This window comes from Gorilla gorilla, chromosome 6 (genome assembly GCF_029281585.2).
Source record: "Gorilla gorilla gorilla isolate KB3781 chromosome 6, NHGRI_mGorGor1-v2.1_pri, whole genome shotgun sequence".
Taxonomy (NCBI): Eukaryota; Metazoa; Chordata; class Mammalia; order Primates; family Hominidae; genus Gorilla; species Gorilla gorilla.
The window spans coordinates 167,458,550-167,592,500 of record NC_073230.2 but is presented as its reverse complement, the minus strand read 5'-3'; the positions used below and the strand labels follow the sequence as shown (position 1 = coordinate 167,592,500).

At 44.4% G+C, this 133,951-nt stretch overlaps 2 protein-coding genes, 1 long non-coding RNA gene and 2 pseudogenes across 6 annotated transcripts in view; 4 read left to right on the top strand and 1 right to left on the bottom strand.

Moving 5' to 3' along the window:
- The first annotated feature begins 13,343 nt into the window (after positions 1 to 13,343).
- On the top strand, positions 13,344 to 82,645 carry NCAPG2 (non-SMC condensin II complex subunit G2). Of its 2 annotated transcripts, XM_063708884.1 has the most exons (29): positions 13,408 to 13,496; positions 14,271 to 14,323; positions 16,035 to 16,151; positions 24,485 to 24,673; positions 25,028 to 25,142; positions 27,295 to 27,449; positions 28,062 to 28,196; positions 30,571 to 30,665; positions 31,772 to 31,841; positions 34,628 to 34,714; positions 37,183 to 37,278; positions 37,914 to 38,039; positions 42,373 to 42,552; positions 46,366 to 46,518; positions 52,458 to 52,680; positions 52,912 to 53,024; positions 54,844 to 55,017; positions 58,806 to 58,876; positions 59,847 to 60,000; positions 60,117 to 60,290; positions 61,095 to 61,211; positions 61,292 to 61,432; positions 61,856 to 61,955; positions 64,063 to 64,250; positions 65,570 to 65,710; positions 69,530 to 69,633; positions 70,475 to 70,575; positions 71,700 to 71,799; positions 82,239 to 82,645. In XM_063708884.1, the coding sequence occupies exons 3-29, from the start codon at positions 16,074 to 16,076 to the stop codon at positions 82,288 to 82,290; spliced, it is 3,432 nt and encodes a 1,143-aa protein (XP_063564954.1). In that variant the 5' UTR covers positions 13,408 to 13,496; positions 14,271 to 14,323; positions 16,035 to 16,073; the 3' UTR covers positions 82,291 to 82,645. The 2 variants fall into 2 exon arrangements, with proteins under 2 accessions (XP_004046607.1, XP_063564954.1); XM_004046559.5 differs by lacking the exon at positions 14,271 to 14,323 and having other exon boundaries at positions 13,344 to 13,496.
- Positions 82,646 to 89,173: 6,528 nt separating this feature from the next.
- On the top strand, positions 89,174 to 92,910 carry LOC129523642 (THAP domain-containing protein 5-like; annotated as a pseudogene).
- Positions 92,911 to 116,507: 23,597 nt separating this feature from the next.
- Positions 116,508 to 119,845, top strand: LOC129523933 (basic proline-rich protein-like; annotated as a pseudogene).
- Positions 119,846 to 124,272: 4,427 nt separating this feature from the next.
- On the bottom strand, positions 124,273 to 125,746 carry LOC129534683 (uncharacterized). Its single transcript, XR_010134556.1, has 2 exons — positions 124,926 to 125,746; positions 124,273 to 124,827 (listed from the first exon to the last, which is right to left on the bottom strand). It is a non-coding gene; the product is annotated as an uncharacterized lncRNA (long non-coding RNA).
- Positions 125,747 to 129,031: 3,285 nt separating this feature from the next.
- Positions 129,032 to 133,951, top strand: part of PTPRN2 (protein tyrosine phosphatase receptor type N2) — a 1,029,630-nt gene continuing 1,024,710 nt past the window's right edge. For all 3 annotated transcript variants that reach the window (XM_055347412.2, XM_055347413.2, XM_055347411.2), the window contains exon 1: positions 129,032 to 129,326. In XM_055347412.2, the coding sequence (XP_055203387.1) occupies positions 129,206 to 129,326 (121 nt within the window). In that variant the 5' untranslated portion in view covers positions 129,032 to 129,205. The remainder of the gene's footprint in view (positions 129,327 to 133,951) is intronic.

The following is a 133,951-nucleotide window of genomic DNA, read 5'->3' as shown; positions in this document are numbered from 1 at the left end:
AGAAGGAAGAAGAAGGAGGAGAAGGAGGAGGAGGAGAAGGAGAAGGAGGAGGAGGAGAAGAAGGAAGAAGAAGGAGGAGAAGGAGAAGGAGGAGGAGGAGGAGGAGAAGGAAGAAGGAGGAGGAGAAGGAGAAGGAGAAGGAGAAGGAGGAGGAGGAGAAGAAGGAAGAAGAAGGAGGAGAAGGAGAAGGAGGAGGAGGAGGAGGAGAAGGAAGAAGAAGGAGGAGAAGGAGAAGGAGGAGGAGAAGGAGGAGGATGAAGAGGAGAAGGAGGAGGAGAAGGAGGAGAAGGAGGAGGAGAAGAAGAAGGAAGAAGAGGAGAAGGAGGAGGAGGAAGAGGAGAAGGAGGAGGAGAAGGAGGAGAAGGAGGAGGAGAAGAAGAAGGAAGAAGAAGAGAAGGAGGAGGAGAAGGAGGAGGAGAAGGAGGAGAAGGAGGAGGAGGAGGAGGAGGAGGAGGAGGAGGAGGAGGAGGAGGAGGAAACTGTTCTCTACAGTGGCCGCACCATTTTGCATTTCCACCAGCAGCTAAGGAGAGTTCCTGTTGCTCGTTTCCTTGCCAGCATTTGGTGTTGTCAATGTTCCAGACTGGCCATTCTAGTTGCTGTGCAGTGGTATAACATCGTTGTTTTTATTTGTGTTTTCCTGAACATATAATGTGGAGCATCTTTTCATATGTTTGTTTGCCATCTGTATATCTTCTTTGGTGTGGGGCCTGTTAAGATCTTTAGCTCATTTTTTATTTGGATTGTTTGTGTTCTTATTGTTAAGTTTTCAGAGTTTTTTTGTATATTTTGGATAACAGTCCTATATCAGATGTGTCTGTTACAAATATCTTCTCCTACTCTGTGCCTTGTCTTCTCTTTCTCTAGATATTGTCCTTCACAGAGCAGAAGTTTTAAATTTTAATGAAGTCCAACTTATAAACAATTTCTTTTATGGATTATGCCTGTGTTGGGTCATCGCCATACACAAGGTCATCTAGGTTTTCTCCTGTGTTATCTTCTAGGATTTTTATCGTTTTGCATTTTACATTTAGGTCTATGATCCATTTTGAGTTAATTTTTTGAGGGGTATAAGATCTGTGTCTAGATTCACTTTTTGCATGTGGACGTCTAGTTGTTCCAGCACCATTTGTTGTAAAGACTATCGTTCATGCATTGTACTGTATTGCCTGTGCTCCTTTGTCAAAGTTCAGTCGGTTGTATTTATTTGGGTCTATTTCTGGGCTTTGTTCTGTTGCATTAATTTATCTTTTCATTTACCAGTACTACACTGCTACTACTATAGCTTTATAGTAATACTTGAAGATGGTAGCATCAATCCTGTCTCTCCATTTAGTTAGTTCTTCTTTGATTTCAGTCATCAGAGTTTTGTCATTTATTTCCTATGGATTTTTTTTTTTTTTTGAGACAAGGTCTTGCTCTGTTACTCAGGCTGAAGTAATACATTGCACAAACATAGTTTCATGCAGTCTTAACTTCCTGGGCTCAAGGGATCCTCCCAACTAAGCCTCTCGAGTAGCTGGGACTACAGGTATACACTGCCATGCCTAATGTTTAAAAAAAAAAATTATTTTTTGAGATAGAGTCTTGCTCTGTCACCCGGGCTGGAGTGCAGTGGCACAATCTCAGCTCACTGCAACCTCTGCCTCACAGGTTCAAGTGATTCTCCTGCCTCAGCCTCCTGAGTAGCTGGGACTACAGGTATGCGCCACCATCTCTGGATAAGAGGAAGTTTCTTTTTCTTTTTCTTTTTTTTTTTTTTTTGAGACGGAGTCTCCCTCTGTCACCCAGGCTGGAGTGCAATGGCGCGATCTCAGCTCACTGCAAGCTCCTCCACCTGGGTTCAAGCAATGCTCCTGCCTCACCCTCCTGAGTAGCTAGGATTACAGGCACGCACCACCATGCCCAGCTAATTTTTTTGTATTTTTCATAGAGACAGGGTTTTACCATGTTGGCCTGGCTGGTTCCAAACTCTTGACCTCAAATGATCCACCCACCTCGGCCTCCCAAAGTCCTGGGACTACAGGCATGAGCCACGTCACTCGGCCTATAATTTTTTTTAAATCGAGCTAATTGTGTTACTCATCTTTTCCTTAGCGTTACTTATCTTTTGTAGCTTCATAGTTCAGTTTCTGATTGCAATATGTTAAAAGGTGCTGTGATGATTGAGAATTCATCTATTTCTCCTTGTAAGTTTTTCATTTTTTATTTCATATTTTTAAGGTTTGGTTGTAAAGGGCATACGGATTCATGATTAATATATCTTCCTGATGGATTTTTTCATTTATTACCTATTATCCCTTCATTATTTTCTATAAATATTTTTGCCTAGGATTCTATATTGTCTAATATTAATATTGCCATACCAGCTTTCCATTAATTAGTACTTAAATGGTATTTTTCACACCTTTATTTTAAACCTTTCAGTGTAGCTTTGTTTTAATTATATATTTTATTTTATTTATTTATTTATTTTTTTTGTGTGTGTTTTTAGTAGAGACGGGGTTTCACCCTGTTAGCCAGGATGGTCTCGATCTCCTGACCTCGTGATCCGCCCGCCTTGGCCTCCCAAAGTGCCGGGATTACAGGCATGAGCCACTGTACCTGGCCTGTTTTAATTATATCTTGAATAAGATACACATAGCTTGAATTTGTTATGTTATCTGATTTAATCTCTTTTTAAAATTAAGAATTTAATCTTTCTACATTAGTTATGATTAGTGGCATATTTACACTTATTTCTATGATCTTACTTGATGTTTTATTTTTACCTTTTCTTTTGCTTCCTTGCTCTTCTTTCCTACCTTCGGATTGATAGAGTTTTATATATTTTTTCCTTTGCTGTTTGGAAGCTGTAGGTTATATTATTTGATTGGTTAAACTCTTTCGGTATCTGTCTTTCTAAACACAAAGGACCGTAGATACTACAACTCAGTGTGTGTTCTTCCAGAGTTTTAGTTCCAATATTTTTCCTTTTTATTGAGATGGAGTCTCGCTCTGTCACCCAGGCTGGAGTGCAGTGGCGCGATCTCAGCTCACTGCAAACTCCGCCTCCCGGGTTTATGCCATCCTCCTGTCTCAGCCTCCTGAGTAGCTGGGATTACAGGCATCTGTCACCACATCTGGCTAATTTTTTGTATTTTTAGTAGAGACGGGGTTTCACCATGTTAGCCAGGATGGTCTCGATCTCCTGACCTCGTGATCCACCCACCTTGGCCTCCCAAAGTGCTGGGATTACAGGCGTGAGCCACCGCGCCCAGCCAGTTCCAATCTTTTTCAATGCAAAAAAGTCATTATCACTTTATAGTGATTGTTAATAATATCTAAGGGTGCAGATTGGCAATTTCTGTGCTTGTTTTTATTTCCTGGATTGCATACCTTTCCTTGAGTCGACTTTTCTTCTTTAATAATTCTTTATGGAGAGTCCCTGGGTACTGATTCCCTTGGTCTTTTAAGGATTGAAAATGTCTTTATTTGCCCTTTTCCTTGAATAATTAGTTGGCTGGTTTTAAAATTCTGAGTTGGCAGTTACTTTTCTCCAGCACTTGCCTTCTGGTATTTACTGTTGATGATTATTGTTTGTAACAATCTTCACATCCAATAATTATTAAATCATTCACATCTCTTTAAGCAATCTGTCTTTTCTGTCTGAAAGGTTTTAGGCTTTTAAAAATAGCTTAATGTTCTACAATTCCATTGTAACTTACATAGGTATGGATTTATCTTAATTAATTCTTTTCATTGCTTAGTGTGTACTATCAATCTTTTTTTTTTTCTTTTTTTTTGAGATGGAGTCTCACTCTGTCGCCAGGCTGGAGTGCAGTGGCACGATCTCACTGCAACCTCTGTCTCCCAGGTTCAAACGATTCCCCTGCCTCAGCCTCCCAAGTAGCTGGGACTACAGGCGTGCACCACCATGCCTACTTTTTTTTTGTATTTTAGTAGAGACGGGGTTTCACCATGTTGACCAGGATGGTCTTGATCTCCTGACCTTGTGATCTGCCCGCCTTGGCCTCCCAAAGTGCTGGGATTACAGGCATGAGCCACCGCACCCAGCCATTTTTTTTTTTTTTTTTTAATTGAGACAGAGTTTTGCTCTTGTTGCCCAGGCTGGAGTGCAATGGTGCGATCTCAGCTCACTGCAACCCCTGCCTCCCAGGTTCAAGCGATTCTCCTGCCTCAGCCTCCCAAGTAGTTGGGATTACAGGCACATGCCACCGCACTCGGCTCATTTTTTGTATTTTTAGTAGAGATGGGGTTTCACCATCTTGGCCAGGCTGGTCTTGAACTCCTGGCCTCAAGTGATCCACTGGCCTTGGCCTCCCAAAGTGCTGGGATTACAGGTGTGAGCCACTACGCCTGGCCCCCTTCAGGCATTTTAAAGATTGACATTCTAGTCCGTTGGCCTGGGTAGTCTTGGGCATGCAGTGGCTGTGAAGACCCCTGCCTGCTGTGAGGTGGAGGCAGCAGCCAGAACTCACTCCTCAGTGCGGCATACGAGGAGGGACTTTCCTGGCTGGGAGTCATGCCTGTCACCCGTGGCCGCCTGGCTGGTTCCCTCCCGCCAGCACCTACCTGGGCCAATGTGTCCTTCCATTGCCCCCAGGGATTTCTCAGAGACACGTCACACTCGTTCTTAAAATACTTCGGAGAGGGCCAGGCGCAGTGGCTCACGCCTGTAATCCCAGCACTTTGGGAGGCCGAGGCGGGTGGATCACGAGGTCAGGAGATTGAGTCCATCCTGGCTAACATGGTGAAACCCCGTTTCTGCTAAAAATACAACAACAAAAAAAATTAGCTGGGCGTGGCGGCGGGTGCCTGTAGTCCCAGCTACTCGGGAGGCTGAGGTAGGAGAATGGCGAGAACCCGGGAGGCGAAGCTTGCAGTGAGCGGAGATCGCGGCACTGCACTCCAGCCTGGGCAACAGAGCAACACTCCGTCTCAAAAAAAAAAAAAAAAAAAAAAAACTTCAGAGAGATTCCACCACCCATTGAATAAACCCCAACTTCCTGGTGTGAACCCCGGTGACAGTTTCTGTTTCCAGCTTGTTTCACCCCTTGCCAGTCTATGCTGGCAATGCCCGTGTTTGCCTGGCACTCACATGCTGCCCTCTGCCTGGCAGGCCCCTCTCCCTTCCAGCTTCAAGCCCCCGGCAGCATTCAAACCTACACTCTGGCTACACAATGGAATCAGTCTGTCCAGCCCACCGCCAGAGATTCTGACTCAATTGGTCTGAGGTAGGGCTAGGCTTTTTGGTTTTAAGAACTCGGTGATTTTAAGTTGTGTTTAGGGTTGACAGTGACTGTTCTCGAGTCTGTTTAGATACCACGACCCTTAGGAAGCCTTTATAACATCTCTCTGCCCTGTGGCACCACCCAGGACTCCGGCTCACATTGTCCCTGAGGCCAGACCCATGGATATGGGCTTGACTATGCCCGGTGCCACCAGCACTGCGTCTCCTTCCTCTCAGCTCACCAGATCCGAATCCCCACCTTGGCTCCTCTCTATTCATACTCTTGCTGGTAAATTTTTATTTATTTATTTTTAGTAAATTAATTTCTTTTTGAGATGGAGTTTTGCTCTGTTGCCCAGGCTGGAGTGTGATGGTGTGATCTCGGCTCACTGCAACCTCTGCCTGCCAGGTTCAAGTGATTCTCCCGCCTCAGCCTCCCAAGTAGCTGGGATTACAGGTGCCCACCACCACACCCAGCTAATTTTTGTATTTTAGTAGAGACAGTGTTTTGCCATGTTGGCCAGGCTGGTCTCGAACTCCTGACCTCAGGTGATCCACCCACAGGCCTGAGCCACCATGACCGGTCATACATTTTTTTTTGAGAGGGAGTCTCGCACTGTTGCCCAGGCTGGACTGCAGTGGTGCGATCTCGGCTCACTGCAAGCTCCGCCTCCTGGGTTCAGGCCATTCTCCTGCCTCAGCCTCCTGAGTAGCTGGGACCACAGCCTCCCGCCACCACACCTGGCTAATTTTTTTGTATTTTTGGTAGAGACGGGGTTTCACCATGTTAGCCAGGATGGTCTCGATCTCCTGACCTCGTGATCCGCCCGCCTCAGCCTCCCAAAGTGCTGGGTTTGCAGGCGTGAGCCACCGCGCCCGGTCGTGAATTTTTAATAACAGCTTTATTGAGATACAGTTTTATACCATCAAATTTACCCTTTTAAACATACAACTGCGTGGTCTTAGTAAACCCACAAGGTCGTGCAACCATCACCACTGTCTAATTTTAGATAATTTTCGTCACCCCAAAACCACAGCCATTAGTAGTCACTCCCCATGCCCTCTCCTCAGTCTCTGGCAACACCTAATCTGCTTCCTGCCTCTGTGGATTTTACAGTCATGTGGACATTCCATATAAATGCAGTCGTACAATCCGTGACCTCCGTGTCTGGCTTCTCTCACTGAGCATGATGTTTCAAGGGCCATCTGCACTGTAGGGGTGTCAGAGCCTCATTCCTTCTACAGCTGTGTCATATTCTATTGTGGGAAAAGACCACACTGTGTTTCTCCATTTGTCTGTTGATGGACACTTGCCTTGTGTCCACTTTCTCAGTCATGCTATGAGCTTTAAGAGGCCAGTGATTGTCCCGCGTTAACGCCTGGCTTGGTCAGGTGCTGAGGAGCCACTCATCGCGCAGTCTGATTCTCAGCTGTTTCAGGTTCAGCCTGGGGCAGGAACCTCAGCTTTATTGATTTTATACTTGAGTCATTCACGTTTCCTCTTCTTACATGTTTTCTGAGATCATTTTCTTCTAACCTGTGCATTAGGATCACTTGGGGAGGTTAAAAAATATGAATGCAGGCCGGATGCGGTGATTCACGCCTGTAATCCGAGCACTTTGGGAGGCCAAGGCGGGAGGATCACGAGGTCAGGAGATCAAGACCATCCTGGCTAACACAGTGAAAACCCGTCTCTACTAAAAATACAAAAAAATTAGCCGGGTGTGATGGCGGGCGCCTGTGGTCCCAGCTACTCAGGAGGCTGAGGTGGGAGAATGGCATGAACCTGGGAGGTGGAGCTTGCAGTGAGCCGAGATTGCGCCATTGCACTCCAGCCTGGGCGACAGTGTGAGACTCTGTCTGAAAAAAAAAAAAAAAAAAAAAAAAAAAAAGAATGCCCAGGGAATCCCCGGTTGAATTGATCGATTTGATTGAGTTGGCCAGGAAGCCTAGCCTTTAGTATTTTTAAAGCAGCTCAAGTAGTTTTCATGGGCAGCCATGGTTGAAAACGTTTGCCCTCGATGGTTTATCTTGTTCTCCTTTGAGTAACCACTAAGGAGATACCCCTGAGCTCACGCCCCGTGCCTGAGCCCCGCATCCCTGGACCCATGCTGCGACGTCCCCGAAGACCCCGGGGGGGGAGAGGGGGGGCGCTGCTCACTTTCCTCTTCACTTTTGCCCCTGCAGTCTTCCCTAGGTCACAGCTGCAGGTTGTGTATGTAAATTCCTTTATTGAAAGGCCGGGGATCATGTTAAAGAGGAATTACAACCTAAGAGGGGGAAGAAAACCACTTGCACTGAACTGGAGTTCCCCAGAAGTCCAGAGGGCCCTGGTCCACAGGGCCCTGCAGAGCCCGGCTTGCCCCACCATTCCCCTCCCCTCACTGTCGGGGACACCAGGTGAGTGGTATCTGTCTCAGCACCCCCAGTTGTCACCCTCCACCCATTCCCAAGCTCTCCCTAAGTGTGGCTGTGCCTCCTGGGTTAGCAGGAGGTGCTGCAGGGCTGCTGGCCCAGCACCCAGGCAGGGGCAATGTGGGTTCCCAGCTGCCGAGCACTTTCGAGTCTTCTGTAGTTACTGTACTTTTGGGATCAAACATCCATATCCACATCTCCCAGGTTCAAACGTTTAGAGACAATGCAATACAAAAACCACGAAAAGGAAAACAATGTTTCTGCAACAGCTTCTGATATGGTTGGCTGTGTCCACACCCAAAATCTCATCTTGAATTGTCATCCCCGTAATGCCCATAATCTGCATGTGTCAAGGGACAGATTAGGTGGAGGTAAATGAATCATGGCGGTTGTTTCTTCCGTGCTGTTCTCGTGATAGTGAGTGAGTTCTCACGAGATCTGAGACTAGGTGGAGGTAAATGAATCATGGGGGTGGTTTCTTCCATGCTGTTCTCGTGATAGTGAGTGAGTTCTCACGAGATCTGAGACTAGGTGGAGGTAAATGAATCATGGGGGTGGTTTCTTCCGTGCTGTTCTCGTGATAGTGAGTGAGTTCTCACGAGATCTGAGACTAGGTGGAGGTAAATGAATCATGGGGGTGGTTTCTTCCGTGCTGTTCTCGTGATAGTGAGTGAGTTCTCACAAGATCTGATGGTTTTTTAAGGGGCTCTTTCCCTTTTGCTCCTTGCACTTCTCTCTCCTACCACCTTGTGAAGAAGAATGTGTTTGCTTCTCCTTCCTCCATGATTGTAAGTTTCCCGAGGCTTCCCCAGGCATGCAGAACTGGGAGTCAATTAAACTTCTTTCCTTTATAAATCACCCAGCCTCGGGTATTTCTTTTTTCTCTTTCTTTTTTTTTTTTTCTGAGATGGAGTCTTGCTCTGTCGCCCAGGCTGGAGTGCAGTGGTGCGATCTCGGCTCACTGCAACCTCCGCCCTGCCTCCTGGGTTCAAGCGATTCTCCTGCCTCAGCCTCCCGAGTAGCTGGGATTACAGGCGCGCACCACCATGCCTGGGTAATTTTTGTATTTTTAGTAGAGAGGGGGTTTCACCATGTTGGTCAGGCTGGTCTCAAACTCCAGACCTCAGGTGATCTGCCCACCTTGGCCTCTCAAAGTACTGGGATTACAGGTGTGAGTCACTGCACCTGGCTTCAGGTATTCCTTCATAGCAGTGTGAGAGCAGACTAATACAGCTTCCTATGCGCCGGAGAGACTCCTCCCCTTCTTGGAGCCAGTGGCTCACTCTGCTGGGCCAGGCCCTGTGTGACCCTGGAGACCCCTCCTCTGGGCCCCTGGCTGGTGTGACAGAGCCCTCACAGCTGCCCTGCACTGGGGGGTTTTGCCCAGAGTGGCTTTGAAATGGTTATTTTAACTAGGACTCCATGAAGTTCCTAGCTAATGACTTCTTGTTGGTTTAGCTTATTTTCCATGTTACAATTATTATAATTAAATTATAAATGTTGTATTTTCTTATACAGGCAGGGGAAGGGTTTCTGAGAAGCTGATAACAATGGTTTCCTTTGGAGCAGAGGGCTGTGTCCAGGGGGTCTCAGAAGACTCTTCTGTATACCTCTTCTTGCCATGTGAGTTTGAACCATGTGATTGTGTTACTTGTGCAATTCAAAGTAAACTAAACTTAAAAAAAAAAAAACAAAACCCTGCAAACCCTATGCTTGGCTCACTATGAAAGATATTATATTTTTGGCCGGGCATGGTGGCTCACGCCTGCAATCCCAGCACTTTGGGAGGGTGAGGCGGGCGGATCACGAGGTCAGGAAATCGAGACCATCCTGGCTAACACGGTGAAACCCCGTCTCTACTAAACAAAATACAAATAATAATAATAATATTAATAATAATAATAATAATTAGCCAGGCGTGGTGGCGGGCCCCTGTAGTCCCATATACTCGGGAGGCTGAGGCAGGAGAATGGCGTGAACCTGGGAGGCAGAGCTTGCAGTGAGCTGAGATAGCACCACTGTACTCCAGCCTGGGCAACAGAGCGAGACTATGTCTCATAAAAAAAAAAAGATATTATATTTTTATCAAAGATATTTTTGCCAAGTTTTATACCCTTTGAAACTTAGTTTTATATTGCCTTGCCATGTGGTCCACCTTTAATTTTATAAACCTTTTCTCATTAACCGCATTATAAGGTTTTAAGAACACAGATGATCTCATGCCTCATTCATTCATTTATTCAGAAAATATTTTCTTCAAGCATCTAAAATGTGCCAGGCCTTATGCCACGGATATAGGACTAAGGATGACACAGTGCTTGACATGGAGGAGCTGATGAGGCCTGTGGTAGGGGGCTAAGTGATTGCATTACAGTGAGGGTTATGGGGTTCAGGAAATAAACCCCTATAGAAGGTAAAGCTTGAGCTGAGTTCTGGAGGAGTGTCGTCTATTTGCGGGGAAGGGCACATTCCCGGTGAATGGTGATGGTAGCGGGAGGCAGACAGGTTCCTGGGTGGGAAGGGGCAGGTCCCTGGTGAAACCCCACTTTCAAGCCAGGGACAGCCTGAAGTTCCTGGGCCAGGATGCCAGTTCCTGGTGAAGTCCGAGATCCAGAAAGAGAACTTACTTGATGCCTTTCAGCCAATCAAGTGGTGCTTTTTCCAGGCCTGCCCATGGGCCAATCAGCACACACTTCCTCCTGTCTATGGACCAATCAACATGTACTTCCTCCATTCTGAGCCCATACCTGCCTGTGGATAGGAGCTACCCACTTCGAGTCTCCTCTCCGCTGAGAGCTATTTGGTCAGCTGTTCTCTGCCTTGCTCACCCTCCAGATGTCTGCCAAACCTCATTCTTCCTGGACATGGGACAAGAACTTGGAACCTGCTGAATGGTGAGAGCAAAAGGAGCTGTAATACTTTCCTGGCCAGCTTGCCAAGTTGCAGGTGGGAGCCAAAGTGGCTGTAACGGGTTCCTGGCCAGCTCGCTGAGCTGCGGGTGGTGACACGCTCCCAGACTGAGGGAGTGAAGAGTGGTGACCCTTGTAGAGGCCCAGGCCTTGGGATTCCCCAAGCCAGAGCTATAATGCTATAGCCCTCCCACCCTCTGCTGGCGCCCAGTGGCCACCCCATGCAGTGAGAAGCAGCGGTGGGGCCGGGACAGCCAAGGAGCCGTGGACCGGTGTGGGACAGCAGGACCAAAAGACCTGTAACACAAATGAGGTGAATCATGCCGCCCCGGAAACACGACCCCCTGCTCGCCATGCTGTGGGTGATGAGAAGGACAGAAGAGCTGTGGCCCTTCTGGGAGCCCAGACCTCGGGGCTCCCTGAGCCACGGCTGTGACACACTATAACCCCCCTTTGGGGCTCTGTGGCTCCTGGCATCTATGAGCTTTCGGGTGCCACCATGTTCCCCTTGTCCAGATGCTGATGCCTGCAGTGGAAGCCACTTGTGGTACCTCTGGTCCAGCCACAGCCTCGCATGGAGCCGGCAGCTGTGCAGGCACCTAGAGCTGCCTGCTCCACCACAGCAGCTGCATGGCTGGGTGTGCGCAGTGGTTGGACCCCATGCTCGCTTGCTCACATACCCCTTGCCGCTCTGCACATGGCTCACCCTTGGCAGGCGTGGGATCTGGGTTGGTAGTGCAAGCCGAGCGCAACCTGCTGGGCTGAGTGGGCTCGAGCAAAACTCTAGCAGAGGCGCCGCTGGCCACGGAGGTTTCTAGCTGGTGAAGCGATACCCAAAGGATCCTATGACATTAGTGGCTGCATGGGCAGGTGCATTGGGGGCGCACTGGGTGCTCCTGCTGCCCTGCTTCCACGTGCCTCTGAGCACTGCACTACATAGACATTTAAGCCTCATAATAACCCCTAGAGGAGGCTGAGCTCTGCATTATACAGACATTTAGGCCTCATAAAAACCCCCTAGAAGAGGCTCAGTACTTAAGTAGGTCCCATTTGATAGATGAGGAAACTGAGGCTCAGTCGTCCATGGCTTGTCGAAGGTCACCAGCTAGTGAGCACAGAACCAGTTTAGCCCAGGTCGTACAGCTTCAGAGCTCACATGCGTAACTTGTTACATTATTCCTACTCAGGAAGTGGAACCCCCAGGAACAGATGGCTGATTGGAGGAGGGACCAGCATAAGGAAAGGGGCAGGATTCAGGGGTGGGAGGGGAAGTCGATATCTGTTTTGGATGCATGTCAGCACCAGCGTGGGAGTAGGCAGTGAGCTGTTGAAAATTCTGGAGTTCAGAAATAACCGTGTCTTGCAAATCCAGATGCAGAGGTCACTGCTTGAAGGTGGCAGTTTGCACCTTGGATATGAAGGAAATTGCTAAGAAGAAAGCAGTGAGAAGAAGATGGGGGCACCAAAATTCAAGAAATGGCAGGGAAGGATCTGTCTGTGTATGGAGGGAGGAGGAGGTCAGAGGTGGCTGGAGCTCCAGGATGAAATAGGCGATGTTAGATATCGGCCACCTGTTGACAAGGGTCCCAGACTCAGCATCCTCCGAGTGGGTCTTCTCCCTCCCCTCTGCAGCCTGCCTTGCTTCACTGTTGCAAGCTTCCTAGTAAACCAGTCTTCTCCCTGCTATAATTTTATATTGCTTGTTGAAACGATATTCCAACAAGTAACATAAATATTTTTTATATACTAGGCTAAATAAAACATATTTAAAAATTAATGTCACCTATTTATCTTCATTTTTCTAATGTGGTCACTAGAAATTTACAAGTGCACTTGTGGCTCCCATGATGTTCCTATTGGGTGGTGCTGTGCTCCCACAGTGCAACGACTTCAATCTCGCCAAGACCTCTGGCTTGAGTTAAGCCGGGAAAACAGATACCACTCTAGACATTTCAAGCATGAAAGAACATAGCTCCAGGGAAGGCCAAGTCCTCACGAAGGGATGCAGAGCTCGGTGGTAAAGAGCACCGTTTTCTAAGAATTTGCTTTCAACAAAAATTGGGAACGCCCAATCAAGTTATTCGCTGACACAAATTAAAAGAGATTGATACATCAGTATGTGATTTTGGCATTTAAGTCCAAAGAATTGAATGACATTGCTACTCCTTCACACGGGTGCCTCCGAGGGTCCCCGCTAAGGCCTCTCCCTCTCCACCCTATGTGCAGCTGACCTGCCGGGGGCCTCACCTGCTGGAGGAGCAACTGCAGGGGAAGCACCTGTTAGGGGCCTCACCGGGCCGGGGGGCTCCTGAGGGGGAAGCACCTGCCCAGGGTGCACCTACCGTGTGCAGGCTGCGGACCACCCGGACAGGTGCCCCCTCGGCAGGGAGGGCGGTCACGGGGGCCGGCCAGGTCGGGGTGGGGTTCTCCCGGGGATCCAGACACGGCCCTGTGGCCTCTCCCCGCCCCAAGCCTTTCCTTTCTCTCCCCGTCTCTCTCTTCCTCTCCTTCCTCCTTCCCACAACACCGCCTGCTCGCAGCGCCCCGCCCTCTCCTGGACCGCGCACTCCCTCCGCGGAGGCCCCAGGACGCGCACGAGCGCGCAGTGGACGTCGGCGCGCGGACCGTGCATGGGTTCCCCAGCTGTGGCGCCCCGCGTGCGCGTTCCGTAGCGCCCGGCAGGGCACTGGGCTTAGCTGCTCGAGGCCGCGCCCTAAGAGGCGGGGCATAGACAGGAAGAAGACTGGCGGGCATGTGGGCGGGGCATGATCTGGAGGCGGGGCGGGGCGGACGTGTGGGCGGGGCCCGAGGCTCGCGGCGCCCCAGCTCTCGCGAGAGCGGCGCCCGATGACGACCGGGAGGGCGGGGCCCGTCTGGGGCGCCGGCGGGTGCGTTTGAATCTGGTCCGAGCGCGGGAAACGGCGGGTCCCCGAGCCCAGGTAAGAGCTGCGGTGCGGGGCCGGGATTGGGTTCACAGCAGGGGCTGGGAAGTAGCAGGGATCGGGCGGGAAGCCCCTCCTCGGCTGGTCGGGGTCCCAGCCTCCACTCCCCTAAGGAGGCGGCCGACCTGCGCGCGGGCAGTGCTGCCTCTGACGGAACTGGACGGAACTGGCGACCCCGGGCCATCCCCCCTACCCAGCTCAGCGACGCCTGTCCTTCTTGTCCGTGTCGGAGGAAAATCCCAGCCCCGGGCGCGGGCACTGCCCTCAGAGAGCGACCCCTCAGCCCTGAGCATGGGCACCGTCCTCAGAGAGTGTCCCCTCAGTCCTGGGCATGGGCACTACCCTCAGAGAGCGACCCCCTCAGTCCTGAGCATGGGCACTGCCCTCAGAGAGCGTCCCCTCAGTCCTGGGCATGGGCACTGCCCTCAGAGAGCGACCCCCTCTGTCCTGGGCATGTGAACTGCCCTCAGAGAGAGTCCCCTCAGTCCTGGGTGTCGGTACTGCCCTCAGAGAGTGTCCCCTCAGTCCTGGGTGTCGGTACTGCCCTCAGAGAGAGTTCCCCTGAGCCCTGGGTGTAGGCACTGCCCTCAGAGAGTATCTCCCCAGCTGTGGACGTGGGCATTGTCCTCAGAGACATCAGTCTCCTGAACTCTTGTTGCTGGTTTGGTGCCTCTTGTGTCCATGAGGAAGGAATTTGGGGACGGAGTGGGAAGTCACAGGTGGTGAGAAGGTAACAGGGATTTCTTCTTTTTAATGCTCATCTTGATTTAGTACCAGACCTCCTGTGCGAAGAGTAACCTGCTCTTCGGACTGATAACTGGATGGTGAGATGACTCCTTACCTTGAAAGTAGCATTCTGGCTGCAGGGCTGAGGTCTTATGCACATATGGTACAAGAAACATGGAATATTGCCACTTTGGGAGATAGATTGAAAAATTAACCATTAAAAAACTACAGTCACTAATATAAGAGGGAAAATGGGAAATATAGGAATAAGTTTGGTAGTCTAGAGGAAGTGTATTACTGTAGGTTGGACTAAAATGCCAAAGAGGTACACTTGGAAATAGAGCAAACAAGAAAAGTGACCAGAACTATGAAAAAGTGGAGAGTGTTCACAGACTTGCCGGGCGAAGACGTATGATTCCATGTGTTTGCTGCACCTTATTGGATTATTTTTCTAAAATCATGAATTTGTCCTAGCCACTATTCATTATGCTTGTTACTGGCCCCTCTCCTTTCCCTCCCCATTTTCTTTGTCCGTGAAAAGTGTGCCAGTCATGCTTAATTTAAAGAGGGAGACACGTTGTCGTTAGGCAATTTCATCATTGCATGAACATCGCAGAGTGGACTTGCCTACACCTAGAGGTGTAGCCTACACACATAGGCTGTATGGTGTAGCCTACTGCTCCCAGAATGTTACTGTACTGAATACTGTAGGCAACTGTAATACAATGGTAAGTATTTGCATCGCTAAACATATCTAAGCATAGAAAAGGCACAGTAAAAATATGGCATTATAATCTTATGGGACCACGGTCATACATGTGGTCTGTTGTTGATTGAAATGTTATGTGATCCATGACCGTAGTTCATAGTTCAGCCATTTGAGTTGAGGAATGAGATGACCAGACTTCACTGTTAACTTATTTCGGGAGTCATTAAGCTGAGGTTATTTTTGCTTTGTTCAATTTGGACATTAAAATGTAGTATTATATGTTTAAGATGACTCTCTGTCCCCATAATTATTGGCAGTAATTTTCCATATTGCTCTATTTATAATGGTGCAGGTGGTTTTCATTTATTTTTAAAGTGAGGGGGCTCCTACTGCAAATGTGTTCCATCATTTGCTATTACCTCATCCTTAGGTTGATGTTTTTTCAGTAGGGCACCAGTAGCACCAGGTATTGTGAATGCGAAATAGAATTTCCTGGAAAAACACAGGCAGGATGGAGGGTATACAAAGTCCCCTGAGCTCTCATTATCCCGAAGGGGTGGGAGGAGGGTGCTGTGGTTGAGCCTGCCTAATGCGTAGTCTAACAAGATCCCAGGTGACCCCCGGGGCCACTGTTTTCCATCTCACTTTGAATAACAAGATAACATTAACAGTGGGATTTTTTTGATGGAGGAATGGCCTTTAGAAAGGGAGCATCTTCAGAATCTGCAGCTGGGATCAGATTGTTCTTTTGTTCAATCAACTCAGATCTGCCGAGCCAGCATCTTGCTAAGGTACTAAAAAGGGAGAGATGGTGGTGAGCTTCCTAAGGCTATTTGGATTTCTCCCTCCTTAGTTGGTAATTTTATTAACAATTGTTGATAAAATATCATTAATGTTATGTTATTTACATCCCCAGTAAAAGAAATAAGTAAATTGTTTTTCAGATATTATAGCGTGTTTTATGTCAGAATGTTTTTAGAAACTGTCTGCCATACGTGGTTCAGGAATTTTCTTGCAGTTCTTGGATGTTAATATCAAATTAAATCTTATAGAAAAAGATATATTTGCAAGTGTTTCAGTATGATTGTGTTTTCCACTAGGGTTACAAAATAAATGCCATTTGAACAGTGCCATCTGTCATGGAAAAACGTGAGACATTTGTACAAGCCGTGTCTAAGGAGCTGGTTGGAGAGTTTTTGCAATTTGTTCAACTTGATGTAAGTTTCATGTTTTAGTTTTGTTGTGATTTTTGACTGTGAATATGAAATATGTTCTAAAGTCATTATGTCCCCAAAAGAAACATAGTTATCTCAGTGGATCCTTAGCGACCAATGTTTATTTGAAAGAAGAAAACAAAACCCTTTATACTCAAATCTACCTGCTGGTGGGCTACGCTAAGATGTAAAAGATAAACAGAAGTTAACCAGTCAAAGAGGGATGTTGGGGGAAAGGACCCATCTAACAAAGAAGGTCACTCTGAAGACTAGAGAAGGTTTGTTGTGTTTGAACTTGAAGTTCAGCAGGAAGGCAGAAGATGAGGCTGGGGGCTAGGCTACACGAGTCTTTACCATTTTAAGGAATTCAGACTTTATCTTGAGAATGGTGGGTGCTTGAAGCAGGGAGCGAGCTGTAGGCAAGGGAGGAAGAGAACAAAAGAGAAGGAGAGAGAACTAGTGGACAAAATAGAGGTAAGGAGAAAAATATGGTTTGCCTTTTGGAAATATTCCTCTGACTGCAAGTGAGAAATATGTCAAAGGGACATATTTAAGGCTAACCTCTTAGGTCGTGCTCTTCATAATGATGGTTGAATTAGGAACTGGAAATGGGAAGCTGCTTGGTAGTGAAGTGATGGCACTATTGGACTTATTGGATATGGATATGGTGGGGAAGGGCCCAGGCGTCTGACTGTGTAGTACCATTCAGCAAGCTCATGAACATGGGAAGAGGGCAGATTCAAGGGAGAATGTGGCTCCATTTTGGAGGTACCAGATGACTGGTGGTGGGATGTGCACCAGCGGATGGCCAGTAGTCAGACATGCACGTCTGGATATCAGGGGAAAGGGCTGGGCTGGAGACAGGTTGGGCATGGAAGCCTAAGTCGTGGGAATGCCAGCAGTTATCTCTGTAGAGTTTCAGATAAAAGGGCCTAGGACACATCTCTGAGGAAGCCAGCATTGGAGGCACTGACTCTGAAATACGAAAATATCTTTGGGGCAGGAGACCCTTGGCACACTTGTCTCACTTGTTCTTATTATGTGGTGAAAATCAAATTAGTGACAACAAAGAATTAGAGAGGAATCTAATAATGAATTTGTTACTGGCAACATTTAAGAAATCATTTTTCTTTATAAGACAAATGAGCTTATGACATGTTTTGGTATTATAAAATGATATCCTGTAAACTTAAAAATAATCACAAACTCATAGGCATCTCATCACCATAGAAGTGTTTATAAGAGCAAATTAGTTAGATAATATATAAATGTCTGCTTTAGCAGTAGCAGTGTATATGGATTGTATTGGAAATGCAGTACATACATATTTTAAAGTCTGAAAGATTGTTGTTGCAAAGTGCATACCATAATGTTAACAAAATCACAGCAAACTAAATTGAAAATCAGAGGTAAAAATAGCAACTCAAAATCACACTGGTGGCCACAATGACAGGTGCCCTTCTGGGGTGCGTTGTTTCCAGCCACCCGTTGTGTGCCAACCAGCCTTTGCAGTGTTGCTGGGCAGCCAGCAGACATCTCAGGAGAATACTGAATTAGTCCTTATACTAATGAGGCATTAACTCTAGTTTATCAATAAGCTTTATTAACACTTAACAGTTCAGCTTAGTACCTAGTCACCGTGTGGCTGTTACACGTAAAAATGAAAATTTCTAGGATTGTGCATCACGTGGGTTCATCAAGTTGAATGACATAAATGCCATTTTGTATAATAATGATGGTTTCCCATAGTTCAATTTGATAAGAACTTAAATCAGTTTGAGGCCTATCAGGTAGATCTTTCCAAGTACAGTTAGTTCTGCTGTAATCCCACACATGCATTACCAACAGTCACTGCACTCTGCAGAATTGGTTAAAATAAATAAATAAATAAATAAAAAACCCAGAGAGATTATGGGGAAAATGGAGTTAGAGGGGACAACACTAAAAAATTTTGCCAGTGACATGTTAAAAACAGGAACCTAATAAAACAGTAGCATAATTTTATATGTTAAATCACTAAGAAATGCATAAATGCTGTAGTAAGCATGGCACTTTACCTTGAAAAATATTTACATTCTATAGTTGGAAGTGGGTGCCTGTGCTCCCAAGGTACACCTGCCCCTCTGTGTGTAAGAGGAAGAAAATGAGGTAGAGCAGAGGAGAAAAAGGCAAGCAAGGCAGAGGGGAATATGGAGCATTAGAGAGCACAGTGGGCCTGGGAAGGGTGCAGTGAAGTGGGGTTGGGGCCTTTGGGTCATAGCAGGTGAGGGGCACAATGTGTGGCCCAGGTATGAATGGACTGAGCTGGTAGGTGTCTGAGATGTGTTTCATGGGATCCTGGTGGCTCCAGTCAGTGGGTGCAGTTTTCTGCATTCACCTGGTATTTCTTGCCTATGAAATCCCACATAAGCAAATGGGAATTTGCCTTTGGTCAAATTGTTCCTTGATGTATTGACAATGTTGGAACAAATTTTTATTTTCAAGCAAGTGTTCCAGAGTGGAGCTGATTATACTGTATGCCCTTGTCCTTCTTGGAGAATCAATGATGGGGAGGAGGACACAGCACTGAGGAGAATTCCATCATTTAACAAACATGTCCTAAGTGCCTTCTGTGTGCCAGACACTGCACTGAGAGTTGGGGTTATAGTACACACAAAGCAAAGTTTCTGCACAAATGGGGGTTTATGTTCTAGTGGTAGAGGAAGAAAAACAAGACACATATAGAAATAATAAAGCAGGTGGAGGCTGGGCACAGTGACTCACCTCTGTAACTCCAGAGCTTTGGGAGGCTGAGGCAGGAGGATCGTTTGAGGCCAGGATAACACCGGCCTGGGCAACATAGTAAGACCCCGTCTCTACAGTAATGTTAAAAAATTGGCCTAGTGTCGTGGCTTGTGCCTGTGGTCCCAACTACTTGGGAGGCTGAGGCAGTAGAATTACTTGAGCCCAGGAGTTTGAGGCTACAGTGAGCTATGATGGTGCAACTGCACTCCAGCCTGGGTGACAAAGTGAGACCCTGTCTCAAAAAAAAAAAAATACTACTACTACTGATAAAGCAAGTGGAAGTGGAAGTTGGGGACGATGGAGTGGCTAAAGAAAACCTCAGAGATGATATTTGAACAGAGTTGGTACAGTCACATGACTCTTGATGAGGATAGGTTCTGAGAAATGCATCATTAGGTCATTTCATTGTTGTGTGAACATCCTAAAGTGTGCCTACGTACACCCAGATGGAGCAGCTCAGTACACACCTGGGCTAGATGGTACAGTCTACCGTCCTAGGCTACAAACCTGTATGGCATGTTACTGTACTGAATACTGTAGGCACAGTGTTGTAACACAATGGTGTGTATCTAAACATTGAAAAGGTACAGTAAAGATACAGTATAAAACATAAAAAATGCTACATCTGAATAGGGCACTTAGTGTAGCTGGAGCTTGCACAACTGGAAGTTGTTCTGGGTGAATAACTGACTAGTGAGTAAATGTGAAGGCCTAATACGTCATTGTACACTACTGTAAACTATAAACACATTACACTTGGGCTACAGTAAATTTATAAAAACATTTTTCTTCAATAATAAATTAACCTTAGCTTACTGTAACTGTTTTACTTGATAAACTTTAAAAAAATTTTAAACTTTTAAAATCCTTTATAATAACACTTAGCTTAAAACACAAACTTATTTTCCTTTACAAAAAATTTTCATTTTATTTTATTTTAACTTTTATATTCAGGGGTACATGTGCAGGTTTGTTACATAGGTCAACTTCTCTCATGGGGGTTTATTTTACAGATTATTTCATCACTGAGGTATTAAGCCTAGTAATTAGTTATTTTTAGTTATTTAGTTATATTAGTTATTTTTCTTGATCCTCTCCCTCCTCCCACCCTCTACCGTCCAATAGGCCAGTGTGTGTTGTTCCCCCTGTGTCCATGTGTTCTCATAATTTAGCTCCTACTTATAAGTGAGAACATGCTGTATTTGGTTTTCTGTTCCTGTGTTAGTTTGCTATGGATAATGGCCTCAAGCTCCATCTATGTCCCCGCAAAGGACTTGATCTCATTCTTTTTTATGGCTGTATAGTATTCCGTGGTGTATATGTACCACATTTTCTTTATCCAGTCTATCATTGATGGGCATTTAGGTTTATTCCATGTCTTTGCTAAAAATACTTTCTTTATACCCCTATTTGATAGCTTTTTTCTATTTTTACTTTTTTTTTTTCTTTTCAGTTGGAGCCTTGCTCTGTTGCCCAGGCTGGAGTGCAGTGGCGTCGTCTCGGCTCACTGCAACCTCCGCCTCCCGGGTTCAAGTGATTCTCCTGCCTCAGCCTCCTGAGTAGTTGAGATTACAGGCACACGCCACCACACCAGCTAATTTTTGTATTTTTAGTAGAGACAGGGTTTTGCCATGTTGGCCAGGCTGGTCTCAAACTCCTGATCTCAGGTGATCCACCTGCCTTGGCCTCGCAAAGTGCTGGGATTACAGGTGTGAGCCACCATGCCCAGCCATCTATTTTTACTTTTTAAACTTTTTTGTTAAAAACTAACACACAAATACACCATGAGCCTGGGCCTGTACCAAGTCAGGATCATCAGTATCACTGTCTTCCACCTTAACATCTTGTCCCAGTGGAGGGTCTTCAGGGGCAATAACAGACATGCAGCTGTCATCTCATCTCCTATGATAACATTGCCTTCTGGAATTTCTCTTGAAGCACCTGCCTAAGGCTAGTTTACAGTTAACTTAAAAAAATGTAGAAGGAATATACTCTAAAACAATGATAAAAAGTAGGTTTCTTTACACCAACATTACCACAAATGTGATTAATCTGTTACACTATGATGTTTTGACAGCCATGACATCACTAGGTGATAGGAATTTTTCAGCTCCATTATAATCTTATGGGACCACTCTCATATATGTGGTTTGTCATTGACTGAAATATCACTATGCATTGCATGACTATATTTGATCAGAGATCCAAATGGGCCATGCAGAGATTTGGGAAAAGAAGATTCTAGACAAAAGGAATGGGAAAGGCCGAGCCCCTGAGGCAGGGCATATTTGGGAAGCTAAGGGTGTGGACTTAGGAGGAGGAGGGTGGCAGGGTTAGGGTGGAGAAGTAATTTCTTTCCTGTTGAAATAACTGCTAAGTTAAAAGAAAAGTTGCAAGAGGAATTCAAAGGAATCCTGAATACCCTATGTCCAGGTTTACCAGTTGTTACCACTGGCCACATTTTCTTTATCATCCTTTGTATTTACATTTTTTTGAATCACTTGAGTCAGTTGTAGGCATTGTGCCTCTTTATCTCTAAACATTTCAGTTCGTATTTTTCTAAAAGATATTCTGTTATATAATCACATTAAAATCCTCAAAATCAGGAAATTTAACATTGTGGATAATCCTGTTAAATAACCCTCTGCAGCCTATGTCCTCTCCTCTTGAATCTGGATTGGGCTTGTGCCTGCTTTGACGGACGGAATATTGAGGAAGTGGCCTTCAGAAAGTTTGGCAGCTTCTACTTCCTCTCGGAGCCTGTGGTTGTCATGTAAGAAGTGCAGGATCACCCTCTGCTGGAGAGAGAGACCACACACAAAGGCTGGAGGATGAGACTGCAGAGGGAGACCTCATTAGTGGGCACCAAAGTGCCAGACATCCAACACCCAGCTGCCACCTTAAGCACAGGCGTGTGTCCCCAAGCGTGAGCATCTGATTCATGAGATACAGTAAAATTGTTGCTTTATGCTACCAAGTTTTTTGCTACGCAACAAGACTTCCCCTGCTTCATACACATCGTGCCAGTCACAAGAGAATACCTCCCTCTGGGCATATAGACTACAAAAAGGCACCTTGCTGGGGCACAGGTGGCCAGGGCACTCACACAGGGAGGAGAGGCCCTGCAGGATGTCCACCCTACCGGCCCCTCATCCTGGTGCGCTCTGTACAGCACAGGGCTGCACAGCTTCTGCATCCGGGGGCTGGAGGTGGTTGTGGAGGGATGCCCACAGGCAGCTTGCTAGTCTGCACATGTTCTTTCTAACTGCTGGGCTTTTGTGTTGCCCTGCCTTTGCCCAGTGTCCTATGGCCCTAGAGGCCTGGGCTGTCACTGCTAACGTCGTGGCAATGCCAGGCAATGACCACCCCAAGGCCATGCTGGGGAGAGGTAGAACATTTTGATATTTGAACAGCTTTTGTCCCCCATCCTTTCCTTGCCCTTCCAGCCAGCTCTTCAGTGCCCTAGGCAACAGCCACTCATTTCTCACATCCCCAGCTCCAAACAGCCTTCAGTGAAGCTGGGTGTGTGTCTCATTTTGTTGCTATAGTTTGTTACTGGAACCTCTCTCACTCTCATTTCTTCAGGGTTGATTTTTCAGGAAGGAGTTAGCAGCCCATCCTAGTTTGTCACATAGGTGGATGGGCAGCTATTTCTTTTCCTTCGGGCTATATCCTTCAGCATACACCTCTAATAGATTTTAACAATCTGTAGGTTGTTATTCTTGCCCCTAGACTGTGAACTTACTCAGGGCAGGGTGGGACCTGATTCGTTTCTGTGCCCTAACCATCAGTCAACTAGTATTTCCTGATGTAAGCATCATGAATCAGCCCAGTCATTTCTCTGGTCACCTTCAGCCACCAGAGTTTGCCCTGAATAGAACCTCTTGATCTTTGAACACAGTAGCTGTGGTCCATCACCCAGACGAGTGACCCCAGCACCAAAACTGTCCATTAATATACTGGAAAATTACCATTAATGGACTTAAACGGGCCATTAACTTATTTTTTCTGCATAATTGAGGCGTAAAGAATTATTCAATTGTTCATGATTGAATGTCGGGTCTATAGGTAGATCAAGATACTGTCTAAGGTCAAACATTTGAGAGCTGGTCTGTGTTTGCATGTGATTGACAGGCAAAGGCCTAAGGAAAATGGAGAGGAGAAATGAAGGGGAGGAGGGTCAAGGAAACGAGGAAAGAGAGGAGATAGAAGTGAACAAGCGGAGGTGGAAAAAGCTAGATGAAAAATGAAGGAGCGCTAAGAAGAGGAGAAAACAAACGCCAGGGCAGGAGAGGAGCTAGGAGAGCAGGAAGAGAGGATGGGGGGATGGAGGGCTTATGAGGTGTCTTTACTCTACTTTCTCCATCTTACTGTGTTTTTTATGACCCTGACAGTTTTGAAGAGTGCAAGTGGCTCTTTTGTGGTATAGCCTTCAATTTGCATCTGTTGAGGATCTGATTAAATTTTAGTGTGCATTTTGGCAGGAACTGCTTAGCAGTGTTAGGTCCTCGGCACTGTCAAGACAGGAAGCACATGGCGTGGTCTGTCCGTCCCTGTGTGGGTAGGTGTCCGCCAGGTCTCTTCTGGGAGCCTGCCTCTGTGGGAAAGTGGTGACACTGTAATGTCCTGCTGCTCACCAGGCTTCCACCCACTTGTTTCAGCATCTTCTGATAATTCCTGCCAGAGTCCATAATTATTGTGATGGCTATAAAACAGTGATTTTCTAACCCTGTATTGCATCTATATTTATTCACTGACATTCTAGAGCATGCAGGTGCTATTAATTAATGATTTGATATTTATTATCAGTATGCTGTCATTGATTTTTTCTTTTTAGAGACAGGCTTTTGCTATGTTGCCCAGGCTGGAGTGTAATGGTACAATCACAGCTCACTGCAGCCCTCTCTCCCAGAGTGGTTGGCTTGGCCTCGTTTATGCTTATTTCATTCAACTGGTTATAATTAATCACTGTCACTGTTTTGGTGCTCACGTTGTCCCAAATTTGGCTACAGGGAGTCCCTTTAATTGGATTCTATGCCCTTTTGATGAGGGCCGCTATTTGCTTCATCAAAGAGTAGGTGGGGTCATCTCAGATAAGAGGAAATGGGTTTAGAGGGTTGTTGGAGGAGATCTGAAATCATCTTGTTGGCTGGTGGGAGAGAATGATATTGAGGAAGGAGTAGAAGGTGGTGTTGAGGGCCCACGTGGGGCTGGAATCTGTGGCCACAGTATTATTATTGCCATTGTTATTGAACTTTAGCCTACTTTTGTAACCTAATTCTAGGTATGGAGATGGTGGACATTTGGGTCCCTTTTAGGGAGGGTTTTGCTAAGTGGGTGAAATTTTAAAAACTCTGAAGATTAGGATGCTAGGAAAGAATAGGTGGAGAATCCCTGTGCTTCTTCCCTTTTAGGAATGGATTTTGAATACTACAACCAAACTCTTGAACTTGTAATGAAGTTAACACTTAACTTTTCTTTTGATGACATTATGAAAAGGATATGATTAATTTTTTGTATTTGAAATGTGACACTTGCTATTTATGTTACAGAAAGAGGCCTCTGATCCTTTCAGCCTAAATGAATTACTAGATGAATTATCAAGGAAACAGAAAGAAGAATTATGGCAAAGGCTGAAGAATTTATTGACAGATGTGTTGTTAGAAAGCCCAGTGGATGGGTGGCAGGTAGTGGAAGCCCAGGGTGAAGACAATATGGAAACAGAACATGGCTCAAAAATGGTAGTATTTCTTTTTCAAAAATAAGAAACATTTTTCTCTTTTTTTTGTCAAAAAATAACTGTTCATTGTGTATCATTGAATTTTACATTAAGACAGATTTTGAAGTTAGAAGTCAAGAATTTTAGAAGTTTAGTCTGTTGTAGTTTTATTCACTTTTCAACCCTACTGTTATTAATCTAATACTAAATATTGCTGTTCTTTTAGGATGATTTACTTTTATTCAACTTTAATTCTTTTTAGAGTAAGCTAGAATTGTGGCTTGATTTTTAGAAAATTTGTAACTGAAATTTCTGCTAAAAACTGATTTTAAGTTGATGATTTTAATTCACTCATGCTTTGATTTTTCATTTATAGAGAAAAAGCATAGAAATAATTTATGCAATTACATCTGTGATTCTTGCTTCTGTGTCTGTAATAAATGAAAGTGAGAACTACGAAGCCCTACTGGAATGTGTTATTATATTAAATGGTGAGTTGATTTTGTTATAAATGGCATATTTAGAAGTGGGTGTTGAAATACTTGTTTTTGTTTCTGTTTTTATTTATTTATTCATTTATTTTATTTTTTTTTTGAGACGGAGTTTCGCTCTTGTTGCCTAGGCAGGAGTGCAATGGCGCGATCTCAGCTCACCACAACCTCTGCCTCCCGGGTTCAAGCGATTCTCTTGCCTCAGCCTCCCTAGTAGCTGGGATTACAGGCATTCATCACCACGCCCACCTAATTTTGTATTTTTAGTAGAGACAGGGTTTCTCCATGTTGGTCAGGCTAGTCTCAAACTCCTGACCTCAGGTGATCCACCCACCTTGGCCTCCCAAAGTGCTGAGATTACAGGCGTGAGCCACCGCGGCTGGCCTGAAATGATACTTTGTAAAAGGAAACTAGTTGTTTTCATGAGCATTGTTGAATTCAGTAGCAGAAGTGGTATAAAGGTATAGCTTTGCAGTCAAGTTCTTTTTCTTCAGCTAGAATAGGAACATACTTACATAAGAGTTGTCCTGAATACTTAGTTTATTTATTTTATATTTATCGTTTTTTTTAGAGACAGAATCTCGCTCTGTTGCCTATGCTGGAGTGCAGTGACATGATCCCAGCTCACTGTAGCCTTGACCTCCTGGCCTCTAGCTATCCTCTCACCTCAGCCTCCTTAGTAGCTGGGACCATGGCCCATGCTTTTTGTTTTGTTTTGTTTTGTTTTTTGGTAGAGACAGGATCTAACTGTGTTGCCCAGGCTGGTCTCAAACTCCTGTGCTCAAGTGATCCTCCCACCTTGCCCTGGCAAAGTGCTGGGATTACAGGCATGAGCCATTGTGTCTGGCCTAATTAGTTTAATTTAAGCTCCATTTAGATGTTATAGATGGTGAGATGGGCAGTACTCAGCAACTAACTGCTGTTTACAGGTTTTTCAGGGAAGTCTTGACTTACTGGACCAATGATCAAGAACTTGTTGAGAAGAAAATACCTGATTATGTGATTACCATTGCTAGATAGTGTCAATTTAACTAAGAATTTGTGACACTGAATTTTTTCTTTAAGTATGTTGTGAACGTGATCTGAGGAGTGATTATTGACTCCTAGGGGAGTTTTACTGTATTGAAATTTAAATGATGGTACTTTTCAAGTTTTAACAAAACTGTAAAACTAGTTATTAATTTAGTCTAAGTTAATGAAAATATTTGATTGTGAAATATATAAAATTTTAGTTACAAAAGATGTAAAAATATCTTAATGATTTTTAAGAAAACTTTTCACATACCCTCATCCTTCACTGTGCGAGTGTAATTAGTTTGATGTGACAAAGTATCTCATCAAGCTTCTTATTCTTAGCATCACTTGGATTTATGTATGTTTTATAGTACATTGTTTTATTCTGAATTCTTGAGTTGAAATACAGTGTCTTATTAAAAAGTCACCCCTAATCATAATGAAAATAGCTTCCAAATGCTTTGTGAATTTTACTATCAGTTTATTTGTACGGTCTGCAAATAACTAGTGAAATGATTAGTGCTAACACTGTAGTTGCTATCATCTTCCCAGTTAATTCAGGAATGTTATATTAGTGTAATGACATTCAGATACCTACAGATTATAATTATGAGCATTAGTATCATTAATCTAATTATTGAGCTTTTCTGTTAATAAAAGCACTGCAGTTTTTGTATTCGTTATGGTAATTGCTTTGACTGTTTTTCACCTCTGAGCCAAAATTTGAGGCTGGCACATTGAGGGATAGTAGTGGATTATTGATTGGTCAGTAGACCTGTCTTGGCTCTGGTGTTAACAGAGATACCATTGGTGTTGTTACACTGAGGTTTGGTTAGCCTCAGCATCTGCCTTTCTAAAATTGGTGATACGATTTCTCTGAGACTTCCAGTTCCAAAAATCTCTTTTCTATTATGTCTGTTGAGGGTCTTTTTATAACAATTGTCAAACAGTTTTTAAATTAACATTATTTGCATTTTATAATTAATGTATATAAATCTTTGGCAAGTTAAACATAAACTAATATTATTTGCTTAGCAAAGCTTTAAATAATATATAAAGTCATGACACTCTAAACTGTTGACTCTGAAGTAATAAGAATTTGCCTTACTAATTGGAAAATTACTGTGCTGTATTTTAGGTATTTTATATGCATTACCTGAGTCTGAACGAAAACTACAGAGTTCTATTCAGGATTTGTGTGTTACCTGGTGGGAGAAAGGCCTGCCTGCCAAGGAAGACACAGGAAAGACAGCCTTTGTCATGTTACTAAGGAGGAGTCTGGAGACTAAGACAGTATGCTCACTTTTTATTTTTTTAAAGACAGGGTCTCTCTCTATTGCCCAGATGGAGTGCAGTGGCATGATCATAGCTCACTGCAGCCTCAAACTCCTGGGCTCGAGCAATCCTCCTGCCTCAGCCTCTCAAGTAGCTGAGACTTCAGGAGTGCACCACCTAGCTAGGACTTTATTTTTAAACGTCTTCCTAACATTCTAAACCTGCGCTATTCAATGTAGTAGCCCCTTGCCACAGAAAGCTGTTTAAATTTAAAGTTAAAAATAATGAAAAATTCAGTTCCTCAGTTACATTAGTCACATTTTAGTAGCTCTACAGTGAAATGTGGCTAATGTCTACTGCACTAGACAGTTCAGATGTATAAAATCTTCATCATCGAGGAAGTTCTTGAACTTGCTGGATTTTTAATTATTTTCCTTATGTTTTAAAAAAATGTTCTGTAGAGCTATAGGTGGCATTTGCAAATTTTAAAATGTTTTTATTTGTCATTATTTTTTAATCTTTGATGAATCAACTAGAATTACCATTATTTATGATATAAAATATACTTGATTTGAAATATGACTTTACTGTTCATTAAAAAAGGTATAACATTTTTTATGTCATTCCTAGGGTGCAGACATATGTCGGCTTTGGCGTATCCATCAAGCTTTATATTGCTTTGATTATGATTTGGAGGAAAGTGGAGAAATTAAAGATATGTTACTTGAGTGCTTCATAAATATTAATTATATCAAGAAAGAAGAGGTAAATAGGTATTTGTTTTTTGATCTGTTTGTGAGCTGCTTCTTAATAGATGTTTCTCCTGTGTTCACATGGTTCCTGTCTGCATCATGCTCGGTGTTGCTTAGCTACCAGGAGCCATTTACTGCACATTATTTTTACTGCATGGCAGTACTAGAGAAGACATTTTACAAGTCCTTGCTTATTTCATCATTAACTTGGATGGTAACAGGTGGCAGTGTGAATCCTAGGGGAACCGTAATTACATTTTAAATTAAGAATGATTAAAAATAAGGTTGAGAAAGCACTTCTCTATGAATGAGATCTGGCCTTCTGCCCTAATTCCATTTTAATTGCCATGTACTCAAAACTGTCATCCCATAATATCCTCCATTTCTTTTTTCTACCCATCCTGTAAATCCAGAGAGGCTTCTGGCCTGTTGCTGCACTGCCCGTCCTGGGGTCAACTCCCATATGAGGCTACTGAGCACCTGAAATGGGACCCATCTGAACTGAGATTAGCCATAAGTATAAAATACACATGGATTTGAAGATTTAGTGGGAAAGAAATGAACATAAAATAGCTCATTAATAATTTTTGTTATGTACTTAATAGACAATATTTTTATTGTCTGTTATATTAAATATTGCTTTACATAAAATATATTATTAAAATTAATCTTCTTTACTTTTGTTAACATGGCTACTGGAGAATTAAGAATTACAGAGAGGCTCGCATAGTTCTTCTGTGTTAGGGGCCTTCTGCAGTTGTTTACTGAGCATCGACTACATGCTCAGGCAGAGTCAGTGGAGACTAGAACAAGCCTTTGCTTTTGGATGCTCATAGCTCAGCAGGCACATCTCTGAGGCAGAAGGAGGAAGTCATCCCTCCTCCCTGAAGGAGGTGGAGAAGGGCTTCAGAGGAGGAGGAGGACCAGCTCTGAGGTACAGAATAAGTTTCCTCCAGGTGTCACAGCTGCTCAGCGGCAGAGACAGAACTGGACCCCGGCGAGCCATCTGCAGTCCGCTAGACAAAGGGCCATGTGATTAGGACTGAGACCTTTGGCTCCCAGGGTCTTTGTTCACTTTATAGGTGGTGCCCTTGGTCAGGCCTTTCAGCCTCAGAGTTTTCTTCTGTAAAATAGGAGCAGCAGTTACTGTTTCACAGGATTGTTGTGAGGAACAGATGAGGTAATATGTATCAAACCGCAGCCCAGGCGCTGGTGGATAAGAACCCTTGGGGAGGGCTGCCCTTTGCCATCCTTGCTGTGTCAGCACCATCGTTATTACAAAGATGTTGGACACAGCCTGTGCCCCACACATGTCTCCAGGATTGTCCTGAAATGGGAGAGTGAAGAAATTAATGATGGATTCAAACAATAAACAATTTTATGTTGACTTATACATAAGGAGTTGATGAATCGTACTTGTTAACTTATATATGTGTGCAGATATATAACAGGCATAAACGTATGTATGTGTTACAACCCCTACCCTTTTTAAAAAATTGATGTCTCCTTTGAATTTAAGATATCTAAATGTAGTTTCCTCATCAATCATTAATTTGGTCAGGTCAGTTTCCAGTCATTCTGGGTAAACCATAAACATCTTGTACTGTACTAACAGATTACTTCCAGTGAATATTACTGTTTTTTTTTTTTTAACTTGCCTGTTGTGAGCATGGTTACCCTGCATTTGAATCAAAATGTATTGCATTTCTGTAGGATTCCAGTTCTGTGCAGTGGTGTGCTGATAAGAGATAAAGGTGCTATTCACTGAGAGAATTCTAGATAGATGTATTTTATGCACTCTATAGAGTATGAATATTGTATTCATTCTTTTTAGGTTCAGATATATAATCTAGTAGCATGCATATAAATTATCATCACATGATGTATTTATGACTTGAAGACTGTGTATTTGGAAATTCTAGCTTGACAAACACTTAGCCTTTTAACTATATGAGTCCTCAGTTTTCTCATCTATAAATGAGAAGGTGAAATGAACTGGGATATTCAACTCCATTCCCACCCACCTATGCTAGATTTAAAGCTTTCTTTCATTTGAGACTATGGAACCATCCATGACAGAGCCAGAATGAGACGTTTATGGACCCATGGTTACTGTCTGTGGTCTCCATCTCTGCACCTGTGGCCCTTGAGGACAGAGGCGCTCAGTGTAGTGGCTGCTCAGCCCTGGGGGAGGCGGCTTGTGTGGCTCCTGGTTGTGCAGGCCCCGCAGACAGCTCAACTCGTGCGTGTGCTCTCAGTGATAATTACATGTGCCTCCTTTTTAGCAATAGCAATGTTTAGCTTACTAGACGTTTCAAATAATTGTTTGTTATTTGGCACTTTTTATTTGGTTGCAATGTAAACATTCTATCCTTTTTTATTTCTAGGGAAGAAGATTTCTTAGTTGTCTCTTCAACTGGAATATCAACTTCATCAAAATGATCCACGGGACCATTAAAAACCAGTTACAGGGATTACAAAAGTAAGTGTTAAAAGTACTGAAGATTTTGTGCTGTCTTAATCTGGTTTTGAAAGATTCCATTTGGTCTGACTTCTTAAGTTATAGTAATGGATTAGAAGCTTTAGAAATATGTTATTTATTATGTACCATTGGATCACTGGGTAGCTTTTTCCTTTTATAGGAAATCATTCTTTTCCAGTATTGACCACTGAAATTAAGGTTTTAATTTGTGGTAGTTCTTTAAATAGTTAAAATAGTTTCCAGTTGAACCTTAGCCTCGCTCGTAATAAAGCCATGTCCATGGTACTTTGAATGCAATGTGTGCTTTTTGGTTGAATGTGGCCTGGCCAGGGTGGCTTCTCGGAAGAGCCTGTGGAATCTGCAGGAGCAGCAGGGAACGTTGCAGTCATGACTCTGCCACTCCCTGCGTGATGGAGATGTCAAGTGTGCGCTTGTCATTTGCCAGGCACAAGGCAGAGTACTTCATTTGCTCCAGCGCTGAGTACTTAGTCTGCATTTTAAAATTTAATCTTCACAACTCTCTTTTGAGATAGGCTTTGTTTTCTAAATTTCCCAGTGTCAGGCAACTGTATAAGTACCAAGTTGGGATCTGATTCTAGATCTCTGATTGCAAAGCTCCTGTTGTATACTAGATTGCTTTTTCATATTTCCTCATCTTCAGAATATTTGAGTTGAACTAATAGATTTCTAAGCTTATGATTCTTAAGTTGGTACTGGTATTTTAGGGCTTCTTGTACCTCAGGAATTGGTAGCGTGAAAAGTCCAACGTGACTCCAAGTCGACAATTTATTTATATTTAAATATTTTTGACTTTAGAATTTTGTTCTGGACTTATGCACTCACAGTTTCACAGAAAATAGTAAAGTTTTAGGTAAGCCTTGACTGAGAAGGATGAAATAGTTCGTCACTTCAGTTTCCTTTCCCAAAACCTTCTCCGTTTTCTACTTTTTGCTACAGGTAGATAACCTATTTCTATAGATGATTTGCTAAGCACTAGTTTAAACTGAGTTTCTTCTACACTGTGGTTGGAGAGTAGCTGAAATGATACATGTTGAAAGAATAATTCTTTAAATTTGCATTAAAACTATTTTGATCTTTTTATATAGGTCTTTGATGGTATACATTGCAGAAATTTATTTCAGAGCTTGGAAAAAGGCTTCAGGGAAAATACTGGAGGTATTTTCATTTTTTTAAATGTTAACACTTATTTTTATTATATTTTAGTTACTAAATAAGTAGTCAAAGAAGGGTTATTTAAGATCCATGTTTATGCACTCTGTCAAAATAAAGCCAAATAATGAAAATCTATTTGATGGGCAATCCAGTCACTTGCTAAGATGTGTGGTTTGTGGGAGGTAGGACTGTGCTCTTTCAGCTGGGAGGGAGCTCTGACCCTGATCTTTCCAGCCATGTGCTCACTGGGCATTTGGAACGTGGCCAGTCTGATTCAAGATGTGTTGTAAGTGTAAGAAACATACCAGATTTCAAAGACTTCATATGGATATGAGAATATAAAATATCTTAGTACTTTTTAAAAATGTTGAGTGAATGTTGAAATGATAGTGGTTTGGATGTATCAGGCGAAATGTGGTACTTGGCCCTTTGTGGGTTTCGCATCCATGGATTCAATCAACCAAGGATCGAAAATATTTGGGAAAAAAATGCATTGTACTTAACATGTACAGACTTTTTTTTTCTTGTCATCAGTCCCTAAACATATAGTGTCACAACTATTTCTATAACATTGACATTGTATTAAGTATTATAAGTAATCTAGAGATGATTTAAAGTGTGCAGGAGTGCGTAGGTTATATGCAGATACTACTCCACTTTATATGAGGAATTTGAGCATCCACAGATTCTGGTATCTGAGGGAGGTCCTAGAACTGATCCCCCATGGATACCAAGGGATGACTGTGTAATATTAAAGTAGTTTTACCTGTTTCTTTTGTCTGTTTTTAATGCAGCCACTAGAAAATTTAAAATTGCATCTGTGGCTTGCATTCAATTTCTATTGGATAGTGCCGTTCAGGGACTTCAAGTCACCTCTTTTAGTTACATTATTTTTGAGAATTTGAAGATATTTTCTTTGATTATGGGTAACTCTGGTGAATGCATAGTATTTATGTTATGAAGATAGGGCTATGTAATCCACAATCCCAACTCAACATCCAGATACCCTTTTGGACAAAAAAGTGTCTTTGTTTTCCCTTATATTTTTCTTATACCAGGTTCTCAATCATTTTATTTTTCTCTGAGAATAAAATTTTTACTCTAGGTCAGAAAGGAGCCTCTCACAACCCTGTGTTCTATCCTGACTTTTCATTCCTCTTTGGAGAGCAGGCCCTGCACTGATGGGCAGAGGGAGGAACCTGCAGGGTGGACAGAGGCTGCCCCATGTCTGGAATTTACTTCCATCCTCTCTGCTCCTCTGCACAACTTACACTTGATTTGTATTGCCAAGGTTTATTACTGACTTCTAGAAAATAAAAAATAGGCTGGGCGTGGTAGCTCACGCCTGTAATCCCAGCACTTTGGGAGGCCGAGGAGGGTGGATCACCTGAGGTCAGGAGTTTGAGACCAGCCTGACCAACGTGGCGAGACCCTGTCTCTACAGAAAAATAAACAAAATAAAAACTATTTGACTAGATGTATACAAAATTGGTATCAACAATGTGTATTTCTCAGTCTCACTCCATTCCTCTCTGTCCTCCCTCTCTTTAAGTTTTTCAGGCAAATTCCAGACCTGACATTTCATTTCTACATACTACTTTATTCATCACTCAAAAATGTGCTTATGGAATGCCATTGTAAGACCTAAAAATGTGACAGTAAATCCTTGGTATTTTTAAAAATAATCAAGCCACATTAAAATTTTTCCAGTGATCTCAAATGTCTCCTTAGAGTTTTTTTGAATTAGGACTCAACAAGTTGCCCACATGACATTTGCTTGTTATACCATTAAAATCGCTTATTCTAGAGCATTCCTCCCTCCTTTCCTTTTCTTAAAATCGATGCCATTGGCATGTGAGGAAACTGGAGCAGTTGTCCTGTAGAATGTCGGCATACTGATAGTTAGCTCTAAAGGTTTGGATTCAACTTTTATGGTACAAATAACTTCCCAGGTAGTGCTGTGTATCTCATCTTTCATTGCAAGTCAGACAATGTGTGGTTGTCCCACATTAAGTGATGTTAAGTGACTTCAGGTGAAGGAAATATTTTCAAATATAATGGGGAAGAGGAACTTGAGCATCTGCAGACTCTGGTTTGTATTAGTATTAACCCTAGGAGCGTTTCCTTAGGTCCTTCCTCAAAGCCACAGAAATCCTGCTCATGTGTGAGGGTGGGCACAGAGTACAGGTACAGACATAGGGTCCACTGGGGTTTTTTGCTACTCTTAGAGGCTAGGCCTTTTCCCAGTTGCTGCACTCTGAGTACCATTAGTGCATGGGGCTGATGAAGGGCTTCCCACACCTTCCTTGCTCAGCCCTTGTCAATAGTGGCCCTGAAATATCTTATTTACAGTTTCCACCGTAGAGGTAGTTCTGTTTTTGTTCTGTGGAGGCTGTTGGAACAAATCCAGTCTTCTGAAGGTTGCCCAGGTCAGTGATGAGTCAGAAGAGGGGGCTCCACACTCACCATGCACTCAGTCTCTGAAATTTGTCTGATTTGAACTAGCCTTGAGTGGTAGGTGGAATCTTACCTTGCCATTTGGCACAGATTTGATATTTCATCAAATAAAAGAGAAGCAAAGCATTCTCCTTGATAGAAGAAAACCAAAGGGATTCTAAGAAGCATGGACTTAAAATAAGAAAGCTTGGACAAAAGGGTCCAGGTTTTTTTCTCATGAAATGTAAGATGGACAGGTCAGACTCTTTTTGTACTCAAATGCTGCACTGCTTGTCAGGTCGTCAGTAGGACACACACACACCAAGTGCTTTGCATTGCATTTGTTATTTCAGGCGATTGAAAATGATTGCATCCAGGACTTCATGTTCCACGGGATACACCTTCCGAGGAGGTCTCCAGTGCATTCCAAAGTGCGGGAGGTAAGATTGTGAACAGATTGTTTTTGAAATAATGTTTCCTCTGTTTTGTTTTTCGATAATTGTTTTGGTTAAATTTTAAAATTAAGCTTTCACAGACATCAATTAGGGGGATTTCTCAGAACCTTGATATTTGATGTCTGGCAGTTTTATTCCTGCCACCAAAGTTTTAATGAGGAAAGCAAAGGTGTATTGTTGAGATGGTTAGTATTGTATTTGAATGACCTTAAATTCAATTCTCTGTCTTGAGATTTTCCAGAATTATTGGTTTCTAATGGCCACTATCATTTTTTTCAAAGATCCTAGAGGGTATTTGAAATTATTTTTATTATTTTACTTATTAAATTCCAATTTTGCTGTTCTGCAAACCAAATGAATAAATGTTTTGATTGTTTCTTTTGATAGTTTGTTCTGTAAAGGTAATCTCAGAATTTAGATATGAACTTTACCTTTATATTAATAATTGTAAATGGACTGACTAGATAAGATTCTATCATCAGTGCCATTACTACACTGATAGGTGTTTGATGGATCTTAAGGATCCTGGCAGGAGGAATGGGAAAATCTGGTCTGCTGTGTTTATTTAAATTAAGCAGCTGCTGTTGATCAGTGTTCTAACCCATGGGATGCCTTGTTTGCTTGCTGTTAGTTTTGGCAACCATATGTCAAGAAACCAAGTGAATAAAGACTACTCATTTCTTTGTTTTGTTGTATAGTGAAACTACTGCTATTTATAGAATGTAAATATACTAATTATATTAATTTTGAGTGGATAAGAAAATGTTTCTTTGCATTATTGATGATTCAATTTCAGTTACACAAGGATAAAGAACCCAGAGATTTATCTAGACTACTGAGTTTTCCAGAGGATTTAAAAATCGTGATTGCATATATTTAGGATAAATATATTCAATGAACTCCCTGTCCTACCCACCCCCCACCCCCATCCCAGTGTGGCTTTATTTAGTTGTAGTCAGTTTGGGTTATTTATTTCACATAGATGAGTTGGTGTTTCAAATTTTATTTAGTAGAATTGCATTAAACTATGTATTTATGTAAACTATATGTTTATGTAAACTATATGTGTAGTTTATATGTAAACTATGTATGTTTTCATATGTTATTTTCTGCTGTGGTAGTCTGAGTAATTAAGATATTATAAGTATAGATATCACTATTTGGTAAATTTATGGAAAAATGCACAAAAAGAATTTAAAGGGAGAATATTAGATTTCACTCAAGTGAAACGTGTTACTCAACTCCAAGTAATTGTTTTTGTCACAACTTATAACACATTATAGTTTCTTCCTCAAATTGTTTTTATTTGATAACTATTAAATTTATCTGATAAGTCGTTTTATTGATATTGAAAGAGGTTTCAGGCAGTGCTTCAGACATCATTTGAAATTAAAAATCTCAATATTGTTGATGAAAATGTTCTAGAATTAGATAATAACAATGGTAGCATAGCTCTAAATATACTGAAAGCCACTGAATTGTATACTTTAAAACAGTAGATTTTGTGGCATGTGAATTAATTCTTAAGCTGTTTAGAAAATTTTTCTATGAAGCAAGTATACTGTTGATATCAAAGTTTGATAGTATTATACACAAAAAGCAAACTATAGACTAATGTCACTTATCACCATCAATAAAAACCTCAAAATAATAATCAGAAAAAAATAATCCCCATACTGCTGCTCTTCTAGGGTAAGTTGATACAAGCTCACTTAAAGTGTAGGCTGTTCTTTTACAGCCTGTTTAATCTTTCAAAATTTTCATGTTTCACTAATAAAGTTTAGCCCCAAAAGGTGTGAATAGAGAAGTAAGGCAAAATTAATTGTTGTTAGGGACATGAGTCTACAAGGAATTTTGGGAAGATTCTGACTGGAAAAGAAGTGGGTAGGAAAAGAAGAATGAAAGCTACAAGAATGATCATTTTCTGATTTTTTCATAAGTTTTGGGAGGAACTTGATACCTAAATTAATCTCGTACAGTGAGGGGTCACTAAGTGTGACACCTCCTTGTTACAAAGTTATGAAACAGTTACCACATGTTGATAATAAAGAGGTTTAGTTAGTGTTTTGGAACAAGCGTGAGCTCTTAGAACCATTCAGGAATCTCCCCTTTTCCATTTTATCCTGAAGGTCAGAGGTTTAAACGAGTCTTTTTTTGAGGTTATGTGGCTGTTGGCAGAATAGCAGAAACTAGAACCCGAACCATTTTATAGCCCAAGGCCATTAATCTTTTTATTTCAGCCGTAGGTTCTTTCTTGTGATTGACTGCATTTACTAGTGTCCTATATCCATTGAAGTTACTCCTGCTGAAGAATTGTCATGACATGTGGATGCCAGCCAGAGCCTACTTGTGGTGGAGAGAACAATTCTCCCTGTTGCTCTTTCCAAATGCCATTTTATTTTATTTATTTATTTTTTTGTTAATGCCTTCCTTTTCGTTTTTTTGGTCCTTAGGTTCTGAGTTACTTTCACCATCAAAAGAAAGTTCGGCAGGGAGTGGAAGAGATGCTTTATAGATTATATAAGCCCATCCTTTGGAGAGGATTAAAGGTACACATTTCAAATAGTTTATCCGTGTTTGGAATGTACTACTTGTGCTTTTGAATTTAGCAAACTCTAAGTCAAAATTACAATAAAATAGTAAAGATAAGGCTGAAGACTGAATGCTTTGTGAAATTTTTGAACAAATGTTTTTTTCTTTTATTAAAAGCATTTCTTGGTTTCATTTAACTGGAAATCTGGATTGGTTTAGTGCTAACTACACAGTTATTTTTAAGTAACCATGTTTAGGGAAGGAGATTAGAGGCATGCCGTAAAGCAAACCAGCTGAGGCTGTGGGTGGTTTGCCGCGCTGGCCTGGGCTGTCCAGGGCTGTCCAGATCCTTGAGATCTAACAAACACACAATAACTTTCAGTGCAGACAACCTGGTATCTTTAGTGAGGATGTGGGGTGACCACTTCTTAGTGACATGAAGTGGGCTTTGAAGTGAGGAAGCTTTATCTTTTCATAGTATCTGTTGACATTGAACTGAGCAATGTTTGGTCAATTTAAACGTTATAATTGTCTGTAATTTGAAAATAAATCTGTATCAAGATAATTAAAGTGTTACTTTGGGAACACTGTACTTAAGCCTTCATATGTTAACTCTTTGGGATTCTGAGATACTCTTCTTTTATTATTATAGGCCAGAAACTCTGAAGTTCGATCAAATGCTGCATTGTTGTTTGTTGAAGCATTTCCTATTAGGGATCCAAACCTTCATGCTATTGAAATGGATAGTGAAATCCAGAAACAGTTTGAAGAGCTCTATGTACGTACTTCAGGTGGTCAAGCTTCTTACAGATATCAGCTTTGTCCAGGCTGTGGCATGTACTGCTTGTGTGTGTCCCCACCTCCCCTGTAACCGCCAGAGCTCTGCTCCCACATGGCATGGTTTCTAAACCTGGACTGTTCTTCAGAGAGATGCCACTTCTCCCTGGGGCCTTCTATAACAAGCGTGGACCTGTGGTGTCTTTTTCTACTTTTGGGACGTTTAATTATTTATTACTATGTGTGGTTTTAAACATTTTATGCATATGCCTGTTGTTTCCCCAATGGAGAGGTGGTGTCACATGGTGGGTAAAGCACATGCTCTGGTGTCAGCCCCCTGCTCTCTGGGGTCAGAGTCCACCACTCTCACTTAATAGGTATGTGGCTTTGGGCAAGTCACTTAACTTCTCTGTGTCTTTCTCTGTAAGTGCGATTGCGATATTGCCTATCCTAAAGGTGTTGGGTAGCGTAATGAGCAAACACTGGTTATATTTCAGGGCAAGCCTACAAATAATGCCTGTGGCAGGTGATTTTTCAGATGAGGTGCTAGGGTGTTAAGATGCGGCATTTATTTCCAAGGAGTATTGTGGATTCTTTTCATCTACTTAGTCTGTATTTCCTAACACAGCTTACTTAAGCAGTGCATACTATCTACTGTCCTAAGTAGTAAAGTTTTAGGAAACAGTGACAACAAAGTGCTGTTGTAATGCTGTCGCCTGTGGTGCTTCTGAAGTGCTCCCTTTTGTTTTTCTTTTTATTTTCTAACTTATGGAAAACCTGACATGCAGAAAGTTGAAGTAATAGTATAATAGGCCTGCACAGTGGCTTACGCCTGTAATCCCAGCACTGTGGGAGGGCAAGGTAGGAGGACTATTTGAGGCCAGGAATTTGAGACCAGTCTGGGCAACATAGTGAGACCTCGTCTCTACAAAAAGTTAAAAACAACAACAACAACAAACAAAAAAACAGCCCGGTGTGGTGGCACACGCCTGTGGTCCCAGCTACTTGGGAGGCTTCAGCCCAGGAGGTCAAGTCTACAGTGAGCCATGATCACACAACTGCACCCCAGCCTGGGTGACAGAGTGAGACCCTGTCTCAAAAAATAAAAAGAAAAAAAAGTGTAATAAATATCTGTATACTTCTTCATGCACACACACACATCCCTAAATGAAGTCATTAGTATTTTGCTGTGTACATTATGTATATTTATCTACAATTCCTTTTTTTTAAGATTCCTTATTTTTAAATTTTATTTTATTTTATTTTATTTTATTTTATTTTATTTTATTTTATTTTATTTTAGAGACAGAGTCGTGCTCTGTCTCCCAGGCTGGAGTCCAGTGGCGTGATCATCACTCACTGCAGCCTTAAATGGGAGGATCGCTTGAACCCAGGAGGTCAAGGCTACAGTGAACCACGATTATACTACTGCACTCCAGCCTGGGCGATAGAGCGAGACCCTGACTCTTATTTTAAAAAAAGAAAAAAATTTTGTGGACAACAAAATTTTAATCTCATGTAATTTTCACATGCCATAAAATGTTAATTTGTTCATTTTTTCCAACCATTAAGAAATATGAACCATTCTTAGCACTGTGGACTGTGTAGGAGCAGGTACCAGCTGGGTCTGGCCTGCGGCATTGTTCACCAAAGCTGGCTGAGAGCTCCTGTCCCTGGTGCTGCACCTCTTGAGGCTTTAACTCAACCTTTAGATGGAAATTAGGCTCTATCATGAGGAGACAAAGGAGGTGATCTGATAAATAAGTAAGAGCAGTGCTTATTTCCTGTATCCTCTGTGTACCTTAACTGTTCTCTCATGCTTTTAGCTTTATTGTTATTTCTTAAACCTGAGTAATATGGAGAACCTTTTTTTTTTTTTTAAATAAAAAAGGGTCTAGGTGCAGTGGTTCACGCCTGTAATCCCAACACTTTGAGAGGCCGAGGAAGAAGGATTGCTTGAGCAATCCTGGGCAACATGGCGAAACCGCATCTATACCAATTAAAAAAAAAAATCAGCTGGGCACTGTGGTGCATGCCTGTAGTCTCAGCTACTAGGGAGGCTGAGGTGGGAGGATCACTTGAAGCTGGAAGGTCAAGGCTGCAGTGAGCTGACATTGTGCCACTATACTCCAGCCTGGGTGACAGAGCAAGACCCTGTTTCAAAAAAGAAAAGGATTCTTTGAATGTTTTTAAATGAAGAGATGCGACAGAAACAGCATTGCAAGTCATGTGCTGTCATTTTGAGTGCTTCTCTGGTGATGGTGTAATTGCAAACAGGTCTGGACACTTGAGTCCAGAGAGGATGTGGTTGTAAGGTGATTGTCCAGAATATATTTTTATTATTTTTAAAGATTATTATTGAAAGTAATTAATAGAAAACAAAATGTATAAAAACTTCTGAATCCCAAGGACAGGCCTTCAGATTCCTAAAGTTCTTTTCTGTTTTTTTTTTCTTTTTTTTTGCTTTATTCTTATCATCTTTTTTTCTTCCTATTTGCTTTTTCTTAAATGACTGGTCATCTTTTCCATGCTTATGTTTGGATAAAGGATTGGGTTGGTAAGGTAGTTAGCAAGTGTTCTTCTCTAGTTATGTTGAGTTGTGTCTCAGGTTTGCCTAAATGGGCAGAGTGCAACAGCAGGAGGGCTTCCCTTAGTTTCTGTGGAGGAAGAGCAGGCAGGCAGGTGACCCCTTGGTACCCAAGTACAAAGGACCCTTTCCTTCTGGGTGGCATTGCTCTTCCTTCTTTTGCCTTTCTGGAGGCTTAGAGTTATTGCTGGCTCTTTTTTTGTTCTTTGTCTGTTGCCCAGTATCTCTTCCTGGCAGATGACACACGTGGTTTAGAAACCATTTGTAAGACTTTATCCTGGGGAGCACATCCTTGCCCCTGAACTCCTGCTGGCCTGTATGCCTCATCAGGGGTTGTTTGCAGCTCTTGCCACAAACTCTCTTCTCTGTAACCTGGGCTCTGGGTTCGGGGCTGATGTGAGCTCTCTGAGGTCACAGCCTCCTGTCTTTAGAGCACCCTCACCTAGGAATGTCTAGGTTACAACCTTTTATGCTCTTTTCTCCATGAATCTATTCCTTATTCCCTCTCTTACAGAAATTTCTCAGTCTTTTTGTTTCTATTATTGCTAATAGAAATTGATCATTTTGGTCAAATTTTGGGGAGGAGATGGGGTAAATGCTTAATTTTAACTTGAAGTCTTTTTTTCTAATTAAAGTAGTAAGAATTCTGTTGTGTTTTTCAACGTTTCTAATAGAAAATGTCATGCATAATAAAAAAGAGACTGGAGTAATAACCCCTGTGTGCCCACAACACAGTTTTACTCATTGCTGACTAATCCCAATCTGATTTCTTCTTCCCCTGTCTTGAAACATATTTGGGACATCATATCATTTCAGCTCTAAATGGGTCAGAAGGTATTGGTAAAAGATAATCTTTTTTTTTTTTTTAATCATGCCATGATCACAGCTAAAGATAAATTAACGATGATTGCTTAGTGTCTTTGGGTACCCATTCGTTGCTCTCATTTTCTCGTTTTGTTTGAATGTTTCTCTAACTAAGGCCCATGTGCTATGACTAACTGACATGTTGCTTAAGTCTCCTGGACCACGAGCTCTCTCGCCATAATCTTTTTGTGTTTTGTTTTCTTAAAACTTGCTGTTTTTGTTGTCATTGAAGAAGCCAAATTATTCTATGACGTTTCCAGCAGTCTGGATTTTATAGAACCCATTCCTGTGATGCCATTAGTGTGTCCCTCTGCCCTTTGTGTTTCCTATAAATTGGTAGTTAAATGAGAGAGTTGATCCGATTCATGTATTTGGGATTTTGTTTCGTGAGATTATTTCCCTGTTGATGTCGAATACTCCCATCGGGGTACTTATTGCCTCATTGTCTGTTTTTGAATTTTTAGTACCACTGACGATCATGGCCTGGATTAGTTCATTACAAGTAGAATTATTTTATTCTGGGCTCTAAAATGCATTACAGCATTTTAGAATTCAAAAGCGTGGTGTACGTGGGCCATGCCTAATCTGAACACCTGCCATGGTCGGCTGAGTGTGCAGGTCTCACTGAATGACAGAGCTGGTTTTGAGGCCCTGCTGTCAGGGGATGTGGCACATGCGGCACCCCATGTTTCTGGCTTGATCTTAAATACTCTGCTTTAGAAGCGATAGCAAGTAATCTCAGGTCTAGGAATCCATATGTGTCCAGTATTTCTATGCTCAAAGTTTCTCTAAGTTACAAATCCCTGAAGTGCTCATGTGTGAAGCAGATGAAATAAGTCAAGGTTTTCAAGGTTTTTAAGCCTTTCTCCCCTCCTACTTATAGAGCCTTTTAGAAGATCCTTACCCGATGGTCCGTTCCACAGGGATCCTTGGTGTTTGTAAAATAACTTCTAAGTACTGGGAAATGATGCCCCCGACCATTCTTATTGACCTCCTGAAGAAGGTGACTGGGGAACTGGCATTTGACACGAGCTCAGCTGATGTTCGTTGTTCTGTCTTTAAGGTAAGATTTTTTAAATTATGTAAGTAATGTTTATTTATTGTAGAATAATTAGAAAAACAGGAAAAGAAAAAGATTAAAATAATACCTGTAATCCTACTCCACAGAGATAACATTTTTGACCTGTCGTATATCCAAAGTAAGGTTTTTAAAAACCAAATTAAAAGTGTTTTCTACAAAAAATGATGACTTGAACTAATAGTAGTTTTTAGTGTAAGGGGGGAAGGGGTCCCAGTACTGTTGAATTTATTCTCTTTTGTCTCTTTGTGTAATGTCTTGGAGAAATATGCTTTGCATAGAATCTTGTACATATAATATATTTGGATTCACTTAAGTAATTTTTTAGTATCTCCCACCTATCACCAACACCAATCGTAGCTCAAACCTTGCAAGAAGAACTCACATTTTATTTTCTAAGCAACCTGAACTGTCTTCAGGTTTATAGAAATTGTAATATGTATGTTAGATGGTAGTGGGGTGGCCACTGATCTTTTTTCCCCCTGACTTTGGTGAGAAAATGTGAAACGGCCAGGTGTGGAATGAACCAGAGGGAGGGGGCTACCCAGGCTGCAAAAACAAATGCTCCTGGAGAGAGGGTTTGGAGAATCTGTAAAGCTCTCAGAGAGGCCAATTCAGAGAATTTCTTGAGGGACTGTGAGATGACCTAAGAAGAACTGATCTCACTTTCCTGCTACTGGAATCAACTGTTTAGAAGCTCTGACTCCCCTGAGCACAAAGCAGGTGACTTCCTCTTCCCTCATGTGCAAAACAGACATTTTCAGAGCAGCTCTTGGGCCTCACGGCCATGCCCTAGTGGGGGCTTCTGTGGATCTTCCTCCCCACTTCTCAGGAACCTGCTTGCTTATTATCTGTATTGGAAAAGTTTTCTGGGCTAGGTGCAGTGGCTCACACCTGTAATCCCAGCACTTTGGGAGGCCAAGACAGGTGGATTGCTTGAGTTCACGAGCTCGAGACCAGCCTGAGCGGAGTGGTGAAACCCTGTCTCTACAAAAAGTACAAAAAAAAGTAGCTGGGCATGGTGGTGTGTACCTGTAGTCCCAGCTACTTGAGAGGCTGAGGTGGGAGGATGGCTTGAGCGTGGGAAGCAGAGGTTGCAGTCAGCCAAGATTGTGCCACTGCACTCCAGCGTGGGTGATAGAGCCAGACCTTGTCTCAAAAAAAAAAAAAAAGAAAAAAATTTTTTTTCTGTGCATATTCAGCCTCTCCCTCTCAGCAGTGTCCTTCCTATAGGTTTGTAAGCATGTTCGTATCTCCATCCGAGGCAGAGGCTCCCCCATCTCTCCTCATTGCAGAGAAAGATATTCTGAGGAGCATGTCTGTGTTTGTTGAGTGATCAGACATTTGGGCTCATGCCTGTTGCTCTGCAGTAATTGTTAGGAGCAACCTTCTTACTCTCAAAAGAGTCTTAGTTTAGTGGTCACCTAAATAGTCTATCTCCATTTCCTGCCACTCGCCAGTCTACTATAAAGCGTCTTCTATGTCCACTACTCCAGTAAAGCATTTCTAGCCAAGGTGAATTTCACATGACCGCTTCTCTAGACTTTTTTGACCTTGAGCAGAATTCATTCCTACACCATTCCCTTGTCCTTCTGGATGTTGTGGTAAAACCTCAGTCCCTCTTCTTCCTCCTGGTCTTTGGTTGAATACTCTTACTCTTCAAGTGCTGGCTGAGGAGCCAGGGAGCCGTGCGCTTCTTGCACTGTGACGGGCTCCCCCTGGCGATCCGGTTTCCAGCCTTGCTCTGACTGTGGTTTGCATGTGGCTGGTCCCAGTTTACAGACAAGCGTCTTCTTGAGAGCTCTGCTCAGCTGACCAGCAGGTAGCTCTGAGATTCAGACTATCCACAGCATGCAGATTAGGAAGTGCTCCTGGGGTGCACACCTGTGGAAGGGAAGGGACATTAAGCCATGACACAGCCTGGGAAAGCCTCGTGGAGACCCACAGGCAGCTCTGGAGCCAGCAGAGCCCTTCAGACTGGGCCCATGCTGATTCACTATTGCACACTGGCTGCCCGGGAAGAAGGCATTTTCTTCAGGAGGCCATCCCCAAGCATGCTGATGGTGAGGGCAGCTCAGCAGCCCCAAGACAGCTGGGGTGGGTGCTTCATTTCTGATGGGGCCTTGGTTGTACGTCATAGCAACCACCCTGTCTCCACTGCTGAGCTGATGACCATCTTTTCCAAACCTGCTGCCATCCAAGAGTTTTATTTATTTTCCTCTCTCCCCCTCGCTCCTCTTTCTCCTTGAAGTGATGATGCCATCTGCTGAGTCACTCACTTGTGTGCTGTTCTTGCTTCTTCCTCCTTCACCCAAGTCCTGTCTTTCCCTTCCTGGTGTGTGAGGTTCACCTGCTCCTTCCTGTTGCTGTCACCCAAAGTGGCTGCAGCTCCCTGGCCAGTCTTCTCTTGGTCCTGACCTTCTGACCACAGTCTGGTGCTTTCATGCTTCTGAGGAAACCCTTGCAGGGCCACTCTGAGATGCCTCCCTTGCCCAGATGGGTCATCTGTGAGGAGGGATGAGTGGGCTCTGGAGTAGAGGAAGAGTCAGCAGAGAATCTACAGAAGAAAGACCAGAGAATTTGAAGGAGAATTAGGAGAACACAGTGTTATGGCAGGGGCTACAGGGGCTGTGGGATTGGGGGAACTGGCAAGGTAGGTGGTGGCCGGTGGCCGGTGTCCAGTGGGAGGGCAGGATCAAGAGGAGGCTGTGGACACAGGTGGAGCAGATGATTCAAATCAGTCTGCCCTTGAGTGCTTTGGAAGAAGAGCTGTATATACTTGAAATTTTTTGAAAAAATTATCGTCATTAAAATATATGTGGCCAGGCGCGATGGCTCACGCCTGTAGTCCCAGCACTTTGGGAGGCCGAGGCGGGCAGATCATGAGGTCAGGAGATCGAGACCATCCTGGCTAACAAGGTGAAACCCTGTCTCTACTAAAAATACAAAAATTAGCCAGGCGTGGTGGCGGGCGCCTGTAGTCCCAGCTACTTGGGGGGCTGAGGCAGGAGAATGGCATGAACCCGGGAGGCAGAGCTTGCAGTGAACCAAGATTGTGCCCCTGCACTCCAGCCTGGGCAACGGAATGAGACTCCGTCTCAAAAAAAAAAAAAAAAAAAAAAAAAAAAAATATATATATATATATACACACACACACACACACATATATATATATATATATATACATGTTTTTGGAATACTGTATATACTTTTAATAAAAACCTATGAAAATGTCCTTTCTCCTGAAACTAGATGGAGAAGGCAGTAGAGCTTAAGCAGTGCTGGAGCTTGGGGGCCCAGACTGAGCCTTGGCCTGTGGAGGAGTGCCACCTGCTATGTGGGCACTGTAGTCAGCCGAGAGTGCGTTCGAGTCACACACGCTGGCTCTGTTCCCTCCAATCTTCATGCAGTATCAAGTCAGGAAACGCAGAGTTCTTGGACTTGGTGCCTTTGGAGACCATGTGACCAGTAGTTATTCTGTGTTTCTTTCAACTCAAAAATTCTCTAAAATTTAGCTGAGAGAGAGCATTAAAGATTTCTTTTATAATTGCTTTAATCTTATTTGAACAAAACAATGGATGGACCAAATAGCAGTGGTTGGACCTATACTGGTTCATTAAAAGTATGCCTTTTATATGAAATAGTTCTAGAAAAAGTGGTATTTTCCATAGGTATATTTATTTCACTAGTAGTTCTAGTAAAGATGGAACTGAATGTTTTCTTTAATGAAGTTTTCCTACCTGAACCTTTCATTGGCATGTTCTGATTTTGAATTGTTTATCTTTCTCTCTGTTGCAGTGTCTGCCAATGATTTTGGACAACAAACTGAGCCACCCATTGTTAGAGCAGCTCCTTCCAGCTCTCAGATACAGTCTCCATGACAATTCGGAGAAAGTGAGGGTAGCTTTTGTGGACATGCTGTTGAAGATCAAAGCTGTGAGGGCTGCTAAGGTAGGATGAATAGGGCTTTTTTACTTATGACATGAAATAGGGACATGTGTTCATCAAACAGAAAGAAAGTAGTTTTAATTCCATATTTTAAACTGATAACTGATATGATTTGACCAGTTATCTCTGTCAAAAATGTTATTTTGTGTTTTTCATCAAAGGTTCTAGAAATATTATCAATGTGTTTTCTTTTTGAAAGACATTAATGTAAGCACCCCTGCCTTCCATTGTATTTTCGTCATGTATGAAGGTTTTCAGTGAGATATTTGGTGTAATATTTGGATACTTGGCACCTGGTGAGCACTTATGGAGAGTGTCTAGTATGAGCCACCCCCCCACCCCCACCCCCCTGCCCCACACAGAGTGAAGGAGGGAGACACCCGCTCTATGACAGATGTGCGTTTTGATGTTTTATAAACTACTGAAGTGATCTCTTTCAGCTCTAGTTCTCTTCAGCTTTTTGCTAAGAATATTGCAATGTTCTTGACTTCATTATTATTTGGTACCATTGTGAACTTTCTCCACACAGTAGCTTCTTAGAAATTTACTTTGAGTGCTGTTCTGCTATGGCACAGCATCCAGAAACAGACTGATAATGCCAGAGTGTAGGGTCAGCCAGACAGATTTGTGTATTCATAAGAGAAGCGGTGCCGTGTGGCCATGAAAAGAACAAGGAGGAACTTTTTGTCGGGCTTCCTTGGAAAGGCCTCTAAGATATGGAAGTATAAAAGCATAGTGTAGATGTGGTCCTGGTGTGCTACCAGCTGAATAAAATGGAGACATATATATAAGTAAATATTGCTCAGATATGGGTAAAATATCCTTTGAAGAGAACGAGAATTTAGTGTCAGTTGCTTAGGGTGATGAGGTGAGGGGGAGGGGGAGACAGGGTCCCACTCTGATGCCCAGGCTAGAGTGCTGGGGTGTGATCTTGGTTCACTGCAACCTCAAGCCATCATCCCTCCTGAGCCTCCCAAGTGGCTAGGACCACAGGAGTGTGCCACCATGTCTGGCTGATTTTTGTAGTTTTTGTAGGGATGAGGTTTCCCCATGTTGCCCAGGCTGGTCTCAAACTCCTGGGCTCAAGCGATCTGCCCACCTTGGCCTCCCAAAGTGCTGGGATTACAGGTGTGAGCCACCATGCCCAGCCAATGATGGGGATCTTGTCACTGAATGTAGTACATATTACTTTGTGTGTTTTGAGTTTTGATCTGTGAATTTTTTTATATTAGAAGAAAACAAAGGATATTTTGAGTGACCAATGTAGTATTAACACCCAATGTCATATCCAATTGAGTTACTTTGCAAATGCTTTTGTTGAAAATCATTGACCATGTGTGTGGTCCTTTTCTGGACTCTGTCCTGTTGTGTTGATCCGTTTGTTCTGTGTGGATCTTACAGTAAGTCTTGCAGTGTACATTCTCCAGCTTTGCTGTTCTTTCAGAATTCTTTGGCTACTTCAGGTCCTTTGCATTTCATATAAACTTTAGAGTAACAGCCGGGTGAGGTGGCTCACGCCTGTAATCCCAGCACTTTGGGAGGCTGAGGTGGGAGGATCACTTAAGCTCAGAAGTGTGAGACCAGCCTGGGCAACATAGTGAGACCTTGTCTCTTAAAAAAATGTAGAGTAAGCATGTCAATTTTTTTTTTTTTTTTTTTTTTTGAGACAGAGTCTCGCTCTGTCACCCAGGCTGGGGTGCAATGGCACAATCTTGCCTTACTGCAACCTCCGCCTCCCAGGTTCAAGTGATTCTCCTGCCTCAGCCTCCTGAGTAGCTGGGACTACAGGCGCGTGCCACCATGCCCGGCGAATTTTTTTTTTTTAATTTTAGTAGAGATGGGGTTTCACCATGTTGGCCAGGCTGGTCTCGAACTCCTGACCTCAGGGGATCCACCTGTCTTGGCCTCCCAAAGTGCTGGGATTATGGGCGTGAGCCACTGCGCCCGGCCAAGCATGTCAATTTCAATAAAAATACTGGCTGCAATTTTGATGGCATTTTTTAAAACAGCCTGTTAGAACTGTAGTTCTGTGCTTTTACACTGTTGGTGGGAGTGTAAATTAGTTCAACCATTGTGGAAGACAGTGTGGCATTTCTTCAGAGACCTAGAGGCAGAAATACCATTTGACCCAGGAATCCCATTACTGGGTATATACCTAAAGGAATATAAATCATTTTATTATAAAGATATATGTTTGCGTATGTTCATTGAAGCACTATTCACAATAGCAAAGACATGGAACCAACCTAAATGCCCTTCAATGATAGACTGGATAAAGAAAATGTGGTACATATATACTATGGAATACTATGCCGCCATAAAAAGGAATGAGATCATGTTCTTTGCAGGGAATGGATGGAGCTGGAAGCTATTATCCTCAGCAAACAAACGCAGGAACAGAAAACCAAATACCGCATGTTCTCACTTATAAATGAGAGCTAAATGATGAGAACACGTGGACACATGGTGGGGAACAACACATACTGGGGCCTGTTGGAGGGTGGAGGGTAGGAGGAGGGAGAGCATCAGGAATAATGGCTAATGGATGCTGGGCTTGATACCTAGGTAATGGGATGATCTGTGCAGCAAACCACCATGGCACATGTCTACCAATTTAACAAACCTGCACATCCTGCATTTGTACCCCTGAACTTAAAAGTTGGACCAGAAAACAAAGTAGACTTTAAGGCAATTATTGGAGAAAAACAACTTTTTGTGAATATTTTTACTTTTTTTGTTTTAATTTTTTATTTTGAATTTTCAAACATATGTAAAAGCAGAGAGACTAATAGAGTGAATTAGATGTACCCATCACCCAGCTTCAACAATTATTGCTATGTCCAATCTTGTTTTATCTAAACCGTATCCAGGCCACACTGCCAGACTATTTTGAAATAAATTCCAGACATCATATTGTTTTCTTTGTATTTCAGAATGTATCTCTAAAAGATAAGCACTTAAAAACCACTCTACCATTATTTTATAAAAAAAAGAATAACTTCAGTAAAACAAAACAGAAAACAGTAATAGGTAAGGAGGGCGGGGGGACCCAGTAGTGGGTAAGGGGAGGCGGAGGGACCCAGGGTCAGTAAGGAAGGCGGAGGGACACAGTAGTGGGTAAGAAGGTGGAGGGACACAGGGTAGGTAAGTAGGGCGGAGGAACCCAGTAGTGGGTAAGGGGGGGCGGAGGGACCCAGTAGTGGGTAAAGAGGTCGGAGGAACCCAGTAGTGGGTAAGGCGGGTGCGGGGACCCAGTAGTGGGTAAGGCGGGTGCGGGGACCCAGTAGTGGGTAAGGCGGGTGCGGGGACCCAGTAGTGGGTAAGGCGGGTGCGGGGACCCAGTAGTGGGTAAGGGGGGCGGAGGGATCCAGTAGTGGAGAAGGGGCGGGGCGGAGGGACACAGTAGCGGGTAAGGGAGGTGGAGGGACACAGGGTCTCTGGCCCACCAGGAAGTTTGGGTGCCAGAGCAGAGGAAGAAGGCAGAACGTTTGCGTTTCAGTCCTTAATCTTTGCAAGTGCAAGGCAGACAGCCATTTGGTTGTGAGGTGTCTGGAAAGGTTTGTGACGGGCATGCAAGCTAATTTCCCTTGAAAGTTAAGGTTACAGAATGACACGAGTATAAGAGGCAGTCTGGCTGGCCAGAGGACAGCTGTTGGAGCTGACTGGAGGGCATTGTCTATGGGCAGGAACAACCTGGCAGCATGAAGCCAGGCTGCCGGGCCTGGCGTGCACACCTCAGTAATGGGTGCGCTGGCCCAGTGGAGGGTCTTGTACATGCAGCTCTAGAAGGATTGAGAGTTATACTTTCTCTTTGTTTGCTTTGTTAGCTGTGGTAGGCCTGGGCTGCTGGGCTGAGCCCAGTGGGCAGGAGATGTCAACCCTTTCCCTTCAATGCATTGTCTTCTTTTTAATTTTTTTTTTTTTTTTTTTGAGACAGGGTTTCCCTGTGTTGCCCAGGGTGGCGTCAAACTCCTGGCCTCAAGCGATCCTCCTGCCTTGGTCTCCTGAGTTGCTGGGACTACAGGCGGGAGCCACTGTGCCCAGCCAATAAGTCTACTTCTATTTCTACAGCAGTGTGTGGCCCGTGCAGCTCTGATCTGTGCATTTGTGTGATAATGAAAGGCAGCGTGGCAGACTAGATAAAAGTGCTATGATCTTGTACTTAATCACTCGAAGCCTGCTTCTTACCTATAAAGTGGGAATACTAATATCTATGCTGGGGTGGTTTCAAAAATACAGTAAATAGTGGCTCAGGCACTTGGTTCTGTGCTTGACATCCTCAGGCATTTCCAGACAGGTTGGTTGCCAACAGCACTGTCACCTGCAGGCCCGCTGGTGCAGTGTTCAGGGCTTGATGCCTCGCTGTCAGAAGTAACCACCCGTTGGGGCTGGAGCCTGTGGCCAGGAGGCTTTCGTGTGTTGGGACGGGCAGAAGGGGCTCAGGGTGGAGGTGGACTGAGTTGTTCTCTGGTCAGAATATGAGTCCTAGTATTTTTCTCTTTCTTGTCCTCTTAAACCGTGACAGCACAGCCTCTCACCCTTAGGTAAGAAATCTCCAGTCCCTTAATTTCCAAGGCTTCAGTCAGGTTTGGCAGAAGATTCTTGTCCCTGTGGCTGTAGGTGAGAGCTGGGAACCTTGGCCCTGTCCACTGTCCTGTGGCTGCTTGAAGTACTGGGGTAATGCGCTGTCTTTCCAATGCTAGAATGTGAGTAAACTGCCCAGTGTGGGATTTGGGCTTATTGTCCTTACTACAGTAACTTTTTCAGAAATACGAAGAAGTGCCTGAGTGGAAGTATCCCTGGGGCGCTTCAGGAGGTAGTAATGACAGTGTCAGATGCTGCAGATTTTGTCTGAGTTGAGGGCGTTCATATGTCTATTTGAATTTGCAGTATGAGATCATGACCTTGGCAAGAACAACTTCAGTGAGGGTGGACTGCAGTGTCGATGGGGTTGGGAGGTGAGATATGGAGGTGGAGGTGGGATGCAGGCACACTTAGGAGCAGGTCGACTGACAAAGGGGAGGGAAGGTGGGAGCCAGGAGATGGGAACTTCAGGTTGAGTTTTGTGTGTGGGTTTTTGTTCTAAGAGTTGGAATGATGTAAAGAAGAAAGATCCAATTGAAAATACTAGAAAGAAGGATTGGTCCTTGGAGCAAGGTTCTTGAGAAAAATGCAAGGTCGAGGGTTTCGCCCACCATGCAGGTGAGGAGCCCGAGGCAGGGCTTGATGTGATGCCATTCAGTTTTGCTTTGTCATGTTCTGCATTTTTCTTTTGTCTTGGATTTCTTGTGCTTAAGATTGGTGCTTGCTTTCTGTAGGTAGTTCGAATGCTTTTGAGAAGAGGGACGCTATCACTATGATCAGTTCTGATTTTTGCAGGTTGTCTGGAGGCTGCATGTGAGATGGGTGCGGGGAGATGAGACTAGGCTGTGGGCGTCCATGATGATCTGGGCAGGCTTGTGTCAGAGAAGGAGTCACTGTGGATGGGACAGGCAGCCCCAGGGGTTCAGGAGTGATGCCCCAGCCTCTTAGATAGGAGATGGAGTGTCCACGTCAAAAACGTTGTATATATTTTTACTCACTTTTCACATTAATGGGCCAAAAGTTAAGGTACTTTAAGAAATTAAAAAATATTGATTGACAATCGTAGCTATCATTGGAGAGTTTCCTGTATGTTAATCATGGTGTTAAGTAATTTTAATTAACCCTCTTAGCACCCTAATACTTGGGTGCCTTATATAACAGTACTTTTAAAAATATAGATTTATTAATTCTAATTTCTCTACAGAAAGTCACAGATTTTGGTGTAGTCATTCGAAGTGAATTTTTTTAAATATAAAAATTAGTTCCTTTTTTGGTTATGCTTGAAATTTTTCTTAAGCTGTTTCCAGGGTTACAGGCACAATTGATTATTTCCTTCTGCATATGTGCTTTTTGCACAGTTTTGGAAAATATGCCCCATGGAGCACATTCTGGTTCGTCTGGAAACTGATTCTCGACCTGTGTCTCGGCGCCTGGTGAGCCTCATCTTTAATTCTTTCCTGCCTGTGAATCAGCCGGAGGAGGTCTGGTGCGAGCGCTGTGTCACCCTGGTGCAGATGAACCACGCTGCTGCCAGGAGGTTCTATCAGTACGCCCACGAACACACCGCCTGCACCAACATAGGTAGGGAGTGCTGTTATTTCTCAGTTCTTGTTATGTTTTCCCCCAAAAGCATAATACAGATTACAGAGTTCAGTATTTGTCAATTTAATAAGCTTCATACTTTAATGCATTTCTGAATGATTTCCCTTAAAATAGTACTTTTGACTAATTGGGATTATAATTTCACTATCAGATAGTTAATTTTGTAGAAGAAACACATCCATTAATTCTTGTTTATCCTAAACATTTCAGCAAAGCTGATTCATGTTATTCGTCATTGCTTAAATGCCTGTATCCAGAGGGCAGTAAGAGAGCCTCCAGAAGACGAGGAGGAAGAGGACGGAAGGGAGAAGGAGAATGTGACTGTGAGTAGAACAGGGCCAGGCCGGGCAGACAGTGCCTCAGAGGCATCACTCCCATGGGCCATTATGTTAGGAATATTCCTATGTTTTCTTTGTTCCTTCAGTATTGTTAATTAAACAAGTTATTTCAGAAGGTCATAAATAATATTTTTGAAAGAATTGCTATATATCCTTTGTAGTTCATTTTGGAGCTCAGGTAGGACTTAATACAGAAGAAAAATTCTTACCAGTCACATCTTGTCCCAGATTTTCTTTACCTTAAATGTCTCTGTGTGTTTCAGTTCAACCCTGGGTGTAGCATGGCTGGATTGGATTCTGGGTACTCCCATATTTTTGAAAGTATAATTTATTAAAGGGACAATTTCTTCAGAATCCAAAGTAACCAATTATATTAGAAGAAAGTAACGTTTAAGACTTAGACAAACTTGTTACTTATAAGCATTATCTTAAGCTTCTAAACTCCTGTGGTTGTGGACATCTAAAGTAAGATTTTGGGGTCATTTTGCAATGGCCACTACATTAAGAAACTAGACTTTAAAAGGAAATCACAAAACACAGTTTGCCCTGTGCTGAGGCACAGTGCTGGTGTGCTCCCCTAACAGCTCGTCCTGAGCCAAGTGCTTCTGGGTCTGACCCCACTGTGTCCTTCCTAGCAGGGGCAGCAGATGGCTCACCCAGGCCCTGCTCATGCCCCATGGTGCTTTCTCCATCTCCCGCCACACCGTGATGGGCCACCAGCCCAGCCCCTCAGTCAGTTATGCTGGGTTGAAATTGTTCAGAAGGCACTTACCAAAAACATACAGGAAATAGATGTGGAATAGAGAGAAGAGTTCAGTGAGAGTGAGAGCCACTTCCGTCTTCACAGCCGTTGGGCAGGCCACCTCCCTGGGCTCACTACACCCTCACTGCCAGTGTTCAGAGCTTCAGAGATGGTTCTGCTCTTGGTCGGTGGAGTTTGAGTTTCTTCTCTCAGGGCTTCTCCCTCAGTATACGTTAGAGTTGCGTGACAGGCCTCGACAGCAGGAATTGTTGGTGAGTCTGGCTGTGTGTCTGTGCTGGTGAGTGGGCATGTCCGCTTACTGGCATGCAGCCACAATGCACTTACGTGTGGCTTGCAGCGTTGACAGGGTGGGACTGCTGGCTCTGGATAGAAGAGGAATTTGTTAGAGTGTGTTTGTAGTTTACAGTGAACATTCAGGTGAGTACTGTGCACTATCAGCATATGTTCAGGAAAGTGTAAGTAGGTCTATTTATTTTAAAACAAACTAAAGAAGCCCATGATCATAGTCATTATTCCAGCCTCTCAGGCTGTGTTCTGCCTGCCTGTAGGGTGGAGTTGGCCAACCAGAGACTGTGTCCTTTCTGTGACCTGATAGGCTGGGTTTTGGCGGCTGAGTTTCAGTAGCAGTCCCCTTGGAGGAAAGCAGGCTTCACCATTCCCCTCCCCCTGCATCGAGATTTGTGGTGAAAAGTGATGTCTTTTAATAAAGCAGAAGATACAGTGAAAGAAAAGGCATGTTTTTTAATAGGGTGGTATGTTCCCAGATGGAGACAATAGTTGGTACGTTTTCCTTTTTAGAGGAGTTTTCTTCATGTAAACTGTTTCTTTAAAGGACGTAGAGTCAGTTTGGAATTTATATCGTGGTGGGCATTTAAAAATAAATTTACCTCCCTAGAAGATTCCAAAGTGGAGAGTAGAAGACGTGAAAGTAAGACCGATGTTCTCTACATTTTTGCTTTAGAGCTCTAATTCTGAGATGCTGTTACCTTTTAGTAGTTGCTATGATTAGATTCTTTCACAATAAAATTATTTTTATCTTAGGTTCTGGACAAAACACTGTCAGTAAACGATGTTGCATGCATGGCAGGTTTACTAGAAATCATTGTGATTCTCTGGAAAAGTATTGACAGAAGTATGGAAAATAATAAAGAGGCCAAACTTTACACGATTAACAAGTTTGCCTCTGTGCTTCCAGAGTATCTGAAAGTATTTAAGGTAAGTCTTGAACTATACTTGTAAGCAAGGTATATTAAGGTTACGTCTGTTTAGAATTTAACAAAAGTTCTCAAACATGTTTACCTCCCTGGGTCTGTTTTCTCATCTGTAAAATGAGAGGGTTGGATTAGTGTTTACCTTGCAGTATAGTTTCTTTCTGTTGCCCCTCTTGAGGGTGGAGATCTTGTGTCTCTGTCTGCTTCCATATCCTCAGCACCCGGAGAAATGTCTTGGGTAAGCACATGATTCTTCTGCCTCCGATGGTCAGCGACATTATTTCAGAATCTAATTTGATTTGCAGGGGTTTAAGAAAGAATTTCGTGAACATGGAGGTACAGTAGTACTCAAGTTCTGTGGGCAGTTAGGTACCCGAAGGCACCCAGTAAGCAAATATGTCCCTGAAGTATTTGAGTTGTGTGTGTTGTTGGGGCAAACAGTTGTGTGTGTGATTTCTTTTTTAAAAAAATTTATTTTGAATTGACAAAAATTGTATATACTTTATTGTGTTCAACATGATGTTTTGAAATATGTACACATTGTGGAATGGCCAAATCGAGCCTCACATACTTACCATTTGGCCAGTGTCACCTCACATACTTACCATTTCTGTGGCGAGAATGCTTAAAATCTGCTCGCGGTGATTTTCAAGAATATATTGTGTTGTTATTAACTGGAGTCACCATGTTATAGGATAGATCTTTTGAACTTACTCCTCTGATCTAACTGCAATTTTGAATCCTTTAGCTAACCCTTCCCACCCCCTCCACTCTTCTCTGTGCGTGATTTCTATTTGCATGCAGGACCTTCTCATTCCTTGACTTCTTACTTCTGAAGGAAGTTTATATTTCAAAACTAAATTTAAAAATAGGCTAACAGCATGTAAAAATGCAAATATATTCTTAACTCTGAAGAAAGTGTGGTTTAAATATAGAAAGATCATAGGTCTTATGAACCACATTTCTCTTCCTAAATGTTACTCTTGCCTCTTTTTCTACCTACTTATGTGACTTTGGACCATGTAGCTTTTCTAACCCTCTCAAGGCTCTGAGCTTCATTCTGCCTCTGACGTGAAAGCAGATTGTATTAGTTGCCAAAATTGTATTAGTCTGTTTTCATGCTACTGATAAAGACATACCTGAGACTGGGTAATTTATGAAGAAAAAGAGGTTTAATGGACTCACAGTTCCACATGGCTGGGGAGGCCTCACAGTCATGACGGAAGGCAAAAGGCACGTCTTACATGGTGGCAGGCAGAGAGAAAATGAGAGCCAAGCACAAAGGGAAACCGCTTAGAGAGCCATCAGATCTCGTGAGACTTACTAACATAAGAACAGTATGGGAACAGGTGGGAACCCCTAGGATTCAGTTATCTACCACCGTGTCCCTCCCGTAACACGTGGGAATTATGGGAGCTACAATTCAGGAGGACATTTGGGTGGGGACACAGCCAAACCATAATTTACCAGTAAATGGTAAAGCTCATTAGCTGGGCATGGTGGTTCACACCTGTAATCCCAGCACTTTTCGAGGCCAAAGCAGGAGGATTGCTTCAGGCTGGGAGTTTGAGACTAGCCTGGGCAACATAGTGAGACCTCATCTCTACAAAATTTAAAAAATTAGCTGGGCTTAATGGCCTGTGCCTTTTGGTCCCAGCTATGCAGGAGGCTGAGGCAGGATTGCTTGAGCCCAGAGTTTGAGACTACAGTGAACTGTGATCATACTACTGCACTCACTCCAGCCCTGGCAACAGAGACCCTGCCTCTTTTTTTAAAAAAAAAAAAAAAAAGAAAGCTGAAATAATGACCTGGGACTGAGAAACCAGCATTATTTCAGAATATGAACAAAAGCCCATATAGGACACCAGGTAGGTTGGCAGACAGGGCAGTTGTGGCCTTGGGGTATTTGAAACCCTTAGAGGGTCTTGGGATTCAGTTAATTCTGAGTATGTATATAAGAAGTCTCTCCACCACTAAGGAAAATTGCTTCCTTCTCTAAGTAAAGAGATGATGGGTGAGCCACACAGATGGAATTGGCCATCATTATCAGTATACTTGTAACATTAACGAGATATTTTCTTTTTTTTTTTTTTTTTCTCGCTCTGTCGCCCAGGCTGGAGTGCAGTGGAGTGATCTTGGCTCGCTGCAAGCCCCGCCTCCCGGGTTCACGCCATTTTCCTGCCTCAGCCTCCCGAGTAGCTGGGACTACAGGCACTCACCACCATTCGTGGCTAATATTTTTGTATTTTTAGTAGAGACGTGGTTTCACCGTGTTAGCCAGGGTGGTCTCGATCTCCTGACCTCATGATCTGCCTGCCTCGGCCTCCCAAAGTGCTGGGATTACAGGCGTGAGCCACCATGCCCAGCCATTAACAAGATATTTTCTTCCCATATTGTTAGTTGGGGGTAAGGATGGGTCACTGTGAATGCAAATTAATTCCTAATCAAATTTTGATTTTGGTTTGTTTCTGTTTCATATGTATTTTCAGGAAAATTATTATTATTATTATTATTTTTTTAGGATTCACCATGTCCTCATTCTCCCAGCCAAGAATATCTCTTATTGAGTGTTCTTGAGGAAGGGTGGATGTACCCCCTTTTACTTATTGTTTTAGTAATAATAATTTGTCTGCAATTTACTAAGCACTGAGGACACTCTAAATACTGTACTGGGATTCTATGTGGTGTAGTTCACTTTGGTTCTTCCAACAGTCCTGTGTTCGTTTTGCAAAGGGAGAAACTGACTCTGAGAGCTTAACTCCTCTCCTCTGTGCTATGTCGGCTGTTGGGCTACAGAATCTGATTGGGTCTAGATTTGGTTCAGTAGCCTCAAAGCTTACTTTTTTTTTTTCTTCTTTTTTTTTTTTTGAGATGGAGTCTTGCTCTTGTTGCCCAGGCTGGAGTGCAGTGGCACAATCTCGGCTCACTGCAGCCTCTGCCTCCTGGGTTCAGGCGATTCTTCTGCCCCAGCCTTCCGAGTAGCTGGTATTAGCAGGCGTGAGCCACCATGCCTGGCTAATTTTGAATTTTCAGTAGGGACAGGGTTTCACCATGTTGATCAGGCTGCTGTCGAACTCCTAACCTCAGGTGATCCAGCTGCCTCAGCCTCCCAAAGTGCTGGGATTACAGGGGTGAGCCATTGTGTCTGGCCCTTTTTTTTTTTTTTTTTTTAAATAGATATAATGCCCTGTTGCCCAGGCTGTAGTGAATGCTTACTGTAGCCTCTAACTGTTGACCTCACTCAGTCCTCTCACCTCAGGCTCACAAAGCGTTGGGATTAGAGGCATGAGCCACTATGCCCCGCTGCATTTTCCCTTGAACTATACTGTCTTCCTAAAGATATTCTGATTTTGTTTTATAACATTTTCTCTGAATAATTTCCTTCTTTTGAGATTTATGTTCAGGATACCAAGTGTATAGAGTTAATTTTTTTTCATTTCATCAGTGTTGTTTTTTAAAGTAGATTCAATTCATGACAGCATATGATTTTGTTTATCCTGCTTACTGGCATATTCCCAGGGTCTAGATTGGTACTGGGTACATAGCAAGTGCTTAATAAATACTTGCAAAGTAGTAAAATGTTATATAAAACTTCCATAACACTCACCAAGTAATTTTCTCTGCCCCTCAAACATGAGGCTGGTTTAAGTTTTCCCTTTGAATGTGGAAAGGACTGCCATGGTTCTTCTTGAGCAGCTTTGGTAGTAAGTTATCAGGAATTTACATAGAGAGACTTTCAGAATTTATAGTGCTTACATATGCTTTGTTTTGTTTTTCTTTTTTCGCTTTTAGGATGATCGCTGCAAGATCCCTTTATTCATGCTAATGTCCTTTATGCCGGCCTCTGCTGTCCCTCCATTCAGGTATTTGCTCTGTTTTCTGGTATGGTAGAAAAGTAGGAATCCTGTCCATTGTTGTGCTGAATTATTAATTCATGTCAGCAGACCGTAACATTTAGCTTTCAGCTCACTGTGGCCTCTTCCTTCTGCCCTTCCCTCTCCCTGTGGTAGGGAAAATATCAGGATGTGATTTTCAATGGGCCCTAAGTTGGTATGTGATAAAAGAAGAGACTGCATGGAACTGAAACTGTTACTCCACTTTAAGTCTGGGGTTACTCTTAGCACCTGGTGTGGGAGGTTCTGGAGCACAAGGTCACCATTGGTCACATGTGGCTCTGAGCACCTGGGCTTTGGCTGTCTGAGCTGAGATGTGCTGTGAGTACAAAATACATATGGAGTCAGCCTTGAGGCAAAAAGAAGAGTGTGAAATATTGATTACATGTTAAAATGATTTTGGATAGATTGGATTAAATAAGATTATGTTATTGAAATTAGTTTTACCTGTTTCTCTTTGTGTTTTCAAATGTGGGTACTAGAAAATTTTTAATTACATTTGTGGCTTTTGTGTCTCATAATATTTTTCATTAGAGCTCTACAATGTTGGTGATTATCTCAGTGAAAATTATTTTTATTCACATTTATGGAAGAAAAAGGAATATTTTGATGCTAAACAAAAATTGTTCTTCAAAAGTAGAAACTCTTGCTCTAGAATCTGACAGATGGCACAGAAACAGAAGGATGAGGGCTTTGTGTGGCTGCTGTGCCCTGCTTCTTCAGCGTCCAGAGCTGGTCTCAAGTCTTGTGGTGGGATGCAGCTGAGCAGCAATTGTGGGAAACTGTATTTATTCCTGCATTGGAGAGCATGGAAGTGCTAATATAATAACAAGGGCTTATGCACCGTCAGATTTTAGCTTCTTGGTTTTCCTCACCTTTTGACAAAGTCGGGGAGTCTCTGTTGAAATACTCGGTCCGATTTTCCGTCTGACATTTTCAGCTGTGGTGTGATTTCCACGCTGAGAAGCCGGGAGGAGGGCGCTGTGGACAAGAGCTACTGCACTTTGTTGGATTGCCTCTGCTCCTGGGGGCAGGTGGGGCACATTCTGGAGCTTGTTGACAACTGGCTGCCCACAGAGCATGCCCAGGCCAAGGTAGGTTGACATCATGTTTCCTTAAAATTAGGTGAGTGAGGATAACTGTATTAGAAATTATATGCTTTTGTAGGGACGTGTGTTTTCATTATCAGTTTCTCTCTCTCTTCTTTCAGAGCAACACAGCTTCTAAAGGTAGGGTGCAGATCCATGACACACGCCCAGTCAAACCTGAATTGGCATTGGTCTACATTGAGTATCTGCTGACTCATCCAAAGAACCGCGAGTGCTTGCTCTCTGCTCCTCGGAAGAAACTTAACCATCTTTTGAAAGCCCTTGAAACGTCAAAGGTAACTCTGTGCCCTGAGAGTTGAGTGGTTTCCTATGATTGTGGGGGTGACACATCAAGGTGTGAAGCTTTCATATTTACAGTGCTATACAAGTGTTCTGGCTGGAACAGAATTGAGAGTGATCATGTCACCTCATTCAGTTGGTACAAGGCATGGAGCCTGGCCAGGGCAGGGTTGGGAGTCAAGTCCCAGTTGACACGTGTTCAGAAATCTCACATTTGTGTTGCACCTGCTAGGGCGCTAGGACTCAGGAGGATGGCCCCAGTTTCTCAGAACACACCCTCTGCAGGAGATGTGTCACATACCCTTTCATGTGGACACTCACTCCCTGCAGTCCTTGGCAGTTTTTTCTGGGAATGTTTGGAGAGCATTTCCTGGGAACCCATCATGCTCCCAGCTGTCCCACGGAGGCCGTCATCTCTTCCTCTCCTCCAGGAGCCAGCCCTCTGAACACCCTGTTACGCTGCCCTCAAGTGTGACTGTACCAGAAGCAAAGCCCCAGCAGAGTGGAGCCAGGCAGATGTGGAGGACGGGGCCTGGTCATGAGGCAGGGAGGGGACGGGTGGTGCTGCGTGTAGGGCAAGGGCTGTGGATGGTGAGCTGAGGCTGCTCACCTGGCTGTACATTTTCCCACGCCACCCAGCACCTCATGTCCGGGTGCAGAGTCAGCAGACACTGGGCTTCACCAGAGCGGGGGTCTTTCCAGCTCGCCTGAGGATCAGGTGCTTCCCATTGTTCTTGCTGTACGGGGTGTGGTGGTGCCTTGTCAGTCAGCATGTGGCCCTTGGGTTTTTTCTATTACAGGCAGATCTGGAGTCACTTCTGCAGACACCAGGTGGGAAGCCTCGTGGCTTCAGTGAAGCGGCTGCCCTGCGAGCCTTTGGTCTCCACTGTCGCCTGAGCATCCATCTTCAGCACAAGGTGCGCCTGCTCCTGGCCCTCTATTAGGATGATACACAGTGCTCTTTTTGTTACTGATTTATCTTCTTGTTTTTGGACAGTTCTGCTCAGAAGGAAAGGTGTATTTGTCCATGTTGGAAGACACTGGCTTTTGGTTAGAAAGCAAAATTTTATCTTTTATTCAAGATCAAGAAGAAGACTACCTGAAGCTTCATAGGGTCATTTATCAGCAAATTATCCAGGTTAGAAGTCTTAAGACACAGAAACCTTTCTCTTTACCAAGTTTGTTATGTTTCAGGATTTCATTTTCTACTTTAGAGTGGTAATTTTAGACATCAGTGTTATTCTTAAAAACTTACAGTGACATTTATCTAACTTTCTAGTTTATCTTTTTGCAAAGCATAAACTGCATACTTTCAGTGTAATTTTATACATTACATATAAGAGGTGTTCGATTATGTTTGTGGAATTACATAAAATATGTCTCTAGATTTCTTACAAAAACAAGAATTAATGTATCTTTATGAAAATTCCTTTATAAAACATCTTTATAAAAATCTGCTTTATAAGATAACTAGCACATGGACAGGAGAAGCTTTGTGAGGCTGGATTTACTCCCTTTTTTAAAATGGCCTTTGTTGCTAAGCTGTGTCTGTCTCTTACAGACCTACCTGACTGTGTGTAAAGATGTTGTTATGGTAGGCCTTGGTGACCATCAGTTTCAGATGCAGCTCTTACAGCGGAGTCTTGGAATCATGCAAACAGGTACAGTCAGGGCTGTTTTAGAGCAATAAATACTCAGAACCAGTCCTTCCCTCCCTCCCTCCTTTACTGTGTAGCTCAGAACTCCCACTTTTAAGTGACTGATTATAATGCAACCTGGCATATCCCAAAAAAGGGATTTGTTAGGTGGTGCAGCCCGGAAATTCAGAGGTGTTTCTGTGTCAGACATGGCTACATCCAGAGTTTGTGACAGGGTCCTTGGGATTCTGCCTGTCCTTGTGGTCAGCTTCGTTGCCAGGCTGACTTTCCCTGTGGATTGGGCTAGTGGCTATTTCCTGGCATCTGTGTGGGAAACCATCACCTTTTTGCTGTGCTCTGGTCATGTGCTCCTGTGGATGGGGGCGTGAGTCAGGCATTATTGGGTGGTACCCCACCAGGACCCCCGGAAGTTGCTGTTACCACAGGGAAAGGGTTAGCACAGGGTGACCCATGGCAACAGTGAGTGAGAGGACAGCCCTCGAGTCACATCAGATGATGACGGGAAAGGGTGTGGGGCCAGGGGGAGTGCAGCTGGGGTCATTCCATATCTCCTTGGCCTTCTGATCACAGTCTGGTAAAGAAGAGTACTGCTGAGCTGGGACCCTGGTCCCTGGCCCCTGAACCCTAGCCCCTAGCCCCTAGCTCCTAGCCCCTACTCCCTAACCCCTAATGGCCAGCCTCCCCCCCAGCCGCTTCTGTGGTGTAGCTGACTGCTGTGTAAACCTGTTTTGGATGGTTTTTAAGTAGTATCCCAACATCCCAGTGCTGCATTTGATTCTCACTGAGATCTGTAAAAGCCTCAACATTTGATGTTGACATTTCTTTAAGCCTAGTTATTTGCTAGAAGAGATTGAAAATGATAACATTTAGTAAATTCAACATTAAGTTTTGAAAATTAGATTAAGTTGGTAGTCCAATTTCTAGTGGATCCATCTGTAGTCTCTTTCCCATAGCCTTAAATATCTTCATGGCAGATTCCAGAGGGGTCTGTGTGTGTGGACACCCCCAGTGTATCTGTCTTCATGACGTTGCAACTGAAGTAGATGCTAGGAGAACACTGGAGCCAGGATACTGGGCAGTGTCTTAGTTAATCTTTAATTATAAGCAAAATCATCCATCATTTGTTTAACAGATCTAAAGTTTAAGAGTAAATATTAAACAGACCAATATTATTTGCTTCAGCTTTTTTGTTTATTATTGTTATTTTTTTATTTTTTATTTTTATTTTTTGAGACCAAGTCTTTCTCTGTTGCCCAGGCTGGAGTGGAGTGCAGTGGCACGACCTTGGCTCACTGCAACTTCCACCTCTAGGTTCAAGCAATTCTCACGCCTCAGCCTCCCGAGTAGCTGGGATTACAGGTGCCCACCACCGTGCCTGGCTAATTTTTGTATTTTTAGTAGAGGTGAGGTTTCACTGTCTTGGCCAGGCTGGTCTCAAACTCAAGTGATCCACCCACCTTGGCCTTTCAAGATGCTGGGATTACAGGCGTGAGCCACCATACCCAGCCTGTTTAATTCTTTATAATTCACTTCTGTTGTGAAAACAGCATTTTATACTTAAGCTTAATGATTGCAACAGTCAAAATTATTTATTTTTTAAACTTCACTTATCATTTAGGAATTATTTTCCCGTAAGGACCAAATCTACTTTTATTATTTAAAAAATTTACTTTTTGGAGGAGCTAATTATAACTAGAATTCTAGATCTCCAGTGTAGCCAGTTTCATTGTATAGGTATATCTGTTCTCTAAAAATAAAACAGAACCAACAACACTGTTCTCTAATTCAGGTGTTGGAGCCACACTGCTGAACTTCTGTATGTTCACATGTGCAATGAACACAATTTTTAGTTTAGTGACTAATACACTATTACTGTTATTGAAGATATCAGTTTTAACTTAAATTGGACAAACGTCATACTTATTTATTTATTTTGGTTAGAATTTAGGTTAACCTGGTCAACCTGGCTTTTGGTATTGGCTCACCAAATACCAAAGTGTAATAATCTCTTTTTTGTTACCATTATATACATGTGTTAAGTGAGAAATGTGTAATGATTTCAACAAACTTGTGTGATTAGAAAACTGATATATTCCAATTTTCTTTCTAGCGAAGGGATTTTTTTATGTTTCATTACTTCTTGACATTCTGAAAGAGATAACTGGAAGTTCCTTGATTCAGAAAACAGATTCAGATGAAGAAGTTGCAATGCTGTTGGACACAGTCCAGAAAGTATTTCAGAAAATGTTGGAATGTATTGCACGGAGCTTCAGGAAGCAGCCGGAAGAAGGCCTGCGGGTACTCAGACCTCCCCAGGACGGGGTTCGCTAGATGGGCTTTTCAGGGCTGGGTACACCTACACAGATGCGTCAGCCCTGGCTGTGCTGTTCACGTTCGGGTGACGTGCAGTGTTGTGTGGGAGGTCCCTGCTGGCGAGGTGCACTTAGAGAGATGGAGTCCGTGTGGGAGTCCCCCGTGGTGGATACACTGAGAGGGAGATGGTGACCCCTGTGCATGGGCTGGAGGCAGGAAGGGCGGGAGCTCCAGCTGTTAGATTCTACCCAATGGTCTTAGAACAGGATCCCAAGAGTTCAGGTTGACCAGACGGCGGGACAGGAAGCAGAGGACTGATTGCTCTGGGTTCTGAGCGCATAATTGTTAATTTCACAGAGTTTTCCAAATAAAATATACCTTTCTTTTGAAAGATGCTAATTTTGATACTTGTAGAGTGACAGACATCTTGCCAGGTGAAATGCTAATTTCTGTCATGAGTTACCTCCCTGTCCTATGTTAACCTTCTCCAGGTTGGAAACGAGTCACAGACCTTGAAGGGGCCCGTGGCTTCCCTTTGCTGGTTGAAAGCTGATGTGAAGTGAGATTGTTGTATAAGCACTTCATATAAAAACCTGTCTGCCAGATTTGCTTCATCCTAAAAACAATGTCATGTCAGTTCTCGTACCACGTGATGTTGTTATCAGAGAGAGCCATTACTTTCTCTAGGTAGTAGCTTAAAAATATCAATAAGCTATTATTTTTTAATGAAGACTTTAAAAAATGCTTAAATGGGAGGCTATTTATGAAATATTGAAGACTCAGTGTCCTTTGCTGATAGAGGTCATTGAAGGTTGTTGGCCATACTTTTTCTAGTCTAGTTCAATTTGAATTAATTTGAAGTGTTCCTGTTTTTGATGAATTTGTTTCAAGTGTCTGTGATCTTTTATGTAATTTGTGCCAAAACCTTTAGGTTTCCCATCAAACCTGTGTAGCTTTAGTCAGAATACATTGCCTCATAGCTGATGCCTTATTTTAATGTCATTGATGTTTTGCCTCTCTCCCTCCTTATTCCTGAGGGTTTTTCTTGGCTTTGGGGAAAGAATATCATCAGGGCAGTTCCCAGTGGGCTTTGGTCCCGTCTATCATCTTCTGGCCGTGGTGCATAGGAGGTTTGAGTCAGCCTGGGAGTGGAATGTAGTGGGCACTGGTAGCAGGCAAACAAGATCAGTGACTCCTTGAGTCCTGGGGGAGGATAGTAAGAATGCTTATTTTAAAGTGTTTTTTTGTTTTTTTCAAAACCATGGTTTTTAGTCATTAAAAGTGATGTATGTGTTTTCTTGTAGCTGCTTTATTCTGTTCAGAGGCCTCTTCATGAGTTCATTACTGCTGTTCAGTCTTGGCACACAGACACCCCTGTGCACCGGGGTGTACTTTCTACTCTGATCGCTGGGCCTGTGGTTGAGATAAGTCACCAGCTACGGAAGGTGAAGTGCTTTAATCCTGAAACTGCTGCGCCTCTTATTGATGACACAAGATGGTGTTTCTACTAGCAGTACATTCTCTACATTTCTCAAAGTATTTTTTAAGAATTTTCAAACTTGAGTGAGTGGTGCACTTTCCTAGCAGCTACACCTCAGAGTCTGATAGCTAGTTAGTATTTTAGACTCATGTGACTATTGTGAAACATATACCAAGGATATTATCACTCTTGATTAAAACAGAAATATAGTCCTTACATTTGAACATGCTTTTATGCTACATTCAGGAGATTTAAATGAGTTGATAAGTTTCTTAAGGTTATTTTCCCTTCTAAAAGGATAGAAGTAGTTGTAATCAGTGGTGAGCAGAATACAAGACTACTCTAGGACTGCTTTTGTGGAATAGTTCACATATCTTTGCATGTTATATTATTAGCCTCCCCCACCTTTTTTTCATTTCTAAGCTAGGATATTCAACCTTCTAATGTCAGTTTAGACTGGGCGCAGTGGCTCATGCCTGTAATCCCAGCACTTTGGGAGGTGGAGGCAGGTGGATCATGAGGTCAGGAGTTTGAGACCAGCCTGGCCAACATGATGAAACTCTGTCTCTACTAAAGATACAAAAAATTAGCTGGGCATGGTGGCTCGCACCTGTAATCCCAGCTGCTCGGGAGGCTGAGGCAGTCTTGAACCCGGGAGGCGGAGGTTGCAGTGAGCTGAGATCACGCCATTGGACTCCAGCCTGGGCAACAGGGCGAGACTCCGTCTCAAAGAAAAAAAAATGTAGCTAATATCAGTTTAAACAGACAATTTATTCATTATTACTGACTATCTTATTTTCCTACCGGTAGCTGTAGATGAATTGAAGATGATTATTAATACAGAAGTTATTAGTCTATTTGGTTAAAGGATGTTATAATCAGGATGATAATTCAAGCCAAAACAAAAAGTGGTGTTTTCCCACATGGAATATTCAGGGTGTTGTTTTCCTCTTTACCTCTTAAGAAAATAGTAAAAAATCATGTTTTCATATAAAGAAAAAACCTTCTCTGTATGAAAAGATAAAATCTGACAGGGAAGGTCATTGAATTATATGCATTTTTAATATTTACGTGAATCATAAATTTTATAATATAAAATCATGACTAATAAAAAGATGTTAATTAAATTCTAAAACATCAAATAGAATTTAAGGCCTTCCTTAAAGCTTGAAGGGAGATCATTTTGGTTTGGAAAGTAATTACTAGATTACACAATAGAATAAAAACTAGGATTTGTTTATTCCGGTGAGCTATGTAGCTAAAAATGATAAAAAAAAATGTTTGACCTGTGAGTCACATCTGGCTCACCATCTGTTTTTTATCAATAAAGTCTTATTGGAACATAGCTGTGCCCATTTGCCGTGCTTTTTCTGGCTACTTTTGTGCAGAGTTGAGTAATTATGACAGAGACCATTGCAACTCTGCCCACAAAGGTGAAAATATTTACTATATTATTTAAATATTTACTATTTTGTTACTTTACAGATAAAGTTTGCTGACAGCTGTTGTATTTCCTTACTGATTTTGTCTACTTATTTTATATGTGATTGTGGGTTTGTCTCTTTTTTCATTTGTTCTGTCAATTTTCTTTTCATGTATTTTCTTGTATTTGGGAGCTTTTTCTTTTTGATGAATTGACGCCTATTATTGTGGAATATCTCTGGCTCTGACTCCTCATGAAGTCTACTTTGATATTTTCACAGCCAAATCAGCTTTCTTGTGCTTTGTGTTTGCATAGCATATCTTTTAAAACCCCACCCCCACATGGGTGGGGTTTAAAACATCTAGTCCAACAGCCTCTGACTTTTATTTGGCGTGGTTATAGTCCATTCTTTTTTTTTTTTTTAGTCCATTTGACTTTAATGAATTTATTGATAGGTTTGGGTTTAAGTTAATGTTAAGTTTCTTTTCTATCAGTCTGTCTGTTCTGTTAGTCTTTCTGTTTTTTTTTCTTTCCTGTCACTTTTATGATGAATTAAGTGTTTTTACTACGCCATTTTATCTCTGTTGACTTTATATTATCTTTTGTGTAATTTTTTTTTTTAGTGATTTCTCTAGAGATCTCAGCACGCATGTTTAACTTATCTCAGTACCTTCAGAAATTATGCTTGTCCATTGCATGGTAGGAATCTGCAGTTGTGTTCTCCTATCCCTTATGCTGTTGTTATTATTTTTATTTTAATCTGTCAATAGTCTTTTGTCTCACTGTTTAAGAAATGCATTTACAACAATCACTTTAAGATGTAAAGTATTTTAATGAGAAACAGTGCTATTTGATGTATAGTGATGATTGACTTAAATATTCAAATTTGTATTATAATCCTGGCAGAGGAAGTGTGGGAAGACTTATTGGAAGTGCTGTCTAGGCCAGGCACGGTAGCTCACACCATAATCCCAACACTTTGGGAGGCCTAGGCAGGAGAATTGCTTGAGGCCAGGAGTTCGAGGCCAACCTAGGCAACATGGTGAGACCCTGCCTCTATTAAAAAATATTTAAAAATTAGCTGGGCATGGTGGTACACGCCTGTAGTTTTGGCTGCTCGGGAGACTGAGGCAGGAGTTCAAGGCTGCAGTGAGCTATGATTTGTGATTGTGCCACTGCACTCCAGCCTAGGCAACAGAGTGAGACTATGTCTCTTAAAAAAAAAAAGCAGTGTTGTTTAGTCATGCCTAAATGAAATCTCCTAAGATAGCCAAGAATCGGGCCTAACACAGTGGTGGAGAGATACAGGGGTAGGATAGGCATATTCATGTCTCAGCTATTACAGGTGGAAAACCAAGGCATAAGTTTCCACCTGGAGCAGGAATCCTGCACGTGGACTTTCTGAGGAGCATGTGGAATTCATGGTGAAAGGCTCATCGAAGCTCACAAGGCTGATAATTAAGAGCACAGGTCCAGGCAGGTGCCCTCGTGGCTCTAAACTCGCAGTACTTCACTGTGGGCTTCTGCCCTGCAGGGGACACTGTGATGTGTAGGAACATTTTTGTTTGGCACAACTGGGTGAGGGGGTGGGCAACGTGCCCCAGGCATTGAGTGGGTGGAGGCCAGGGATGCTGTTCAGCCTCCAACAGCACCTAGCACAGCCTCCCAATCCCCCAAAGAACGAGCTGGTCAGGTCAGTAGTGCTGAGATTGAGAAACGCCGATTTAGACAGGAGTACAATGTTAAATTTATTTAGCATAAAAGCACATTATTTACAGTAGATGATAACAAGATAAAGACTTTTTGATGAAAGACTCATTGAGTAATATGTCTGTTTTTCTTTATTTTTGTCTCACTGAATAAACACTTTCGTTTATCTTTTTTTTTTTTTTGTCATATTGAGACAGGATCTCGCTCTGTCACCCAGGCTGGAGTGCCATGATACATGGCTCACTACAGCCTCAAATTCCTGGGCTGAAGTGATCCTCTTGCCTCAGTCTCCCAAGTAGCTGGGACTACAGGTATGCACCACCATGCCCAGCTAATTTTAAAATTTTGTTAGAGAGGCAGGGTCTTGTCATGTTGACTAGCCTGATCTTGAACTCCTGACCTCAAGCAATCCTCTTGCCTCAGCCTCCCAGAGCGCTGGGATTACAGGTGTGAACCACCATGCCCAGCACACTTATGTTTATAATAATAGATTATTCATAATTATTGTAGACATTTCAACAGTTAATAAAAATAATTCTTTTGAATTTCTAGAAAGTTTTTCTTAGGTGTTGAAGAAAACCCAAAGCAATGTAATTTACAAGTGAGTAGCCTAGTCTCTGTTTACAACTTGCTGATTTGGAACTTTTTTAGGTTTCTGACGTGGAAGAGCTTACCCCTCCAGAGCATCTTTCTGATCTTCCACCATTTTCAAGGTGTTTAATAGGAATAATAATAAAGTCTTCGAATGTGGTCAGGTAATCACTTTCTCTTTACTGTCCTGAAACGCTCATCGTGGCTGTAAGCTCTCAGCAGCTTTTGTTCTATTCCTTTTACACTCAAGTTTTTCAAAGCTACATTCTTTTCTGTGAGAAAAATGTTTCATATAATTTTTTCTCCATTTTATCAGTAATTAGAAATATTTACATTAAACTTACACAGAGAAAAATTCTAACTTTCTGTAAAGAATATTCATCTAAATAGTCTCTGGTTAGTTATGCTTCTCATAACTTAAATTCAGTTAAGGGAGAATATAGAATGTTAATGTTTAGTAAAATACTTCTTACCAAGTGTGCTTTCAAAACACTTGACAAGGTTAAATACCGGTGCCATTTTCGTTGAATACGCAGCTGCTACTCATTTTCCAGTCCATATGTCGCTTGATCAGAATTACAGGGTTTGCTGTGGTGCATGCAGGGCTGACAGGTTACAGAGGGAATTGCTTTGCAGATGTCTGGTACCTGTCGAATTTTAATAGCAGATACATTCAATGAAAACTTAAAAGCACCATCTTTAGCAGCTATGAGTCATCTTTCAACAACATATTAAATCTTTTTTGTGTGCATTGAGGGTATACAGAGTAGCCTTTTTCACTCAGCACAGCATCCCTGTTCCCAGCAGCATCCTCTGGTTTTAATATCTCACTGTACAATCTGGCACACTCTCCATGAAAAGCATGGGGTGAGTTCAGTCACCTTCCCATGTCCCCTGCAAACTGGGGTTTGTGGTTGTGGTTGAACCTTGGCTGTACTTCTTCTGCTATAATGTATTAGGGTCTATATGATACAGTAATTTTGATGTTTGTTGATTTTTTTGCAGGTCATTTTTGGATGAATTAAAGGCATGTGTGGCTTCTAATGATATTGAAGGCATTGTGTGCCTCACGGCTGCTGTGCATATTATCCTGGTTATTAATGCAGGTTGGTTACATTCCCGTCCGTCATCTGGAAGGTGGCTGGTGCACCTCACAGGTGCTGTCATGGGATTCTGGGGATCAGCCCCTGCACTCGGCTACTCCTGGTCAGCTCAGGTGTCCCCCAGCCTTTCCACTCCCTGCCTTCTCATGTGCTGGACACAGTGCTGTCCACCTGGGCTTCCTCTCCTTAGCCCACCCTGCATCTGTTTTTATATCAGCTTGCTCACTCTTCAGTGGTGGAGGTCCTGTTCATTTTCACCTGTTGCCACTAGGTCCATTTAAGTGTTCCTCTCTGTGCCTCAGCATTGAATTTCTGTTGATTTGATGTGTTACGTGTATCTTAAAATCTGAATTTATTTTGGTTGATGACGGATATTTTGGTGTTAATATTTGACCTATCTACTATTTCTCGTAAGCCTTAGCCTTGCCTATTCTGAGTATCCCAACCAGTTCAAGTAGTACTGGGAAAATAATTGGAGATATGTATAAGATGCTTAGCTCAGTATAAAATGTAGTAACATCCCTGCAGGGTGACTGCCTTTACCTTTCTGTATTATTTGCTCAGTTTTACTAACGTTGAAATTATTTTCAGAGATGATACATTGTAGATAGGGAGTGCTTCTATTGAAACAAACTCTCCCTGTAAGCCTAAATGGATAGGATATCTGCAGATTGATAAGAATACTCCTTAACTAGTTTGACCCAGGTTGGGCATAAGAAAAGACTTCCCTCAGGGACTCCCCTGCATTGAGATCACCACCAGGAGGATGTTGAGGATGGATGTTGGATGCTGCCAAGTGCCTTGCCCTTAATACATCCTTAACTACCTGCGATAAACAGGGGAAGGACTAAAACAGGATTGGTTTGCTGGCATGGACATAATCCTTCCTCTCATGGCTTCATGGGGTGAGGTCCGTTTGAAGTCTTCTTCCCAGTAAACGTTTGTTTGATCTTTACAACATCCCTAAAGAAGGGAGAATTACTATTCCGCGGGTCAGTATGTAGGTTACCTCAAAGGGAAGGATAGGGAGGCCCAGCTTAGGGAAGTTGTACCACATGTGTACCAGAGTGTTTGTCTTTGTGTAGTGATGTTAAAGTCTTTTCTGTCTTTTAATATAATTTTCCCAGGTAAACATAAAAGCTCAAAAGTGAGGGAGGTTGCTGCCACTGTTCACAGAAAACTAAAGACATTCATGGAAATTACTTTGGAAGAGGATAGCATTGAAAGGTAAAGCAGAGATATTCACCAGATGTGATCATCTAAAACTGCTCATTCTTCTTTGGATCTGCATGAGGTTGTGTTTTCATTTCTGCTACTTACACCCAGGTGGTTAAGAGACTGGGGACTGTAAGGAGAGAAATGTTTCTGTTGGCAAAGACCTTTAGCTTACGTTTAATTTACTTACTAATTCTGTCTTCAAAAACAAAACAAAACAAAACTGTCATTTGCAAAATTCTACTGTAGAAAAGTGAGGGCATACAAACTTATTTTATTTGGTTTTAAAATCAGACATTATTTTTGGTGGTTGCTGCATTATTGAAAACCATGGGCGTTTCCCAAGGATAGACACCTAGCGGACAAATACCCACATGGGGGTGTGCGGTCCCTCCAGAGCCTCTGAGATGTGTGTAATTTCCCCCTTGCTGGACAGCCCATTGCTACGCACAGCCTGCAGGCTACCAGTGTATTCGTAGGGCTGCTTTGCAGCTGGGTGTTTTTGCTGCTGTGTGCTGTTTGGTATGCTCTGCATTTTACTATAGACTCGGTTTTGAATTGTGTTTGACTTTTAGATCAACCACAGAGAATTTTTTCTTGCTATTTTATGAGCTAAATAGGTGAAGCATTGTAAAGCTCAGCACTAGGAAATTCACCTTTGCCGGGGAAACAAACCACTCTCCATAGCTACTTCCTCTGGAGAAAGGTTTTCCAAATCAGAAACTCCTAATTTGTGAATAAACTTCCAAAGCGTGGCTTTTTATAGACTGTTGGCTTGTTCTATAGACACAATACACTTAATGCTCACTTCACTAGAAAATTTGGTTTGTAGGCTGGGCGCAGTAACTCACGCCTGTAATCCAGGAGTTCGAGACCAGCCTGGCCAACATGGTAAAACCCCATCTCTACTAAAAATACAAAAATTAGGCTGGGCACGGTGACTCATGCCTATAGTCCCAGCACTTTGGGAGGCCAAGGCAGGCGGATCTCAGGAGGCTAGGAGTTTGAGACCAGCCTGGCCAACATGGTAAAACCCTGTCTCTACTAAAAATACAAAAATTAGGCCTATAATCCCAGCTCTTTGGGAGGCTGAGGTGGGTGGATCACCTGAGGTTGGGAGTTCAAGACCAGCCTGACCAACATGGTGAAACCCTGTCTCTATTAAAAATTACAAAAATTAGCTGGGCGTGGTGGCAGGTGCCTGTAATTCCAGCTACTTGGGAGGCTGAAGCAGAAGAATTGCTTGAGCCTGGGAGGTGGAGGTTGCAGTGAGCTGAGATTGCGCCACTGCACTCTAGCCTGGGCAACAGAACAAGAGTGCGTCTTGAAAAAAATACATAAAAATAAAAAATAAAAATAAAATAATTAGCCAGGTGTGGTGGCACGCTTCTGTAATCCCAGCTACTCTGGAAGCTGAAGAGCTTAGTTAGCCTGGCTAGAGGTTTATCAATTTTTACTGATATTTTCAAAGAACTAGCTTTTGGTTTTGTTTATTTTTTCTGTTGATTTCTTATTTTCAAGTATATTAATTTATGCTCTAGATTTTAGTGTTTCTGTTTTTCTTACTTAGTTTTTAATTTGCTCTTCTTTTTCTGTTTTCCGAAGGTGGAAGTTTAGATGATTGATTTTAGATTTTTCTTCTTTTCTAATATGTACTTTCAGTGCTATAAATTTTCCTGTAAGCACTGCTTCATTCCGCATTAAAAAACTTTTTTTTCTATTTATCTTTTTGTCCTTTTTCTTCCCATCAGTTTTTATTTTGTTTTGTTTTTTGTTTTGAGATGGAGTCTTGCTTTGTCACCCAGGCTGGAGTGTAGTGGCACGATCACAGCTTTAACCTCCCAGGCTCCAGCGATTCTCCCATCTCAGCCTCCCAAGTAGCTAGAACTACAGAAGTGTGCCACCATGCACAGCTGATGAAAAAAATTTTTTTGCAGAGATGGGGTCTCACTATGTTTGCCCAAGCTGTCCTTGAACTCCTGGGCTCAAACAAGCCTCCTGCGGCCTCCTAACGTTCTGAGATTACCGGTGTGAGCCACCATGTTTGGCCTTTCCATCATTCTTGCTTTCCTTTTATGCATCTCACAAATTTTTGATAAACTGTGCTGTCATTTTTATTTAGTTCAAAATATTTTTAAATTTCTCTTGTGATTTCCTCTTTGACCTATTTAGTTGCGTGGTTTAATCTCCAAGTGTTTGGGGATTTTTCCAGCTTTCTGTTATTGATTTCTGTTTTAATTCTATTGTAGCCTGAGAGCAGACATTGTATTGTTTCTGTTCTTTTAAGTTCGTGAAGGTGTGTCTTATGGCTCAGAATGTGCTCTCTCTTGGTGAGTGTTCCATGTGAGCATGAGGAGAATGTGTATTCTACTGTTGCTGGAGGAAGTAGTCTGTAGACGTCCATTATATCCAATTGACAATGTTTTTGGGTTGAACTACGTCCTTCCTAATTTTCTACCTGTTGAATCTGATAGAGGGTGTTATAGTCTCCAGCTATAATAACTGACTTATCTATTACTTTTTGCAGTTCTGTCAGTTTTTGCCTCACACAGTTTGATGCTCTGTTGTTAGGTCCACACATTGATGATTGTTACCATCTTTTCATTATGTAATGCTCTTCTTTATCTCTGATAATTCTTCTTACTGTGAATTATGCTCTGCCTGAAATTAATACTACTACTCCTGCTTTGTTTTGATTAGAATAAGCATGGTATATCTTTTTCCATTCATTTCCTTTTTTTTTTTTTTTTTTTCCAAGATATGAGGACTTGCTATGTTGCCCAGGCTGGGCTCTAACTCCTGGACTCCTGGACTCAATCTATCCTTCTGCCTCAGTCCCAGTTGGCTAGGACTGCAGGCACACACCACCAGACCCAGCTAATGTAATTTTTATCTATATGTGTCTTTATATTTAAAGTGGTTTTTTATAGACAGTATATAAATGGGTCATGTTTTTTGATCTTCTCTGACAATCTGTCTTAAAATTGGTGCATATGTACCATATTCAAAGTGATTATTGATATAGTTGGATTAATATCCACCATATTTGTTATTGTCTTCTATTTGTTCCCTTTGTTATTTGTTCCTATTTCTGTCTTCCACTCCTTTTCTGTCTTTTGTGGTTTTAACTGAACATTTTATGATGCTGTTTTCTTTCCTAGCATATCAGTTATACTTTTTTTTGTTAAACCTTTCTTAGTGGTTTCTTTAGAGTTGGAATTTTTATTTGTTTGTATCTTTCTTAGTGGTTGCTTTAGAGTTGGAGTTTTCATTTATAACTAATCCACGTTTGCTTTCAGATGACACTATACCACTTTGCAGGTAGGGTGAGCACCCTATAATAACAAAATAATCCTAATCCTTGCCTCTCGTTCCTTGTATCATTGCTGTCATTCATTTTGCTAAGGTATAAGCAGACATAAGCATACATAATTGAATATATTGTTGCTCTTATTATTTTGAACAAACTACATCTTAGGTCATTTAAGAATAGGAAAAATAAAAGTTTTTATTTACCTTCACTTACTCCTTCTTTGATGCTTCTCCTTTGTTTGTGTTGATCCAAATTCTGACCTATATTCTTTTCCTTCCCTCCAGAGAACTTCTTTTAATGCTTCTTTCAAGGCATGTCTACTGGCAACTAATTCTCTTAATTTTGGTTTGTCAGAGAGTCTTTTACTTCTACTTTATTTCTTTGCAGGGATAATGTTATGTAGTTTATAATTCTAGGTTGATGAATTTTTTTCTCTCTGTACTTTATTTAATTTATTATTATTATTTTTTGAGACAGAGTCTTGCTCTGTTGCCTAGGGTGGAACGCAGTGGTGTGATCTCAGTTCACTGCAACCTCCGCCTCCTAAGTTCAAACGATTCTTGTACCTCAGCCTGCTGAGTAGCTGGTATACAGGCACATCGCTACCACACCCAGCTCATTTTTGTATTAGTGGAGACAGGGCTTCACCATGTTGCCCAGGCTGGTCTCGAATTCTTGATCTCAAGTGATCTACTCGCCTCAGCCTGCCAAATTGCTGGGATTACTCCCCGTGCCCGGCCACTCTCTGTACTTTAAACATTTCGCTATACTCTCTTCTTGGCTCGTGTAGTCTCTGAGAAATAGGATATAATTCTTTTTTGCTCCTCAGTAGATAAGGTGTATTTTTCCCTATCTGGTTTCTTTCAATACTTTTTCTTTGTTTGATTTTTCTGTAGGTTGAATATGATATGCCTAGGTGTAGTTTTCTTTTTTTTGGCATTTATTCTATTCAGTATTCTATGAGCTTCCTGGATAAATTCTCAGTTATTATTGCCTGAATATTTCTTCTGTTCCTTTCTCTCTTCTGAAATTCTTATTATACATGTTAACACCTTTTACAGTTGTCTCACAGGCCTTGGATATTTCGTTCTATCAAAACAGCCGCATTTTTGAATTGTTTGCTAATATTTTATTTGAGAATGTTTGCATTAGGTTTGAAATAAGATTAAATGGTTGTTGGTTGTTTTGTTTTGTAGTGTTTTGTTTTTGTTTTTTCAGTTTTGCTCTCAGTATTAGTTGGTAACTTCTCCCTTTTCAGTGTTGTGGAGCAGTTTAAATCACATCTGATGCTATGGAACCACATACCCCCAGAAATCTGGGATGACTTTTCCCTATTTCTTCTATGTTAGTAGTTGGGTCTGATTTCCTGTTACTGCCTGAATAAATTTTGGTAATTTACAATTTCTTGCATTGGTCTAGATGTTTAAATTTATTAACAAAATGGCTTGTGGTTTTTGTTTATTGATTTTAGTAGAATAGAATTTACTCATTGAGATATACATATGGAAAAGAATGTAAATAATATGTGTACCACTGAATTAATTGTCATAAAATGCAGTCACAGGCCAGGTGCGGTGGCTTACAGCTGTAATCCCAGCACTTTGGGAGGCCAAGGCAGGTGAATTGCTTGAGTCTAGGAGTTTGCAACCAGCCTGGGCAATGTGGCAAAACCCTGTCTCTACAAAAAATACAGAAATTAGTTGGACGTTGTGGCACGCACCTGTGTTCCCAGCTACTCAAGAGGCTGAGGTGGGAGGATTGCTTGAGCCCAGGAGGTTGAGGCTGCAGTGAGCCGAGATCACGTCACTGCATTCCAGCCTGGGTGACAGAGTGAGACCCCGTCTCAAAAAAAAAAAAAAAAAAAAAAAAAAAAGAAGAAGAAGAAGAGGAAACCCAATAGACTATTGGCCTTAGGAGCTTGTTTTTAGGGCAGTGGTCTGATTTGGGGATGACAGAGGAGCACTTGTGCATTTCAGAAAATAAGTGGCAATGATGTAAATGGTTCATCAGGCACAAATATTAAACAAGATGACCAGAATTACCAACTGTAAGAATTTTAAATTGTTTTCACAGGATGTAGTAACAACCTCAAAAGTCCAAGCATTTTTCTTTATTAGAAATAATGTTGGCCAGGCACAATGGCTTATGCCTGTAATCGCAGCACTTTGGGAGGCTGAGGCAGGCGGATCACCTGAGGTCGGGAGTTCAAGACCAGCCTGACCAACATGGAGAAACCCCGTCTCTACTAAAAGTACAAAAATTAGCTGGGTATGGTGGCACATGCCTGTAATCTCAGCTACTTGGGAGGCTGAGGCAGGAGAATCACTTGAACCCGGAAGGCAGAGGTTGCGATGAGCCCAAATCGAGCCATTGCACTCCAGCCTGGGCATTAAGAGTGAAACTCCATCTCAAAAGAAAAAAAAGAAAAAAGAAAAAAAGAAATAATGTTGCCAAGGAAGGCTTATTTGGATATAGAATAGTGTATACTATTCTGAAGATGAAAGGGAAGAGGAACATTGGTTTCTTACTAGGAATGCCTTCCATTTCCACTTATACTTAGTTTCAGGCTAACTACTTGAATTATGTTAGTTACATTGAGAGAAGAAAAGACCTGAGAAATTCAGAACTTACAATGTGGAAAAGGACATGAACAGAACACTGGGGATGGAGCGTTTTGTTTCTCCATTATTCACCTGCATGCCTTCCTCTCTACTAAGCTGATACACAGATGAAAAAAAGAGCTCCTCCGTTTAAGAAGGAAACATCCTAGAAAATAAATAGGTCAGGACTGTGAAATATTGGGTTCTTACTTAAATATGCAAGAAGCAAACTATAGAAAAAGCAGTGTCTAAAAAAATCAATCTGACAAATTGATGAAACAAGAAAAATCAATCTAACGGAAGATAAACAATTAAGATTTAAGACTGTATTTTAAAATATTATTGATTTAACGTTGGACTAGAGACATTAAAGCAAGTAAACATCTTTAAGAATCTGGGAACCCCTTGCTCCAATTAATATTTTAGGCAGTGGAGCTTGATTTAAAAGTGCATGTTTTCTTAACAACTAATCTAGTTTTCAGGGCTAGTATTCTGTTGACTGGTCTTTTGGGTGCTAAATAAAAATCGGCATCTCATTGCATTTTAATTGCCTCATCCTGTGTAGCATATTGTAAACTGGACATTTTCTGAGGAGAGACAACATGCATTTGCCCATGCACTGGTGCATTTAAATGTCAAGTATGTTAAATTTATTGCTTTCATAAATTGTATCAAGATAGTAATAAATTTGTAATTTGAAATAAATTACAAATATAAATAATATATTTCTTAAGGTTTGTGTTACCTCATGAGTTTTCCCCACTAATCATATTACAAGCAAATTACTTGCCAATATTAATTGTGCCTCTACTTGCAGGCAACGTTAATAGTAAAATAATGTAGGTGCCAACATTAAACCTTGAAGGGAAAGAGTACTCCCTGAAAACGGCCTCTCTTTTGTTATCAGGTATTGATAAATGAATATCAATTCATTTTATTCTGCTTTAATTTTAACAGTCTTTTTTTTAAACGAATTTGAGGCTGGGTGCTTTTTATAGCTTATTTAGTGGTATGCTTCCTTCATCCATACCCAGTGAACTTGGTGTGGATAATTTAAAAGTACTCATGTATAAAACCACCCTTTCATAAATACAGACACTGTCTTTTTATCTTATGGTTTTTCTCAGAAAATTGATTCTGCTGTGTTTCTTGTGGCTGTGATCACCAACATGTGATCCTAACCTGACATAGACGGAAGGAAAGGTGGCGAAGTTTTGAGTCCTCGTGTTTGACACATTTTACAGACGTTGGTGCTGAGGGGACTTGCACATGGTCTGGTCTGTGTGTCTTGTTACACATCAGGAGAACCCTGGCCCAGGGAGCTTTTTGTCTAAGCTTTCTGTCACTGTCCCTTCCAACTTTAAAATTCCTTCATTTTGTTTTCTTCATTTGTTCTTTAGTAGTTCTTATTTCTCTGGTTTACATAGTGTGTTCAATTCTTGCTTCAGGTAATAGAAGAATGAGTAAATTTGAAGTATGTGGAATATCTTTTTAGTGTTGCAGTAGTGTTCTAGTAGCAGGAGAAAAATGGCCTGGGTTTAAACCCAGACTGCCCTTCCCAGCTGAGTGGTCATGGGCAGTTTGCTTTACCACTTCTGCCTCAGTTACCTTATCTGTTACAGGATAACGATAAAGAGTCATTCTTGTTGCCAGTCTAGACTTAGGTCAGTGTAAGTAGCTCTTTACTACCTGGTAAATGAGAACACTTGGCCCTCCGTATCCATGGGTTCCATGTTCGTAAATCCAACCAACCACAGTTTGACAATACTTGGGACAAAAATGGATGGTTGTGCCTGTACTGAATATGAACAGACTTTTCCTTGTCATTATTCCCTAATATAATATAACAGTATAGTATAAACAATATAGTATATAGTATAACAACTATTAGTATAGTATAACAATATAGACGATATAGTATATAGACAATATAGTATAACAATTATTACCATAGCATTTACCTTGTATTAGGTATTATAAGTAGCCTAGAGATGATTTAAAGCATACAGGAGGATGTGGGTAGACTATATGCAAACACTACACCAGGGACTTGAACATCTGTGGATTTTAGTATCTGGGGGGTCCTGGAACACATCTCCCACAGATAGTGAGGGTTAACTGTACTTTTAACATAACATTTTTCTCTAAAGTATTTTTAAATTCATGTTCACTTAAGGAGACAATATTATTTTTGAGTAATTAAAAATTAATTTTAGGCCAGGTATGATGTCTGTAATCCCAACACTTTGGGAGGCTGAGGGGGGCAGATTGCTTAAGCTGAGTTCACGACCAGACTGGGTAACATGGTGAAACCCCATCTCTACAAATAATACAAAAAAATCTGCTGGGTGTGGTGGTGTGCACCATAGTCCCAGCTACTTGGGAGGGTGAGCTGGGAGGATTGCTTGAGCCCGAGAGGTCAAGGCTGCAGTGAGCTGTGACCTCACTGCTGCACTTCAGCCTGGGTGACAGAGCGTGACCCTGTCTCAAAAAAAAAAAATTAATTTTAGATTTTGGAGGGTTCATGACTTCCTGGGCCTGTTCCCCTCTGTCTTGCCTCTGGCTGCACTGCTGCTGAGCCAGGCAGTTGCTGGGCTGACAGGTGGGCGGAACCTGGTCTGTGGACAGAGAGCACTCTCTTCTCCTTGGGGGCTCAGGGAATGGGCAGGAGACCCTGAGGCAGCAGGTCCAGTAGAGGCCCGGCGAGGCTGGGAGAGTGAAGGAGCTGTGGGGCACCCAGAGTCTCCTGTGTCGCTGCATGGCGGCCTCCACATAGCTGTGCCCTTACCCCTAGTTCAACACAGGCAGAAATAACCACACAGAGGGTGGCTCAGGCGTTTCCAGAGTGATAGTGGTGGGTGAGTAATAAGAGTCTTTGAAGAAGAGTCAACTGTAACCCCGAAAGGACAGTCTAGAGCTCAAGTGTCACAGACACACTGCAGAGATGGTCCCTGTTGATAGTCAAATTCCAGAAAGGTCGGTTTGGAGAGATGTCTCAGAACATAGACCATAAATACTCACGAGGAGAGGTCACGAGGATGGGGATAGACTTGGGGGAAAAGGCCTGAGAGACATGATAGCAAGGAGAAGCAGTGATTCAACAACGATAGGAAAAAATTGCCCAGAGCTAAAGAAATATATGCAGATTCCCTTTTTTCTTTCACTACATTCTGGATTGATGGAAAAAAAAATCACAGCTAAATAATTATGGATAAGATTCCTAAATTCCAGGAATAAAGAGAAAATCTTAAAATTTTTCTAGATTCATGCAGGCCAATACAGTGGCTGCTGAACACATGAAACCTGGTGAGTCTAAGCTGAGTGTGGCCCTCATATAAAGTGCAAGCAGGTTTTGAAGACAGTATGGAAAAGAGAATGTGAACTATGTCATAAATAATTTTGTATTGATTACAAGTTGAAGCATTTTGGATATATTGGGTTACATAAAATATATTAAGATGAATTTTGCTTAAAAAAATAAAAAGAAGCAAGGTCTTGATCCATTGTACTCTTTGACCTGTTGCAGTGTGATTACTGGAAAATGTAAAATGACGCATGTGACTGGCATTGACATTACAGGGGCTGTGGTAGACAGCAGTCTGTCTCCAAAGGTGAAGACCAGGTAGACATGAGTCTCACTTGCAGTGCTGGACACAGGAAGACAATAGGATTGTAAGAGTTTTAAATCTCGCTGAGATTCATTTGGAGTGAAAGGTAGATATTTGTGTCCAGGAGGAATTCAGAGATGAGCTTTTCTTTATTGCTTCTCTGAGGAGACTGCTTTGGAGTGCCCTGTAATGGAACAAACATTGGAGCCATGCAGGAGTTGTGGTACAGTAAAAAGGGAAGCCATGGTGAGCCACGCACTTTGTAAATATGTGTATTTGAAGGAACAGTGATATGCTACCTGTCTAATAATGATTCTTAAAATAGGCACACTGCCAGGGAAGTGAGGACAACGTCTGGCAAGGAAAAGTACTCAGTGCTCTCAGCCAAAGCCGCGGCCTAGGTGGGGCTGGGGAGGACGTGAGGAGGAAGAGTCTCGCCTTGAGGGACAGGGATGCAGGGCAGGGGAGTGGGAAAGTGAGGTTTTTCTAAAGGCCTCAGGTTATTAGAGGTAGTAGGTAAATGTCATGGTAGTAGAGTATCTTGGTAGGTCACATAGTTTTTATTTATCTTGTTTTCTTGTGTAATAGAGAAATAGGCTCAGAACTGTGGGTGCTGGAAAGGAAGAGCACACGTCCTGTTTGCTCACCAGCATAGCACACTGCCCAGTGAGCACGTTTCATTGCCTGGCAGTGCTTGGTGTCCACCGTCAACCCAAGCCTGTGCTCCAGTGCCATGTGTCCTGACTCCTGTGGGGATTCTGACTCCATTTTACATACAAGAAACAATTAATGAAACATCTATAGATTATTTCAACTTTGTTTTTAAATGCACGGTTGCAAACCATTTTTAGATTATATTTTTGAAAATGTACATTTGGATAATTTGGTCACTTTTTTCTGTAGCTAAATATTTCTTTATTTGTGTTTCAGATTTCTCTATGAATCATCATCAAGAACTCTGGGAGAACTTTTGAATTCATAACCAAGCCAACATCTCCAGACGTGTAAAAATAGGGAAAAGTGATTCAAAATGAAATGCCTGTGTATTTTCCTATTGTTTTTAATGTTAATAACCCATATAATAGGGAAAGGGTGGGATTTTTTTGTGGGAGTGTGGGAAGGTAGGGGTTATGGAGGAGGTAACTCAAAACTTCTTCAATTTTGCCTAGTGCCTGCGTAAATAATATATTTAATATAAAGGACTCCAGGTATGAATGGTGTAGAAATCCATGATTCCAAGAAAAAACACTTTTCTAGCAAACCTGGTTGTTTTTAAAATGACTTTTATATATGTAATATTGCTTGGAAACTATGAGTAATAAAGCAATGACAACATCCATTTGTTTATTTGAAAGTATTAGGGGCCCGGCGCAGTGGCACACGCCTGTAATCCCAGCACTTTGGGAGGCTGAGACAGGCAGATCACTTGAGGTCAGGAGTTCAAGACCAGCCTAGACAACATGGTGAAACCCCGTCTCTACCAAAAATACAAAATTAGCTGGGTGTGGTGGTGAATGCCTGTAATCCCAGCTACTCAGGAAGCAGAGGTTGCAGTGAGCTGACGTCGCGTCACTGCACCCCAGCCTGGGCGACAGAGCAAGACTCCGTCTCAAAAAAAAAAAGAGAGAAAGTGTTAAAATCCACCTTTATGGCCAGGAGTGAGGTGCTGTGATACTCCCTGAGTGGAGAGCCCAGGGCAGGGCCCACAGCAGTCTCTGGGTCCAACCTTCATGTTGCCTCTATGGGTATTGGGATGGGCCCTGTGGCTGTGAACGTGAGCAGCACAGACACCAGGTAGCTCAGCCTAAAGGCAAACCACTGTTACTCTGCTCTTTTCTTTCTGAGAGCTGTTCTGGTAGCAGTGGTGCTGACAGCCTCCTATGCCGTCCTGACCTCTCGCCCACCTGGTGGATGCCAGTTGTTTCATGGCCCCATGCTCCTGGCCCTCTTAGTCAAAGATTCTGTGTCACGGTTGATCCTGTGGGCCCTTGTGGACCACCTCATAGTTGGTTGGAAATTAGTGCAGCTTAAATTTCGTGCTTGTTCTGTCCTCAGCCCCTGAGCAAAAAAGTAAAGAAATGCCAGTGTTTCTGTGCCTATATGTCTCTGAGAGGGTACAAGAAGTGGACTACTTACTGTAGTTATGAGCATTCAGGGTAGGGTTTTGCCAAGGGATCTGAGAAATGGAAGGTGGGGAGTGGAATAATATTACAGCTTAATCCAGATAATTTTGAAAATATGACTTTCTAGACATCCTGGCTGACTAAACCGTATTCTGAATTAGTGAGTGACATTGATAACGGAAGTATAGTTCTATCAGATAGAGTCGTTTATTTGGAAGGGTTAGTGCAGATCTAAGACTGGTGACTTGAGTATGTGAGGGAGAGATTGCTGGTCTCTCCCCTGTTATTCATTCTCCTCTTTTTCCACAGAAATACTCTCTCTGATTTTGTCTCTGGGTACGTGCCCCTCCTGAATAAAGACCACATTCACCAACATTGCTTGCACCTACAATGTGGGCATGTGTCCAGGTGCTTCCAGTAAGATAATAGTGAAGTTGTCATGGGCACCTTAAAAGTTATCTGTGTATTTTTACCTTTCTTACATTCTGCCTGGAATGGGGTTGTGATGGAGGGAGCTCTCACTGCCATGTTGGACTGTGAGGATCTACAGTTTTGAGCTACATTCCTGAGCCGACATTGTTTAAGCCCCCAGTGTCTTTGGGAGAACTCAGTCTTGACAGTTGAAAGCCATAACTCAAAGCTAGTCTGAGGATGAATCCCTGTGATTGCCACGAGGCACTTGACATTTTAATTAGCACTTCTGCTCCCAGAATTCGCCTGCAATGTTCCAACACCAATGTTACTTCTGCACCCAGCTAGAGGGGTCGGGAGAGGTTGGGAGCTGCCCTACCCCTGCTGTGGCACTCACTCCTCAGCCAAAGACTGACAGAATCCTGGCCGCATGGCCGGGAAGGCAAGTACTCACCACTTTAAACATTTAAATATTCCCTGCATCAGGAGACATTCTTCACCACTCACCAAGACTCAAGGGGAGAGATCCCAGAACAAAAAAATAAATAGCTGTTGGGTGGCCAAAGACAGTAATAATTGTAATTTAAATTATTCTGATTGTCTAGATCAGTGGTTTTCGGGCTTTAATATGCATCAGAAACATCTAAAGTTTGTTACAACGGCTGCTGGGACCTGGCCCCACACTGTCACAGTCTTGAGGTTCCTCCACACTGTGGTGGCTTAGCCGTTCACCTATTGAGGGTCATTTGGCTGTTTATCCATTCACCTGTTGATGGTTGTTTGGCTATTTACCCATTCACCTATTGATTCCCCTTTGGCTGTTTATTGATGGTCCTTTGGCTATTGCAGATAAAGTTGCTAGGAACCTTCATATATACAAGTCTGTGTGGGCTTGTTTCACTGGGTCAGTTTCTTGGAGTGGAAGTTCTGGTTAATACGTTAAGTCTACATTTAACTTTTAAACAAATCTCACAAACTGTTTTCCATAGTTGTTGTAACATTTTATATTCCTATCAGTTCCTCCACATCCTCCCTTACAATGGTTATTTTCAGTGTTTTTATCTTCATTCTGTTGGTTGTGTAGTGGTAACTCATGGTGTCTTTAATTTGTGTTGCCCGAGGACTGATGCTGCACACTTCACTTATGTATCTGTGTTGGTGAAATACCAGCTCAAGTCTCTCATCTGTTTTTGTTGTATTATTGTATTGTTTGTCTTGTTGCGTTTTAAGCCTTCTTTAGATATTCTGGATACAAGTCTTTTATTAGGGTTGGGTATTACAGTATGTGGCTCCTATTTTTATTTTATTTTATTTTATATTTTATTTTTGAGACCGAGTCTCGCTCTGTCACCCAGGCTGGAGTGCAGTGGTGCGATCTTGGCTCACTGCAACCTCTGCCTCCTGGGTTCATGCAGTCCTCCTGTCTCAGCCTCCCGAATAGCTGGGATTACAGGTGCGTGTCACCATGCCTGGCTAATTTTGTGTGTGTGTGTATTTTTAGTAGAGATGGGGTTTCACCATGTTGGCCAGGCTAGTCTCAAACTCCTGACCTCTGTGCTGGGATTACAAGTATGAGCCATCACACCTGGCCCTATTTTAATTTTTTAAAATGGTGTCTTTCAAATAGGAAATTTTAATTTTGAAGAAGTCCTGTTTATCAATTATACTCTTGTAGTTTGTGCTTTTTGTGTTCTATATAAAAAGACATGTAAAAAACCATGTTTATTTGTTGTCCTGTATGAAATAACATGTTTTATTTTGGCTTGCATAGTTAACTGATGAGAATCTTGCTGTTATTTCTACATTGGTGTCTGTGGCTGCTTTTATTATCTCCTTATCGAAACCTAAAAGCTCTGCTCTTGTGTTTAGGTCTGTGATCCATTTTGAATTAATGTTTATGTATGGTATGAGGTAAGGATTTATTTATTTCTTTATGCCATATGGATATCTAGTAGTCCCTGCACCATTAGAAGGTAATATTTTTATCAAGGAGCTCCATGACACATCTCTGGACCTTCATCTAGACCAGCAGGGCTCAGCTGGGCATGAGTTTGCCCCTCTTTCCATCAGTGGCACAGGTGTCTTGGTGGGCTGGGTTGCCACAAAATGCCTCAGGTAGGAGGCACGGGACAGCCCTTGCAACAAAGAGTCATTCCAGCCCAGTGGTCAATGGTGTGATGTTGAGAAGCTCTGCTGTGTAAGTTTATGTTTTAGCTGTTATGATTAGGTGTGTAATCCATTTTAAGTTAATCTTGGATGTGGAGTCCAAGTTCAGTTTGTCGTTTTTGGTTTTTCCCCATATGATTATCCAGTTGTTCCTGCACCCTTTCTTTCTCCATGAAATCACCTTGCATCTTCGTCAAGATGCAGTTGGCTATACCTGTGTGGGCTCTTTCTGGAGTCTGTTCTGTGCACTGAGCTATGGCCATCCTTACGCCAATTCCCAGGGTCGTTTTTATTTGAGCCGTACCTGTGTCTTAAAATTGTGAATTGCAAGTCCCCAATTGGCTGGCTCTCTGTTTTTTGATGTGGTTTTGGCTTTTCTAGCTCCTTTGCCTTTTCATATACATTGTGGAATCAATTTGTCAATTTCTACAGACGAAAACATGCAGTACAATTCTGATTGTGATTACACTAAATTTACAGATCAAGCTGGGGATTAACTCACAAAAAGAGTCCGGACACTTATGGAAAGAAGGCAAAATAATAAGTTATGATGAGAAAGAGTGATATTCCTTTATTATTTGTGCAGGCAAGGGGAAGAGCTGTTCCACTCTTCAGTTTGTGGAGGGAACGCAGGGTTTTACAGAAAGGGTTTGGAATGTGGAAGAGGCAAGGGGGGCTAAGAGGTGCCAGGTGGCGTGACTTGCTTCAGTGCCCCTTCTTGAATTATTGTCCCATTTGGTGAAGGGGCCGGCACCATTGTGCATCCTACCAGGTTATAAATTAATCACAGTCAATCTTGTAGTCACTCTTCAGCCAGGAGAGGGTTCTGGCCTTGAAATAATCTTTTGTTGGAAAGAGAATTCCGGAGTTGCCTAGTCCCTTTTAGGACCCGACCCCTGACGCTTCTAAGCAAATAAATGGCCAGATAAGAGAGCATGGCGTGTGCTTACCTAGTGTCTGGATAAATAAATGTGCATAAAGCATGGGAGCATACAGTGGGAAAAGAAAGAAGAGTGGAGGGCCGGGTGCGGTGGCTCACGCCTGTAATCCCAGCACTTCGGGAGGCTGAGGCGGGTGGACTGCCTGAGGTCAGGAGTTCCAGACCAGCCTGGCCAACATGGTGAAACCCCATCTCTAGTAAAAATACAAAAAATTAGCCAGGCGTGGTGGCACACGCCTGTAATCCCAGCGACTTGGGAGTCTGAGGCAGGAGAATCACTGGAACCCAGGGGGCAGTGGTTGCAGTGAGCGGAGATTGCACCACTGTACTCCAGCCTGGGCGACAGAGCGAGACTGTTTCCAAAAATAAAAATGAAAGGGAGTGGAGGTTCGCAGCACATTCCAAGGCTGTATTTCAAGATGAAAGGTAACACATATGCAGTTTGTCTCAAAGTTTTATCTTGAGACTGGGAAGGGGAAGAGGAAAAGGAAAAGAAAAAACAGTTTGAAACACAGTTTGAGGCTAGGCTGCTAAGCTGCTCGGGCAGACGGAGAATTGACACTCAACAGTGTTGAGTTGTCTGATCCATGACCATGGTCTAGTTTTTCAGACATTTAATTTCTCCCAATATTTTGTCATTTTCATGATATAGGTCTTCCATATGTTTTATTAAATATATCCCTACGTATTTTGTGTTTTATAGAGCTGTTGTAAATGGTAGTATTTTTAAATTTTCAACTTCTAATTGTTTATACTGGAATAGAGGAAGGCAGTTTCTTTTTGTATGTTGACTTTGTATTCTACTTTTCTAAGCTCATTGATGACTTGTGGTAGTTTATTTATAGACTCTGTCATATTTTCTACTCAGACGATCAGGTTATCTAAAAATAAATGCCATTTACATCTTCCTTTCCAGTCTGGATGCTTTTATTGCTTTTCCTTTTTGTGCTGGTGAGAACCTCCAGTAAAATGTAGCCTGGAAGTGGTGTGAGCAGGCACTCTCGCCTTGTTCTGGTCTCCACAGCACAGCATTCAGTCTTCCACAGCTCAATAAACTGTAGGTTGTTTATAGATGCATTTTATCAGGATGAGGAAGTGCCTTTCTATTCCTAGTTTTCTGAGAATTTTTTTTCCGTGAGTAGGTGTTAAAATTTTGTCAAATCCTTTTTGTGCTTTTTTTTTTATTTTTATTTTGAGATGGAGTCTCGCACTGTCGTCTGGGCTGGAGTGCAGTGGGTGATCTTGGCTCACTGCAACCTCCGCCTTCTGGGTTCAAGCGATTCTCTTGCCTCAACCTCTCCAGTAGCTGGGATTACAGCTGCCTGCCACCATGCCTGGCTAATTTTTTTGTATTTTTAGTAGAGATGGGGTTTCACTATTTTGGCCAGGCTGGTCTCGAACTCCTGACCTCATGATCTGCCTGGCTCGGCCTCCCAAGGTGCTGGGATTACCAGCATGAGCCACCGCGCCTGGCCTGCATCTATTAACTAACATATCTACCTTCAAAAAATATTGTATCCCTTCATGAGTTGCACACAAATTTAGCAGCTTACCTCCACCTTCTGTTCACTGTGCTATCATTGTCATACATTTTACTTCTACATATGTTATTCCCAAAATTCATTGTCATTATTTTTGTTTTAAACTGTTAATTAACTTTTTAAAAGATTTAAACATGAGAGAAAATTGTCTTTTAAGTTTATCCACATATTCACTATTTCTGGCAATGTTCTTTCCTTTGTGCAGTTTCAGATTTCCATATGGTGTCATTTTCTTTCTTCTAAAGAGCTTTCTTTAATATCTCTTTAGCATATATCTGCTAGTTATGAGTTTTCTCGGCTTTTGATTATCTGGAAGAGTATTTTGCCTTCATTTTTGAAGGTTTAAAAAATTTTAGAGACAGTGTCTTGCTCTGTCACCCAGGCTTAATCATGGCTCACTGCAACCTTGACCTCCTGGGCTCAAGTAGTCCTCCTGCCTCAGCCTCCCAAGCAGCTGGAACTACTGGCATGTACCACCACATCTGGCTTTTTTTTTTTTTTTCTGTAAAGACAGGGATTTGGGCCAGGCGTGGTGGCTCACGCCTGTAATCCCAGCACTTCAGGATGCCAAGGCAGGTGGATTACCTGAGATCAGGAGTTCAAGACCAGCCTGGTCAACATGGTGAAACCTCGTCTTTACTAAAATACAAAAATTAACCAGGTGTGGTGGCAGGTGCCTGTAATCCCAGCTACCCGGGAGGCTGAGGCAGGAGAATCGCTTGAACCCAGGAGGCGGAGGTTGCAGTGAGCCGAGATCGCTCTGTTGCACTCCAGCCTGAGTGACAAGAGCGAAACTTTGTCTCAAAAAAAAAAAAAAAAAAAGACAGGGGTTTGCCATCTTGCTTAGGTTGGTTTCTGAGGTATTTTTGCTAGAAAGAGAATCCTGGGTTGATATTTTTCTCCCAGGAGTTTAAGCATGTTTTACTGTGGCTTATTTGGTTACTGATGACCATCCTACTGCCAGTCCCACCTTTGTGTCTCTGTCTGCCTTCATGATCTCTTTATCACTTTTTTGTTTGTTTGTTTGTTTTGTTTTGTTTTGAGACGGAGTTTTGCTCTGTCATCCCAGGCTGGAGTGCAGTGGCGTGATCTTGGCTCACTGCAACCTCTGCTTCCCGGGTTCAAGCGATTCTCCTGCTTCATCCTCCTGAGTAGTTGGGATTACAGGCATGCACCACCAAGCCCAGCTAATTTTTGTATTTTTAGTAGAGTCGGGGTTTCACCATGTTGTCCAGGCTGGTCTTGAACTCCTGACCTCAAGGGATCCACCTGCCTCGGTCTCCCAAAGTGCTGGGTTTATAGGCGTGAGCTAACACACTCGGCCTATCACTGGTTTTTAGCAATTTGATTATGATGTATTTGGGTGTGGTTCTCCTCATGTTTCTTCTGCTTAGGTTTTATTAGAATTCTTGAATGTGTTGGGTTTTAGTTATCAAATTTGAAAAATCTTCTGGACCTGTGGTGCAGCCTCAGTGAGGAGGGCCACCCTGCACCTGTCGCCGGCCCCGGTCTCCCAGGGCCTCACCTGAGTGCTGCACCCGTCGCTGGCCCCGGTCTCCCAGGGCCTCACCCGAGTGATGCCCCGCTATTGCGCAGCGATTTGTTGTAAGAACCGCCGGGGACGAAACAATAAAGACCAGAAGCTGAGTTTTTATCCATTTCCTCTATATGACAAAGAAAGCCTGGAAAAGTGGTTAAAGAATATGAAGCGAGATTCATGGGTTCCCAGTAAATACCAGTTTCTGTGTAGTGACCATTTTACTCCTGACTCTCTTGACATCAGATGGGGTATTCGATATTTAAAACAAAGTGCAGTTCCAACAATATTTTCTTTGCCTGAAGACAATCAGGGAAAAGACCCTTCTAAAAAAAAAATCCCAGAAGAAAAACTTGGAAGATGAGAAAGAAGTATGCCCAAAAGCCAAGTCAGAAGAATCAGTTGTATTAAATGAGACAAAGAAAAATATAGTTAACACAAATGTGCTCCCTCAACATCCAGAATTACTTCATTCATCTTCCTTGGTAAAGCCACCAGCTCCCAAAACAGGAAGTATACAAAATAACATGTTAACTCTTAATCTAGTTAAACAACATACTGGGAAACCAGAATCTACCTTGGAAACATCAGTTAACCAAGATACAGGTGTAGGTGGTTTTCACACGTTTTTATAATCTAAATTCTACAACTATTACTTTGACAATTTCAGATTCAGAAAGTATTCATCAATCTTTGGAAACCCAAGAAGTTCTTGAAGTAACTTCTAGTCATCTTGCTAATCCAAACTTTACAAGTAATTCCATGGAAATAAAGTCAGCACAGGAAAATCCATTCTTATTCAGCACAATTAATCAAACAGTTGAAGAATTAAACACAAATAAAGAATCTGTTATTGCCATTTTTGTACCTGCCAAAAATTCTAAACCTTCAGTTAATTCTTTTATATCTGCACAAAAAGAAACCATGGAAGTGGAAGACATAGATGTCAAAGACTCCTTGTATAAGGATGTAGACTATGGGACAGAAGTTTTACAAATTTAACATTCTTACTGCAGACAAGATATAAATAAGGAGCATCTTTGGCAGAAAGTCTCTAAGCTACATTCAAAGATAACTCTTCTAGAGTTCAAAGAGCAACAAACTCTAGGTAGACTGAAGTCTTTGGAAGCCCTTATAAGGCAGCTAAAGCAGGAAAACTGGCTATCTGAAGAAAATGTCAAGATTATAGAAAACCGTTTTACAACATATGAAGTCACTATAATATAGAATAACTAGGTTTTAAAACTATGGCTGTTAAATAAGCTTTTTCCAGCCAAACCAAACTACATGTAAAGTGAACTTTTTCCTGTATAAAGTTCTCATCTTAATGAACCTATGAGAGTGTTGTGAAGTTATGAACTGTATCCTATTCTTGTAATGCTCATTTAAGAAAGACCAGAGACTTGGGCTGGAGAGAAAAGCAGTTTTATTACTTGATAATTTTCCAAATTAAAATTTAGCACATAAAAGGATTCAGTTATAACATGAGAAAACAAAGAAGTGTTCAAAGAGCACAGACTAGAAGTCAGGTTCAGGAATCAGTCCTGGTTCTACCACTGGCATGTGACTTGAGCAAGTTACTTATGATTGTGCCTCAGTCCCTAATTTGTAAAATAAGCACTTACTAGATTTCTAATTGTCTGCTTCTTTATAGTTCCTTCCCTTTTTATTAAGATATTTCTATTAGAACACATTTTCTGTAAGATAATATATACTTAATACTAGAAGTTGGCTAGAATTTGATGATATTAAACTATGTATTATTTTCAATATTTATTGAATTCTGTGGTGTTTGACCTTTTGGCTGTAGTTACATATTACAGTTATATTATCTGTAATAGAAAGGAAGATAAACTTTTTTTTTTTGAGATGGAGTCTCGTTCTGTAACCCAGGCTGGAGTGCAGTGGCCTGATCTCGGCTCACTGCAGCCTCTGCCTCCCGGGTTCAAGTGATTCTCCTGCCTCAGCCTCCCGAGTAGCGGGGATTACAGGCGCACACCACCACATCCAGCTTATTTTTGTATTTTCAGTAGAAACGGGGTTTCACCATGTTGGCCAGGCTGGTCTTGAACTCCTGACCCCAGGTGATCCACCTGCCTCGGCCTTCCAAAGTGCCAGGATTACAGACGTGAGCCACGGTGCCTGGCCAAGATAGAACTTTTATAATTTTATTCCAGTTGAAGTAAACTAAGGAACCACCCATTAGCCCAGTTCTTAGAAGAGGTACTTCAGACTTGGAAGAATATGTATTTCGGTAACTTATGTGTGGCTAGCCATCAAGTACATAGTCATCTGAGCTAAACGTTCTGTGTTTATACAGTTATATTTATAAACCAAAAATTTTAATGAGGTTAATTTTAAATATATTTTAGAAATCACAGTTTGTATCTGTTTCTTAGTAGGTGTGGCCTTTAAAATATGTGCTTATTCATTGTTAAATTCCAGAATAATAGAGTAATACTTAATACTGTACATTCCTACTTATGTATATTTTATTAAAATTTATAAGCAAGAAATTATACATAAGTGGTCATGATCTTAGGGAGACAAAGAATTTCTCTTAGGAAAGAGAAGTGATGGTAATGTAAATAAAAATGCGTTTATATTCACATGATTTTAAGAAAACTGTAAAAGCAAAGACTTTAGTAATGACACAAATGTGACAAATAGATGTTTTCTTAAAATTGGCAGTCAATATAATTATGTTTCTGCCTATGATGTTGAGGAAGTTCTCTAAGTTCTATCAGTCTGATTCTTAGTTTTCTCATCTGTTAAGTAGAACATACTATTACTTACCTTAAAGGGTGGCTTTAAGAATTTTGTAAGGAACAAACATGTTTTTGGTTCTGGAATATAGGAGGTGCTTAATAAAAGTTGACTCCGAATGGCAAAAAAAAAAAAAAAAGAAAAGAAAAATCTTCATCCATTATTTCTTCAACAACCTTTCCCTTACCTTCCCCTTTCCTAGCTCCAATTACATGTGCGTTATCTTGCTTGGTATTTTCCGTGGCTTCTTCGTGCTCTTTTTATTTCTTTCCAGTTTTTTCCTCTGTGTGTTTTTCACTTCCAGGAGCTACTTTTCAGTCACGTTAATAGCTCCTCATTAAGTTCATTTTTTTCTCTACCTTTTTAAACCATATATTACATATTTATAATAGCTGTTTTAATGTCCTTGTCTGTTCATTCAGTCATTTCTGGTCTATATCTTTTCTGGTTTCTCCTAGCTATTGGTTACTTTTTTGTCATTGTTATTGTTTTGTGTTTCTAGTAATTTTTGAATTACTAGACATTTTTGAATAGATTTTTGAATAGTTGATGGACATCATAAATTTTATATCATTGTTTGCTGGCTTTTGTTGTATACTTTTAAACAGTGTTAGAGTTTGTTATGGCGTATGGTTAAGTTACCTGGAATCAGTTGGATCCTTTTGAGGATTACTTTTAAGCTTTGTTAGTGTCGGTATAGAGCAACCTTTACTCTAAGACTAGCTTATTCCTACTACTAAAGCAATACCCTCTGGGTAGTAAAGGAATACCCTTCTGGGTACTAAAGACTGGCCAACTCTCCCATACATTGCAAGGTCCTTCTGGTCTTGCTAGTGGGTATGTAAACTGTTCTTAGCCCTGTGTGGTCTCCAGGAACTATTGTGTCTACACCAGCCTGGTGATTCTTTCCCTGGTCTAGTTGTTTCTCTCCTGTTTGCATAGTTCAGAACTCAGCCAAAGACTCAAGTGAACCCCTCTGCAGATCTTTAAATGGTTCTTTCCTTAGCTCCCTTTCTTGGGTATCCTACACTGTAGATTTTAGCTCTCTTGACCTTCCCAAACTCCATTCTGTCTCTCTCTTCTTAACATAATGAGGCCACCAGACCCTGTGTGTCTCCTCTAGGTTTCCAGAGAGTACCTGATGTGATCGTAGGACCTACCTCGTTTGTTTCGTCCCCTGAGGAACCTGAGTCCTGCTCCCTGTTATCCAGTGTCAGAAAACTCATTTCACATTTGTGTGGTTTATTGTTTGGTCAGGCTGGAGGGTAAATTCACTCCCTTGCTACTTCACCATGATGTGAAGAGGAAAAAGCTTGAAAGTAGATAATTCTAGTAATTTTTTATTAGAACATTATGAATGTTACATTGTTGAATAGCTATGGGCTTTGTTTTGGCAGGTAGTTACATATGAATCAGTTTGGTTCATTTGAGGCTGTTTTTTCATATTAATAAAAAGTATTTTTAAAATGTGGTAGAATATATATAACAATTTGCTATTTTACACTTTCAGCTCAGTGGCATTAAGTACATTCACATTATTGTGCCCCCATTACCACCATCCATCTCTAGAACTTTTTCGTCTTCTGAGACGGAAACTCTGTGGCCCTAAACACTAGCTCCCACCCTCCCTCCCCTAGCCCCTGGCAGCCACCATTCTACTTTCTGTCTTCATGAATTCCACTACCCAGGCACCTCGTGTAAGGGGAATCATAAAATATTAGTTCTTTTGTGGCTGGCTTATTTCACTCAGTGTAATATCCTCAAGGTTCATCTGTTGTAGCATGTGTCAGCATTTCCTTTTTAGGGCTGAATAATATTTCATTGTATGGCTAGTCCACGTTTTGTTAATCCAGTCATCCATCCATGGACACTTGATTTGTTTCCACCCCCTGGCTATTGTGAATAATGTTGCAGTGAACATGGGTGGAGAGATGTCTATGTGAGATGTGCTTTAAATTTTGGGGGGTATGTACCCAGAGGTAGAATTACTGGATCATATGGTAGTTCTATTTTTAATTTTTCGAGGATCTGCCATACTCTTTTCCACAGTGGCTGTACTACCATTTTACATTCCCACTAGCAGTGCACAAGGGTTTAAATTTCTCCATATTCTTGCTAACATTAGTTATTTTGGGGATTTTGTTTTATGTTTTTGATAACAGTCATCCCAATGTTTGTGAAGTGGTATTGAGGCCTGTTTTTAAACATAACTGTCAGGGCTAGAGCAGCCATTATTCCACCAGAAGTTCAGCTCTCCTACTGAGGTGAGGCCCCTCTACGATCTTGGCTGAATGACGTGGGGAATGACTAAGGACATTGCTCTGGCTGATTAGAGTCTCACATTTCTGTGAATTCTTTGTTTTTATTTTTTGAGATGGAGTCTCGCTCTGTCACCCAGGCTGGAGTGCAGTGGTGTGATCTCGGCACACCGCAACCCCCACCGCCTGGGTTCAAGCAATTTTCCTGCGTCAGCCTCCCGAGTAGCTGAGATTACAGGCGTGTGCCACTACATCCTGCTAATTTTTTGTATTTTTAGTAGAGACGGGGTTTCACCATGTTGGCCAAGCTGGTCTTGAACTGCTGACCTCAGGTGATCCACCCGCCTTGGCCTCCCAAAGTTCTGGGATTACAGGCGTGAACCACTGCATATTTCTGTGAGTTCTGAGAACTGTTTGTCTTACAACTTCCTGATAGTTTTGTTTTGTTTTTCTAAAATCTAGCTTTTACACAAGAATGGCCTCTTACCCTTTTCAGATTCCTCAGCCCTTTTTCTCCCCAGCTTTCTCCACTGCAGCTCCAGCCACCTCCGCATCCCACAAACCTGGGTCGCCATCTCCTCAAGTTAATGAGACCTCTAGGCTTTGTCTGTGGTCCTTCTCGCTGTGTTCATGGCCCAGAAATGCCTCTGGTTGAAAGCCAGGGAGACCACAGGGCTCACAATCCTGCATGCTTGCACCCGGTGTCTGAAAGCAGCTATTTAATTGTTTTGTCCATTTTTCTTTTTTCTTTTTTTTTGAGTTGGAGTCTTGCTCTGTCGCCCAGGCTGGAGGGCAATGGTATGATCTCGTCTCACTGCCACCTCCACCTCCCGGGTTCAAGCAATTCTCCTGCCCCAGCCGCACCCGCCACCGTGCCCGTCTAATTTTTGTATTTTTAGTAGAGGCAGGGTTTCACCATATTGGCCAGGCTGGTCTCAAACTCCTGACCTTGTGATCCACCCACCTCGGCCTCCCAAAGTGCTGGGATTACAGGCATGAGCCACCGTGCCTGGCCTTGTTTTGCCCATTTTTGTAGTTGGTTACAGTGGGAAGTTAAATGCAATCCTTGTTACTCCATTTTGAACAGAAGTGGAAGTTGCTTTTCGTTTAGTTTATCTTTCTTGGATGCATCTCTTTTTCCTTCTTGGTTTACTGCCTTGTTTTGATGGTGCACGTGGTCCAGTTGCTTCCTGAGAAATGGGTTGTATGGAAAGTTAATTTTGGGAAATCTTTAATATAAAAAATATGCTATTATACTTGCTTGCTAGTTTATCTTACTATAGAATTCTAGGTTGGAAATAATTTTTCCTCTTACTTATGATGTCATTGTTTTATTATCTTTTATCTTTCAACAGCTGAGAAGTTTAATGCCATTTTGATCCTTAGTCTTTTCCCCACCTCTTTATCTGGAACTTTCAGAATCTGTTTCTTGTACCCACTGATCTGAATTTCCCTGGGATGTACCCTGGGATGTTCCCTGAGGTGATTCTGTTTTTCAACATTGTGCAGGTTACTCAGTGCCCTTTGTCACATCTTTGCATTCTAGGAAATTTTTTTAAATTACTTGTCTGATTTCCTTACCACCGTCTTGCTTTCTGTTTTTTCTCTCCATCTGGAACTTCTGTTGTAGTCTTGTTGCTTCCACGTTCTCTTTTCCCAGCTTGTATTATCTCATCTCTCTGTTTCATATTAGAGGCGTTCCTTGAATGTCTTGTCATCTTTGCTCATTTTTAAGATCAGGGCACTAAAAAACAGAATGAAACTCTTGACCATGTCAACTATATGGTCATAATAGGGTAGCCTGGTTAGATCTTTTAATCAGAAAACTCTTCATGTTGGTAGTTTTAAGTCTTTTCTCTTGGGCTGGCCAGATCGTTTTTGTTCCAATCTCCTGCTTGGTGAAGTGTCGGCCTAGCAGCCGGTATTCTGGGTGCAGAGTGAGGGGAAAGAGGTACGGACTCTTCTTATTCAACAGTGTGAGTGTTTACTAACCCCCTGTTTTCAGTATGGTGCTGCACCCTCAGCTCAGAGAGCCTCTATCTCATATGCCCTGGAAAATAAATCTCTAGTTGCCTACCAGAGAGGGCATGGAGATCTGAGGCTTGTTTACACCTTTACTTTCTCTTAATTTTATTACGGTGGAACATTTATCAGCTGCATCACAGATTTATTTGTACCCTCATCCACTGCCCACCCACTGGCTGATTTTGAAGCAAGTCTCAGATATCAAATAAAAACACAGCCACAGTACCGTTATTACATCTAAAAACAGTTATGTAAGTAAGATGTTAACTATGTTAATAGGCAATTATGATAAAAATTGCGTAAGATCATCCCATATCTCAAATTCTTCAATAGATATCTGTTCTTACAGTTTGCTAGCTTGAATGAGATCCAAATAAGGTTTATATACTAAGTGTCTTATGTTTCTTGTGGATTCCACTCCGTCGTTTTAAAATACTGCTGGTACTTGTTTTGTACACTTGTGTTTGTCCTGTGGGCTTGCAGAGATGCTGATTGCATCCTTGCAGCATCATTTAACACGTTACTCTGTCTCTGTTTTTCCTGAGAGTTGTCGTTAAATCTTTATCACAGTTTGTAGTTCTCAATTTGATTAAATTCAGGTTTGTTTTTGTTTGACAGGGTTCCTCATAAGGAATATTGGCTCCTCCCTTAGGATGTACCTACCTCACAATAGCCTCTCTTTTTGTGATGTTATTAGCTATTGATGATAATTACCTCGATCTATTAATTCATAAAAGTTTGCAAAAAGTCATACTCTGAGAATTATATTTCTTTTTTATCAGCTGGAATATTTGGTTTGATTGCCCCCTTGTATAGATTGTATAGGAAAGGAGGGAAATTATTTACCAGTATCCAAAAATAGTGAGCATCTTCAAAAAGCGACGAATGAGAATTGTTAAAATTATTGTCATTTGATGAGTTTCAGTCCATCGTAGTTATTGTCCTTATTGGAGCCCATATTTTCTGGCCAGTGAGAGCTCATTCAGTTTGGCCTGTAGTCCTCATAATGTGACCCAAGCAGTTTTTGGGAGCCTCCCTGCTTCCTGATGTGTTGAGTAGTCCCAGGCTCCTCTTGTACATTTCGTGCAGTAGACCTAGAATCAACTGTTTCTCCGAGGACTTATGGTTTGAGTGGAAAATGGCAGTTGGAGACCATGATCTGGCCTCTAGGAGTGTTATTGCTAACGGGTTGGTCATTGACTGTTGTTTCTATTGCTTTTCAGTAATCAGAGCTAGAAGATTATATAAGTATACATTTAAAAAGTATACATATGTAAAATTATGCATATAATTGTATGCATGAATTATTTTTATGATAATATAGTTATATGAAATTTTTGGGGATAAACATGTGAGTTCATACTGATCATTCCAGTTCAAATTTAGGACTTGAGAATTTTAACTTAACCTCATTGGTCTTAGCTGTTTATATCCTTTTAACTGAGCCAAAAGTCTGAGTTCTCAGTGACACCAATGTGATTACTCATTCGGTTCAGCAATACACTCACTGTAGTCTAAGAGTAACATTGCAAACACTGCCACCATCAATGTGATTCTTGAAACAGTTTAAGATTTTGTTGCAGTTCTTTTGACCTTAGGGGTATATCCCCTTAGGGAACACAAACACAGCTCTTTCTGTATGGCTGTTCTGCCCCCAGCTGGATACATAATCAGATATATTTGTTTAGTTTTACCACCAATTTGTAGGCGTTGTTTTTAAAATCTGTCTATATTTTTATACTTATATGGTACCAAACATCAAGTTTTCAAAAAGGTATATTCAAATAATACATATTTCTGAATTTCCAAAATAGGTAATGTTTTTTAAAAATGTATGGTTTATTCTTCTATTAAAAAATAAGCAGGCCAGCCAGGCGTGGTGGCACAAGCCTGTAATCCTAGCATTATGGGAAGCCGAGGCAGGTGGATCACCTGAGGTCAGGAATTCGAGACCAGCCTGGACAACATGGTGAAACCCCATCTCTACTAAAAATACAGAATTAGCCAGGCATGGTGGTACATGCCTGTAATCCCAGCTACGCTGGAGGCTGAGGCAGGAGAATCGCTTAGAACCTGAGAGGCAGAGGTTGCAGTGAGCTGAGATTGCACCACTGCACTCCACCCAGTCACAGTGGCTCACAGCTGTAATCCTGCACTTTGGGAGACCGAGGCGAGTGGATCGCTGAAGCCAGGAGTTCAAGACCAGCCTGAGCAGCATGGCAAAACCCATCTCTACAAAAAATACAAAGTGCAAAAATTAGCCAGGTGTGGTGACACGCACCTATGATTGCAGCTACTTCGGAGGCTGAGGTGGGAGGATCAGTTGATCCCGGGAGGTTGAGGCTGCAGTGAGCCATGATGGTGCCACTGTACTCCAGCCTGGGTGACAGAGAGAGGCCTGTTATACTAACATCCTTTCTTAGACAAATGGAAACATACCAGATACATTGTATTTTACCTTTTTTTTTTCTTTAGTTTTTAGCTTAATATATTCTGGAAACCTCTTCAACCTGTAATATAACATGGAGCTCTCATTTTTTTTCACAGCAGACTGGTGCTCCCTTATGTGCATGAAGCAATTTATCTAACCAGTGCCTTGCGGAGACTTTGGGTGTTTTCACTTTTGCTTTTGCCACAGTACCACAATGAACAGCCTTGTGTGTATTTCTTCTCAGGCCTTCACTGGTATATAATTGGGATAGAGGAATGAAAGAGATTGCTAGAGGAAAGGGAGTGGATTTGTGATTTTTTTGCCTAATTGCCTAGTTCGTGTCTCTAGAGGTTGCACCATTTTGCTTCTCATCAGCCATGCATGAGAAGCCTGTTTCCCTCAGCTTGGCCAACAGAGTATGTCATTGAGATTTTGGATTTTTGCCAATCTGATAGGTGGGAAATGGCATCTCAGTGTAGTTTTAATTTGCATTTCATGATGAATGAGTCAAACTGCTTTTTGAACAAACTCAGTGATTTTCCTTATTTACCACCATTCTCAGCGTAGCTGAACAGACTCAGTGATTTTCCTTATTCACCACCATTCTCAGCGTAGTTGAACAGACTCAGTGATTTTCCCTTATTTACCACCATTCTCAGCCTAGCTGGTGCTACCCACTTCTGTCCCTGGGCCTGGGGACAGTTGGATGTGTTTTTCCTTGTGGGATTGCTCCCCCAGCTTAGGGTTTGGCTTTCCTTGAGTATGCAGAGACAGAGACTGCTCTTTCTGATTTCCCCTTTTATAATGTGCGTGCTAGTATCTGTTCTCCCACTTTGTTCTTGCGGGTCTATGCCTTTTTAAAAAAGCATTTCGTGTCTTACTGGGTTTTGCGGGTAGCAGAGGTAAATGCTTATGTTCGATCTACCCATCTTTAATAAGAATCCAAAAGGAACTTCTGTGCTGAAAGCCACCGCAAACGTCAGCTATTTTCATGATTAAGGGGGAGAAAACCCACTTCCAGGTCCTCCACAGCACACTTCAGAACTCTTGGAGTAACAGTTGTGGTGGGCACTGCTGTTTGAAAGGGGCACTGCTTTTAGTTTTTTCCTCTGCTTCAAGTTGTGAATCAATTTCACTTGAATCAATTGTGGCAGTCAACACAAATCAATTCCAGAGCACGTGGCTTCAGCATGAGCAAAGTTCCTGGTTTGTGTGGATTCTTCTACTTGGGACTGGGATGAGTACATTTTGGGGGTGCTTCAGGGTGTTTTTTGTGCTGGGAGACATCAACTTCATGTTTCCTGGGACTTTCCCAGGCAGTAGCCTCCCACGCAGACCCCCACAGCCCAGTGTGTTGTCACATCCCAGGTGAGCCTCATCCTGTGGGAGTCACTGCAGCGTTGCCCTTTCTTTGAGTCAGAAAAGTAGCATGAAGAAGTTTTAAAATCTCACCATATCCATTTTCTTTATTTTCCTTTTTGAGATGTGTGTTTTGTAGAGATAAGTTACCTTAATCATAACGACAATATTTTAACTTAGCCTCATTGATCTTATGTGTGTATATCCTTTCGAGATTATGTAACATGGCGTAGTGATATTTTTATGCTACCTTATCTGATATTGTCACATGTACCCTTCACTTTTTTTGATTCAGTAACGTCTCAGTAATGTATTCCGCCCAAGTTTTTTTCCCTGAAGAGAGCGTTTTTCCATAGGGAAACTAACCTTCAAGAATGGATTCGGCTAATTCCATAGTGTCCCACGTGGTGATGAAGCTTAAAGTGTTTAAGTGTAGTCAATGCACTCTATACTGGTGTATCATGGGGTTTATTTCCAAATGAAAAGTACTCTCACGTACTCTGATTTTAAGGGGCTTATGTCCGGGTATGCTGTAGAAGATGCTTGCTTAGTAAATGAGCGGGTTGTCAGGAAAGCCCCAGGTTCGGTCTTTCTCTTGGAACCTTTTAGCTGATAATCAGCATCCTTAATTCAGTTCTGTGCTCTGCTGCTGTTAGGAATAGGTGTGGTTTTGCTGCCGCTTTTGAAATGAGATTGGCCTACTATGACAGAAAGCCTGGGGTCCTCGACAGAACCTTGTCAACACGTGTGGGGTTATTTAACTGACATCTCTAGCTTTTGGAAGTTGAATATGGAAGTGGCTGGTATACCCCTCCTCCCCCCAGTACCTTTGAGAACTCCAGCGTCTTGAAGACAGCGATGCAGATGCTTAGGTGGCAGCCACTGTCATCACGTTCGGGAGGAAACAGTGTCTGTGGTGAGCGTCAGCAGGTGCACCCTGGGAAAGGGCTGAGTCGTGGCAGCAATGCTGCATTCTCACAGCCAGGTCCCTTACCAGGGCCATGCAAAGAAGCTGTGAGTAAAATAACTTTTTTGGATAGAATTGGAATTGGTTTTCCCTGGAAATATTTTTATACACATTTTTTAGTACACATTTTTTATAGAAAGAGAAAAGAGGTACCTCTGACTTACATTTAACGGCTTCTTGCATGTCAGGAGCCCTTTAACTTATTAAAAGCCTCCTTGGATCTGCTTTAAATTACTGCTGATGAAGCGCCGACTGTGTTTTCATGTGATGAAGTCAGCAAGGATGTCCATGTTGGTGCAGAGGGTTGCTTCCTATTGAATAAGGAAAGTGAAAAATCTCAATGTAGCTCCCTAAGGCCATAACCCAGCCTTTCTGTCTCCTCAACTTGAGGCTGAAGAACACTGACATCCTATTGAGCTACAGTGTTAACAAATTTATCTTTGGTGCATGGGAGGGAAAACAGCAACTCAACTTTTGCTCCTGCCTTCCAGGCCCTGGAATAAGATTACTTTTCCCACCCCACCCCAATCTTTCTGAAAACTAGCTGTTGGAAGTATCTCAGTGCAAACGGGACGTGTGTGTCCATGCACGTGTTCATCTGTGGGTCTCAGCAAAGGGGGTACACTTGCTGTTTCTGTTACAGCTGTCAGGCTAATGCTGGGCATGCTTCCTAACTGCCCTGTGGGTGAGTTTCTTATTCTGTAAAGGGAATGGATTGAAAACGTATGAATCTAAGAAAAATCAGAATTCAGTATTCGTGAAGCAGTGATTTCCAAAAGTTTTGGTCTCATACCCTGTATTAGGGTTCTGCAGAGAAACCAGTAGGAAGGGTGTGTGTGTGTGTGTGTGTGTGTGTGTGTTACTTGTATTATGGTTCTGCAGAGAAACCAGAAGGCAGGGTTGTGTGTGAGTGTGTATAAAGTGAACTGGGCTGGGTGTGGTGGCTCACACCTGTAGTCCCAGCACTTTGGGAGGCCGAGGTGGATGGATCACCTGAGGTCAGGAGTTCGAAACCAGCCTGGCCAACATGGTGAAACCCCGTCTCTACTAAAAATACAAAAAATTAGCCAGGCGTGGTGGTGCGCGCCTGTAATCCCAGCTACTCTGGAGACTGAGGCAGGAGAATTGCTTGAATTCAAGAGGTGGAGGTTGCGGTAAGCCGAGTTGCACCACTGCACTCCAGCTTGGGCAACAAGAGTGAAAATCCATCTCAAACAAAACAAAACAAAACAAAAAGAGGAGCTGGTCCCTGCAGTTATGAAGGCTGAATCCCATGGTCTTCTTTCTACAAATTACAGACCCAGGGAAAGTTGCTGGTGTAGATTTCACTCTGAGCCTGAAGGCTTGAAACCAGAGGCAACCAATAGCAGAAGACGACAGATGTCCCAGGTCAGCAGTCAGGCAGAGAGGTAGAATTGAACCTTCTGCTGCCTTTTTTTCTATTCAGGCCTTCAAGAACTGGATGAGAGGCAGGACATCTGCTTTTCTGAGTCTCCCAGTTCAAATGCTGATCCCTTACGGAAATTACCGCAAAGACACAAACCACTCGCTGACGCTTGCGCCTAAGACACACTCCCCACTAAAAACACTCCCCCTTCACACGCATTGTCCCCTCACAGACACTCCTGTCACACATTACCCTCTCACACCCCCCCACTCACTGACAGTCCCCCCTCACACATTCCCCACCAACACTCCTTCCTCACACACACTCCCTCCTCACACTCACTCCCCCTCACACACACACCCTCACCCACACTCCCTCCTCACCCACACTCCCCCTCACACTCCTCCCTCACCCACACTCCCTCCTCACACTGCCTCACACACACTCCCCCCACAAACACTTCCTCACACACACTCCTCCCACAAACACACTCCCCCCACAAACACTTCCTCACACTCCCCCTCACAAACACTCCCTCCTCACACTCCCCCCTCACACACACACTCCCCCTCATCCACACTCCCTCCTCACACTACCTCACACACACTCCCCCCACAAACACTCCTTCCTCACACACTCCCCCTCACACACTCCCTCCTCACACTCCGCCTCACACACTCCCCCTCACACACACCCTCACCCACACTACTCACACTTCCGTCTCAACACATCCTCACACTCCCCCTCACACACACGCCCCCCATACACGCTCCCACTCACACTCCCCCCTCATACAAACTCCCGCTCACACATACTCCTCCTCACACATATTCTGTCCTCACACTTCCTCCTCACAAACACTCCCCCTCACATACGCTTCCTCCTAATACACATTCCCCCCCCACACTCCCTCCTCAGAAACACTCCCCCCACACACTTCCTCCTCACACACAGTCCTCCTTCACACAAACTCCTCAAACTCCCTCCTCACACATTCCCCCTCACAGACACCCCCCACACACACACGCACTCCCCACTCACAGACACGTGCCTCTCACAGAGACATTTCCCCACGCTCAGACACATGCCTGTCACAAACACTCCCAGAATCATGTTTGATCTGAGTACCCTGTGGACCGGTCATATTCACAAAAAAGTAACCATTGCACACCCCTTTGTAGTCTAGAAGCATTGAAAACCCCAAAGAGTTTGTTTCTGTGGTTTGCATCAATCGATATTTAATGTATTAGAAATTAAAGCTGAGATATTTAAAACATTTATTAAAAAACAATAAATCTATTACCTGCTAATATTATTTTTTGTTTATGGACAGGGTCTTGTTGTGTGGCTTAGCCTGGAGTGCCTGGCGCCTCACCCTCCTGAGTATCCGGAACTATAGGTGTGAGCCACCATGCCCAGCCCTTGCTAACATTCTTTATGAATATGTGTTATTTTTCAAAACTGTATTTTCCCAAACAAAAGTAGCTAGTGAGCAGGGTGGTATTGTCTTACATATTTTCAAATTTCAGCTTAATTCTCACATCTGTTTCTACATTCACTCTATTGTGATTTATTGTTTTGGTTGAAGTTTATGAAGAAAATCCCGCCTCACACAGATGTATATTTGGAGAGTGCAGAAGTATTTATTAGCCTTTTAGATAATTGCGGATATTCTTCTTTGATGCTACATTATGTGTTGGCATTGGGGATTCCTTAAAGTTAGTTCAGTGTGGAATGTGAAACCATCAATAAAATTGCCACCGTCTGTGCCCCTAAGATCTGTCGGTGGACCTGCACTTCGCATAGATATTTTACTGTTCGTGGTTCTGTAACTGTTCATTGGGGAAATATTGGTTGCCTGAGTTATGCAGCTCTCCCAAATGTTGACACATTTTGTTATAAAATTTTTTAAAATTACATTTGTTAATATCACTACTGATCTCAGAAAAGTCTTTAAGTTTTGGAAATCTATCAAGCTCACATCATCAATACATGTTTTCCAAAATTCAATTTTTGCTGGAAAGCTCAGTGTTATCATTAGCAACAGATACTGTCACTTGTTCTTGAACTGAAGGACTTGTTTTTTGTTTGTTTGTTTTGAGACAGAGTCTTGCAGTGTCGCACAGGCTGGAGTGCAGTGGTGCGATCACGGCTGCTTACTGCGGCCTGGACCTCCTGGGCTCAAGCGATCCTCCCGCCTCAACCTCCAGAGTAGCTGGGACTACAGGCACGTGCCACCACACCTGGCTAATGTTTGTATTTTTTTTAGAGATGGGTTTTTGCCATGTTGCCCAGGCTGGTCTTGAACTCCTGGGCTCAAGTGATCTGCCCACTTTGGCTTCCCAAAGAAGTGGGATTACAGGCGTGAGCCACTGTGCCCAGACCTGATTTTTTTTAAGCGCCAAATGCCACCTATGAATAGCTGCAGATCACCTTCCAGCACCCTTGCAGGGAACATGGCAGCCCATGAAAAGTGGTGGGTTCAGCCACAACGCACATCATCCAGATTATGGGAGGAATCTTCTCCTTGGGACAAATTCCTTCCTTCAGTTACAGCAGAGGAATTTCGTACGTCCTTCCTTGATAACCAAAAAGACATGCACTCAGGGTCAAGCTTTAGTAAGCTGATAATTTTATTTCCTCATCAAAGATATGCTCAAGCCAAACTGACCTTGTGTTTTCTGTGGCAAGGGCCATGGGGAACAGGATGCCCGTAGGTGCGGTTGCTGTTGCTCCCAGCTCCCACCCTGCTAGGTCCCTCCATTGCCACAAATGCAACCCAGTAAAGAGCAGACAATGCATTACAATAATTGTGAAGGCAGTTTCTACTTTGGGAACCCCTGAAGGTGTTGTGGAGACACCCAGGGGTCCGCGAACCACTTTTGGAAGACCATGGGTGACTCTTCCCATCCCAGGAACTCATCTGCGGGTGGAAGGGTGGAGGGTGAGGGTCGGCATCTGGAAGATCCTACACCTCTGCGAGCCAGCACTTTCCCCATGAGCAGCGGGAGGTTTGCTGAAAGTTTTGAGCGTCTGGGGCAGGTGCATCAAGGCTGGGCATCTCGTGCCTGCCGCACCATCTTGGAGGGACGAAGCCACTGGCGCTTTCCTCCCACTGGCCTGGGCTGATCAGCAGTACTTCAGCTTGGCGTTCATCTCCGGGTGGAGCTGGAGGCCACTGGCGCTAGCGGGCTGCCCTGGTCCACTTTCCTCCCACCTGGCTTCTGAGTGGGAAGCCAGCACTGGGTGTCTTGGGCCCACGTGTCCTCAGTCAGTCTCCTTCTACGTCTCTGCTGCCTCTCCCCTTTCCTGCTCCATCCTCCATCACGTTACCTTCCTGACCTGCTCTGTGGACCAGAACCTTGATTGCTGACTCTCAGAACTTCATGGATGCCAACCCACCTGGGGCCTGGGAACCCAAGGGGGCTCTTCGTGGGGGTTCATAGGAGAGAAGCCTCTGACTACACAATGCTGCCTCTGAGGCCAGCCCTGCCTCACAAAAGGGACGTTCTGCAGCAGAGACAGAGTCTTTGGTCTCACTGCCTGGGGCTGGCTTGCATTCGCTGCTCAGGACTAATGAGAGGCCCGTCCATGGCACTTAGGTGCTCAGCACCTTTCTCACCAGCAGGATCCCACAACAGTCCACAAAGTCAGTGCCGGCCCACGGGCCACCTGGCTGAGCTCAGAGCCGCCACCTGGCCCAAACCAGCCAGGTGTGTGGTTCCTGTCTTTGGAGGAAGGTCATTGTTTTGAAAATCATGATTTTAAAATTAAATGTGATATTTTCTGCAGGAAAGCCTAGAGGAAGCCTTGTGTTTGCAGGCTGCAGAGGCCATTAACAGGCACCTCCTGGGATCATCGAGATGTCTGCACAAACGTCATGGGTGAAAGATGGCAACACAGTGATGGCCTTTATTCTGTGTCTGTGGAAACTCCAGCCAGGAAAAGGTTCAGAGTGCTAGGAGGCTTCAGGCTGGAGAGAGCGCTTTGCAATGTTGCCTCACTAATTATCTGGGTTTACAGCACATTCTGGCCTTAAAGGAGGAGGAGGCAGCATTTTCAAAGGCTCAGAAAGACTCCCTGTCCCCCAGTTGCTCTCTTGCCAATGCCTGAAATTCTTTGTTAGCAACGTATTGCTCCAATCTAAGCATGGCTGTCTCTCCTAGGTCTCCTTTTACAAGTGCAGTGATTCTGAGAAAACACTGAGTGGCTGGAGCTTCTGCTGAACGGTTTAATCAGCTCCCCATTATTTCTGCACTAGGAGGAGCCTGGGTCCCAGCTGGTACTTGGGGTACAGCTGGCCAGGTAGGGTGAGTGGGGGTCCCCTGCCCTCTGAGGGGCAGACAGTGTGGGCTCCAGATGATGGGCTTATGTTCCAAGAGAAGACAGAAGCCTTAAGTTTTGTTTGAAATCCTCTGAATTTTATATGTTGGTAACTGATTTTTTTTTTCTTTTTAAAATTATTTGTTTATTTATTAGAGACAGGGCTTTGCTCTGTCACCCAGGCTGGGGTGCAGTGGCACCATCATAGCTCACTGTAACCTCAAACTCCTGGGCTCAAGCTATCCTCTCACCTCAGTCCCCAGAGTAGCTAGTACTACAGGCATGTGCTACCATGCTTGGCTAATTTTCTTATCTTTTGTAGAGATACGGTCTTGCTGTATTGCCCAGCCTGGTCTTGAACTCCTGGCTTCAAGTGATTCTTCCACCTCAGCCTCCCAAAGTGCAAGGATTACAGGCGTGAGCCACTGTGACCAGCCAGAAGTCACTTCTAAGATCAACTTACAAGATACTGTGACTTCCATCTCCCTGACATTCTTTTTTCTTTTTTTTTTTTAATTATTATTATACTTAAAGTTTTAGGGTACATGTGCACAATGTGCAGGTTAGTTACATATGTATACATGTGCCATGCTGGTGTGCTGCACCCATTAACTCATCATTTAGCATTAGGTATATCTCCTAATGCTATTCCCTCCCCCCTCCCCCCACCCCACAACAGTCCCCAGAGTGTGATATTCCCCTTCCTGTGTCCATGTGATCTCATTGTTCAGTTCCCATCTATGAGTGAGAACATGCGGTGTTTGGTTTTTCGTCCTTGCGATAGTTTACTGAGAATGATGATTTCCAATTTCATCCATGTCCCTACAAAGGAGATGAACTCATCATTTTTTATGGCTGCATAGTATTCCATGGTGTATATGTGCCACATTTTCTTAATCCAGTCTATCATTGTTGGACATTTGGGTTGGTTCCAAGTCTTTGCTATTGTGAATAGTGCCGCAATAAACATACGTGTGCATGTGTCTTTATAGCAGCATGATTTATAGTCCTTTGGGTATATACCCAGTAATGGGATGGCTGGGTCAAATGGTATTTCTAGTTCTAGATCCCTGAGGAATTGCCACACTGACTTCCACAAGGGTTGAACTAGTTTACAGTCCCACCAACAGTGCAAAAGTGTTCCTATTTCTCCACAACCTCTCCAGCACCTGTTGTTTCCTGACTTTTTAATGATTGCCATTCTAACTGGTGTGAGATGGTATCTCATTGTGGTTTTGATTTGCATTTCTCTCTGATGGCCAGTGATGATGAGCATTTTTTCATGTGTCTTTTGGCTGCATAAATGTCTAACTGATTCTTAAAAACTCAAATTCCAAACTCCCTGCCAGTCCTGATGAGAACTTCCTGGACTGCAGGAAATGCAGGAAGAGCTTTCTGAGAGAGCAGCACCAGGGAAGGCGCCCGACTCACAGCTTGGAGCACTGTGACATGCTGCCACACATCACCACACGCTGCCACACACCACCACACGCTGCCACACACTGGAACTCGAAACACAGACCCTTTGCGGGTGCAGCCCAGGCTGGTAGATAAGGAGGACTCATGTGAAAGAGTGTTTTCCTCCTGCTGAAGGACGAGGGGCCGGCCAGGGGAAGAGAGTTCCAGAAGCAGGGACAGCCTGTGGGGCCCTTGGCAACTGAAAGCCTGTCCTGCTGGATGGTGTCTCAGAAGCACATCTTAGTGCGGAGCATGGGGAGGCTCTGGCCAGGCTGAGCTCTTCATCCACGGAAGATGAAGCCTGCATGGCTCAGGCAGAGGCGACAGGTCCCCTGGGCTCCTCCGGGTGGGCTGCAAGCCTGGGCCAGACCCCTGGCTGGGCCTTGGAGATTTTCAGGGTGAGCTGGGCTCTGAGCTGCAGGACAGCATCCGCCACACGGGAACTGGGGTGGGGCGGGGATGGAGCAGGTGGGTGTGGGGCAGAGGAGGAGGCAGAGACCTGCCCAAAGAGGGGCAGACCTGGGGGTGCTGAGGTGGGTGCTGAGGCGGTGCCCCTCAGCCACCAGGAGGAGGCTGGGCAGGTGTCATTGGGCAGTGGGCCCCTGAGGGTGGGAGAGGCGCGCTGCGATTTCGATGCTGAGAGAGGAAGATGAGGAGAGGGCAGCCTGACCAGGCGTCCTGTTTGGTTTGAGTCCTGACAGTAAGCCGGAGTGTCATAGCCTGAGACAAAGCTGCAGTCTGCACCATGACTCTGCTGAGAAAAGGAGTAGTTTCTAGTGCTTTCTCTTAATTGGGATAGAAAAAACAGTTTGTTAGATTCTTAGGTACAAGCCTCATACCAGGGACTGTACTGTGTTAATTTGTCCGGTAAGAATCCCAGACTGGAGGAAAGTGGCCCCCATATCCACCACCTGCTCCCGCTGTGCCAGACGAGTCATTCTTGAAGATACACTTGGGCCAGGCCAGTGACAGGAATCCCCACTGGCAGCGTTCAGTCATGGTGGTGTGCAAATTTCTGAAATACCAGAAAAATTGACGTCACTTGAATAGAAATTTACACTACAAAATACACTGATGTTAAGCACAGTTTGATGAGTTTGAACAATGTATTCAACCACATGACCTCTGCTCCAGTCAAGCTGGGGAACGTTTCTGCCACGCCAGGAAGCACTCGCCTGCCCTTTCCCACGCGACGCACAGTATTCAGGTTTCTGTCTCCATGAGGTGGCTCTGTCTGTCCTCGGGCTTCGTGAGGGAAGCGCACAGTAGGCACTCGTGTCTGCTTCCCTCACCCAGCACACTACTGTTAAGATTCACTCATTTGTTGCACGCATTAGTAATTCGTTTCTTTTCATTATAGAGCAATATTCCATTTTTAAAATATACCACAGATTGCTTATCCATGGTCTTGCTTTTGATGTAGTATTTAAGTAAGGAGGGAGAACTCTAAGACTTCACTTTGCTCTTCATGCCTGAATAGGTGTTCTTCCTGTTGGGGAACTGAGAGGTAGTTCTGCACAGTATTGAGGGTTAATATTCCAACCACACACCTGGGTGCCTGAGAAATAATGTAGCATAGGCTTGGAGGCCCACTGTGACTGGAGGACATTGCAGTGTGCTGCGTTGCAGGGGCTAGAATTAGTCTGGTCTTTGTCCTAGATTCCCTGACACCCTTCACGCCAGCCTTCCCAGGCCCAGGCTCTCTGGCAAATGGCCACAGACCCTTTGGGAAAGGGAAGGGAGTTAAAAGAACGCGTGCTGGTGAAATGATCTGTATCCTTCCTGAAGCCCCAGGCTCTGTGTGTTGGGTGATTCCTTAGGAAATGGGTGAGAAGCTGTAACTTCATTGTTAGGCCTAAGTGAGACCTCACTTGCTAGGCCTGGAGTTGCTCTGGTTATATTGACCAGGTAAGCATGTGGTAGACTGCCTGGCTGTTTAGGTTCTCGGCCCTGGGGCTGGTGAGTAACCCCTGGAGACTCCTGTGGGTCCTCTTAGTTGTCAGCTGGCAGTGCCCTCGTTGCTTCAGTGGTTAGCGGTGATGCCTGGTCTCTGTGCTCTGGGTGGAGACTCCCATAGTTCCTCTTGGTTGTCAGCTGGCAGTGCCCTCGTTGCTTCAGTGGTTAGCAGTGATGCCTGGTCTCTGCACTCCGGGGTCTTTCTGTCCTTGTTGAATCAGGCACCGTTTCTTCAGTGTTCGCAGCACCTGCTGCCCATGGGGAGTGAGCACTGGGGTACCTGCTGGGGATGGCTATCTCCTCACTGCTTTATTTCCCAAAGTTTTATAGCGGGAGTGTCTTCTGGGTGCCCATGACACATTACCCTGAATGCCAGCTTTCCCACTGCCATCCCAGTGAGGCCCAGACCTTGTGGGCTAAGAGAGACCTGCCGCCTGAGTCCTGGCAGACTCCTGGCCTAGGGCTTTGTGGGTGTCATCCAAGGGTGGATTTGGGAGGGGTTAGTCAAACACCAGTAAATAATGCCCTTAAGTGAATGTGATTTCCTCTGTCTGACATATTTGGCATTAGGAACGTGCCTCAGAGTATGGTAGCTGCTGTGAATATGATGTTTTCAATGCAGAGCGCAGATCTGCAGGAGCCGGGCTGACTGGGCAACCTTGCTGGCTCTCCCACTCAGTAGAGATGTGACTATGGGCCGGTTCGTGAAGTGGAGATAATAATGAAACATCCTCCTTGGGTTGCTGCGAATAGTAAGTGAATTAATGCTTGAGTAAACCTTTCAGAACAGTGTCTGCACAGAGGGGTGGAGTAGAGATAATCAGCTCCGATTCTCACTTTGTGGTTTTTCATACTGCATTTTCACTGGTAATTCCTGGGGTGCACGAAAGCCACCACTTTTTGCATGTGTGTTTTGTGTTTGAACTTTTACGGGATGTGTGTACCAAGTTGAGAACCATATTGTCGTCAAATATGAATATTGGGGGCCTGCTACCAACCGATGGATCGGGAAGCATTCTGGTGTTTTAGCAACTGAAGTGTCCATGTGTCCGCATGCTGGCTAAGGTTGTTTCTTGTAGATACTGTTTTTCAGGTATCTGAAGAGTTTCTGTTGGAAAGCTAGCTAAATATCCTTCAATAATGGAGTATATCATTTAAACACAGCCTGTCTATACTAGGGAATATTATGTAACCTTTACCTGAAATGAGGCAAACATATCTATACTGATACAAAAATATCTCTAAGTCATATGCAAAGTAAAATTTTTTAAAAAGCAAGTCAAAACAGTACAAAGAGTATGATGTCATTTATTTTAAAAATGACATTTGAGCATAAGCAACGTGTTTGGGTAAAACTGCTGATGGTTCTTACTTCTGGGAGAGGACTGGGAAGTGGGGTTGCAAGTAAAGGAGCTCTCACATTTTCCTCTGTGTGTTTCTCTACAGACTGAACATTTTCCAAATGAGAATGCAGTAGTATTATTTGTATAATAAAGAAGAATTGAGCATTTAATTCAAGAAGCAAGAAATAGAAAACTAAAAAGGGAACAAATGAGTAAATATGTGAGGATACATTTATGAAGTTAAAAAACTCCCAAAGATATGATAAAATAAATGAGTAAAACAACTAGAAAAGTTCTAGAAAGTCTGGCAGAGAAAAGAAAAAGAACACAAGTAATTAGCATCTGACAGGAGGGAGGGAATGTGTTCCAACACAGAGGAGAGGCAACACGAGAGAATCGCCGGGAAGAATCAGAGGGGGTTTGTGCTACCCAGTATTGAAGGGTGTATTAAAAAGCTACAGTATGGAAGTGGTTAGGAATAGGCAAATAGGCCAACGGAAGAGAACGAGAAGCACGGAGCACACACACTTATGTGGGTTATTTGTGTATAATGAAGAGCCATCCCAAATAAATGGGGAATGACAGATTTTCACTAAGAAAAGTTAGTTCTCTACCTTATATAATGCATAAAAGAAATATTCCAGATGGAATACAAATCCACATGTAAAACTAAAACCATTCAAATATCAAAAGATAATGATTTGACAGGTAAAGAGCTTGGAAGTTATCATTGCTGTCCCCACAACAAGAAAAAAGCTCAGCAAATGGAAAATCAACAACTCTTCTCAGATCCATCAGAGAAATGAGGTCATGGGGCAAACTGCTATCCTGAAAACTGGAGAGACAGGTGAATGCAGAGAATCAGAACTTACCTGAGAAGCCAGGAACAGAAGCTGCTGCTGGAGCCAGTACTGTCAGGACACTCACAGGCCAACTGACAAATGTAATTAACACAGAAATGAGAAGCCAGGCATGGTGTGCACCTGTAGTCCCAGCTACTTGCGGGGCAGGGGCAGAAGGATCTCGAGCCCAGGAGTCTGAGGCTGCAGTTACTATTTTCAATTACTAAAGCAGTTTTTTAAAAGTATAATCCCCACTTCTGGAAAATGATGGTGTAATTGGTATACATTGTTTTGGGGCAGCATTAAACTGGTTTACATTAGTACATGATGACACTGAAATACATATTGATACATATCCGTTGTCATAAAAATGTTCACACCTATTAACTAAAGAATCTCAGTTTAGAGTATTTTGTCTAAAGAAGATAAACATGTTTTAATGTTGCAATCGCCTGACGGTAATTTCAGGGTTTGGGGTTCTGGGAGCATTGGGATGGCTTGAAGCCAGGCTGAAGTTCACATGGGGCAGCTTTGCAGGGACTGTTCCACCCCTGCCCACGAGAGCTCCACACTCCAACTCCTTTGTTCCCCATACGCAGTCTCTCAGGGTCACCGTCGAGGCCAGGAAACACCACCTTGGACAAAAGTGGCCCCAACATTGACTTCCCTCCCTGGATATTTCATCTTATCTGAGTCTTAGGGTGATCTTTAAATATCTTGTAAGCTTTTAAAACTTTTAGGATGATTGCCTTCTCCCCCATGTGAATTTTAGTTTACCAACTTCTAGAAAATCCCATGCAATTTTGATTGAGATTACATTAAAGTTATAACTAATGACGGGGAGGAGGATGGTTTTTACATTAACTTCCCAGCCATGAGCATGGCATCTCTTTAATTAGTTTTTTTAAAAAGATGTGCTTCGGCTGGGCGTGGTGGCTCACACCTGTAACCCCAGCACTTTGGGAGGCCGAGGTGGGCGGATCACGAGGTCAGGAGATCGAGACCATCCTGGCTAACACAGTGAAACCTCGTCTCTACTAAAAATACAAAAAATTAGCCGGGCATGGTGGTGGGCGCCTGTAGTCCCAGCTACTCGGGAGGCTGAGGCAGGAGAATGGAGTGAACCCAGGAGGCGGAGCTTGCAGTGAGCCGAGATCGCGCCACTGCACTCCAGCCTGGGTGACAGAGTGAGACTCCGTCTCAAAAAAAAAAAAAAAAAAAGATGTGCTTCATGGAAGTTTTCTTTTTTCTCATAAATGCCTTCGTATTCTTTATAATGTTTATTACTAAGCATGTAACAATCAATTTTTTTGCCATTGTTAATGGAATTTTTTTTTACTCTTGTGTTATCTAACTAGTTATTGCTAGGGAATAGAAAAGTTAATTTTTTTTTTTTTTAGATAGGGTCTCACTCTGTTGCCCAGGCTGGAGTGCAATGCTGTGATCACAGCTCACTGCAGCCTCGACCTCCCTGGCTCAAGCAACCCCCTTGCTTCAGCCTCCCAGGTAGGTGGTAATACAGGCTTGCGCCACCATGCCCGACTAATTTTTGTGCTTTTTTTTTTTTTTTTTTTGAGACGGAGTCTCTGTCGCTGAGACTAGAGGGCAATGGTGTGATCTCAGCTCACTGCAGCCTCCGCCTCCTGGATTCCAGTGATTCTCCTGCCTCAGCCTCCTGGGTAGCTGAGATTACAGGTATGTGCCACCACACCTGGCTAATTTTTGTATTTTTTGTAGAAACAGGGTTTCCCCAGGTTGGTCAGGCTGGTCTCAAACTCCTGACCTCAGGTGATCCACCTGCCACGGCCTCCCAAAGTGCTAGGATTACAGGTGTGAGCCATTGAGCCCGGCCTAATTTTTATACTTTTTTGGTTTTTTTGAGACGAAGTCTTGCTCTGTCACCCCAGGCCAGAGTGCAGTGGCGTGATCTCAGCTCACTGCAACCTCTGCCTCATGGGTTCAAGTGATTATCTTGTCTCAGCCTCCCAAGTAGCTGGGACTGCAGGCGCACACCACCATGCCTGGCTAATTTTTGTATTTTTTTTAGTAGAGACAGGGGTTTCACCATATTGGTCAGGCTGGTCTTGAACTCCTGACCTTATGTAATCCACCCGCCTCAGGCTCCCAAAGTGTTGGGATTACAGGCGTGAGCCACCGCACCTGGCCTGTACTTCTTATAGAGATGGGTTTTCATCATGTTGCCCAGGCTGGTCTTGAACTCCTGGGCTCAAATGATCCTCCCACCTTGGTCTCCCAAAGTGCTAGGATTACAGGCATGAGCCACTGCGCCCAGCCTAGAAAAGTTAAAAATCTATGTCGATCTTGTATTCAGAAAAATTAGGTTTTTTTTGAGACAGGGTCTTGCTCTGTCATCCAGTGCGGTGGCGTGATCTCAGCCCACTGCAGCCTTGGCTTCCTGGACTCAAGTGATCCTCCTGCCTTAGCCTCCCAGGTGGCTGGGACTATAGGTGCGTGTCACCACACCCGGCTAATTTTTGTATTTTTTGGTCAGGGTTTTGCCACATTGCCCAGGCTGGTTCAAACTCGTGGACTCACACGGTCCACCCACCTCGGCCTCCCAAAGTGCTGTGATTACAAGCGTGAGCCACTGTGCCTGGCTTATGTTTAAATATATTTTTAAAATTAGAGAAAATAGTACAACCAATCTCATTGATCTTCACCTTTTGTTGTTTTTGTTGCTAGAATATTTTATAGCAAATCCCAGACTTTACCTAATCTGACCCACAAATACCTTAGTTTGTGTCTCTAACAGATTGTTTTTAAAAATAAAACATTTTGGCCGGGCGCGGTGGCTCACGCCTGTAATCCCAGCACTTTGGGAGGCCGAGGCGGGCGGATCATGAGGTCAGGAGATAGAGACCATCCTGGCTAACATGGTGAAACCCCGTCTCTACTAAAAATACAAAAAAATTAGCAGGGCTTGGTGGCGGGCGCCTGTAGTCCCAGCTACTTGGGAGACTGAGGCAGGAGAATGGAGTGAACCCGAGAGGCGGAGCTTGCAGTGAGCCGAGATTGTGCCACCGCACTCCAGCCTGGGCGACAGAGCGAGACTCCATCTCAAAAAAATAAAATAAAACATTTCAACTTAGCAAAAGGTGAAAAATTATCACATAACAAATTTCTGTTAAATGCTATATCAAATATAAATAATAGGCCGGTGCGGTGGCGCGTTTCTATAATCCCAGCACTTTGGGAGGCCAAGACAGGCAGATTGCTAGAGCTCAGAAGTTACCAGCCTGGGCAACATGGTGAAACCCCATCTCTACAAAAAAAATACAAAAATTAGCTGGGTGTGGTGGCACATGCCTGTAGTCCCAGCTACTTGGGAGGCTGGCACATCAGGCCATGTTCCGGCCACAGGTTGTTGCCTCCAACCCGCTGAGAGCAGAGCCGGCTGGAGAGCTGACGGGAAGCTCCACGGTGTTTGCCCCTGGTCTGGGGAAGAGCCTGCTTCCAGGCAGGCCAGATGTTCTCCTCCTCAGGCTTAGTGGCTTGTGGGTATAGCAGGCATGGAGTGAACTGGGCAGTGGCCAGCCCCCTGGGGAGGCACAGATGTTGGTGTGAATGGCCAGGAGTTGGGGCAACTCCCAAGACTCTGGCTTGGTTTTTCTATTGCTTTGCCGGGAGACCTGTGAGTACCGTCTAGAACATTCTGAGAAAGTCCCATAGAATAAGATGTCTTCCAGCAGATTCATTAACCAGTGTTCCGGGAGAGTATGACTTTTGCTAAGTTGCAATGCTGGTGAGGTGAGATTATCACATGTTGCTTCTCCCTCCCTCTGCCTCAGTAAAAGAAGCAACAAAGTGCCTCGGATGCCAGACACCTCTGCACCCACACCCTGAATAATAGCCAGTCACCTCCCCGCTGAGTGGGCTGGCTGCCCTCCCAGCTAGGGTTAGGAGGCCTCAGAAGTGCTGGCTTCAGGCTAATAGAATCCACAAATGGAGAATTCGGTGAATTGGGATGGCAAGAATGGGACCTTGAACTCTGGAGTGAGACCGAGTGGATTTGAACCCTGAACCCAGCACTTACTGGCTGTGGGGGTCTTGGGAAGATGATTTAGACCTCAGCCTTGGTGTCCTCATGTGTGGAATGCGAATGAGAATGGTGCCTAACTATTGTCATAATCACTGGCACCTAGTCAGTGCTTTATGGAGTTAGATATTTTTCTTATGACCAATGGCTGGACTGTTTATTAATAACAGTAAGACTGAGGCCTGCCGACTTACATAGGTCACCAAGTCTCTCAATGCAGGTGACTGAAAGGGTCTGGCAACTGGGCCCACAAAAGACTTTATTGGAAGGTAGGGAGCCCCCAGAGTCAGGAAAAGATGCAGATGCAGACCTGAGCATGGGACTCAGGCCTCGGCACTCATTGGCAGTGACGCGGTTTGGATCTGTGTCCCCACCCAAATCTCATGTTGAATTACAATCCCCACTGTTGGAGGTGGGACCTGGTGGGAAGTGACTGGATCGTGCGGGTGGATTATCATGATTTAACACCATCCGCCTTGGTGTGGTCTTGGCAGCAGTGAGTTCTTGTGAGATCTGGTTGTTTTAAAGTGTGTGGCACCTCCCCTGTCTCTCTTTTCCTCCTGCTCCAGCCATGTAAGACGTGCCTGCTCCCCCCTTCATCTCCCGCCATGATTATAAGTTTCCCGAGGCCTCCCCAGAAGCACAGGCCACCTTGCTTCCTGTATAGCCTGAGGAACTGCTGGTCAATTAAACCTCTTCTTTATAGATTGCCCAGTCTCGGGTATTTCTTTATAGCAGTGTGAGAACGAACTAATACAGGTAGGCCTGGGTGCTGCTGCAGGCCTGAGGCAGCTCTGGTCATCTCCTCCTGTGTCACTCCACGCATGACTCACATCCTAGGGAGAGAGCATTTGCTGGCCTGCATATGCCATGAGCCTTTACCAGGTGGCCTGTCCTGAGGGAAAAGGGTTCAAGGGCAGAAGTCCCACAGATAAAAATGGCAGTGCTGTTTGCCTAAATGGGAAAGGGGGTGTGCAGACAGAAGCATCACCACCACTGACACTTCCATCACCACCAGCTCCACCTCTGTTACAACTTCACCACCATCACCATAACCACCATCACCACCTCTACTACCACCTCCACCACCACCACCATAACCACCATCACCACCTCTACTACCACCTCCACCACCACCACCATAACCAACATCACCACCTCTACTACCACCTCCACCACCACCACAACCACCATCACCACCTCTACTACCACCTCCACCACCACCACCATAACCACCATCACCACCTCTACTACCACCTCCACCACCATCACCATAACCACCATCACCACCTCTACCACCACCTCCACCACCACCACCATAACTACCATCACCACCTCTACTACCACCTCCACCACCACCACCACCGTCACCACCTCTACCACCACCTCCACCACCACCACCATAACCACCATCACCACCTCTACTACCACCTCCACCACCATCACCATAACCACCATCACCACCTCTACTACCACCTCCACCACCACCACCATAACTACCATCACCACCTCTACTACCACCTCCACCACCACCACCACCGTCACCACCTCTACCACCACCTCCACCACCACCACCACCGTCACCACCGTCACCACCTCTACTACCACCTCCACCACCACCACCACCGTCACCACCGTCACCACCTCTACTACCACCTCCACCACCACCACCATAACCACCATCACCACCTCTACCACCACCTCCACCACCACCACCACCGTCACCACCTCTACTACCACCTCCACCACCACCACCACCGTCACCACCGTCACCACCTCTACCACCTCCACCACCATCACCATAACCACCGTCACCACCTCTACTACCACCTCACCACCACCACCATAACCACCGTCACCACCTCTACTACCACCTCCACCACCACCACCACCGTCACCACCATCACCACCTCCACTACCACCTCCACCACCACCACCATAACCACCGTCACCACCTCTACTACCACGTCCACCACCACCACCACCATCACCACCTCTACTACCACCTCCACCACCACCACCACCGTCACCACCTCTACTACCACCTCCACCACCATCACCATAACCACCATCACCACCTCTACTACCACCTCCACCACCACCACCACCGTCACCACCTCTACTACCACCTCCACCACCACCACCATAACCACCATCACCACCTCTACTACCACCTCCACCACCATCACCGTAACCGTCAACACCTCTACTACCACCTCCACCACCAGCACCATAACCACCATCACCACCTCTACTACCACCTCCACCACCACCAGCTTTACCATCACTAACAGCTTCACCTCCACCACCACCACCATAACCACCTCCACCACCAGCTTCATCACCACTAACACCCCCACCACCACCATAACCACCTCCACCATCACCAGCTTTACCACCACTAACACCTCCACCACCACAACCACCTCCACCACCACCAGCGTCACCACCACTAACACCTCCACCTCCATAACCACCTCCACCACCACCACCAGCTTCATCACCACTAACACCCCCACCACCATCATAACCACCTCCACCACCACCAGCTTTACCATCACTAACAGCTCCACCTCCACCACCACCGTAACCACCTCCACCACCACCACCAGCTTCATCACCACTAACACCCCCACCACCATCATAACCACCTCCACCACCACCACCAGCTTCATCACCACTAACACCCCCACCACCATCATAACCACCTCCACCACCACCAGCTTTACCATCACTAACAGCTCCACCTCCACCACCACCGTAACCACCTCCACCACCACCACCAGCTTCATCACCACTAACAGCTCCACCTCCACCACCACCAGCTTTACCACCACTAACACCTCCACCACCACAACCACCTCCACCACCACCAGCTTCATCACCACTAACACCTGCACCACCACAACCTCCTCCACCACCACCAGCTTCATCACCACTAACACCTCCACCACCACTAACACCTCCACCACCACCATAACCACCTCCACCACCACCAGCTTTACCACCACTAACACCTGCACCACCACAACCTCCTCCACCACCACCAGCTTCATCACCACTAACACCTCCACCACCACTAACACCTCCACCACCACCATAACCACCTCCACCACCACCAGCTTTACCACCACTAACACCTGCACCACCACAACCTCCTCCACCACCACCAGCTTCATCACCACTAACACCTGCACCACCACAACCTCCTCCACCACCACCAGCTTCATCACCACTAACACCTCCACCACCACAACCACCTCCACCACCACCAGCGTCACCACCACTAACAGCTCCACCTCCATCATCACCAGCTCCACCTCCACCACCATGACCACCACTATCACCATCTCTACCACCACTAGCTTCATCACCACTAACACCTCCACTTCCACCTCCACCACCACCACTGTATTAGTCCATTCTCGCACTGCCATAAACCCCTGAGACTGAGTAATTTATAAAGAAAAGAGGTTTAATTGGCTGATGGTTCTGTAGGCTGTGCAGGAAACATGGCTGGAGAGGCCTCAGGAAATTTGCAATTACGGTCGAAGGTGAAGGGGAAGCAGGCACATCTTACATGGCCAGAGCAGGAGGAAGAGAGAGAGAAGCAGGAGGTGCTACACACTTTTAAACAACCAGATCTCGTAAGAACTCTATCATGAGAACAGCACCAAAGGGGGAAATCTGCCCCCATGATTCAATTACCTCCCACCAGGCCCCACCTCCAACACTGGGGATTTCAATTCCACATAAGATTTGGGTGGGGACACAGATCCAAACCATATCAACCACCACGACCACTTCCATCACCACCAGCTCCACCACTACCACCATGACCATCTGTGTCACCACCAGCTTCACCACCATTGCCATCACCACCTTTAACATCATCTCTACAACCGCCCTCCAGCACCACCACAGTAACCACTACCATCACCGTATCAATCACCACTTTCTTCAACAACACATCCACTGTCAAAATCACCACCACCTTTCCCATCACCATCAGTACCACCATCAGGATTACTGTCAATATCAATACCACCACCACCAACACAATATCAATATCAGTACCACCACAACAGTCACCACCTTCATCAACACATACACCATGGAAATCACCATCATCTCTACCATCATCACCACCAGCATCACCATCAGCAGTACTGCCAATGTCAATACCACCACCATCACAATCACCATCACCACTATCACCATCTCTATCACCACCTTCAGCAGCACCACAATAACCACAACTAACACTGCCAATATCAATACGACCACCACGACCTCCAGCATCACCTTTACTACCACCACCAATACCATACATAGTCACCATGATTACCACCATCACCCCAACCACCACTGTTGCCACCCGATCACTGCCACCATGATCACCACCATCCCACCACCAACACTGACACCTTCAACATCAACACCACTGTAACAATCACTCCTACCATCACCTCCACTTCCAACACCATCACTACCAACACCACCACCACTACCGACACCAACACTAACACCACCCAAGATGGACAGTCCAGACTTCCACTCCCCTTTTTGTTGTCTGCTGACTGGCAAAATATTGATAATACAGTTACATGCTAAGGCCAATTCTTCAGACATTTGGGGTCTAGGAGCAATATTTTTAAAACCACCTTTGCAAAGATTATAACTGAGACAATTATTACAGTGAAAGAGATTTGACCTAACTGACTCCATCTTGTTTCTAACCTCCAAGCTGTCCTTGTTCATTCCTGGCCATAGGCCAGCCTAACTCTAGGAGGAACTTAGTTTATGGTTTAGCTTTGAAACAGAGATGATAACAGTCCTTTCCCAAAACAAACCCCCTTCCTGCCTGGGGACTAACAAATTAGCCACAAGATTAGAATTATGATTTAGGAGTCATGCAGCTGGAGGCTGCAAGATTCTAAACCTCCCCACGTTGCTCCTGGGAATAACATCACTGTTGTAAAATCTGGGATCAGTGCTTGAGATATGGCAGACCCTGAATTCCGATGTACCAGCTGACACCTCCCAGACTGGTATTTGGCTCAACCAGTTCTGCGATCCCACCCAGGAACAGAAGACAGCAAGAAAAACCCACTTCGACCCCCTCTGATTCCATCTCCAACCCGACCAATCAACACTCCCCACTTCCGGAGCCTCTACTCACCAAATTATCCTTAAAAACTCTGATCCTCAAGTTTTCAGGGAGACTGATTTGAGTAATAAAACTCCAGTCTTCCGCACATAAGCTCTGCGTAAATTACTCTTTCTCTACTGCAATTATGCTGTCTTGGTAATTTGGCAGTGGGCAAGGTGAACCTGTTGGGCTGTTCCATTTGTGGGGGTGCAGCTTCCGATTCCCCACCCTGCAATTGCACCCTGGAGTCAGTGACACTTGGTACTGAACAGAAGTGTCACCCTTTTGAGGCAGGATGTTTCCCGCAGGGAAGAGGTGTTCACAACAGGACAAGACACCAAGGAGTGATGGACCCTCCTGACTCCTCTCCGCTAAGCAGAGGGAAGCTTTGTGGGGCACTCTTCTCTGAAGTGGCAGGGGCGGGAATGACTTGCTCTTGCCCTGTAGATTGGGCTCAGTCAACATCATAAGCAGAGGACTGAGGTACCATCTCCATGGGCTGACATCCACTTTCCATCACACAGACTGGGATTAGGTGACTCACTGCATTTGCCATTCAACTAGACCTGGGTTGTGTTTAAATGGTGAAAAATGGCCAGTTAAAAGTGGCCAATCTGGCAGTTTTGACTGTTCTAATAAGTCATTCAAATTTCATCATGGTTGGCCAGAACTACTATGTCATTTAGCAAGAGCCAAAATGTTTGTCTAGCTTGAGTAACTTTGAGTGTATTCATTAGTACGTGTTCAGGCACCTTTGTTCTTGAGCATGGAGTGTGTGGAAGTTGCATCTGCACTTGCCCTAAAACCTCACCTGAAGTCCATCCCTCTCATGAAGCCATTCCTGATCAAGCGGAGACTCAGTGAGCATCTCCCACAGAGAATGTTAAACGGGAAGATCAGAGCCCCAGCCTTCAACCTGAAGAGGAGAATGCCACGCAGGAGCCGATCAGTCCTGTCCACATGATGTGGGCCTTTGGGATTCAAACAAAGCCTGCTGCGCCCCACTGCACCCCAGGGTTCTCATGCCAGCCCTCTCAAGATTGTTTCTTAGAATCAGAGGCCCAGCTGCCCCATTTGAAACACTTTCTGGTCCTCGTTAAGGACTGGTCAGCTCTGATGTAACCCAGAGCACTGACTGACACAAAACCATTGGATTGGCCAACAGTTTCACCTTTGTCACCAGTGGGCAACGTTCACGTTCACGATCACGGAGCTGGTGCAGCGTTCATGATCACAGAGCTGGTGCAACATTCACGATCACGGAGCTGGTGCACCGTAGGACTGGAATTTGAGCCCTGACCTTCTGTGTATTCCCCTGGTACACACCACTGTTGTCCCATTCAACCGGACACCTCTGGCAGATAGGATGCCCTTGAAGGAACATGCGTGACTCAGGAACCGTTTGACACAGGCCTTTCGACCTTGAAAATCTTGGCATCTTGGAATTAATCCTTGTAATCAAGGAATAACCCATGATTACAAATGTGAGGGATATGTTATCACTGCATTGAAACTACAAGTTTGCACTATATACAGACCCTGGCATGCTATGGGCATACAGCATGCATATCAGCAAGTGTGACAATGATGGGTTAATTTCATAAGTAGGAAGGCACAAAGCATAAATGTATGTAGGAGACATTCCCCCTAAAGGGCTCGGAGAATATAAGAGCATGTTTGAAAGCTGTACATGTGGTACAATGTTCACATATGTGCCTTGTACAGCATTCAAACGTGTTCTTAGACAGACACAGACAAGCCTCTGCACCTGTTGGGTCAAGCAGTAAGAATCTAATGGTGACCACCTGTCTGGCCAGCATGGTCTTCCTTTTGGATTAGAAGTCTGGGCTGTATCAGCTGGAGTTCTGGAACCAGCCTTGGTTTGGTAAACAACATTTTTCTTCCTCTCTCCACCCTTTGCATTTCCTTTCCTTGAGTTTCCTTTTTTTTTTTTTTTTTTGAGATGGAGTCTTGCTCTGTCACCTAGGCTAGAGTGCAATGGTACGATCTCGGCTCACTGCAACCTCTGCCTCCTGGGTTCAGGTGATTCTCCTGCCTCAGTCTCCCGAGTAGCTGGGATTACAGGTGCCCACCACCACACCTGGCTAATTTTTGTATTTTAGTAGAGATGGGGTTTCACCATGTTGGCCAGGCTGGTCTTGAGCTCCTGACCTTGAGTGATCCGCCCGCCTCGGCCTCCCAAAGTGCTGGGATCACAGGCGTAAGCCACTGTGCCCGGCCTCCTGGAGTTTATTTTATCCAGTGTTGACCTGCCCCCTCTCAGAACCTGGGTTAGCCTGCCTGGTGCTTGAGGCAGGGAGCCGGCCGCCTGGTGCTTGAGGCAGGGAGCTGGCCACACTGCGCTGCTGACTTGTAGGTGCTTCTCAAGGTGCTTTTTGTTGTGATTCCTCCAGTGCCTCTGGTTTTCGTTTTCCCTTTTCTTGGGGCTTGTTTGTGTTTAACCAAAGTTCAGGGCCCTTGGGGTAAAACAGGACCTTGTTCAGGAAACTACCACTAAGCAAGCAGCAAGTCAAACAATGAAAGTACAAACAAGCCCAGGCCCCTCCCAAGATACACAGTCCTCCAGGATGTAGGCTCCAGACTCTGGGTCCTTCTCCACGCCCACCGTTCACGCCAAGGGATGCGGCAGTCCGACGGCCTCTGGGAATCGCAGGGCCTTGGTCTTGGGAGCTGCTCTCCTGCAGTGTAAACTCAGTGACTCTCATTCAGGCAACAGACCTCTCCAGGTCGTCCTCGTTCAGGCGGAGCACTTGGTTCCTCAGACCCCCATCTGTACAAGAGAAATGGCGTTAAGGCCTCACAAAGTAGTTTTCACTGAAGAGAATCCCTTGTCCTACCCCTGTGCGTCCGAATCACCTCACGGACCTGTCATGAAGAGGCTCTCCCTTCTGCGGGCTCACTCTGACCTTTCCTTTCCCCCGTGGTTTCCATCACTGACTCCATAGTCAGATGGCTCAGGACCTCCCAGGACGCACCGGCCCATCGAACCATCCAGTGGTGCCGCTGTTCCCAGCCTCCCGACACCCCCACACGGACTTCTCTTACCACCTGTGTTAGGCCATTCTCGCATGGCTGTAGAGTAATACCCAAGGCTGGGTAATTTGTAAGAAAAGAGGCTTAATTGGCTCACAGTTCTGCAGGCTGTACTGGAAGCATGGTGGCATCTGCTTCTGGGGAGGCCTCAGGGAGCTTCTGATCATGGCAGAAGGCAAAGGGGAGCAGGTATGTCACATAGTGAGGATGGGAGAGACGGAGAGAGAGAGGGAGAGGGACAGAGGGACAGAGAGGGAGATGGAGGGAGAGAGAGGGAGAGAGAAGGAGAGGGGGAGAGAGGGAGGGAGGGAGAGAGAGGGAGAGAGAAGGAGAGGGGGAGAGAGGGAGGGAGGGAGAGGGAGAGAGTTAGGGAGAGGGAGAGAGTTAGGGAGAGGGAGAGAGGGAGAGAGTTAGGGAGAGGGAGAGAGTTAGGGAGAGGGAGAGAGTTAGGGAGAGGGAGAGAGGGAGAGAGAGGGAGAGAGTTAGGGAGAGGGAGAGAGGGAGAGAGTTAGGGAGAGGGAGAGAGTTAGGGAGAGGGAGAGAGTTAGGGAGAGGCAGAGAGGGAGAGAGGGAGAGAGTTAGGGAGAGGGAGAGAGTTAGGGAGAGGCAGAGAGGGAGAGAGGGAGAGAGTTAGGGAGAGGGAGAGAGTTAGGGAGAGGGAGAGAGTTAGGGAGAGGGAGAGAGTTAGGGAGAGGGAGAGAGGGAGAGAGGGAGAGAGTTAGGGAGAGGCAGAGAGGGAGAGAGGGAGAGAGTTAGGGAGAGGGAGAGAGTTAGGGAGAGGGAGAGAGTTAGGGAGAGGGAGAGAGTTAGGGAGAGGGAGAGAGTTAGGGAGAGGGAGAGAGGGAGAGAGGGAGAGAGTTAGGGAGAGGCAGAGAGTTAGGGAGAGGGAGAGAGGGAGAGAGTCAGGGAGAGGGAGAGAGGGAGAGGCAGAGAGTTAGGGAGAGAGGGAGAGAGTTAGGGAGAGGGAGAGAGTCAGGGAGAGGGAGAGAGGGAGAGGCAGAGAGTTAGGGAGAGAGGGAGAGAGTTAGGGAGAGGGAGAGAGTTAGGGAGAGGGAGAGAGTTAGGGAGAGGGAGAGAGTTAAGGAGAGAGGAAGAGGCAGAGAGTTAGGGAGAGGGAGAGAGGGAAAGAGTTAGAGAGAGGGAGAGGGAGAGGGAGAGAGGGAGAGTTAGAGAGAGGGAGAGAGGGAGAGAGAGGGAGAGAGTTAGGGAGAGAGGGAGAGAGGGAGAGGGAGAGAGGGAGAGAGAGGGAGAGAGTTAGGGAGAGAGGGAGAGGGAGAGGGAGAGAGGGAGAGAGAGGGAGAGAGTTAGGGAGAGAGGGAGAGAGGGAGAGTTAGGGAGAGGGAGAGAGTTAGGGAGAGGGAGAGAGTTAGGGAGAGGGAGAGAGGAAGAGAGTTAGGGAGAGGGAGAGAGGAAGAGAGTTAGGGAGAGGGAGAGAGGGAGAGAGAGGGAGAGAGGGAAAGAGGGAGAGAGGGAGAGAGGAAGAGAGTTAGGGAGAGGGAGAGAGGGAGAGAGGGAGAGAGAGGGAGAGAGGGAAAGAGGGAGAGAGTTAGGGAGAGAGTTAGGGGGAGAGTTAGGGAAAGGGAGAGAGGGAGAGGGAGAGAGTTGAGGGAGTTAGGGAGAGGGAGAGAGTTAGGGAGAGGGAGAGAGTTAGGGAGAGAGTTAGGGGGAGAGTTAGGGAAAGGGAGAGAGGGAGAGGGAGAGAGTTGAGAGAGTTAGGGAGAGGGAGAGAGTTAGGGAGAGGGAGAGAGTTAGGGAGAGAGTTAGGGAGAGGCAGAGAGTTAGGGAGAGGTATCACATGGCTTTAAATGATCAGAACAGGGAGTCGGGGAGCTCACTCATCACCAAGGGGTGGCTCAAGCCGTTCAGGAGAGATCCTCCGCCATGCTGCCATTGCCTCCCACCAGACCCCACTTCCAACTCCAACACTGGGGATTACAATTCAACAGGAGATTACGGCAGGACAAATGTCCAAACAGTATCACCACCAAGCCCACATTTGGGGTGCGCCTTGCTGTGGGCTTACAGCCTTTTTCCTGGATGGATTTTGCTGGGGGGGGGTTGCATTTGTTTTGAGGCAAGCGCTGCTGTATTAAAAATTAGAGTCTAGGCTACTAAAAATAATGAGTCAGAAGCAGCCCCATCTATCCAGTCCTTGCTGCCATCCTTCTCCCAACCAGTGGCTGTTTTTGTAGGATCCGCAGGTTTACACACGGGCCTGACTTTGTAGGAGGGAAGGGCTGCCCGGGAGCTACCATGACCTCTATGCTGCCGCATTCTGCAAGAAGGTGCTTTCTACGGGGAGGTGGTCCCCTGGGCGTCTGGGTGTGAAGGATAAGCTGCCACCCACCACCCATTCCGGGCACAGGTGGCTGAAGGAGGGCTGCGACAAAGAAAGAGGAGCTGCTTTCTTGAAGGATGGGAGGGTGAGGGGCCCCAGCAAGAAGATGACGGAGGTCTGAGGACAGAGGTGTCCGTGACGAGGGGACTTAGGACAGTCAGCCCCAATATCCAACTCTGAATTGCAGATGTTTGGGCTACGATGGAACCTCCCCGCTGCCATCCCAGCCCCCATTCACTGTCCACAGGTGCCAGCCTTGCCCAGGCTGGTAAGGGACGCGGAAGGCATGGCCCTGGTGGCCAGGCATGGAGGAGAAAACCCACAGGGCGCCGAGCAGATGTCCTTGGAATGAGAACGTGGCAGGAAGGCACGCGGGAGGGCTCAGGCCTCTCTGTCCAAGGCAGAAGCAGGTGGGGAGGTTGGGGGCCCAGGTGGGGTCGCCAGCACAGGGACCCGGCAGGGGGTGGTCCTGGGGTAGGGTGTGAGGGAGGTGGGCTGTGGAGAAGCGCAGGCTCCCTCCCACCCGGAGGCCCCTACTGGCCCCCTTTGTCTTAGGACCTCTTGGAAGTGGCACTGTCTCCTGAGGAGGACACGCGACATCCCCCAGGACCCCGGGCGGGACGGCGGCGAGGAGACCAGGCCTGCAACAGGCCTCACCCTGCTCTGCCCCAGAGCCCGCCTGGCCCCAGCCCACACCCTGGGTCCTCCGGGAGCTTTCCTGGGACCGAGCCTGGGCGCCGCCGCCCGCGCTGCCGGGGAGGTCGACTGGGTCCACCTCTGCGCGACCCGATGCGCAAGTGGCCCGTTACGTTTACATTAAAGAAACGGTTGGAAGGCGTTAATTCGACGCGCGCGGGGCCCCGCGGGTAGAGGCCGCCTGCCCAGGTCCCCAGCAGAGTAGGTTCGGGCCTTTCCGTCCGGGCCAAGGGCGCGGCCTAGGCCCCCGTGGTCCCCAGGGACAGTGCGACCCCCAGCACCGGGCCGCGCGGGGAGAGGAGGCAGGCGGGGAGGGGATCGGAGGGCCAGGCGGGGGGCAGGAATGCAGGTGGGGGGGGACGCGCGGGGCGGGGGGCGGACGGGGCGTTCCGAGCGGGGAGGGGCGCGAGCCGGGGCGGGGGAGTCCAGGGCCGGGCGTGGGGCTCCGGGCCGCGGCGCCTGCGAGTGGGGAGGGAATGGAGCCGGGCGGGGGGCGTGGCCGGGGCGAGCGGGGCTGGCCGGGGGCGTGGCCTGAGGGCGGACGCGCGTCCGGGGGCGGGGCCCTGCAATCCGGGGGCGGGGCCGGGGCGGGGCCGGGGCGGGGCCGGGCGCTGTCCGGTGCTGAAGCTCGGCCCGGCGTCGCCGCAAGAGCGCGAGAGGCGCGGCGGGAGGAGCTGGCGGCGCGCGCCTCCCTGGGCCCGGACTCGGCCGCCTCCTGCCGCCTCCCGCGCGGCCATGGACTGAGCGCCGCCGGCCAGGCCGCGGGGATGGGGCCGCCGCTCCCGCTGCTGCTGCTGCTGCTGCTGCTACTGCTGCTGCTGCCGCCACGCGTCCTGCCTGCCGCCCCTTCGTCCGTCCCCCGCGGCCGGCAGCTCCCGGGGCGTCTGGGTGAGTGGGGGGCGCGGGGGGAGGGGAGCCTCAATGAATTAGTTGGGGGCGTTGTGAGAGGGGCGCCTCCGTGAGGGGGTCGGGGTGGGGAGAGGCGCCACCCTGAGGGGTCGGGGTGGGGAGAGGCGCCTCTGTGAGGGGTTCGGGGGTGAGGGGCGGCGCCTCAGTGAGGGGGTTGCGGGGAGGGGCGCCTCTGAGTGAGGGGGCATGCAGGGAAGGCGCCTCAAATGAGTGGGGGCGTTGGGGGAGGGGCGCCTCTGAGAGGTTCTGGGGGAGGGACGCCTCAATGAATGAGAGGGGGGCGTTGGGGGAGGGGCGCCTCAATGAATGAGTGGGGGGTTTAGGGGAGGGGCGTCTCGGTGAGTGACGGGGCGGGGGGGAGGGGCGCCTCAGTGAGTGAGTGGGGAGCGCGCCTTGGCGAGCGGGTCGGGGGCTCCGGGGGTCTCGGGGTTCCAGCGCGACACCCCGAGGCTCTGGGTCGCAAGCCCCCGGCCACGGGTAGCGCGCCTCTCTGTCCTCACTGGCGGCTTGGAGCAGGTCTCGCGCCCCTGCCTCAGTTTCCTCCCCGGCGCCGCCTCCTGCCTCTCCCCCTGCTCCTGGGCCTCACGCCCCCAGCCCCGCCACTCGGCACTCCCCTGGCCCTGGAGCGCGCGGCCCTGGTCCGGCGTGGGTGCGCCCCCCACTCGTGTTCGCGCCGCGTGTGCCGCGAGGGGCCGGGCCTCGGATGTCCCGCTGCACCCGCTTCTACCTGCGTCCCCCGCACCCCCCGCGGGCAGCGCCGCCGAAATCAGAGGACATTTTTCCTCCGGGGCAGCCGCGGGAGGAAAGGGAGGGCGGCAGCTTCACGGCAGCGAGGGAGTGGAAGCCGCTGCTTTCCCAGGCGGACGCCCCGGTTTTAAACCCATAAAACCTCCGGTCCCCGGCACCTCCTTTCCTGCTAATCTTGTTTATTAAGAAGATTTACCATAAAGCCAATGTTTCCAGGCGGCTTCGGGGCCAGAATTACACATGACAGGTTAAGATAATCGGTGTCCACGGGGCGCAGAAGCAAACGCAGGCGGGGATGGAGGGGGGTCCTTCGCCGCTGCCCAGCACCGCCTGCACCCACCTCAGTGCGGCTAGGCTCCGGCACCTTCCTCTCGGCCTCTAGGCCCTTCTGGTCTCCAGTAGTGCTTTATCGTCAAAATCTCAAACAAACAAAAACTGCAGAGAACCGGGTGTCTTGACATAGTCTCCCTGGACTCCTGAGTTGACGCTCCCCTCCCTCAAGCGAGTCCCCTGAATTCCTCCCTTGCCTTGAGGTCTCCTCACAATCCCTAACCTGCTTGTCTCTGTTAGAAGGAACACAGGCGCTGGGAAAGGAGGTCCTTGCTCACCTGCCTTGGAGTCCTGGGAGGGAGTGTCTGTGCTGGTCCCGCACCTCTGGGATGTAGCCCAGTCACTGTGCCCCCAGGGCCCAGGTGAAGCCCTCACCCTTCCATGCTGGAGCACGGGGGAGTCCTGCATGGGAGGCTTGGGGGCCTTGCTCACTCTGCCTCCTCCTGGTGCCTTGCCCCCTATCAGGAAAGAAGGCCCAGCTGTGCACCAGTGGCCTCTTGCTGGGGTTGTATTCCTTCCTCCAGCTGGCTTGACCTGGCCAGTCACCTTATGGGAGAGTTGTTTGCTCTGAGGCCAGGTGCCGCCCTTCACCTACACATGAAGCACACATGGGCGTGGAGTGTCCCAGGGAAGGTAGGTCATTATGGTGTGAGCTGGAGGCTGGTCCTTGACTGCTTTCCTTGCCATTGCAATGGCCAGTTCACAGCATTCTTCCAAAATCACAGAGAAAGTCAGAAAGGTGGGGGGTAGCTGAGAGAGGCAGCAAAGGAAAACCCAAAGATGGAAGTGCATGAAGAGAGGAAAGCTGTTAAACTGAATGATAATGCCCAATGCAGCAGTGTTATTTTGGCTACCAGCAAAGTTGACTCATATAATTAAAACTGGTGCCATGTTTCCCTCGGCTCTGATCACGGTGTCACTGGTAACAGAAGGCTGTGTCATAAGGAGACTTATGGACACACTCATTTTGTGGGAAAACATTAAGGATGCAGACATCGTTGGAATTGTTTCGAGGACTCCAGGTGAAAGGCATCACCTACATTCTCAGGTAATTGGAAACTGCCTCAGTGGTATAGACAAAGAGTGAGATGTATATGTGGTCTTCCCATTGCAGGAGCCACCTTGGGGCAGAATGTGGCCATGTGTCAGCTACCTATGTCCCCTCCACCTTGTACCATCCTCACTCAGTGTTGCTGCCATTTTGTCAGAACACAATCCACGGAGAATGCAAGGAGAAGCTTGCTTACCTGTGCCGGGCAGGTGCTGCCATTTTTCTTTCTCTCCTGTCTGGATCTTGTTTGACAATGGTCACGCCAACTACATTGTTCCAAATAATGAGGCTCGATTAAAGATGCACAGAGCAGCCTTAAATCCGGCCCAGCTGTGCCATTTGTAATCTATTTATTTATTTACCTATTAACATTCAACTTCATGTTGAGGCCTCCAGAACACATGTGGTTCAAGGAGATCCAAGTTTTTGCTCCTCTGTTACGTCAAACAGCCTTGTAGGTTAGAACTAGGGGTTGATGTTAACAAGATGTAAAGACCAATTCTTTTTATATAGGATGCCTTGTCTTGAGCAAGGGGCCCTTCTCATGTTGACAGTGAAGGAGCTCCTGATGAAACCCAGGGTCGATAACTGCTGTCTCTGAGTTTATTCTCGTGGCCTTGAGCCGCACTCCACGATGCTGACTTATTTCCAGAACAGCTGTTGGCAGCACCCTGTGGTAGTGGAAGTCTCACTGCTTCCTCTCTTTTCCCCTGATTTATTTAGTTTCCTGCCCTCCCATCACCCACTCTGCCTGTTCCTTTCTGGTCGGAAGGGCTCCCTTATGGCATTAATTAATTATCTGTGAGACCATTATCGAAGCTGAACACAGGGGAACATGGCATCCTTTCTAGTGACACGATTCAGCTTTGCTTGTAGCCAAAATAACATTGCTGTGTTATGCAGGGCTGTTCAGACAGCCTGATGGTCTTTTCTTCATATGCTTCAGTCTTTGAGTTTTCCTCCCCACCGGCCCGCCTTTCTCTGTGATTTCAGGGCATCCTTTGTGCAGGTCTCAGTGCTTTTTCCTTAAGTTTAACTTGAACATAAGCCCTTTGTTAAGGGCTTTATGCTGTTCTTCAGTTACGTGGAGGCTGACTTGTGAATCTGCTCAGGTAGCCCCTATGTTTAGGGGGGTAGTTTTCTAAAGGCCCCCCCTTCCTTTTGCTAAAGAAGCACAACTTTCACTTGCCAATGATACAGTCAGCCTTTCATGCAGATTTTGCTTGGAGAATCCAGATTCAGAACCAGTGGGTGCACCTGGCTGTGAAGACAGGAGATTATTCATTTTGCTCCTTTGTTTTGGCCTTCCGATTTGCCTACACAGACTTTTCATTCACCAGGGAGCCCACACAGAGCCGAGAGGCAGAGCCATCGGAGCAGGACTCTGCTGGCTTTGTGAAGGAGATGGCGTGATTGTTTATTTTTAAATCAAAGGATCCTTACTGCCACAAAAGCACAAATCTATCTTTACTTCTTGGGGTCCAGAGCCTCTGATTCCGTTTGGTTGGATGGTAATGAGCAACCTGTCCCTTCCCCCAAGAAGAGCCTGCTCCTTGCACATCTGTGAGCTTCTCTGCCTGTTGTTCCCTGTCTCTCCTGCTCGGTCTCCATCAGCCTAAGGGCTGATGTTCTGGGCAGAAGGAATGGGGTGTGTTGTAACCCTAGGCTTCTGGAAGAAGGAGGTGCCAGACAATGGGTTCACTCATGAAGCTAGATTCAGGAAGCGGGTTGTAGGGTGTCAGGCTCAGAAGGGATGGGCAGGGAATGGAAGAGCTTTTAAAATGACTTCTTCTCAGTGCTGAGCTTAGCTGTGTGTTAGCGTCTGGCAGCTCTTCTTCCAAGCTGATTTGTTTTTGTACCTGGTGATCAAGGTCAGTGGTGCCCGCCAGGGAGGGGAGGTGGGGGTGGGCAATCACTTTGTCATAGTCCTCTCTCTGCTTTACTCCGAGATGGTGTTGGGCCCCATCATGGCGCACAGCGGGAATCTCTGTGTGCTATGAAACATGTCAGCATGTTGGGTCTCCAGCTTCCTGTGAAGAATAGGGCTATCGACACAGGGTACACGGGACAAAGGTTAGCTGGTGTGATGTGCAGCCCAAGGCTCAACATCCCAAGGCCCCATCTTCTGATGAACTCTGTGGTAACACTGATCCTTTTATGTGACAATAATTTCTGCATTCTGGGTTTGTTTTGTCCTAGTGTTCATGCAGTATTACCTAATTTTTGGATGCAGTTACTCGACTTTTCTTTAGATTTTGAAAGTGAGGAATATGGGACTAGGAAGGGCAGTGAAGCCTCAAGGAGACATAGGGGTTCAGCTAAGCTGTCATCAGACATGGTCTCATTAAGAAAGTTCCACTCAATGCAACTGGCTTTGCGGGTGAGCCATGACTACTGCCTCTTGGAGGGTTACCTTAGAATTTCAAATTCCTCATGAAAAAGTGTTTGCAGCCAAACATCACCCAAACTAATAATA

Excerpts from the sequence above, each read along its gene's own strand:
- NCAPG2 (XM_004046559.5), top strand. The coding sequence starts at position 16,074 with ATGGAAAAACGTGAGACATTTGTACAAGCCGTGTCTAAGGAGCTGGTT. Across the intron at positions 16,152-24,484 it reads TGCAATTTGTTCAACTTGAT|AAAGAGGCCTCTGATCCTTT; the intron begins GTAAGTTTCATG and ends TTTATGTTACAG. Across the intron at positions 69,634-70,474 it reads AAGTCTTCGAATGTGGTCAG|GTCATTTTTGGATGAATTAA; the intron begins GTAATCACTTTC and ends ATTTTTTTGCAG.